The sequence below is a fragment of the Pangasianodon hypophthalmus genome, chromosome 19, assembly GCF_027358585.1.
Source record: "Pangasianodon hypophthalmus isolate fPanHyp1 chromosome 19, fPanHyp1.pri, whole genome shotgun sequence".
NCBI lineage: Eukaryota > Metazoa > Chordata > Actinopteri > Siluriformes > Pangasiidae > Pangasianodon > Pangasianodon hypophthalmus.
The window spans coordinates 15,875,957-15,997,852 of record NC_069728.1 but is presented as its reverse complement, the minus strand read 5'-3'; the positions used below and the strand labels follow the sequence as shown (position 1 = coordinate 15,997,852).

The 121,896-nt window shown below is 38.3% G+C and overlaps 8 protein-coding genes and 1 pseudogene across 11 annotated transcripts; 7 read left to right on the top strand and 2 right to left on the bottom strand.

Annotated features, from left to right (window-relative positions):
• Positions 1-4,837: 4,837 nt before the first annotated feature.
• tbc1d32 (TBC1 domain family, member 32) lies at positions 4,838-55,413 on the bottom strand. Of its 2 annotated transcripts, XM_034313746.2 has the most exons (34): positions 54,986-55,408; positions 51,762-51,990; positions 51,515-51,676; positions 51,255-51,432; positions 50,424-50,495; positions 50,142-50,267; positions 48,390-48,468; positions 48,185-48,288; positions 48,038-48,099; positions 47,812-47,962; positions 46,935-46,994; positions 45,332-45,434; positions 43,076-43,213; positions 42,763-42,852; positions 41,273-41,415; positions 39,750-39,877; positions 39,329-39,530; positions 38,731-38,810; positions 37,580-37,718; positions 36,326-36,413; positions 35,270-35,388; positions 34,178-34,297; positions 32,703-32,791; positions 28,013-28,135; positions 26,565-26,673; positions 26,264-26,357; positions 24,361-24,486; positions 22,924-23,007; positions 20,975-21,044; positions 19,945-20,060; positions 16,206-16,360; positions 14,516-14,656; positions 10,631-10,819; positions 4,838-6,133 (listed from the first exon to the last, which is right to left on the bottom strand). In XM_034313746.2, exons 2-34 carry the CDS (start codon positions 51,917-51,919, stop codon positions 6,014-6,016), a joined length of 3,918 nt encoding a protein of 1,305 aa, XP_034169637.2. In that variant the 5' UTR covers positions 51,920-51,990; positions 54,986-55,408; the 3' UTR covers positions 4,838-6,013. The 2 variants fall into 2 exon arrangements, with proteins under 2 accessions (XP_034169637.2, XP_034169638.2); XM_034313747.2 differs by lacking the exons at positions 4,838-6,133; positions 10,631-10,819 and adding an exon at positions 13,673-14,127 and having other exon boundaries at positions 54,986-55,413.
• Positions 55,414-55,467: 54 nt separating this feature from the next.
• Positions 55,468-57,317, top strand: hsdl1 (hydroxysteroid dehydrogenase like 1). Its single transcript, XM_026923258.3, has 4 exons — positions 55,468-55,804; positions 55,962-56,407; positions 56,558-56,776; positions 56,880-57,317. Exons 1-4 carry the CDS (start codon positions 55,585-55,587, stop codon positions 56,949-56,951), a joined length of 957 nt encoding a protein of 318 aa, XP_026779059.3. The 5' UTR covers positions 55,468-55,584; the 3' UTR covers positions 56,952-57,317.
• A 539-nt stretch (positions 57,318-57,856) lies between these two features.
• On the top strand, positions 57,857-62,866 carry gja11 (gap junction protein, alpha 11). The gene is made up of 2 exons (XM_026923277.3): positions 57,857-58,026; positions 60,583-62,866. The coding sequence occupies exon 2, from the start codon at positions 60,602-60,604 to the stop codon at positions 61,496-61,498; it is 897 nt and encodes a 298-aa protein (XP_026779078.1). The 5' UTR covers positions 57,857-58,026; positions 60,583-60,601; the 3' UTR covers positions 61,499-62,866.
• Positions 62,867-63,029: 163 nt separating this feature from the next.
• Positions 63,030-65,309, top strand: gja13.1 (gap junction protein alpha 13.1). The gene is made up of 2 exons (XM_026922585.3): positions 63,030-63,163; positions 64,106-65,309. Exon 2 carries the CDS (start codon positions 64,128-64,130, stop codon positions 64,983-64,985), a length of 858 nt encoding a protein of 285 aa, XP_026778386.1. The 5' UTR covers positions 63,030-63,163; positions 64,106-64,127; the 3' UTR covers positions 64,986-65,309.
• Positions 65,310-68,603: 3,294 nt separating this feature from the next.
• Positions 68,604-70,597, top strand: gja12.1 (gap junction protein, alpha 12.1). Its single transcript, XM_026923494.3, has 3 exons — positions 68,604-68,760; positions 69,336-69,405; positions 69,493-70,597. The coding sequence occupies exon 3, from the start codon at positions 69,513-69,515 to the stop codon at positions 70,209-70,211; it is 699 nt and encodes a 232-aa protein (XP_026779295.2). The 5' UTR covers positions 68,604-68,760; positions 69,336-69,405; positions 69,493-69,512; the 3' UTR covers positions 70,212-70,597.
• A 4,410-nt stretch (positions 70,598-75,007) lies between these two features.
• LOC113532226 (gap junction Cx32.2 protein-like) lies at positions 75,008-77,365 on the bottom strand. 2 transcript variants are annotated; one of them, XM_026923493.3, is made up of 2 exons: positions 77,236-77,365; positions 75,008-76,834 (listed from the first exon to the last, which is right to left on the bottom strand). In XM_026923493.3, exon 2 carries the CDS (start codon positions 76,790-76,792, stop codon positions 76,085-76,087), a length of 708 nt encoding a protein of 235 aa, XP_026779294.1. In that variant the 5' UTR covers positions 76,793-76,834; positions 77,236-77,365; the 3' UTR covers positions 75,008-76,084. The 2 variants fall into 2 exon arrangements, with proteins under 2 accessions (XP_026779294.1, XP_034169815.1); XM_034313924.2 differs by having other exon boundaries at positions 75,008-76,805; positions 77,236-77,322.
• A 4,178-nt stretch (positions 77,366-81,543) lies between these two features.
• On the top strand, positions 81,544-87,636 carry LOC113531789 (gap junction Cx32.2 protein-like). Its single transcript, XM_026922692.3, has 2 exons — positions 81,544-81,703; positions 85,613-87,636. The coding sequence occupies exon 2, from the start codon at positions 85,636-85,638 to the stop codon at positions 86,467-86,469; it is 834 nt and encodes a 277-aa protein (XP_026778493.3). The 5' UTR covers positions 81,544-81,703; positions 85,613-85,635; the 3' UTR covers positions 86,470-87,636.
• Positions 87,637-98,650: 11,014 nt separating this feature from the next.
• LOC113531925 (gap junction Cx32.2 protein-like) lies at positions 98,651-99,523 on the top strand (annotated as a pseudogene).
• Positions 99,524-101,972: 2,449 nt separating this feature from the next.
• On the top strand, positions 101,973-106,154 carry gja1b (gap junction protein alpha 1b). Of its 2 annotated transcripts, none has more exons than XM_026923260.3 (2): positions 101,973-102,124; positions 103,354-106,154. In XM_026923260.3, the coding sequence occupies exon 2, from the start codon at positions 103,371-103,373 to the stop codon at positions 104,511-104,513; it is 1,143 nt and encodes a 380-aa protein (XP_026779061.1). In that variant the 5' UTR covers positions 101,973-102,124; positions 103,354-103,370; the 3' UTR covers positions 104,514-106,154. The 2 variants fall into 2 exon arrangements, with proteins under 2 accessions (XP_026779061.1, XP_026779062.1); XM_026923261.3 differs by having other exon boundaries at positions 102,023-102,124; positions 103,357-106,154.
• The last annotated feature ends 15,742 nt before the right edge of the window (positions 106,155-121,896 follow it).

Genomic DNA, 121,896 nt, shown 5'->3' with positions numbered 1-121,896 from the left:
TGGCATTCCAGTTCATCCCAAAGGTGTTCAATGGGGTTGAGGTCAGGCAAATCATGTCTTCATGGACCTTGATTTGTGCACAGGTGCACTGTCATGCAGGAAAATAACAGCATACAAAGCTACAGCATACAAAGACATCCTATATAATTGTGTGCTTCTAATTTTGTAGCAACAGTTAGGGGAAGGAACACATATGGGTGTGATGGTCAGATGTCCACAAACTTTTGGCCATATAGTACAGATACGGATCTACAGTATACAGCTACTACTGATTAAAGACAAAAATATGACTTTGGACATGTACACGGATCCTGAAATTTTAAAAGGCTTTTAAAACCTAAATAATACAACTTGACATTGTGCAAATGTACTACAACATTTAACATACCTGATTCTACTCAACAGTTAATCATGAAGATCTTCACAGGCAAAATTTGGCTTGTTAAAGAGGGAAAAGTACAAAATCTCAGTATCCTGTGCTACCAGGTCTATATGTACTCCAAGTATATTACATACACAATCGCTCCCATATGAGTTGTCTCAATAAAATACTTAAAAAAAATCTTCTTGTCACTGAGTAGTCATTTAAACCCTTTTATGACCAGTGTGTAAATAGTTTTATGGTTGATGTGACCATGAGTACCTGCGTCTCCTCCATCTTTCTTCTTGAAGCACTCGCATTTGTCCTTCACTTCATCGATTTGCCGCAGCTGCCATTTGTGTGTACAGTAACAGTGACATAAAGCCCCACATTCTTCATACCAACCAGAGTACAGTTGAAATTAAATCCTCCAAATGGAACATGTTTCTCATTTACATTGGTCACCACTAAATGCTGATCTTCATCGGTAAAGCTTAGCCAGCAATGATTCTTTGGTGGTCTTTCCACTGCAGATCATCCATTTCCTTACTTTTGGTTGTAAACCACAGATGGGCTGTTTGCATATTGGAATATCATTCGTGTCATGTTTGTCAAAACAGCTGGTGTGCCACATGGCACCGTCCCTTTAAGTTCAGACCCGTAGCACAATGTTATGCCGCAGCTATGTTAAGATGTTCTCCGCTTCTTTTGCATTGGGAATGCCGTTAACCAGTTGTGAAAAAAATTTTCTTCTGCCTAATATACACTTTGATTTCCACAACTTTAAGAAAGCATAAATACATATTTCATCAAAACAACGTGGAAATGTTTTTATATACAGTTCCTCCAGAATGTATTCACCCCCCAGTGATTATTTCTCTTTATGCAACAATAAATTGAAGCATATCAGAATGGGATTTTTTTCCTGCTCCTTTTGATGTGACTCTCTACAGAAATAAAATTAAATGTAGTATTTAGATGTCCTCAGAATTATTTGAAAAAAAAACAAAACAAAACAAAACAAAAAAAAAACAATTGAACAACTGCTTAATTGATAAGTATTCACCCCTCCATGTGAATTATACTTTTGCAGCAATTACAGATTTCTGTTGTCTCATATTTGTCTCTGTGGGCTTTCCACATTTTGAGTTCCTCAATGCAAATTTTCTCCAACTCTGCCACATTAGATGGAGAATGATGGTGATTAGCTAATCTCCAGCTCATGCCACAGATTTTCAGTGGCTGTAAGTCTGAGCTTTGACTCAGCCAAGGTCCAAAAAGCAAACCTTTCTTTTTTCCTGTCACCCTAAATGCAGATATCTTGCTGTTACTGGAACAGTTTCTTCTCAACAATTTGCTTATATTTGGCTCCATCCATGAATCCTGTGATGACGACAAGCTTTCCAGTTCCCCTGCTGAAAAGGAATACTAGGGCATGATGCTACCACCAGCGTGCTTTATCGGACAAATGGTTTTACTCAGGTTTTGGGCTGTATTTGGTTTGTGGCAAATATTATGCTTTGGCTTTAGACTAAATGACTCAACTTTAATCTCATCAGACCAAAAAATCTTCTAAAAGTTCTCAGATTTTCTAAGAAGTGGCTTCCTTCTGGCCACTCTCCCATAGAAGCCAGATCTGTGAAGAGCTGATGGTATTGTTGACATTCTCCTATTTCAGCCAGTGAGCTCTGTAACCCCTTCAGTGTTGTAGTTGGCTCTTGGATACTTCTCTGACAATTTCTCGTCTAGCCAGAGCACTCAGTTTGGTCTGATCATGGTAGTGTCTGGGTTGTGCCATTTCCCCCCCCACTTTGTTATAATGGATCTCGCAGTGCTCCTGAGAAGGTTCAAAGCTTTGCCAATGTTTTAATAACCTTATCCTTCTTTTTTTTCCTCCTAACAACTTCATCTCAAAGCTTCACAGGCAGTTCCTTGGTCCTCATGACAGCAGATCAGACTGATCTGATCAAAGATATTAATTGTTCAAGCAAGATTTAAAATTACTCAAAAAATTGCTCAAGAAAATTAAATACGAGTTTTAAATACTAGATTCCTAAAAGAAAGGGGTGTGAATACTTTCTGGAGGAAGTACTCTACTTTTTAATCTTGCCTAGGCTATCTCCTTGCAAGGAACATGTTGGGTAAGGAGTCAGTCTGTCTGAAGATGTCTAAACCTCGCTAGCTAAATGTGATTTCTTCACACAGTGATTGTCATACTTTGATCAAGTTGTTGGATAGCTACACGCCATAGCGAAATGGATATAAACCTTATCAGTTCAGTTTGTAATCACATGGCAGCAGTCAAAAAATGTCTGCGATGTTTCTGTGCCACAGTCAGAACTTTAAATGTGATTTCCTCCATCTTCTTATTCATTTTTAAAACCAGAATATAAAATGTTAGGACTTTACTTGGCTGAGACACGTGAAAAAGAGAAACATATTTCAGTCCAGAAAAGTCTGTAGTTTGCAGAACTAACTCTCTCTCTCTCTCTCTCTCTCTCTCATATATATATATATATATATAAGAAAATGCCAAAATTTCAGCACGTGAAGGATTTTCCTAAGCCACATATACTGTATGTTATGGTTAATGAGTTGGGGAGAAAAGCCGAGTGCTTTTCTTCTGAATAATGTTCTCTGTCATCAAAGTCAGTCCCTCTGCCCATTCCCAGCATCGTCAGTTCCAGGAAGAATGGAGTTTTCTCCCCTCCATCTGAAAAGGTCTTTCATCCTTGATCTGGTTTCAGCATGACCTTTCCTTATGCCCTGATGAAAACTGGGACTCACACATTCCACTGCTTATTGGCTCTTCCTTTTTGCAGGAACTTATTGCCATCATTTCTATTCTGTATCTCTGTATCATCTCAGTGCCCAAGCAAAAACTTTCATAACATTAAACATACCTTAAAAATGTAACTTTACACTATGATGTGTCATTTATAATAGCTAGTAAATTGCTGTGGTATAAGAGGAGTAAAACACTTTGGGGTGGTAACAGTAACTCCGCTTCAGATCAGGCTGCATCGCACCACCTCATCCTTGATTACTGTCCTATAGAGGCGCGCCCTAAAGTTTTTATTCATTTCTTATCACACGGCAAGAGTTTGGAGGTGGATTACTGATGGGAATAAATCACATATGATACTCACAGATGGCTGAGAGAAGCAGATGAAAAAAGAAGCTGTGCCAGTGAAGTTGTTGTGACATCAGTGAGATACTGGGATTCAGCCGGCAACATTATTCTTTTTTTTTGTGATAATCTGTACAAGTAGCCTTGTATGAATTGTTATGCATTTTTTGATACTGAATGTGCACTGATAACAAGACTAATATAATATCAGGGTTTGATGCATAAAAGCAGCGTGTGGCAATACTTTAGCGCTTTTGCAAAAGGAAAACAAGGCTCTTGATCCTCCCAGAGTCTCAACCGGAGATACACGAATGGAGAGATCCCAATTAGTGTGTAATCATCTTGATTATCACTAATTAGCCATCGTAATTATCTTCTGCCATTGAGGTCTATTAGATGGCCCATCAAACGATAAAGGAAAAACTTGTGGAGCCCATTTTCTGAGCAAAAACAAACACAATTCTCCAGGATGCTGTTAGTCGCTGTTAATCAGATGTAAACAGCATTAATGTGAACAAAGTAAAACAATAGACCGGCTTCAACTGGTCCAAAACCAGAATAATGCTGTACTATTAAAATATACCACTTTAACCTCCAAATGTACATACAAATTAGTGGTTCATAGCTCAGAAGTGGCTGTTACTCTGATGTAAACACTGAAGCAGATTCATTAGAAGAGTCTTCATGTATGTGCTCAGTTTTATATTCAAATAGTGATAGAAATGGGGAGCTTATTTCCAGAGGTGTTGAGAAACACTCAGCTGGATTGTCTTTGGAAATGAAGGATAAAAAAATCTGCTGTTGTCCCTCTTCTTGTGTGCTTGGCCGCATGCTGATGTGGGATTAGAATGGACCGGTAGTTTTCATCCATCCATCTATCCATCCATTCTCTGTACCTCCTATCCTACACAGGGTTACAGGAAGCCTGGAGCCTATCCCAATGGCCTCAGGGCACAAGGTAGGGAACACCCTAGACAGGGTTCCAGCCCAATGGAAGGCACAATCACACACTCCACAGACAATTTGGAAATGTCAATCAGCCTACAATACATGTCGTTGGACTGGGGGAGGAAACTGGAGTAGCTGGAGGAAACCCCTGAAGAACAGGGAGCAAACTCCGCTCACACAGGGTGAAGGCAGGATTCAAACCCCAACCCCAGAGGTACAAGGCAACAGCGCTAACCACTAAGCCACCGTGCCTCCTAGCACTTTTCATCATTTCCGTTTTAGAGGACGTGTGTGTTGGATACGCAAAGGGGTTAGAGGCAGTTAAGAAGTCAAAGGACAAGAATACAAGTTATTAGAATACATAAAAAAGAGGAAAAAAACATCACATTTACATCACATTCAGAGAGGGAAATATATACTGATATAATTTGTTTTTAACAATGTCTCTTTTTGTTACTAGAGATAATGAAGAAACATGTCAAACCAAACATCAAATGTCTCGTTGCTATAAATGGCATTTTTTTGTCTCCTTCATTTTGGGTACATCTATTTAGTACTCTGTGTGCGATCAAACTGTAAATCTTTTAGAGAAGTGCAGCATATGATATGATATGATATGATATGATTAATCTATAATAGAGGAAGGTATAGTGATTTCTATTAAATAAAATTAAATTAAGAACTAAAGAATTAATGAAAGTTCCATAGAGCATAGAAGTGAAAATCTCATTTTGTTAATGAACTTATCATACATAATCATCCATGATCATATATAGCAGTAATGCATGTTTATAATATCTACAGATATTAACCAGTGCCGGACAGCACAGAAATGAGTGCTCCATGCTCTGACACACAGGGCTGAGCTGCTTTTGGTGTAAATTTGGCTTTACGCTCAGGAAATTATTATTTGAAATTCAATACATGAGCTCAACTACATGAAAGAAACCCCAAAGTAGCAAACTAGGTTGGATTTAGCACCCAAGAGGAGATGCACAGCTTTGACTATATCACCTGCAGTGCACCATACAAGCCCAGCCCTCTTGTTAGATACGGTGAGTGCAGAGTGCCTGGTTCATAAAAGCGTCGTTAGATGTGCTTTAGGTGACTGTATCCACTAGAGAGTGATGGATATCACTGAGATGAAAAAGAGGAAATATATTTCTTTGCTATTTAAATATTATAATTATAAGAGAGTCCAGTACCTGTACAGACCATGTTACAAAATTCCAAACTGCACACAAAACCACACACATACAGACATATGAAAAGAAAAAAAAAAAACACTTTGCATTGCCATGGTGCATTTAAAAATTTACATCTGTGAAAATGAGCATTTCTTGAAAATAACATAGGCCTGTAAGCATTCAGGAAAGAAAAAAACCCTAAAACAAAGCTTCAAAACTCAAAAACTAAACTACAGTCAACTCTATTGTTATTTACCCTACAGATTGCATCCGGTTGCCTACCCAAAGTCATCACCAATTCTGCTTAGTCCACGAACTGACCGTCTCTGGAGTGTAGTATTAATTCCTCTCATCGGACATTTCAAATTGATCAAGGTTCTTTTAATACTATGTGCTCTTTAGCAAGCTGTTCCTCATGTCTATGAGCACCATGGACCTGTATCTGCGCTCTAGGCTCTCCATGTACTCCAGGTAATCGCCCACTCTGAAGCCCTCGATGGGATCCTCCTGCGCAGGGAACAAAAGTAAACCTGCTGTCAGTATGTGCGGATTATAACACGGGGTGTATTATATATTATTTGTGAGAATAGCATTGTTAGGCTTATACCTATTATAGAGAAAGCTTTAAGTAAGCTTTACTCTGGTAACACAGCTTAAACAATACGAGTTTTTTTTGTCAATTAATCTTGCATAAATGTCACAATTTTCTAATTCCATACACTGGTACAATTCAAGAAACCAGAAAGGCTTTGATTAAACAGATAGCTTTTGGAGATTATGAGGTTTTCTCTGAAATGGTAACAATTTCCCAATCAAAACAAATCAAAACCAAAGCTTAATGCACAGGAGTAATTCATACATATTTTGCTGTGTATAAGATAATTAGCTGAAATGTAGGAACATTAAATCCATATGCTGATGTGAAAGAAATGAAATGAAAGCCTTCAAACTACTCTCCAAATGACCAAACAACACTACAGTGTATACAAATGAAAGAAAGGACATATAACCCCTTATGGCTTTGGCATGTTGAAGAAAATATAGCTACAGGATAAGCAACTTTTTGGCCACAGCTGCAGACTGCAGTTTGTTTGGCAATGACACACAAATTAGACTAATTACAGCACGAGTCTGCAAAATGCGAGCGAGTAATGAGTTACTCGCTAGGAAAAGAAAAAAATGCGAGCTCAAAGCAAGTGATAAAGAATTTGTTAGTGATGCCTAAAATGAAATCACTTACATTATAATAAAATGGTTGATTTCTTTTTAAACACAGCAAGCAAGCAATGATTCAGCAGATACACACAAACTCCATTAAGGCACCATAGAGATTTGATAAAATTTTGATTTTGGCTATGGACAGACCTGATTATATCAATATGTCAATAATGTGAAAGGCCTGATATATAAAACTTGCAGGGAAAAATAAATGACATTTGCACTAAGTAATATGAAATGTATTTTATTTCTGTTATACCTATTTATTAACTTTAATTGTTGCTGAATGTAGTAATGGCGCTACATACAGTAAATATATTTCTACCTTAGCACTTTCGAATGCTTAATTCTGATTGGTCAGAAGACATGAGTTCATTTTCTAAATCAGCAGCTCTGACAGTAGTTCCAGCTGTAATTCAAACCACAGGTTTATATTAATGCACTTGCTCAAATAGTAATAGCTAGGGTTAGGCATAATCCTATAACAATTATAAGAATTTATAAAAATTAATGGATTTTAAAATTATTATATTCTAAAGTATTCCTTAAGGAGACATTTATTTAACATTTATTTAACAATTATGGAAGGAGTCTCCAGTGTCAGCACTCAGTAACAGTAAGTAGTTGACTGTTTACAGCAGCTCTAACATAAGCGATAACAGGACCTAAACTGTTTTGCAATGTTAAATGCAACTATAAATAGATAAAAGTGTCACTCATTAACTAATAAAAAAATTACTGCAGAGCTATAAGAAGCTTGAATCACTTCAGGATGTGCTGTTATCAGACAAAAATGTACTTTAGGTTGGTAACAGTGAATCCGCTTTATGGCAGGTCACATCCCATCACCCTGTCATTGATTATGTTCCTACAACAGCATGCCCCTAAATGTTTTATTCCTTACTTAAAAGAGCCAGTGATACCAAACTGTTCAAAACTGATCGTGTTCTACTTTCCATTCCACCAATAAATAATTCAGAGCTATGACTTGAACACTCAGCAAACTACCATTCAACCAACCTTATGAGAAATCACTATGGATATAACCCATATTCTGAGCTTACATGTAGAACTGCAACGACAAGCCAAGAATGATTTATCTCTCCCAGTGCACATATAAAACTGTCAGCAGTGGCTGTGTCTAAAATCATACACAGTTGCTTTATGGTTAAGTAATGTCAGTTTAGCTTATGATCACATTCTGCATTTTACTGACTTTACGGAAAACAAGCACCTCAATCCCACAGGTGTAACACACACACACACACACACACACAGATCAGCCATAATATTTAAACCACCTGCCTAATATTGGTCCCCCTTGTGCCACCAAAACAGGACCAATGGAGTCCACAAGACCTCTGAAGGTGTGCTGTGGTATCTGGAACCAAGAAGTTAGCAGCAGATCCTTTAAGTCCTGTAAGTTGCGAGGTGGGGCCTCCACCTCTGGAATCGGACTTGTTTGTCCAGCACATCCCACAGATGCTCGATCTGATTGAAATCTGGGGAATTTGGAGTCCAAGTCAAGACCTTGAACTCTTTGTCATGGTCATCAAGCCATTCCTGAACAATTTTTGCAGTGTGGCAGGGCGTATTATCCTGCTGAAAGAGGCCACTGCCATTAGGGAAGGGTTGTACTTGGTCTGCAGCAATGTTTAGGTAGGTGGTACGTGTCAAAGTAACATCCACATGAATGCCAGGACCCGAAGTTTCCCAGCAGAACATTGCCCAGAGTATCACACTGCCTCCACTGTCTTGCCTTCTTCCCATAGTGCATCCTGGTGCCATCTCTTCCCCAGGTGAGCGATGCATACGCACCCGCCATTCCACATTATGTAAAAGAAAACGTGATTCATCAGACCAGGACACCTTCTTCCATTTCTCCATGGTCCAGTTCTGATGATCACATGCCCACTGTAGGGGCTTTAAATGGTGGACAGGGGTCAGGATGGGCACTCTGACCAGTCTGCGGCTACGCAGCTCCATACACAGCAAGCTGCGATACACTGTGTGTTCTGACACCTTTCTATCATAGCCAGCATTAACTTTTTCAGCAATTTGTGCTACAGTAGCTCTTCTGTGGGATCCGACCAGACAGGCTAGCCTTCACTCCCCATGCGCATCAGTGAGCCTTGGATGCCCGTGACCCTGTTCCCGGTTCACTTGTTGTCCTTCCTTGGACCGCTTTTGGTAGGTACTAACCACTGCATACCGGGAACACCCCACAAGACCTGCTGTTTTGCATCGTTGAGGTATAAATACTGATTAAACAACTGAAAGTACTACAGTTACGTAAAATGAAACAAACTGACTAATCTAGACTCTGTTGCTGAGTGTAGTCTTCTGTTTTAACAATTACTGCTTCAAACAGCCATCACAACAAACACAGAAAGCATTAAAAGGAAAGGTTATTAGTGCTGAAAGTAAAATGTACAGATGTTTTTCCTTTTGATTAATAAACTCCCGCTGCTCCAGACAAAATGGCCTAGGGAGTTCACAGAAAGAGCTTGCATTGCATTTAAATTGAAATTAAGCATTTCAGCTCTAATCAGTAAGCGAAGACATTAAAGGTGTTATTAATAATAAAGAAGCAAAAAAAAAAAGTCTCAAAATAGTAGACAAGCAGAGAGCTCTGAACTCCTCACATATACTGTGCCAGGGTTTTCAAAATGCTGAACGTGTCGCACAGGGACAGGGACTTACTTCTGAATTTACAAGAACAAAGGATGGGCTTTATTCGTGTTTCATCTGTTATCCAGAATCATTTTGTGTCCTTCCCCTGTGTTCAGCCTCAGACAGGAGGAATTCAAAAACGTCATTTCTATTCTGGACTTTAACTCAGATTATATATACGTGATTTCGATGATTTCGTGATTAGGGTGTCTGTGGTCAGAGAATGCAGCATTGTTAATGGTAGAACTTTGTATACCTTACTTCTGTGAAGAACTAAGAGTCATAGTCAGAGTCAGTGACTTAAGTTCAAAAGTTAATATTAAGTGAATATTTATGCAGAGAAAGTTTTTCGTATTCAGAGTTGGGTTATGGATGTATGTAAGTGGATTTTCTGGGCTCTGTATTCACCTGTTTGTAGTTCATGCCTCTGAGATTCTTGACTACAAGCATCTAGATGGGATTTTTCAAGTGTCTAGACCACCACTTTTAAATACAAGCACTTGCCTGCCTTTAAGATTGAAAAAAAAAAAAAAAAAAAAAAACAGGGATAGAAAATGTGGACTAAAAAATATTTTTTTCCCCTTTTCTATTAAATGTAATAGAATGTAACATAAAACCAAGAGATGTTATTTTAAAAATTTTGATGATAGGAATGAAAAGATCTGCACTGAAATATACATCTAATAGGAGTCTAGTATATTGCCAGTATATTGCTGCATCAATAGTGCTAGTTGTAATTACATTAATTACAATAATCCCTCAAATTTGGTTTAATTGAACAAAATGGCTTCCACCATCATTATTCGGAAGCTTATAAAATAGCACTTGATCCAGCACATCCTATTATTTGGCATTTTGAATTTATATACCATGCTCCAACAGTTACTCATATGTTCAACATAATGAAGTCACGAGATACTAAATCAAGGTCATGAAACTCTAATATGTACGCAGGATTTAGGCTACTTTATCATACTTTTAATTTGCATCGGCATGCTACCTGAGTGTTTTATTCCTTACTTAAAGTGTGCCTGCCCTCGAAAACAGGATTTTAAATGTTTAATGTTGCTTTGGTGGTTGATTTTGATATTTTCATGGCCGTGTTAGCCTCACCTTGAGGAAGAGCTGCAAGTCCTGGGTCTGGGTATGCTGCAGGATTTCCTGCTGTAAGTGCTTCAGCACGGCGATGCACATATATACTTGGTAATCGACGCCCATGATGATGCACGTGGTCACGTAGTGGCAGATCTCAGGCCAGTCCAAGTAGTTCCAGAAACACTGAGTCAGCCACTGCATACACATCTTCATAAGAGAGAGAGAGAGAGAGAGAGAGAGGGAGTGCGCAATGTCACCGGCATAAATTTTTTAATTTACTCAATACTGAATGACTACCAGATGCTAGTTCAAAGAGAGTTGTGAACTTTAGCATGACGCATGATGGCACTGCTGTAATTAGGAGCAAAACAATTCACAACACTGGGGATATTTAACATTATACCTCATCATTGTTGAATTCTGTGGTTTCTATAGTAACACCTTACACAGGGACGGTACAGTGAATGGTCCACATAAACAGGTTTTAAAAATTTGTTCATAAGCTGAAGTTTTCTGGAAGGACACATCTGTTTAGCAATTTGGAAGGAGTCTCCAGTGTCAGCACTTTGTAACAGTCAAAGTGACATTGGAAAGTTTTCAGGACAGAGCACTTTGCGCATTGTGGTTTCTCAGTAATGTGATAAGTTAGATTATTTTCTCTCTCTCTCTTAAAGTTACAAGCATCTCTTTTTGTTGAGCGAATGATTATCTGATTATAACTGCTATAATCTAAGTAATAATAGGAACTAACTTATTTTGTGGCTGTTCCAAAACGTTAAATATACAGTAACTATAAACTGATAAAAATGATGACGTCATTCTTTAAGATATTAATAATAAATAATAAATTGCAATCGTTTGGCAAATTGCTGTGGTTTAAGAGGAATAAAACACTTTGGGACATGGTATTAGAGGAAAATGATCAACGTCATGGTGGTTACAGTAAATCCACATCACCACATCTCCCCGTCGTAGATTATTTTCCTATAACAGCACATTCTGAAGTGTTTTATACCTTACAAAGTAGATCTCATCATTCTAAATTCACATTCACTTTCAGCCTCTGATTCCGAAGCTGAACCGAAAGCAAGGTCACATCAAAGCAAGTCGATTTTTATTCCCATCCCATTCATATTCACAGTAAATATTGCAACAAGAAATTTAAGTTTAACTACATAGTACACAGAACAGAGTAACCGGACAGCATTAATGTCCTCTGCAATCAAAATCTAATCTGTCTCTTGGAGAGATGTTGTGTATCAGATGTTGTGTGCTGTTTTTTTTTTTTTTTTTGAGCTTCTCCAGCAGACAGAATCTTCTCATCGAGTGTACGTCTCTCTATGGCTGTTTACCAGCTTTGTCTGGAATCTCAAGCAGACACGAGCGAGCACAGCTGCCCTTCTCTGATAGAGGTGATACTCAATTTCAAGTCACTTTCCTTCCCTAGATTCGCTCACTTGTGCAGCTTTTATTCTGATTCAGAGCTCGCTTGCTTGCTGCTAGAAAGCAGTTCACTCAGCCTAGGGCATTCTAATATTTATAGTCAGTCTTCCAAACATTAAAATGCACTTCCTGTGTAACACATGGTAACTTCATCGTATTTAATTCGGTGTGTGATTTGCAGCAGTAGCAGAAGTCCTGTGTGTAAAGCACATGGACGTGTACTGACTGAAGCGCACTCAGACTCAGACAGACTGCAGAGGCAGAAAGCATAAAATTTCCTTTCTGATGGCAGAAATCACGTCAGCCTTTAAAAACACCTGAGATGAATAGGAGAAAAATCAATGCCAAACTTTTGGTTTGGATTTAAAACTTCATGCTGTGGAATGACTAGAGGGATTTTAGAAGTTTTGAGCATAAGACAAGGTTCAAGGTCAATCAATAAACATAAAAAAAGAGAGATGATGCAGTCAGAGCCGGTTCTCCCTTACTGCCAATAACGACATCATGGATTGCATTGTTAATTATTATTTAGCTATTATTTACCTTCTTCTAGGCCTAACACATCATGACAGATACAAGGAACTAAAATTGTTAATATTGATGTTAAAGTTTCTCTAAACTGATTTGTTTAGGTAGAAGAGTTCTTGTTTTTCCTGCATCACTCTCTTTAGGTAGAGATGGAGTGAGGCCTAAATCCCACTGCACCATGATCAGTAGGTATCGTAGGTAATGTAGGAAAATGATAAAAGTCAATTTATAAAAATACACTATCTGGCCAAAAGTTTGTGGACACCTATCCATCATACCATATGTCCTTGTTGAACATCCCATTCCAGGTTTAGTCCCCCTTTGATGTTATAATAATCTCCTCTTCTGGGAATGCTTTTCACTAGATTTTGGAACATTAGCTGTGGGGATTTGTGTTCATTCAGCTACAAGGTCATTAGTGAGGTCAGGCAATGATGTTGGGTGAGGAGGTCTGGGGTGCAGTCGGCATTCCAGTTCATCCCAAAGGTGTTCGGGGGGGATGAGTTCAGTGCTCTGTGCAGGCCACTCGAGTTCTTGGCAAACCATGTCTTCATGGAGCTGGCTTTGTGCACAGGGGCATTGTCATGCTGGAACAGGTTTGAGTGAAGGGAAATTGTAATGCTACAGCAAACAAAGACATTCTATACAATGTGTGCTTCCAACTTTGTGCCAAATGTTTGGGGAAGGACCACATATAGGTGTGATGGTCAGGTGTCCACACACTCTGGGCCATATGCCATGGATGTCAATAAAGCTGTTAAAGGTGGATTTTTCCTTTATGGTGCCAATTTTAATTGAAGTATTACTTTATTTAAAGGTGATATCAGCAAATTTTAAGTGAGAAAAAGTTTTTGTAATATTTGCTGAAGTTTTCCATCACATTCTGCCAGTAAAATATCTGCTCAGATGAGAATCACCAGCAGGAAAAAACAAAAGATAAAAGAAAGATGCATGTGTATTACCAACATCCAACCAATCAGAACATGAAGGTATCTCTACATGACTGTCATTTCAGAAAGCTTCTGCTTCTAGCTTAGGCATGTGTTTTAGGAGCACTAAGTGAAGGGGCTGTATTTGTTCTGAATTACTTCTGCCAAAATCACCTTTAATCTTATTAGATTCCCTTATTTATCATTTCCCAATAATGTCTTGAAACCAGTTCTAGTTTCTTATTATATTTTCACTTGTTAATATGCAGACAGTTTCTCAGTAGGGCCTTCTTGCTTTATAATAAAGAAATGAAATAAATTTGTCTGTCTAATTCTAGCATAAGGATGATGGAATGAAAAAAAAAACACACTGTTGGAGAAACAAATGTATTTCTTAAAGCAGACATGTTAAAGTATGTTATAGGCAGAATTCCTTGGTTAGATTTCGATATTTTAGACAATTTAAAATTGATTTTCTCCCCCATGATGTATGTAATGCTCTCACTGCCTCGAGGAAGGGGTTCTGAGGGCCGTGAACAAAGGAGCCATGGCCCTTTTCCAATCTGAGGCGCAGTGGCTGGAAGTCTCCGCTCCAGGATACCAAACATGACAAAGCTGCAATGTGCAAATTGGCAGTGAGAAATCCTAGACAGCTGAAAACAAGCTCTGTTTCAACTTGTGGCTTCTTATTTAGATTGTTGCTAAGGCACTGGTGAGTCTCTTCAGATTGTGGCGTATTTCTGACATTCCTTCACAAACTTTCATATGGAAATACGTCAACATATGGAATCAGATCTTGGCTCTCAAGACATATCGTGGGCTCAGAAACGTTTTGCTGGCCGTGTATAAACAGAGAGTACTTAGTTATAGGACACAGAATGCATAAAAGAGAGAAGAACTGAAGTGTACTAAGTGTGTTAAGCCTGAGAGCCATTGCATTAATCCTGAGAGCCACAGGATGGCGCTGCAGAGGTCAGAGTGAGAGGTGTGAGCTTTTCTCTACCTGTGAGGGAGTGAAGCCGGACATCCTGAATGCAGAGAAGACCAGAGGCACTTCGGCTTTGAGCAACATCTCCACGTAGTGAGCGGTGCAGGAGTAGAGAGGGGGAACACCCGACTGAGCCATCTCTGCTGGCATGTGCTCCTGAGGAAAATGTATTTATTAATCAGAGGGTTTAAGGGTTACAGCTGTGAGAGTATCAGTCTGGATACAGATGTGCAACACAACATAAACCCAGTCAAAGCACACTACCAAGAGCTGTTGCATTATGCATCTGTCTGTCTGTCTGTCTGCCTGTCAGTCTGTCAGTCTGTCAGTCAATCTCCAAATCCTGAAACTTAACAATATTTTATTTATAAGTTGAGTGATTTGAGCTAAAGAATTGAATGTGAAAATGAGTTACTGATGCTTGTGTAAGAGTTAATAAGCATAGCATTACTCCTGTGGCTGTGCAGGAGGGAGGTATGAGAATAACCATTTCTCACGCAGCGTTCGGAGGGAAGCCTACGCATTTCATTATTATTGCCTCTACGCTCACACTGCTGACAGTGACGCTGAGGTGGGGGGGGGATACACTGTGTGGAGGATTGTGTTCCTATTTAGAGATTCGCTTCATGGTGTGAACTCTGTGCCTTCTCTCCTCATTCCCTCTCTCAGTCCTTTACGCTTTCTGATTTGCATGCACTCTCACACTGGTGGCACAGCAGTCTAGGGTTACAATCAGGTAGATAAACTCCACTTAGTGGGGCATTGCTGTTTAACACACATGCTGAGATGCTATTAGCTGAGTCGAGCACGGACAGAAAAAGAACTTTCAAATTTGTGGGAAAAGTGACTGTATGTGTGAGCGTGTGTGTGGTCTCGCGACGTTCTACGGACAGTCAGAAACATGACGGCATCTACAAGGAGCGAGTGACGTTGCATCTACAGAGATTTAACTGAATTTATACCACAGTGCTGTTGAATTCTCAAATCCGATTGGTCAAAAGGTGTTCTGATAGTAGTGCCGGCTACAACTCTAATCAATGAGGGCTTTCTAATACGTTATCGTTCCTGTGGTAACAACTTACGCAGTCTTATTAACCTCGAGAGAGAGGAAAAAGTGGCTGGTGAGAGAACGACCGTTTATAGCTGCTATAACGTAAGTAATAACAGGAATGAACTTGTTCTAAGGACGTTGCCCAACATTAAATATAATTATAAACGGATAAAAAATATGAAATATCATCAAATCGTATTCACTGGCAAACTGCAGTGGTATACGAGGAATAAAACACTTGTGGTGTTATCGGAAAATACGCACTTCTGCATGGTAACATTAATTCTGCTCTGTGTCAAGCTGCATCATTGATTATTTTTCTATAACAGCACACCCTTAAGTGTTTTATTCCACACAGGTCACACCACAAGAGGGACACAGCAGATCAGAATTAAAAAAAACCACACTCAAGTGTGTACTTTGCACAATTACTCCATTTCTGATTTCCCCAAGTGGATGGAGGAGGAACTTGAGAAGGAACAAAACAGTGAATAACACACAGGGATTGAGAAAGAGTGAAGCTACTCATTAACAGAAGAGGATATGAAACAAGGAAAGGCATGGCTGATGTGGAACTGAAACCAGCCAGCCGGAGGAATGCTCTTGCTCATGTTAGCGATGTTTGCATGGGGGTGCTGGTCAGAGTGGACTCACAGATCTGTAGATTCGAGGCGGCCAGAGGAAGGCTGAAGTCAGCAGCCGTGAGAAACGCAGTAGCAGGTTGAGAGAGCGGCCCACGTCGCCACCCATCAGAAGAAAAATGGTGGAGGAGAGCCAGTCGTGACCAGGGTAACTGCCCTGCAGATAACCTCACGCAGCAAAGGTCAAGGAAGCGTCATCATAATCCTTCTCCAAATGTATAATACATGCGAAAGACTACCAAGGACAACTCCACTGGTCAAAAGTTTATGATGATTTAGAATTTACAATATTTCCTCATATTATTATCAGGATTGAATAGATCTACAGTATAATCATTAAAGGTGCATCAGGTAAGATAAGTTTTTTTTTTTTTTTTTTTTTTTCCCCCCAAGATTTGGTCTCTAACAATTAGGTGGGTTCAATATTTAAATGATTCCTGCCCATGTTCACAAAGCTCCACCCCCAGGATCTATGGTGCTGTGTAGAGTGTCTATAAAATGACATTGTAGGCGCATCCAAACACAAACAAGCATTCCAGACCAGAATCCGTTTTCCAAATGGGTTTTCTCAGAAACGCAATGCTCTTTTGCTAAGGCCATGACTTCATCCATTGTTTGCTTTTTTAAATCATGTTCCATATATCTTCCATGTTATTTGTACATGGAAGTGAGCTAAATTTAAAGTGGTCACCCAGTACAAACGAATGTCAGTCTGAAACAGGAACTCAGTTACTAACTGTCTACAGAAACAACGCTGCTTTGATACGTCTTATGTTCATTTTGTAGCTTTTTTCCCTCTATATTGTAGCCGTTACTCTGCCCTGATCCTCATGTTCATTCTTTTTCTGTAAATATGTTTACAATGTAATACACCGACAAAAAGCATTTAAGGGGTCCAAGCATTCTGCGATGGACTGTGAAAATGTAAAAGTTATGATTTGATCTCTTTTGATCCCAATCCCAATACATTTTTAACGCTCCTCTCACCCGAACCTGCCTATCCTGACACTATACTCCTGCACTTGTGTCTCACTTTCTATGACTTTCGATGTTCCCACATGGATACCCTAAAGACTTCCCAAAAAAAGTTTATGCTCAAGTCCCACCATTGCTTCAGTGTTTAATCTCACCTGGACACAGTAGATTTGTACCTAAGAGCTGCTGCTGTACTCATAAAGACTGTCCTGTGCTCATCCTACAACACTTCACAATCTGCTCATAATGAAATTCCTTGTCTTTACTCTTCTACACCTGAATACTGTAATGATTCATAATCCCACTATCTGGTGTCACCCAGAAGAGGGCATGTTCCCTTTTGAGTCTGTTTCCTCAGGGAGATGTCACCTGTGGTTTTCCCACCACTGTCACCCGCGGTTTGTTCATTAGGGTACCAAATCCACATCTGCATTTCTGTAAATCTGTAAATTCAAGATGGTGGTCATTCCAATAGGGTGGATCTTGAAACAAGGTGTATAATTATTATAGATGGTTCTCTAAATGAATAAATTGCTGGTCCAAGTTTCAGCAGTACACCATCACACACACTGTGTGCTAGAGCTGTAGCTCAAGACCACCGTTGTCAAGTCAAAGACAAGTCCAACACCAGGACTAACCAAGGTCGAGGAAGACGTCAAGATCGGAAAAAAAAATAAAATCAAGAACAAAAACCATCAAATCCTTTTTCCAGCCCAAATTAGCTGGCTTTGCTTGTGCATTGCATCAGCGATCAGGCTGTTTTCTAGAAGAAGGAATTACTTCTTGTCAAACTTTGTGCATGCGAAAAGAAAAGAGAACACGAACACTATTTTTACAAACTCTCTATCGAGATCAAGGTCATATTTAGTGAGACCAATGCCCAAGATCGAGACAAGTCCGAAAACGTCAAAACCGAAAATGTCTTGAGGCTGGACTCGAGTTCTACAGCCCTAACTTCTAAACTATAGACTGTATATAAGGTGGACAGCATGGCACATATGATTCCGAGTGTGCCTTTTCAAAGACAAGAGGTGAACAAACAAAAGGTTGCCATATTGCTTACACTTGCATATTTTCACACCGTAAGCGACAAAACTCTCAGCGCTGCCGGCTTCTCTTCAGTTTCTATATGGAAGGTCAGAAATCACCCACTCAGCATAGCATTTCAGATAGCAGACAAAAAGCATCTCTCATCTGGTAACCATAGTGACAGCTGAGCTCAGCGCAGCTAGTGCTTATCCAACGTGAACTGCACTGTTATTTTAAACCCATAGGCTACATATAGAAAATAACATATTTCACCATACGTTTTCAAGAGGATCAAAATGAATCACTTGCTGGGGAAGAATGAAAGTTTACTGCAGAACAAGAGATGGCTTCACTACGTCAACACAAGTTATCAACGCTGTTAAACTTTTAATATGAAACGATAGAGAAACAAGTTTTACCGTGGGCGGTGGTGTGTCCACCAAGTGTACATGGACAAGAAAAGGCAAGAAAATTCATTTTTAAAAAATTACGAATGGACTTGTACTGCTGTATGTGCCTAATGCTAATAATGAAATCCTTAATGCTAATGATAGAAAATATTGGATGTATAAGCAGAATTAATATTTTGTCACTGGGTTCATGAAAGAATTTTTTGTTCGTGAGCTAAGATTGGCAGTCTTAGAACGAATAATGTGTTGTGCCCACATGCAGCTAATTTAGTGCCATTGTGACCAAAGACAATAACAAAGTTCTGGCAAAATCCAAAAATATTAGATTTTGCGACTCTCGTCTAAAAGCCACCAATAGGAAGACGGCATAGGATGATGCAAAGCTTACAAGACAGCTACAAATATAGAAGCAGCAATGAGAAAACGTAACCAAAACATGCTAAGGACAGAAAAAAAATGTCCTTATTACCTCATGCTCACTCTGACGTATGTTTCTGTTGAGGCAAGCCCATTTCTCTGTACGAGCCCTGATCAGAAAAAGTCTATTACTTGGAAAAAGTGTCTTGTAAGATATTTAACTGTCATTTAGGCAGCTCTCGTACATACATAGCTGACTGAAGTGTAGAATGGGCGTGGCTCTGTAGTTAGTGCACATCTAAAAGCAAACAGATGCACGCACTATAGAAAGAGTATCTGCTGTTGGATGTGGATGTCCAAAACGGCTCACAGAGGATATTCACAGCTCATCTTTTATGGTATTTCTGCTAGAAAATGATTTTGCATCACTTGCTAACCCCACAATCACTGCAACACCCACACAAATATGATGATATGCTTTAAAAAGCTCACCATTCAATATTTCATACACATGAACACTCCACTGTGCAGTTAAACTCCAGCAGCAGCCATTTGGGATTGTTCTTGATTCTAGTGACTTCCTTGGACTATTTGAAGTTGACTTTAGTGCTAGAGACTTTTATGAATTACTGTTAGACTGGGGAAAAAAATCTTAAAAAAAGATAAACATGCCCCATTTATCAAGAGTTTTTCTCAAATCTGCCATTTTGTTATTCAGGCGGCTTCAAACTGAAATCTCCTTTCTTCCAGTGTACCAGATTTTCAGTTACACACACACTGCCAGGGAAATAATATCATAATATGAGGAAATATTAAACGTAAACTCTTTAAAGCAGGGATTATCATTTCAAGCAAGTTTTTACACTAGTATAGTCTGTTGTTGTTTTTTTTTTAAATAATATTCAGCACACACTGCGGTTTGGGAAGGTCATATACCAGATATAAGAGAAAGCCACACTAAAGCCTGAGCAGAAAGGATACAGAGATCAGACTGGATTGTGATGCGCTGCTGAGACAGAAACTCCTGACAGTGTTTGATGAGAAGACAGAGATCCTGCTCTGAATCCTCTCTCACTAACTTCAGCAGTAAGCCATACCTACAGAGACACACACATAAAAGTTAGCAGCTACGCAATGACACGAAAATATGTTTAAAAGACTTGTCATAGCACTCAGAGTACAAAGGTGTCATAGAGTAAGTCATGTTTCTGCAGTGACATTCTGGATGAAATTTTATTTCTTTTACATATTCAGCTATAATGAATCACTGCCGTGAATGCTGTTATAGAAAAATAATCAACAACGGGATGAAACAGAGTTACTGTTCCCACCCTGAAGTTGATGTTTAATTCCTCTTATTCCACAGCAGTGATTGCAGCGATTACAGTTTTTTATTCAGAGCAACATATTGTAGTTTTTATACATTTATAGTTACATTTCATGTTGTGGATTGTCTGTGATCATGCTGTTCTTTATAACAGATATAAACAAAAAAATACAAAAATATAAAAAAAACCCACACATTTTCATGTTCCTGCAGAAAGTTTTTTAGAAAAAAAAAAATGCTAAAAAAAAGAACAGGTGAAACATCCACGATATAAGTAGTTACATAGAAATGATAACGTATTAAAATTAGCACATGAATATAAATTTGTGATTTGCCTTGGAGATAGAAGAACTATAGTCAGAGCTGCTGTTCTAGAAAATTAATCAACACCTTCTGACCAGAATTGAGAATGAACAGTGCTGTGGTATAAATAGAGGGTAATGAGTAGTCACCTTTACTCAGCTGTGCACTCTGCAGATAGGGGTCTAGGCACTTTTTTTTTTTTTTTTAAAGAAAATTACTAAATTATTTCGCTGTAAGTTTAATTACGCTGCCGGATCTCCAAGGAATGGCAGTAGATTATAGCAGAAGCCTGCTGTAATGAATTTGTGATTATCTCATTGCTCATTGTGGAAGCTCTCAGGGAGAAACAGCAGATTTTCCTCCTGGGGCTGAAACACCAACCTGAGAGCCACGCCGATGCCCAGCTGTTCCACGGGTGTCAGATTGCGAGCCTTTATGTCGTGATCCACAACTATAAAAGACAAAGTAAAGACAAATTACTGCACATTTATGGTGCTATCAACTCCAGCCATGCATGCTGCTCACAATAGCAGAGACAGTAACAATGCTCAGCTGACAGGATGATCCTCAACGCTTTGTGCAGCACAGAATTGTACAGTCAGCTGGGCGACGTGCATTCATCACGGCTAAGCGTGCGCTTAATTGGTTAAATGCCCTTGGTGAGAGGGAAATGAGCCCTCTGATGTGATTATAAAGCCACTCCTCTGTCCTCATTAATATTAGAACAATAGCAGGAGTGTAATGATGACATAACGCAGATGAATATGTCTGTCTCCGTGCTGTCAGTCTTAAACAGCCAGTGGACCAGATAACAGGACAGCATGACTTCAAGCGCCGCTAAGTGAATGCTCACAGTTATGGCTGGTTAGTGTGTGTTAGTGATAAGAAATGAAGCAAATACAAATTACCAGCAGAGTTAAAAATGCATGAATGAAAGAAAGACAGCGTGAGTGAGTGAGTGAGTGAGTGAGTGAGTGAGTGACAGAAAGAACGTATTACAGACAGTCTGTAGTGTGAATGTTAATCAAAACTAAATAATAATTCTAAATAATAACTAAATAATCAAAAATCAATAATAATTGATATTAATTATAAATATCAAAACAATAGCTGGTAACACGTTCTATAAAGATGGTATATATAATATCCTGTGAATGCACTCATAGTGTTATAAGGCATTGCATACAATGGTATAATTATGTATGAAAAGGCATTATTGCAATGTTTATAATGTCTTTTGTGAATTCTTAACAGAAAAAGCTGTGATTATAACACATTGAAATTCAGCCCCAGTTTCTCTGCATAGTGCATTGTATTTAGTCGTACCTAATAATCTCACTGATATAATATAATTCACTTGTTAAATAATTAAAAAAAAAAAATCAGGACAGGTCTCTAGTCAAAAAGTTTAAAAATGATTATTAAAAAAATTCTACAATGCCTTATGAACGTGTTATAGCATCATATAAATGTGTTCATATTTTACTGTAAATATGACCTTTGTAGAACGTGTTACCCAACAGCTGCTTAATGGAAAAAGGAAGTCTTCCTAACACTTTCCTATAAATTAGTCATTTAAAAGCTCTGATCAGATGATTATTTAGGTGAAAGTTTATAAAAATTTTCAATCTTTAATTCTTTTTAAAAAAAGCATATTAAAAAAATCTATTGTGCTTGTAATGTGCAATTTTTTGTCTTTTTTTTTATAGCATCAAAGGTGAAAAACAGTCATGAGATTCAAGAGAGTTTTTACCTCCCAACCAATCAGGGCTTGAAAAAAAAAACAAAAAAACAAGCATGGATAACACTGATGATGATGATGATGATGATGATGATGATGATGATGTCCCACTATAACAGTGGCTGCATACAGTCAAGTCACACAAGCAGCTCAATTTCTCTTGCTTTTATGCTTCCAAAGCTACAGCGATGGCAACCTTCTCAACCTCCAACCTTCTCATCTTTATTTAATCATTTTTATCATTTTAAATCCAATATAGGGAACAAGCTAGTTAGTTATTTAACTGACATTAGCTGATACTAGTTAGAACTGGTGGATGTTGTTATGGTTATAGTGTGTATATCATGTGAGCCACTTTTTTCATATCAGCACAAAAAGTGTTTTTTTTTAGAAGGAAAAATAGCGAATGTTAAAATAGATACACTATATAGGTCTGTTTTTATAGCTTTCATAAAGCTACATAAAGCACAAAGGACGTACTTATGAAATGAACTCTTCAGTGGATTTATACACTCCTAAGAAAATTTATGGCAAAGCACTAAAGAAAACGGAGCCTGTAAGTGACTGGTGATTTCATTTGAATACTGACCTTTGTATTCTGCAGGTGGGAAGAAGCAGTGAGGTGGGGAGGAGGAGAGGTGCAGCACTGCCCTCTCCAGAAGATCGGCTAACACTGTGGAAACAGCCATATTCAAAAATCATTATAACGCTGCTTATAAATTTTCAAATTTCTTTCATTTTGTTTGTTTAACACAAGTGTCCCTATTCATTATAACACCATGTGCTGTACTTACAAGGAATCATCACCAATGTAAAAAGAATTATAAGCACAGTAATGAATATGGGCTTCATAGAAGGTGTCTTTATTAAAGGAACAATTTGGCCAAAATAAAAAAAAAAAAAAAAAAAAACACCAGTTTCCCTCTTAAACCCAAATGTAGTCAAGACAATTTAGCAATTTCACAATTTGGGAACTAGAACTAATACAGATCTGAACATCATCAGTGTAACTGTGAAATCTCAGGCTGTGGTGATGAATCATGTGACAAAGGGCAGCATGTAATTTATAAAGAGGACAGGACCGAGGTCACATCCCTGGAGAACACCTTGAGCAACAGGCGCAGTGGAGGATTTGTGGTGTTGCGCTGTCTGTCTGTTTACTTGTCATTACTGTATAAGACGATCCTACTAAAATCTTGGCCGTATTCTATAACAGACTGTGAAATAAGACTGGGTGCTGTCCATGTCAGATTATACGATGAAGATCTTCGAACAATAAAGAAAATTCTGCTTACATCATCGATCAGCGTGATGGGCTTGTGTAGAAAACTGGGTTGCATAAACTGAAACATTCTTCAAATTTAGTTTGACGTAATAAGGACTTTTTTTTTCTGTCCATTAGCATATTTTGCTTACATTTCACAATTGCCACTACAGTGTAATCTTATCCCGTCCTGCCAACCTCTTACACTCTGAGATTTTAATCAGAAATTTCTGACTTGGCTGACACATCCGTGGCTGAGAGTCAAGGTAGGGATGTTATACTCTCTCTGTCTCTCCTGTCAATCACAGAGACACTAGCCAATTGTAGGTGTCTGTGAGCTCACGTATGAGGAATAGGGAGGATAATGCTTTCCTCCAAGTGTATTACACTGCCATGTGAAGCTGAGATCGAAAAGATGTGGTTGGCTGGCTTCATGTGTCTCAGAAGAAGCACGTGTTAGCCTTCACACTCCCCGGCTGGCAGATGGGAAGTGGCGAGAAAATGGGGGAAAATGGGAAATTTCTGAAACTTTGTTGGCGGCTGTCTTTGTTCACAGAGCCACTAAATCGAGCACGTCACATTATACACACAGACCTAAGTGTGTAATTTTCTAAGACCACAGATCTCAACTCATGACCAAAGAATTTCTTTCACAGTGTGTGATTTTTGTCTGTTAATGTCACCAACAAGTATGACTGACACCGTACAACTGCGCCATGCTGCTTAAGTACGTATCCTCAGTGCGTAAATGTCAGTGCTTACCACTTCCTGTTAGAACGCTGGATTTGGAGATAATGGCTTTGCATAAGTGTCTCCTGCAGTTGTCCATCCAGTTTTCATCTCTCTCGCCATCTTTAGAGGAAGTCAGGAAAGCGCTGACCTCAGAGTCTGTAGAGATACACAAACTAGCCCTTTTCACATATTCATGAATTTCTTATTACTTTATGAGTTTTAAAACCTGTCCTGGCTTACGAAGGAGGCTACACTCAATCAACTGAGCATGACCTTCGATAAGACAAGAAATGCCATGGTCTTTGCCTTACAAATGTTTTGCCAGACAAACCTGAATAAATCGGGGTCATTACGCTCAGGAGCTTACTTGCTTCACCAGTCTTTGGTGGTGGTTTGTTGAGACAGCTTTAACTTTGAAATACAGATGAACTGACATGACAGCAGATAAGAGGTGAAGCTCAATATGGCAATTTTTTAGGAGATATTTTACTACTACCTCTGTATAAATTACTGATATCTACCTCAGAGATGCTTCAATGATCTACATTCAGAAATGATTTTAAGATAGAGATGTGCCTGCTTAATGTTTCCCTTTTCAAGGAGAAAAATTTACAATAATATATGAATGTGACTCCATACATCAATATCGAAACACACAGCTGGTGTTATTCCTTTATCAGGATTTAATACTAATTAAACAAAGCCCACTACAGAATTAAAAGAGGCAACTCAGCAATTACGAGGCTGAGCTTGTGATTAGGCCGGAGGCCTATTTGAATCTCAGGACTGAGAATTAAGTCCCCGGCTGCTTGTGAGGTGAATTGTAATCACAATAAATACACTGATGAGCCTCGTCCTTCCTAAGTGACCCCACGTCGTCTGCTGAACTATGCATGCTGCTAACAGTGTGGTGGAGCTGAGCAGCATTGTTCTGACTGAGTGTGGAGCTAATTTCTGAGCCAGAAATTTTAGACATGAAAAGAAGAAACTGACCACAGGTGCATTTCCCGATAACGATTAATCTTGGTGAATAACAAACAACTTAATGAAGGATGCATGTTACGTACGAGCCTGTTCCACGTGCGTTTCCTAGAATCCTTCGTTATCAGGGATTAAACAAATGACTTCTATATACTTCTTTACTGACCTCACCGCAACTGAGTCAAACAATCAATTCACAGTCTGGAGGTAAATTTAACTGATGACTCAGTGATTAAACAGCATAAATATAAGACAATAGACGATACTATTAATAAATAGCGGGCAATAGTTGGAAGTGTAATAAAAAAATTCACAACAGAAATTATGCTTGTTTGGAGGAGATAAAACAAGTTACATTATATCATAAATGGGAAGGCATGCATAAAAAAAAAAAGTGAGCGGGAAACTATGAGGAAAATTAATGTTCATAGAATATTAGCTTCAGATTCCTGATCATGACTGACAGGAGTAGAACCCCATGTGGTCTTCTGCTGTTGTAGCCGATCCACCTTTCATTTATCCACCTTTGCATTCTGAGATGCATTTCTGCTCAGCTCGGTTGTAAAGAGTGCTTATCTGAGTTACCGTAGACTTTCTGTCAGCTGGCTATTCTCCTCTGACCGTAGAACTTCCACTCATTGGATGTTTAGATTGTTGTGTGTGAAAAATCCCAGGAGATCAGCAGTTATACTGAATACCCAAACCGACAACCATGCCATGATCAGAGTCACTGAAATCATATTTCCTCCCATTCTGAGGCTCTTCATCTGCAGCTATAGCTTTTGAACAGGGGTACAAAATACAACAAACAAAACAAATACTAGACTAAACAAATGAATAGTAGACTAAAAAAAATCCAAGTGACTATACAGAAAAATTAAAATAGGTGGAAATTAAATCATGCTGCTTTAAAACCAATGAAGAAACTAGTTTTTTACCAGCAGCTCCTCACCTTGTTTAGTCCAGGAGCTCTTTGGCATTTCGAGGGTGTAACATGTGGGCACAGGGTAGGACGAGAATATCGGCCATGGGTATGGATCACTCCCCTGAAAGGAAGATGCACAATAGCTAATAACGATTATTTGCTCCTATTCACTGTGAATGTACTAGAAGCAAAAGCAGAGGAACTATCATGAATAAAACAGAGTAAATTAATAGGAAACCATTCATAGGAAATAACGCAAAGATTCAAAAGGTGTCAAACGCTGTATGGTTTAATATCCGATTTAGCTCATATGAGGAAAAATGAGCACCTTCTGCAGTGCTCTGGGAGGAAGTCTCCTTTCAGAGGGGCCACCGATCACATTCATCCGAACCAGGAGGTGGTTTCTCTCCACAGACAGGCCATCAATGATAAACTCACTATGACACAGTAAAAAGACATTATAAAAAAGTATACGTCAACGTAACGTTATCTTAACAATGGTTAGTCAGATGCTGGTGTGGAGTGACACCAAACTACATGCAGAGAAAAGAAGTAATTCCAGCTTCAAGATAACTGCTGTGACTGCTTTCAGCTCTGCGATGAACTTTTGTCTGTTTTTATTGGACGCATTGAATCATATAGTGTCTAGAGGCCTATTTCTTAGAAACTCGCACTAACCAATTTCCAGTTAATACTGGTTTCCAGTAAGTGTGATAAATCAGGCATGGGATTTACGTTACGCTATAGCTTCCCTTATTTGTTAGCTACAATGATCTCATAGCTAAAGTAATATTCATTCTTCAAATGTTTTTTTGCATAGTGACCGCATCAGTGAAAAAAGGGAACATTGTGTAAATTTCCTTTTTAAACTGAATTACTTAGTTAAATAGCTGGACTGCTAAATGACATCCAGGATGCAAACAGTATAAAATTACGTTATTCCTAAATCAGACAGAAGGTCAAAAATATATGCACTATGTAAGGAATAAAACACTTGGAGACATGCTGTTATAGGAAAATAATTAACAATAGGGTGGTGTTACTGTTACTACCCCAAAATTGATTATTTCCCAATAACAGCATGTCAGATTGATTCCTTTTCTACCACAAAATTTGGCAACGATTAAAGAACTCATCATACTTTTTATCTGTTTATACTTATGTCTAATGTTGTGAAACGAGTTAGTTCCGGTTATCACTTACAGAACGTTATGTATTCCAGAAAGAGAAGAAGAGTGGTGAGCAAATGATGGTTAAAATCTACAATAACAAGTAATAACAGTAATCAATTTTTTGCACAGACGTTCCAAAGCATTAAATGTAGCTATAAACTGAAAAATGATGTGTTGTTCATTAATAAATAAAACAATTGTAAGAGTTGGCAAAGTCCTGTGGTACAAGAGAAATAAAACCCTTCGATGTAAGGAATAAAACCCTTCGATGTGAGGAATAAAACCCTTCGATGTGAGGAATAAAACCCTTCGATGTGAGGAATAAAACCCTTCGATGTGAGGAATAAAACCTTTCGATGTGAGGAATAAAACCCTTCGATGTGAGGAATAAAACCCTTCGATGTGAGGAATAAAACCTTTCGATGTGAGGTTATAGGAAAATAATCAAGGGTGGTACCAGTAACTCCACTTTGTGCCTGACTGCATCATCCCACCCTGTTGTTTATTATTTTCCTATAACAGCATGCCCCATTTTATTCCTTCCTTAAGACTGGCCATGCTAAAGAGTGAAGAAGATGTAAGTGCGTAAGAATGTTGCACATACTCTTGGCCAGTTGAGGACTCGATGATGTTGTCCTTCTGACTCTGAAGCAGAACGTCTGAGAGTTTATACTGAGACTCCAGGAGCAGAAGGGAGTCCAGGTTACAGCACATTGCACTCAGGAGTCTAAAGGAGGAAGAGAACGTTGGAGGGTTTTATTAAGTCAAAAGAAAAAAGAAAAAATGCATGTGTTTGTCTTTAAGGTCATATCACTGTTAAAACGGTAAAGAATCAAACTGAAAGACAGACGTACAGTGGTATATCAGTGAAATGATAAAAGCCTGGACTTTTGGCTTCGAGGATGTTTTATATGAGTGGAGAGTATTAGAGCAGCTCTGAATAAGTGTGTGTAGGTGGGAGGAGGGTGCGGGGGTGATCGAGCTGGTGTAGTTGTGATGAGACTCTGTCTCTAATGGATTCTAACCATGGCACTGAAACTTGATTTGAGAGGAGTCCCCAGAGTAATCCACCTCTTCACAGAGAGTAAGGCTAAATCAGCATCCCGGCCATTGTACCAGACATTGGGAAGATTCTGCAAGCTAGAACATGACACTTGAACTATAGCACAAAATATATGTTTTTTTTAATTTGGTCTTACCAAGCTTTTTAATTTTAACTTTAGCTTTTTAATTTGGTGTTCTACCAGCTTCTCTTAAATAAATAAATAAATAAATAAATAAATAAATAAATGCTTATGCTCTAGTGCTATGTGGGATTTAATGTAGTCCTCTTTAAACTGTGAAGTTGTAAGCAGATACGCAGTACTGTTAGATACTATTATATTTCCTTGTACTGTTATCTCAGCACAAAGTTTTCAGGCCATGCCTAGCAAACATATTGCAAACATGTTTCATAAAGTAGTTCTGTACTTACAACATAGGTCCTAATTTACTAAAGGTCTGCATGTATAAAACATATCCAAACTTTCACAAAATGTGCAAATTGATTTACTAATAGAGTTCACAGAGGAACTCTTTCATATAACTAAATTAGCATTTTTTTTTGTGCATGTTTGTTTTATGCATATGTGCAATGAATATGCTGTATGAATATGCATTTGTACCTGAAAGCACAAAATAAAGAGTGGAGTCAATGCAAATAGATTGCTTTATTACCCTCAGGTAATGCCACATGAAGAAAAAATTATCAAAAAGTATTTTTTTAAATGACTGAATATTACTGTGGCAAAGTCAACAGCATTTAAACAAATTGTGAGCCTAGCATAACAGAACATACACTAATTTATTTTGCATTGTATTTTGTAGTTTTTTCAACTTATTCTACAGCCTTTACTCAGCATTATAATGGATATATTGTGCGTGTGTGTGTGTGTGTGTGGGGCAAGGTTTCGTTTCAGTTTGACTTTTGTGGTAGTCTCTTAGAAATTTAGACTTACCCTGGCTATTAAGAGCAAAAATTAGCACACTCGAAAACCTTATTTACATAATGTTTTTTAACCCTACTCTGTACGTGACACTATTCTTTGAAAATCATCCGGAACATTTTGCATTCACTATTTATCCCTTTGTACATGCAAATGAGTGCGTGTTATTTGGGATCTTAGTAAATCAGGGTGTTAGAATTGAGTCAGAGTGAATTTGTCTTGAGCTTGAACTAGTCCTGTGATGCCTTTCTTTAACATGTATTGACTAAATTTGTCTTTATCATTTGCTTTGAGCTATCTATCTGTTCTAATCTCAGTATCTAAGTCACTTTCTAGTTGTATATTCTGTATAATTCAGTTGATAGTGTGAAACAAAGGTGAATAAACCTTCTCTTAATTCAACTGAACATTGCCTAAATGTATTTTTAACGCTAAACTGAACACTCTTTGCAGGTGTGCGTATTTTGAAAGCAGTCACATAAGCTGCATAATCCCACAGTTTATTTGACTGGTTTATTTGATAGCCCTTGTCCTCAACATCTTAAACTTCCTCTGGGACTCACTGGAGCTGAAGATAAGAAACTCAGCAGACAACAACCTGTTTTTACATTCACTCCTTTCAGAGGAATGGTATGTTGATGTGTGGGAGGGAAAGTATATCGGTGTGAGATGATGAATATCTGAGAGGCGGATTTAGACCTGACACCTCCAGTGTAAAGACACATTCAGTCGCTGAGTCAGACGTGACAGGTGGGATCCAACCCTGCAAGCCCTTTACCAGCCTACAGCTTCCTTACTGTATGTTACTGTATTCATGTTTCATATTCCAATCATTTGGATTATTTCAAAGATATGTCAGAGCATTCATGCATTATATCAGCTGTATCATTATCTGACAAGACAAAGCAATAATACCCTGCAACTCTGCCTTCAAAAGAATAGGACTTAACAAAAGATGGCTAACTCTTTTTGAGAAGCTAGGGCACATTCTAATTCTTCTGGGGAAGCTAGACCCTCCTTCTAGGTTACCTAGCCCCACTTTAGGGTCCTCAGCATTCCTTCTTGGGAAGCTAGATCCTTCCATCTGGGGTACCTGTTGCACTTAAAGCTACCTCCTCCTTCTGAATTAGTTAAACCTAGATTATCTGAGATACTTTGCACTGCTTCTGGGGTGGCTGTATACCCCTTCTTAGGTGGCTAACATCACTTATTCTCAAGAAGCCAAACACCTTCTGAGAGGCAAACAATCCTTCAGGTACCAAACACTCCTTCTAGAAGGCTGAACACTCGTTCTGTGATGCTAACACACCTTCTCAAATGGGCTTACCCTCATTCTGGGGAAGTTAGACTTTCCTTTAGATGAAGTAAAATCCCTCTTTCTGGGGAGGCTTAACCCCCGTCTGGGTTACCCAACAATCATTCAGGGGAAGCTAAACTCTCCTTCTGGGAAGGCTTAACCCCCCATCTGGGTTACTCAACAATCATTCAGGGGAAGCTAACCCTCCTGGGGAGGCTTAAACTCCCATCTGGGTTACCTGACAGTTATTGAGGGAAAGCCAATCCCTCTTTCTAGGGAAGGCTAACCCCCTCCTCGGGTACCTAACATTCAATCTGGGGAAGCTTACCCCCCTGGTGTAACACTCCTTCATTGAGGATGAGCAGAATTCTTGGGTGGCTAACAGTCCATGGGGTGCTAAACAGTCCTCCTAGGGAGGGATTTCTGGGTCAAACACTCCCTCCAGCACAACACATCTGGGATGACTGAGTCCTCTTTCAAATATTATTTCCCGATGAACATTCCATTTATGCAGAACTCAGTAATCCTACTGGGAGGCTGAACACTTGTTCTAGGATGGTTAAATTCCCCTTTAGGTATGCCCAACCCTCCTTCTAGGGTGGCTAACACTTCTTCTCAGGCAGCAAAAACTCCTTCTTTGAGTCTCAATACTAAGTTTAGGATGGCTAACAGTCCTTTTCAGGTGGCTAAGCACTCTTCTTTGGAGGCTGAACCCTTTTTCTGGGGTGGTTGAACACTCCCACCAGGCTGGCACAACACTTCTTCTGGGATGGCCAAACATCCCTTCTGGGGTGGTTAAACATTCAATCTGTGCTGGCTAACTCCCTTTTCATGTGGCTAAAACTCTTGGGATTTATTTGAGAGACTAACTTAAAAGTACCTACCCATACTTCTCAGCATTCTTGCTGGGGAGGTTTAACATTCCATGTAGGGTGGATGAATTCTCAATCTGGGGAGAACTCCAAGAATACTACTTCAGGGAGGCTAAGCACCCCTTCTGGAGAGATGTACCACCCCTTGCAAGAGTAATAACAGTCCTTATGGGGGAGATAACACCTCATGAGGGTGCTATCCTGTGCCATGATTAGTAGTGCAAAAGCACGCAGTTGGAAATCACACAATCCTTAGATGAATTTAACACGAACGACGGGACTTGAAAGGATTGGCAAATGAAGCAGGCCAAATTGCAAGTAAAGCAGTAACGTTTCAAAAAGCACAAAAGAAAACAATAGCACATCACATCGCACACACGCCCACACCATTCATTAAACATCTCACCCAGCAAAGGAACTTCGATCTCAGAACATAACACCCTTGCTGTCAAATTAACACTCTGCAGAAGTGCCATGTGCCTCCCTGTAGGAGGCAGTTAGAAAAAAGAATGTACATGAAAAAGGGCCATGAGGAGTCTACCTACTGAGATGGAGCTGGTCCAGGACACTGTGCCCAGCCGCTGGGTTTATTAGAGGTATATCACTTTCCGAAATGTCTAGGTGCAGGCAACATGCTGTACCTCTAAATTATTTGAGTTTGTAGACACCCATAGGCATGGTTTATGAAGCAATAAACGTGGAAGACCGTGGTATATCACCCTCGTAGTAAAATATTAATACACCCTTTATTGATATAAATAAGTTCTGCTCCAGCTCTAATTACATCTGCAGTCAAAGATGAACGAGCATTACCTGCAGCAGATCCTCCAAGGAAGTAGGTTTTTCCAACTTTCCTTTAAATGAACATTGGTCAGTTTTATATTCTTTCTAACACTGAGCTTCCTAACATGAAATCTGACAAAATCATAGCATAGGAAACACAGAGAGCCAAATCAGGCGCTTATCGATCTAAAGAGCAAGAGAATAAATGGAGTGAAAAGGGCTAATCAGATAATGTTGCACTAAATGGTGCTGCCTTTCTTTTGTACTCACTCATTCCATTCAGAGGGAGAGAGATAGAGAGAGAGAGAGAGAGATAGAGACATGGAGAAGAAGCTGAGGGAGAATTATCGATCGTACCTAAGGCCAAACGTGTGTGACTGCTCGTAGTTGAACAGGGAGTGGATTTTGGCATCAGAGTTAATAACGACGAGGCGGTCCATCACATCCTGAGGGGAGAAAAGAGAAAAGCAGCTGAGGATGATGATGCTGGAGCTCGGGGGTCCATGACTCATCTCTGGTCAAAGCCTGCCCTCTTATGGCAAGATGTCAAGCTGCAGGAGTGTACAGTATGTTGATTCTTTTACTACCATAAACCACGGAGCTGAGAAGTGATCGAGGAATAGGTAGCTCAGGAGACTAGCAAAATCCACTCAGTGGGGAGCTGCACTGCAATTGCAACTAATACCAGGGTGAATACTCGGTTCTAATTGGCTGGCAGATGTTGAGTATTATTTCTATTGGGACACAAGTCAGTGCCAGCTCTGCTTCATTCTGAGTATGCATGTTGGTATGTAATCATGACAGTGAGCACAAATAACGGTTTACAATCAGCCTGTGTCTATGCTTTGCTAACATGCTAACGCTTCTAAACCTTACAGGAACCGTAACAGACACGGGAAGAAAATACTATCCGTATCGACCACAAAAACAAATCTGAAGAAAAAGAATTAAATAGGGAAAAAAAGGCAATTAATATAATATTAAATAATATTTCAGTGGCAGTCAATAAACAGTTGTTAACTATGATCGAACTCTAACTATCATGGTGAATGCCTCACTCCTGATGTTGTTTCAGCTCTTCCCATTTTACTGTCAGACTTAACCTCAATGGAAATGTTACATTTCCTGCCTGGGCTTTTGCCTGTACACAAGCAACAATAAAAAAAAAAAAAAAAAAAGACATATTTCACTTCTAAACTCAATGTAGATTTTACACACCCGGTGCTTATTTTTTCAATAAAATTTCACCTTTTGGCTTCTGAAATGAATGTTAAAGACATGAAGAAATAATGTTGCAATTGAATTATTAGCCCTGTATACTGTATGGGTATATGTGTGTAAGTGACCACAGCAACTGTAGTGTGAGCAAATAAGCTAAATAAAATGTCTGCTATTATATTATTATATCATTCTGAAAAGGATGTCATTTCATTTTCTATTTTCAGCTCTGACAGTAGTGCTGGTGCAAGGTTAATGCGCTCATTCTAATATATTGTCATTTCTATAGCAACGACTTGCACAGGGACTTGTATGGCGAATGGCCCATAAGCAGATTAAAATGTGTGTAATCGATGATATGGTGAAGTATTCTGTATGTAGACATTTTTTAACATTTATGTCAGCACTTGGTAGAGCTGTTCCTTTAAGTTTCAAAACTCAAATGGCCAAGTGTTTTATTCCTTATATAAACAAGGCACAGTTTTGGGTGATGTCTCTTAATTATTGCCAAATCTAAAGCCCTGATGGAGGCCTGTCCGTCAGAGTGAGAGCAGTCTATCTTGTGCACTAAGTGTGTGTGTGTGTGTGTATGTGTGTGACACTGAGACACTCACAGTAATGGAGGTGGGCATTTCTCTCAGGCTGTACTCTGTCTTGTTGGGCAAGACTTGATGTCCCAACAGCTCCAACACAGCATGTGGGGAGGACAACAGGTTCACGAGTGTTAGGAAGGACTACAAAGCAGATACACACACACACACACACACACACAGAGTTCAAAAACAGGTCACTCCCTGCTTCTGAAAAGAACAGCTGGAATATCAAAGACCCATTTAACTCGTGCTGCTTACATCATGATGCACTGCTGTGATGCAGTATTTATATTTCACACTAATGAATAAGAGCAGTCTTTCAACCATGCATCTTTAAAATATAGTCTCTTTCACACACAAAGGGGCTACTTCTCTACATGTCATTTTGTATATACACAGATAGCCCATACAAGTACAAACAATGAATCAACAGGAAGTTAAACCTTTCACACTTTTGATCCAAATATGCAGTTACGCATGACGCTAATTGTACACTAGAATCGGGTGTTTTACTGCTACGCTTTCCAAAAATACACTATATTGCCAAAAGTATGTGGACACCTGATCATCACACTCATATGTAATTCTTCCCCAAACTGTTGCCACAAAGTTGGAAGCACACAATTGTATAGAATATCTTTATATGCTGTAGCATTAACAATTTCCCGTCACTGGAACTAACAGGACCAAACCTGTTCCAGCATGACGATGCTCCTGTGCACAAAGCGAGCACCATGAACACATGGCTTGCCAACGTTAGAGTGGAAGAACTTGAGTGTCCTGCACAAAGCCCTGACCTCAACCCCACTGAACACCTTTGGGATGAACTGGAACACTGACTGCACCCCAGACCTCCTCACCAACAAGTGTCTTACCTCATTGTGGTTTCTGTGGCTGAATAAACACAAATCTCTACAGCCACTCTCCAAAATGTGGTGGAAAGCCTTCCCAGAAGTGTGGTGATTATTATAACAGCAAATGGGAACTAAATCTGGAATGGGACATTCAAACAGCTCATATGGATGAGATGGTCAGGTGTCCACAAACTTTTGGCCATAAAGTGTATCTAGTTTAACACAGAGAAAGAGAGAGAGAAGTATAAAAAGACATTACTTTGAGGCAGCTCCTATCGATAGGCTCCACTGGGATGGATTTGGGATGGACGACTCTCACGTCCTCTCTGCCACACTCGAGTGCTGACCACAACTCCACCACTATGGCCTGGATAAAACCTGTGAGGAACATTTACAGATAAGCAACTTCAATAGACCCAAGACTGCATGGAAACTAGGGATGCACTGATCCGCTACTAGAAATTGGTATCAGAGTTAATAATGCCCTCAAACCCTCACTTGTCTCTCTTTTTTCTCTTTTATGAAGTTAATAAGACAACAGCTTGTCATGTTTCAGAGAATTTAAAAACTCCTTTGTCCTGAAGACTTGGCAGAAAACATACTGTTTCAAAGTGCTGACACTGGAGGCTCCTGGAGACTCACATTTTAAAATCAGTTATTAGGTTTAGCACTTGTAGAGTGTCCACCATACAAGTCTCTGTGAATGAGCTGTTACTATAGAAACAACACCGTATTTAAACATGTGCATTCACATACATAAACCTGTGATTTGCCTTACTGCCATAGCTAATGTTATAGAAAATTAATCAAAAACCTCTGACTCAGAATCAAGCATTCAAAAGCGCTGTGGTATTTTAGAATTAAATATGAGGATAAGTCAAATAAAATCTGTTTTTTTTTTTTATTTTGCATTGTTTATTGCACATAGGTGTCGCAAAATTGTATAAATTTTCTACGTAATCTCCATTTCTTTAATGCAAGTGTTCTGGCACTTAATGAGTGTCTGGATTTAATCAAAAATTTGATTAAATGCTAATTTCTGTCAGTTTTCTTTTGAGTCACCCTCATATTTCCTAGTAGTTCTAGCACATAGAAAGCAAATTCTCTGATATATTAAAAAAAAAAAAAAACACGATACTGGTTTAACATATGATTCATTTTTCACCCTTAACGCAAATATATTAATAAAATAAAAACAACTGCTGAACAAAATGACATCTCAGTTTTATTACAGAATACACAGAAAGGATAGAGAGAAGGAATGAAAATAAAAATATTTAAAATCTGCTGTCTTCGCAGACTCTGAGTAACTTACCAGAGCTGCGCAGAGCGACAATGCCTGGGGCTGTAGCTGCAACCTGGGTCACCATCACCCCATAGCCAAACTTCTCACACCTGCTCACCTGATGGAGAAAAGGAGAAGAGATATATAAGGACAGAAAGAGAAATGAAAGCTGTTTTGGCTTTAGGCTATTGCGTTGCCTGGTAAGAAGGAGTAATCGCTTTTTCTGCATGAATTTCAGGCAGTGCAGCATGATGCAGTCTGGAAAAAAAAAATAGTTGGAGGACATGTAACTGTGATAAAAGCTGGAACTATGTGTACAATATAATGATTTACAGATATGGCAGTGATAAAGACCTCTGATAAGGGGTGAAAAGGAAATCTTAACATTTATATAGTTATGCTGTTTTGTATCACAATGCTATGCTATAACAATATAAACAGTGAAGTGTAATAAATAAATAAATAAATAAATAAATAAATAGATAGATATTTCCTGATTTGGGAAGTCCATTGAAATATGAAATATACACGACAAGATTTTAAACCAGGTTAGATAAAGTAAAAAAAAAAAAAAAAAAGCATAAAAAGACCACAGCATAAAATGAATACAAATAGAGCATATAAACATCATTCATTCATCTTCAGTAACTTATTAATCCTGGTCAGGGTCACAGTGGATCCGGAGCCAATCCCCAAAACACTGGGCATAAGGTGGAAGAATTCACGCCAGATGGGACGTCATACATAGACACATTCACACATATGAGCAATTTAGCGTAGGCAATCCAGCTATCAGCATGTTTTTGGACAGTGGGAGGAAACCAGAGAACCTGGAGGTAACCCACGCAAACACAGGGAGAAAATGCGAAACTCCAAACAGACAGTGATCCGAGCTCAGGATCAGACCCAGAACCCTGGAGCTGTGAGGAGCAACGCTACTCATTATGCCACTGTGCTGCCCAGCATATAAACAAGTTAGGCAAAAACATATAAAAAATGTAAAAGAATAAAGGATTAATCTCTTAAACTGCAATAGCATACTCATAACATTCATATTTCATAAGATTCAGACAGGATTTTAAAGTATGCTCTTTTGCTCCACTCAAATTGCTTAACTATGTAAACTGAGGTAAAATAAAGTACACAGAAATGATCAGTATAAAAACCTTTTGTTAAAGTTTTTTTTTTCCCTTGGAAGGCTTTATACTGTGGCATACTGATAAGCATGAAGTGTATACCTATGGAGTTATCATAATGTAAGATTTCATACTGCTCCAAGCCTACCTGGAGCTTTTTGGTGAACCTGGTGAACATGTAGGCAACACACTCCTGAGTGGCTCCGGTTTGTTGAAGAAGCATTAGGCCTTTGGGAGTGGCTGCAAAGTTCAGCAGGTTGTCTAAGAGCATCTCCTCCCAAGCCATTCTGCAGATTCACAATTAGCATAAACCTGTTTCAAGCTAATTTATGCAAAATTTAAAAACATTAGAAAACCTGATTGAAAATATGAATACAAGGAAAATGTGGGAAATGTAAGGTCACCCTGACTCTGATTGTTTTTCTATAACAGCACATCCTGTAGTGTTTTATTCCACTTATATTACAGAAATCTACCAATGATTGCATTATGTTATTAAAGATCGACACATGATACTTTTTCTGCATTCATAGTTATATTTGATGTTGTGGAACGTTTGTGAAAAAAGGTAGTTCCTGTGTTTTTTTTTTTAAAGACAAAAAAATGCAGCTTGTAACACTACTGAGAAGCCGCAAAGCCTTCTGTGCTAAAGACTTTCCCGTGTTGCAGAATGTCCAGATACAGTTTTACCTCTGACTGTTAGAAAGCACTGACACTGGAGACTCCTTCCATAAATGCTAAGTAAATATCTCCTTACTGAGAACTTCACTATATCAATAATTGCACATGTTTATGCAGAGCATCCAGAAGAATCTCTTTGACAGTTGTTACTATAGAAACAATAATGTATTAGAAGGCACATTAAAATAAAAACTGTAATTTTTTATAAATTATGAAGCTGTTATAGAAAGTTAATCAACACCTTCTGACCAATCAGAAGCGAGCATTCAGTGGCACTGTGGTATAACAATAAAATAACATTTGGCTCATGTAAATAAATCAATAAATAAATAAAAGAGAGAGATTTTTTTGGTCTGGCTTTCTTAGGCTTATATCCTAAACCCATCTATAGAGACTTATGACAAAATTCTATTTCCACATAATTTTAATAATGCAGTATAATGAAGATTTCAATATAACATCCATGACTGCATGTGTATTCTGAATACCTCTCTAGAACAACACACACTGATTCATATTTTTATCTGCCCACGTTTCAGAGATCTGAGTAAAATTTAAAAAAAAAACTGTTGGATGGAAACATCAGAAAGAGAGAAAGATGAAGAGACAAAATCTCACATGCTTTGAAGGTCCTGGGAGGAGGACGGTGCGAGAGCTCCAGGAACAGGAGTGGGAATTCGTTCTGAAAGCGAACTCACCTGAAAGGAAAATGCTTCAGAATGAGACGGAACCCCCAGAAGACACCTGAACACTTGATCTCACAATGAAAATATGGCTAATTCCTCACTCTATTAAATTTCACACAGGTGTATCTCTCCGTCTCTGCTGCCCTTCACACAAGCATAAGGACAGCGCTATACTTTTCTGCTATTCCGCTATTGTGAATTACACAACTACGCACTGAAGAGAAAAACATTTCCGTGTCATTTTTTTGAGTTATATTTAGGTTTTCTTAAAGTCACTCTGCCAAAGAATGTTATTGGCAGCAAACCAAAATTTTTTTGGTTTCATCCCAGACCACCACACATTCTTCCCATATCACACTCCACTGGTTTTATTTACATTATTAAGTATATGTAAGGCACACTGAATTACCTCTGCTGTATAAAACGTGCTATACAAATAACCCTGCCTTGAAAGAGAGCCAACAAAAAGATAAGCAAAGAAAACACTTCACATGCTAAGCGCCTGGTAGTGGGAGCACTAACGAGGTTACCTTTCTCCATGCCTGGGCTATGCATTCATGCAGGCTGTAGGGTCTGAGCACCTGCAGCCCCTCACACGTGTTGTACATCTGACGGCACACGAAAATGAAGGCCCCCTTCACAGCGGCTGAGTTCTGCAGCTCCTCACACGCACGCAGCTCTTTAGCCAGCAGTGCCTGAGTGAACTGCACAATCACATGCGCTGCTGAAATACTGAAACCAAACACAAAAACTTATTACGTGCCAAATACTCAAAACTACATTTCTACACAGCTTTGTAAGGAATGCCAGGTTGACGCTGATTATTGGTTTAAACAGATTTGGGGATTTAGGAAAATTATAGGAAAAACGTCCATCTTATTACCGCTGTCTCTGAGTGGCTTGAGTGTGGACGTGACAACAGACATCGTGAGTTAAATTAGGTTTCCTTACCCTTCACCCTCAGCAGAGACAATCTTCCTCTCATACAGGAAAAGCGCTAAGCCGCGTTCAGTGGTGGCAATTCTTGCAAGTGTGTCTGCTATGTGGGTCAGGCTGCTTTCTGGAGAGTTTAATTTGGCCTGTGAAGTGAAAAACAAATTTGAAAAGGCTTTTGGTAAATTGTGAAATGCATGCAGAATGACAGTTTGGGGCTAGAAGCAAAATCTTTTGCTGTGATGTCCTGCGTCTCTGCTTTAATATTTATAATAGTTCTACTGTTGAGTCCAGCAGGAGTAACTAAAGATATAAAGCTGAGGCTCAGATCCAGTGGTTTTTCAATGATGGACTATATGCTACTGTAGGTTACTGTAGGACCATAAGTTATTGTGGGACTGTAAGTTACTGTGAGTCTGTAAGTTACTGAAACCCAGATTTGTCTTACAGTAGATATTACACAGTTTTAGTATCAACTGTAAAACAAATATGCTGTACATTGAGTGCTGTAAGTATTTAATTAAGAAGATCCAAACTAGCCTTTTCCAGTTACAGCTAGATTTGTTTCCAATAAAATAAAAAGTCACAAATTTCCAAGCTTTCAACACTAGGGTATTTAACATCAACCCATTTCTTCCAATACAATTAAAAAAAAAAAAAAAAACATTAATAAAGCATGCTCAAAATCTTCTGCCTAGCAGCCTACCATAACATTTATTTGTTGAGACTATTAGGGCTTTTTTTCCCCTTTTTAAGCCTCAAACCTCCAACCCAGTTAAAATCCAGATTCAAAACATTAATATCATCATAGCAGTACTTTTTCAAGATCTATTAACATTGCAGTTAGGTTCAAGTTGACCTTCTGATTCAATTTTTGGGTTTTAAGTGAAACCAATTTAATTGAAGTGACCAGTCAAATATATTTATCACTATACTGTATATAAAAGAACTTTGCAAAACACATGGAGTCGTGCTGTTATAGAAAAATAATCAACGACAGGTTGATATTATCAAGCACAGTTACTGTTACCACCCTGAAGATGATTTTTCTATAAAATCACTTCCTCTAACATTACATTCATTTGCCAATGGTTCTTTTTTATTCATTAATGAACAACATGTCCTGCTTTTTATCCCTTTATAGTTACTGTTATCACAGTTATCACTCACATTATAGCAGCTATAAACAGTTGTTATCTCACTTTATCTTGAAGCTAATAAGCCAAAAAAAAAAAAAACAGCTTGTCATAGTATTTATAAACAGAAAAACGCAAAGGGAGGCTTCATTCTTCCTGAAAACTTGCAGCTTTACCTTTGACTGTTGAATTAGAGCTGCTGTTATAAAAAAGTAACACACTGTAACCAATCAGCTTCAGGAATTTAACAGCGCTGTGGTATAAAACAAACTTTGAGTAGTTATTAGTGATCACCATGTTGTCATTTTTAAATATTTATAAAACCACCAACCCCTTTTTGAGAACCATGGATCTAGATATCACAATGAGACAAGACCATTAGGAGTGGCTGCTCCTCTTGCTCACCTGTTTTCCTTTGAGCAGAGCGAGGATGGGGACCAGCAGGGTCTCGACGACGGGGATCTGGTAGATACACTCCACAGCGCAATCAGTGCGTTCACACAGGGTCCTCAGGACCTCCATCACCAGAGTAGTGGGGGAGAGCGAGTCTACACAACATTACACATCAAATGCGTCAGTGTACAATCATGAGCCCGCATTTTGGCACCATGTCCACTGGGAAGCGAGCAGTAACATAATGAATTCCCATGCTGAATTCGGTTAATCTTTTGCCCTCCAGCTACCATAGGAGCCAAGATATGGATGGAGCTAGAAATGGTGCATTGACTGATCAAACACAGTCGTCACAGAATTGAATCTCTTAGCCACAGAATCTTTGGCTAAAACCTGTTTCTACCTGAGAACTTGGTACAGAAATCATCAGTTTTTTTCTCTTTTCAAATGTCAATCACAAGTTCCCCATATATTTAGCTTGATGTTTCTTTTTTTTTATTTATTTAGCACACTTTCTATCACTGTAATTTACCTCAATTAAAAAAACAACAACAAAATGCTCCCTTCTACGTAGCCCAGACATCACATGGCTTCTTGGTCACTGTGTGTGCTCCCTACGTCGTATATAACATAGCGATTCTGTACACTCTACCTAGCACACTTCTTGCACAATACAACTCAAATTGAGATTCAGCTATAGAATCTAACTAAAGTCTAATCAAGGTCGCACTCGATCTTCTCTCTATTGTATGTTGATGAAGTCTTAAAGTATTGGCACCCATGGCTCGGTTCAGGTCGCTCACAGCCTTTAAAACAAACTTGGCCTGTCTTGTGCTCTACATGATTGAGAAGATATACGGTGGAAAATAAAATTTACTGGAGGCCTTTAGGTAATATTTTCCTACTCAGCCCTGTTACTAGTCACCACCACACAACCTCTGGAGAAGTCCTCTTTGTTTCACAGTTAGTTTTAAGTGATGCGAAACCAATATGCGCACTTGACCAGGACAGGGATGATCCTGGATTTGGGTTAATGACCAACTTGTGCCATGCTGCAGCGTCCAATAGGAAAAGTGCTAAGACAGGATAAGACACCCAGGAAGACTTTAGAAATCAATACAGCGTTCCTCAAGCTAGCAATGGTGTTATTGATTCAGCTCATTAAAGATTAGCATGAGGTAGGGTTAATGAACCAATGCTTAACGACTAGCATTGATTAATTCAGAGGAAGATGGTGAGCAGTACCGATAAAAATGAACAGGCATAAAATGGCCATAAAAACCAAGGCGGAAACCAAGGAAGATGTGCGTCAGACGAGGAAGGAGGCCTAATGAATCATTTTTATTACTTACAATGGACCATAAAAATACCTTCTTCAGTGAAGCTAATAATTCCACAAAGCTTGAACATAAACTCAGACTAATATAATTATCTCCACAAACACACACCCTAGAGTTAATTTCAACTGGGTAGGAGGCGAGACGTGATTCAGTAAGACACACCTGCATGATTCAAATCGGAGTGGTGTGTGTTTGGGTGCAGATACATGATGTTAATCAGTATCACCACCAAGTCACTCAGAGTCACCGGATCTGGAACAGATAAAAGATTATAAATTCTGACTAAAATATACAGCATGCACAGATTTCTATTCTGTAGCCTGAAGATAATTTTAAGATAAAGGTATGAGGAAATTCTGGTGTAGAAGGCCATAATGGTTACGTTCAGATTTAGTCATTCATCCAAAGAGACAGGATACACATGAGATTTGGGATTTGAACTTCTGATCAGTAGGCCAACGTCGTAACCACTGACCTCTTCTCTTCCTCACTTTAATGGGGAAAAGTTTTCTCCCATTGGTGTACATCAGAAGCCTCCCGAGCACACAGAGCGAGTGAACGAAGTGAGCGTACTCCAGTTCCTTAGCGCTGTAACAGCTTCTCTGAGCAGAGCCTGAAGACACAGGACACAGAACAGTACGGCTCATTAAATTTACTTCTGTCTTTCTATTAATTTCCTACAGCAGCACAGCTGTGGCAGTAGTTCCATCTGCAAGATAAATCACAGACATTAATGCACTCGTTCAAGCACGAGGTGATGTGCGAATCAGAGGTACTGTCCCGAAGTTGATTCTTTTCCTGTAACAGTACATCCTGAAGTGGTTTATTCCTCTTGTACCACAGCAATTTGCCAAACCAAACAATGTGCCATTTATTAAGAATGACACATTTTTATTAATTTTTATTAATTTATAGTTACATTTAGGCTACATTCATACAGATGGAATGAACTGGCCCAAATCCAATGTTTTTCTTCAAATGTGACAAGATTTGTTACTTGCATGCCTGTGTGAACAGCAAAAAAAAAAAAAAAAATGAATCTAACGTTTTCAATTCTGATTTCTGATTTGAAATCCGATACATATTTCATACGTAGCAAAGCGACCTCTGTCTGAACAGGCAGATCGGAATTCATGAGACTTTTACATCAATCCAACTCAACACTCGTCATAATTTTGTACTACCCATAAAGAAAGATGGAGATTAACAGTGAAGGAGGATTTCAGTCGCAAAACCATTGACACCTGTTTAGCCTTTAGCGGCACTTTAAATAGGCTTTTAAAATAGACCTTGTGATTATGTGGCTACGAAGCTCTTTCTGGGTCATGCAGTTCCAAACCAAGGCCAAGACCAAAGTTCCATCACACAGCAGCTGCAGAGTCAGTGTAAGCATTGTTTCCACAATCAACACAACTCTCACGGCTTAAAGATGTCAAATTAGTAGACATATCTCTGCTTCTGCCATTTCTGGCTTCAGTGCTTAACAGTTTCACAGAAGAATTTCACAAAACAGATTTTTGAATGCATCCCTCAGATGCATTATGACTTGTGTGTGTTTCTCAGGGAAAGAAATTGGAGTCTTATTTAAATATAAACTCTACAAACCCAGAAAATTCCAAACTACAGTGTGTGGAAAAATACAAACTACAGTGTGTGGAACAGCCATCTGCACTCTCTTGGCCTCTGTGTTATCTACGGGAACATGATAGAGTGGCGCTGAGCCTCGGAGGAACACGCAGGAACTGCACGTACAGGGACACAAAGGCAAAGCTGGCCATTAGCCGGGACTTTAGCTCCAGACTGCTTATTCAGCACAAGGCAGAAGGCAGATAAAAATAGTGATGTATGAGGAGGAGAAGATAAGAAAATGTTCAGTATTCTATAACAGTGTGAAACTAGCCAGTGAGAAACTGGTGCTAATTAGCACTTCAAATCATGGGGCTAATTTGCACCTGGCTTTGGGGGGTGGACAAAAGTCACAAAACTAACTAACTACATCCAGTTGAATATATGTCAGTGACACGTTTCTATTTCTTCACTTTCAATTCCTGCACTCTTTTTATGTGCCACTTTTTTCTCCGAATCTCCCTCAAATGCTTACGTATGAGCAAAAAAGCTTGCTTTGAGCTTGTTTGTGCATAAATAGCACATTCAGGCATGTACATCAGTTTTGTACATATGTTAGACATGTCTTCACATTGTTAGTACAAGAGGCTCAACAGCTATGTTCAAGCTAAATAAACCGTTAGCCTCAATCATTTAGTTAATTTATACTCAGTGTCCTTATTTTCCAGTGATTTAGTTTTCTCTTGAAAGCCAAAAGTATAGTGTTCACCTTCAAATTACACAACGCTCCAAAACTGTACTATGTCCAGTATATTTGTGTTTATAAAGAAAATTCATGAATGTGCTGCTATTTAGAACAACCAGCAATCATATAAGGAAATGGTAATAAGGTGATTTATTCTGTTAACACAGTAATTTTGTAAGGTTCAGTTATGTTCTCTTGCATGGCTCTCTTTAGGGTTTAGACTCTATGACTGGAACATTAGCTGATCCCATTGAGAGCCTCCAGACACTCTATATTTATGAGCCATCAGCCAGTGTTACTGGTTATCGGAATTTTTAGTTCCTGACAATGAATAAATTACTAAAATGTATTACAGAAGTACGCCACAGTTACTCAGTAATTTTTTTAAAAATATATATTTCCTAAAATCCATACACATACCAATCTGTTGATGCTCCATAGCATGAGTGATCTCCAAAGTTCCCTCTCTGACGGCATCACAGGACTCCAAGTAACAAATGCACTGCTGAAGAGCTGTAACAATCTGAAAGGAAAATAAAGCATTCATAAACTGGTTCTCTATTTACCGGTTCTCCAGTAAATACATTTCGAATCCCTTTCCCAGCAAAATACTCAAAATGCTTCTAACCCCTTGATAAGTCCATGATAATACAGAAACAATTCATTATACTATTCATTGTATTCATTCAATTAAGTATTTATAGAATAACGTGCATCCTGTTGTGTTTATGCTGTTCATGGCTCTGTTCAAACCAGATATCGTCGACAACAACAGTCAAATGAACTCTTTGGTATTTTACATGTCTTGGAGCTGGTATCATGTGACATTAAGTGGCCTATCAGAGGAAGGCAGAGGCCTGCATTGTCAAATCGTAATGATTTAGCTACATATTGGTGTAAATCAAACAGATAAATTACCAATAATACACAACATGACCAAAAGTATGCGGACACCTGACCATAACACTCATATGTGCTTTTTGAACATCTCATTCCAGATTTAGTCCCCCTTTGCTGGATCTGTGATCATTCAGCTACAAGAGTATTAGTGAGGTCAGGCGCTGATGTTGGTGAGGAGGTCTGAGGTGCAGTCGGTGTTCCAGTTCATCCCAAAGGTGTTCAGTGGGGTTGAGGTCAGGGCTCTGTGCAGGACACTCGAGTTCTTCCACTCCAACCTTCACACACCATGTCTTCATGGAGCTTGCTTTGTGCACAGGGGCATTGTCATGCTGGAACAGGGTTGGGCCTGTTAGTTCCAGTGAAGGGAAATTGTAATGCTACAGCAAACAAAGACATTCTACACAATTGTGTGCTTTCAACTTTGTGGCAACAGTTTGGGAAAGAACCACATATGAGTGTGATGGGCATAAAGTGTATCTCTTTAAATGTATTCTGGGATCTGCATTCATGAGTTGAACTAATTTGAACAACCACTAAAACATACTGTAGTGCACTAGGGAGTAATAATAATTGGCAGAGCTGTGACCAACACAGGAAACTCTTCAGGATAGAGAAGTTTGCATTTTCTGGTTTCTCAGTAACATCACAAGCTGGTGAGCGAACGACAGTCTATAGCTGCTATAACGTAAGCGATAACAGGAAATGATCATTAAATGTAAGTATTAATGGATAAAATGTAATAAATGTGGTATAAGAGGAATAAATACTTTGAGACATGCTGTTATAGGAGAATATTCAACTTCAGGATGGCTTTGTTTTGAAGCACATCATTGAATCTTTGTTCATTATTGTCCTACATAAGCACATTGTTTCATTCCATACGTAAAACATTAAGACACATAAAACAAGTACAAGAATAAATGAAAATGGCAGAAATCACACAAAAATAGTTTGTCAAATAAAATTTGTGAAATTAAATAAAAACAAGAAATCATTTAAAAAATAGTGTATACAAAAATATGTCTAATAAAAATGGTAGCTAAATGAATAAATGTTAATATAAGACTATGTTAATTAAGTGTTAATTAAGACTTTAATAGCACTGACACTCTCTCCAACTCACCACTGGCTTGTATTTCCGCTCAAGAAGCTTCAAGACCACCGTCCTGCTGTAGTAGCCATGCTGGAGGTAAACAGTAAACACGAAAGGTAATTAGTTACAGCAGCAGGTCAGTTCTCAGAAAGAAGATCTGTTTCTGAATAAATAATTAACCTTTATGCTCTGTTTTTTATTCAGTAATGGACATTTATTTGACCCTGGCAATCTTTTCAGATTTAGATTTTATAGCAATAATGTTGCAAAAATAAATAACTGGCATGGTAACACAACAGATAGCACTGCCTGCTCAGAGGTTCCTGATTCGATCCTGAGTTCAGGGTACTGCTTGTATGGGTTTCTAGATTCTCCGGTTCCCTGCGGCATCCCAGAAAACATTCATGTAGGTGGAGTGGTGTGTGTGTGGTGTGTGTGTATGGTGCCCTGTGATGGACCACCATTCCATCCAGGGTATATTCCCAGATTGCACCCAGTGTTCACTGATAAGTGACCAGGAGAAAGTGAAGATCAATGAATGAATGAACGAATGGATAAATATATAAATAAATAAAGTCTAATATATCTATATTTCACCTCAATAATTAGAAGGAGAAATACTATTTATGAAAATAGTTTGGAAATCCTCCTGATGAAAGATGTGTGTGAATAAGAGATGTTGAAAATGTGGCAGAGACAAAAATCACTTTTAAAATCACTTATCACTTTTAAATAACTCTGTAATGCAAATGTGTATTTTTAACTCTGATTTCCATGTCCATGGAAACGACAATATAATGTTTCATGTGAATTATTAATTTTTAAGGTTGCACTTCTAGGTAAAGTGAAAAAAGGGTCATTTTAACTTAAACACAAGGGTTACGGTTGACTGATGCATGTGGCTCACCATCCACCTCTTGAACCAACTGGCTTTGATATCCAACAGAGACAGGAAGTGGACTGGCTCTAGAACTTTCTCTGAGCCGTGAGCAGACGCGCCGTGTTCGGGATGTAGAGATAGAAGAGCAAGTGTGCTCTCTATAATCTCCTCCATGTACCTACAGGACAGAAAAAAACCTCATAAATGGAGAAATCACAGCAGACATGTTTGTGTGTGAAGAACTACAGCTCACTTCTCAGGATGCCGGATCCAAAATGTGGTCACTTCTTTCTGAAAGTCATTCATTAAGCGCATCTGGGTAAACAAGAGGTCAAAAATGGGAATTAAATGCTGCAGTCCAGTTAATCTATACCCAGATAAGATAGAAGAAGCCACACACTTGCTTGAGGAGCCGAGTGATATCCGGCCTGTTAACATCCACGAGTGCTGACTCAGAGGGGAAGCTCAGCTTGTGATACAGGAAGTCGCTCTCCAGACTTTTCACTACGAAACAAAATGGATATGAGAACAGGAACCGCATATGTACAGATGTTCATTAAAATAATGAATTTTAAAAAATCTACACAAATTCACACATTTATTACCCAAGCTGGTGTAGATTTCCCTTGTCACATTCAGAGGAGAGGTAGAAAACGTTTTCGCGAAGAAGCGCAACACTTTATCCTGCACAAAACCAGCAAAATATATCAGTTAATAAATGAAGAAAAAGGATGATCCTGTGGGGGTCAGAACTGTAAAAAGTGAGAATTATATTTTTTATGAGGCGATAAAACAAAAGACTAACTCATTTTTCACATCTTAGAGACAGCAGAAGGCTCAAGTGATTTTACCGAATATAAGTACGAGAGGAACCGCACAGGCAAACTTGATGAGGCTGCAAAATGCACTGATGTTAACGTTCAATTTACGAAGGCTATAGCTCATCATGGAAACCACCTCTGAGGTTGCAAAATGGATTTTTTTTTTAAAAAAAAAGTCCTTGGCATGAGTGCATATTGCAGTTTAAAAGCTGTTATGAAATGGTGGAAATGGTAAATCATAGAGCTGTGAAAAAGCTCGGAACTGAAGACAAAATGCTAATTTTCGTAACAGAGATACATGCTACCAGAAAAGTTTGGACTGAATATATATTTCAAATCATCCTAAAGACATTTTATAAAGGCTTATGGGTGACATTTGTTTTTGTAATGCCTATGTACACCAATCAGCCACAACATTAAAACCACCGACAATTTGGCCTTCAAATTCCCCAGATCTCAATCTGATTGAGCATCTGTGGGATGTGCTGGACAAGCAAGTCCAATCCATGGAGGCCCCACCTCACAACTTGCAGGACTCAAAGGATCTGCTGCTAACGTCTTGGTGCCAGATACCAAACACACCTTCAGAGGTCTTGTGGAGTCCATGCCTCCAGGGTCAGAGCTGTTTTGGCGGCACAGTGACAATAAAGTTGAACCTAACTTAACCTAACAAGGGGTTACAATGTAGTTTAATAAGTAGGTTTTGTTTGCATTTATTTATTTATTTATATATATTTTTTTAATTTAAGTAGTTGTAACTTAAAATTTATAATTTAGGAGAAGCAGGAGCTTGGCATGTTTGAGAAATTTTAGAAATGTTCAGCGTTATAAAGTCATTTTGATTTAACAATGGTCTATATGTGTTATTTCATAAAGTTTATGTCTTTATTATTCTTCTAAAATAGTAAAAATGAAGACCTTCTTTGAGCAGATGTGTCCACACTTTTAATTGGTGGAGTAGGTGTTAATAAATGTAGACTAATGTAATGTAACTAATATAATGTAACTAATAAAGTTATTATTTAATATAGACTCTCATGTCTAAATAAGTAAACCATGTAGAGCGCATTAACAGAGCTGATTTAATGCCATTAAATACCCAGTTGCTTTCGTCCTAATGAAAATGTTGAAAGTAACTGTGTACAGAATAAGATATTTAAAATGTGTAAATAAACTGTACTTAATTTTTTTATTTTTATTGACTGTGGTTCCTGTAACATTTAGAAAATTGGCACCAGTTTAGTCTGTAAACACCTAAAATGGTGTCAGCTACACCGGTAGCTCACAAATAGGCCGATTCTGTGGGAAAAAACACATATGTAGACTGGCTACTCTACCCTGACCAGCATGCACAGCACTACTGTGTATACAGAACCTAAGAAAGTCCTGAACAACAGCTGGTCAAAGTGGGACAAAGGATAATTGTCTAAGGTCGTTGCTGTGGTTACGGGTGTTATTTAATGTTATCCTGGAAGGTGTGTGAATAAAAAAAAAAAAAAAAAAAAAAAAAAATCAAAACAGGCTGATAGTTCTCACACTGAGGTCGGGATCTGGGTCAGCGAGGGCAGCTGAGAGGTTTCGGCGGAGACCTGTCCAGCTCTCACAGCTCAGCACATCAGAAGGAGGAGCACAGCAGAGCAGCTGCAAGGCTTCCCAGCGGACCTACACACACACACACACACACACACACACACACACACACAAATACTCACTGATCCAAGTTCTGCCTGTCAATGTCAATGATATTAATAAAGAAAAAAAGCACAGAAAGATTAATAATCACGTGTAGAAATGTGTATATAGAGTATATATATATACCTCTCTTGGCCTGCTTGGGTCGAGCTTCTCAGAAATGACCTGGAGCTGCTCCTGTTTGATGAAGCCATAGCTCTGCTCAACACATAAAACACATCCATTAAAGATTACCTCGTGAAAAGACTGAGAGCAAGTTGATTATTTTCCCATAATATTTCATTCCTCTTATGCAACAGCAATTTGCCAATGATTACAATTATTTTTACTCATTAAAAAAAGATGTGTACTTTTTAACCATTTATAGTTACAGTTAATGTTATGGAACGGTGTGGAAACATGTTAGTTCCTGTTATCACTTCCATGATGTATTGTATTGTATTAATTGTATTAATTGTATTGTATTGTATTGATGTAAATCTGTTAAGTGTCCTTGAGCTTGTGGAAAGGCGCTATACAAATAAAACGTCTTCTTCTTCTTCTTCATTTATTATTAGTCTAATAATAAGCAAATTATTATTCATTTATTATTAGTCTAATAATAAGCAAATTATTATTCATGTATTATTAGTCTTAGATCATGTGGAGCACCAAAGAAGTCCCTGTAAATTAGTTACTGCTATAGAAATTATAATGTATAAGAACAAGCACGTTAAATTTGTTAAATTTAATGAACCTGTGATCTGGCTTGCGGCTGGAACTAGTGTCAGAGTTGATGTTATTGAACATTCATCACCTATTCACATATTAACCAATCAGATTAGATAATTCAACAGGGCTGTGGTATGAAGTTTAGTTTTTTATCATGATGATTAACAGGCAATATTGGGCAGTCCTAGTTTAAGTGGAAGTATTTTTCTCCCACACATAGATGAAAAACAGTGCACTATTTATTACCTGATTAAAAGAGGAGTCGCTGTCGGAGCAGTTGTCCGTGTAGTGGCTGCTTGACTGTTCGCGCTGGTTTGTGCCGCACGTCTCCTCCTTCTTGAGCTGATCCTCCTCAAATTTGTTCAGCAGCGACTCCACAATTACCGTCATGGTCTGCTTTAAGGTCTGCATCATCTGCTTATATCTATCACACAGCATGATCACATCATCCATCCAAAATGATTGACAGAAAGCAGCTCAATGTAGAGACAGGGAGAGCTACATACTGTGCAGATTCTCTGGTTCGTCTAGTCACAGCGTGGACGAGTGTGTCCTGCCCGGACCCGACGCCATGTCCGTCTCCCCTGGAACAGCTCTCGGTTTCCTCCTCGATAACGGCCCCCAGGCTGCTCTCCACATACTGACGCAGATACTTAACGAACTCATAACTAAAAACATAAACAAACAAGATGGAAACATAATTCAGCTTTCTGATTACACTTTCAAGGGGTCACAAAAAAAAGGTCACTTTACTTGTGGAAGTTCTTGTCAGTCTCCTCCAGGTGAAGCAGGATCTCCTCGGCGCATTCCACCGATGGCGCGTTGGTGATTCGTTCGCGCACGCGCTTTAGAAGCTGTCTGAGCAGGGACTGGAGCTCGGCCTCGTCCTCCGAGGAAAAAAACTGTGACATCGCTCTACAGGAGGTGTGATGCGCTCCTCTTCAAGAGGTTCCCGTGCAAATATAGACATGTGATCTTTCCACTGTGCAGAAATGGTGAAATCAGTGTCATTTTTATATTTTATGCCTTGTGTACCAATATCAAGGCTCTTTACAGTCTTTATAGTCTCTTTATAAGTTAGAATTTCAAGATCACAGGTGAATTTCTTGTGTCTTCTCAGTTAAGCTTGTTTTTTTTTTTTTTTTTTTTTTTAATAAACACAGCTACGAATATAAAAATGACACAAATGAGCAAAAGGAACGCACTGTTACTGTGGAATATTACTTAATAGTTACCACATTAAACCATACGCTCAAGCGTAAACCAACCACAGTTACCACTGTATACCAAACAAGCAGTGTCATAGTTACTTATGCCATAAATATAGACCTCCTTTACAACTGGTCCTTTCATGAACCTTGAATCTGTATTGTATAACCTACTGATAATATTTTGTGCATGTGTGGTTACTCGGATTGAAATCTGATCACCGTGGTAGTATTCAAAGCAGCCAATCAGCAATATGCAAAGCAGCTCTTATCTATGGAAAAAATTCCATTCCAGATCACACCACATCTGGAGAAAATGTGGAACTGTAATCAAAGAAGGGCCTGAAAGCATCAATATAAAAGCATCAGGCATCTGTATAAAGCATTTGAGCCATTGATGTACATTATATGACCAAAAGTATGTGGACACCTGACCATGGAAGCACACAAATGTCTAGAACGTCTTTGTATGCTGTAGCATTACAACTTTCCTTCACTGGAACTAAGAAGCCCAAACCTGTTCCAGCATGACAATGCTCCTGTGCACAAAGCGAGCTCCGTGAAGACATGGTGTGTGAAGGTTGGAGTGGAAGAACTCGAGTGTCCTGCACAGAGCCCTGACCTCAACCCCACTGAACACCTTTGGGATGAACTGGAACACCGATTGAACCCCAGACCTCCTCACTTGACATTAATGCGTAACCTCACTGGGCAAATCCCCACAGCCAGGCTCCAAAAACTAGTGGAAAGCCTTCGCAGAAAAGTGGAGGTTTTTATAACAGCAAAGTGGAGACTAAGACTCCATGTTAATGCGCATGGTTTTGGAATGGGCACCTATGGGTGTGATGGTCAGGTGTCCACATACTTTTGGCCGTATATAGTGTGTTTAATGTCAAGGATGCGTGAGGTGTTTGTTGAGTGGCAGGTCATACAGTAGATGCATTAAATACGGTATCGGTAAATTATCAGGTATGGGCCAATATTCACAGCTTTGATATTAAAAATGGAAAAATTAAATCAATGGACATCAAAACATGCTTAGCTCTTCCTCTTAGAGTCCATGTGAAATTGACCTCATTATTTTCCATAACCCACTTCCAGTATAGTGCCCTATATAGCGAGTAGGGAGCCATTTTGGATTCTGCCTTGATATGCATGTGTATGTTTTGTGCATCTGTTTATTCAGTATTTTCTTCTGCCAGGTGGATTTTAACTTAATCATAATTTGTGGCTCCTCTGTAACTGTTATTAGTGTGAATTATTAGCTATCATGACTGTATCACTTGTTCAACTGCTTGCGTCGCAGGAAATAAGTCAGGAATAAAAGACAATGGGGTGTGCTGTTATAGGAAAATAATCAGTGATGGAGTTAGTTATGAGTGGAGATACTGTTAGCAGCCAGAAGTTGATTATTTTCCTATAACAGCGCATCCTGAAGTGTTTTATTCCTCTTACACCTCAGCAATTTGCCAACATTTACAATGTTTAATTTAATAAGTTACATTTAATATTATGAAATGTCCACGAGACAAGTTGTTTCCTGTTAGAACTTGCATCATCCCCTTAACATCTTTTGTTTTGCAGTGTTGGAAAAATGTTGGAAAAATGATTGAAGCGCTGACACTGGAGACTCCTTCCATAAACATTAAATAAACGTCTCCTCACAGAAAACTATTATGTTATAGCTGCGATAAACAGTCATTCCCTCACCAGTATCTCTCTCTCTCTCTCTCTCTCTCAAAAAAAGGAGCCTGTATTGAAGCGCTCACAACCGAAACTCCTTCCACAAACGTTAAAGAAATGTCTCCTAACAAAAAACATTAGCACATCAACAATTATACATTTTACTCTGCTTGACAACAGCACATTTTTAAAATATTTATTATTAGTCTTAAATTATACGGAGTGTCTGTTGTACAAGTCCCAGTGTATGAGCCGTTACTATAGAAACAATAACGTATTAGAACGTGTGCATTATTATTAACAATACAGAAAATGGATGTTATTTAGAGATACCAATCAGCCTACAATGCATGTCTTTGGATTTGGAAAGGAAACTGGAATACACAGAGAAAGCCCTCGGAAAATGGGGAGAACATGAGATAAAGAGATAAAGTAGTGGTATAAGATTACAATGAATGAATTATAATAAACAGTTATTTATTAGAGAGAGAGAGAGAGAGAGAGAGAGAGAGAGAGATGTGTGAATGACCTGCATTTCTGCTAATAATAAAGTTATGAGTTTAACTACTGTATGCAACTGGAACTGTACGTTACTATGGTTACAGCTGTTTATAGGCAGCGCATTAATTTAGAACGGTGATTAAACTGACCGGAACTACCTGCGCACTCATTGGTTTGAACGCACACCTTCTAGCCAATCAGAATCGAGTATTCAGACTGACCATGGTATAATATAGCGGTAACGCGCATTGATACAATCCTGTGATTTGCCTTGTAGCCGGAACTATTTTCAGACCTGCAGCTCTAGATAATTAATCAACACCTTTTGACCAATTAGAACTGATTATTCAACAGCGTTGTGCTATATACGAACTAGCACTTAGAATTTGAATTGTATACTAAATTGTCCACATAAATACATTTAAGTATAATTAAAGAATGTATAATTTTAGCAGCATTTCTAGCTAACTCAGCTAGCTAGCTAAACCAAGATCAACTACAATAACACTAAGACAACCCATTATATCTGCTTGCTAACATTGCTAGCTAGCTAACACAGAGTTTCAAGCAAAAGCACAGCGTTACCTGTTTCAAAAAAACTCATCCCTTTTTCGAGAATGTTCCTTTAGTGGCCATTGGAGAGCAAAAATATTCCCGACTCAAACCGTGAACAAGACAGGGACGCGTTACTAGAATTCACGGCCAAATCCCAAATGGCAACCTAAAGTACATGTCGCGCACTTCATAGTGCGTGTAAATCACTGTGGTTCACCTTAATGTAGGGCGCTTATATAGAAACTAGTGAGGGATTTGGAACACAACCCGAAAGCCTGCCACTAGACATCTGGTGTTACTATGGAGACAGCAAGCTAGAAGCGCGAGCTAATGAATGAATGCAGGAAGCAGATTTCACTGAGGAAATAAAAGTGTATAAAGTGATTTTTTAAATATAAAAAAGACAAAAAATATAAAGCTAGGAGGTTGTGTTTGGAATAAATTATAAGAACAAACCGAGGATAGCGTTTCACGAATGAGCGAACTGGCCCTTTAAGGCAGTCACGTGGTTTTGTGAGCGATTCTTCTTCCGGGTTTTATGTTGTGGTTCACTCTAAGGGCATCAGAGTGATAGAAACAAGTCGTTGGTAGATTTTGGGCTGTACTAGGTTAACGAGGGTGATTTACTCATGGCTGCAGTTGACAGTTTTCCACTGTTATATAGAGAAATTGCCAGATCTTGCAGTTGTTATGTAGAAACGCTTGCATTAGTGGGTGCACTCTATACTGCAAGTAAAGCTGTCACACTCATGAGGGACTGCTATAGTCTGATAAGGCTTCACTTCATCCCCCGTCTTGTTTACCCTAGAGATCTTGTGCACAGATATGGAAAATGGGCCATCATTAGTGGTGAGTTGGTATCAGTGAGATGTCCAGTATAGTTCTAGTGCTCTAACACACAGGTTCCCAAACCCTGATCCTGGAGGTGGTGCAGGACAGGGGGTACTCCAGGACCAGGGTTAGAAACCTAAATCCTGACAAACTCCTTTACATCTCTTTCATACAGGTGCATCAGAGGCGATAGCTAAAGCATACGCTGAGGAACTGGCCAGGCATGGTGTATGCGTCATCCTCATTACCACTGACATCGCCAGTCTAAACGATGCCGCCAAGACCATCTCTGACACGCATGGAGTCGAGGCTGTCCTGGTGGAGGCAGATTTCAGCCAAGGTGCCTTGACCTGCAACCCCGTTAAAGATGTAATCAAGGACAAAGACATCGGATTTGTCATAAACTGCCTGAATTCGTCGCTGGATATCCCCCGTGACTTCCACGACATATCTGAGAGCGAGCTGTGGCAGATGATAAACAACAGCGTATCTGCAGCCTCACTGATCACCCGCCTGGCTCTACCCGGCATGGCTGAGAGACGAAGAGGCGTAGTTGTCAATATTTCATCAGGAAGGTGTTCCAGGCCCTGTGCACAGAAGGCTGCGCTCTCTGCGTCCACGGTCAGAGACCAGATCATCGTGTCACAATGTCCTGTTACACTGATTAACCCTCGTGACACATTTTAAATGTTTATTATAAGTGGAACAGTAGTTAAATTATTCTCATGCAGCTCATTTTCTCTAACCCTAGAGTCTCATATATTTCCTCAGGCTTTCTTTGACCACTTCAGCCGTGCTCTGCATTATGAATACGGCCATCGTGGAGTGTTTGTGCAGAGTTTGCTTCCTGGCAAAGTGGCCTCTGAGGGAGATGATGGTAGTATCATCGCTGGCTGGTTGGTTCCACAGCCACACGTTTACGCCAGACACGCTCTGTCCACTCTGGGCATCTCACACAGAACTACAGGATACTGGCCTCACACACTACAGGTACGATACAGATACCTGATCTGAACTTTCTCATATATTCACAGTGATCCTAAATGATGAATTGTGTTGCTGTGTTTGTCTGGATTTGTCGTGTTCCTTCCAGCTTGGACTTGTGCGGTGTGTGCCAGAGTGGATATGGGTGCTGGGAGCACGAGTGACATGTAGGACGACCTAAAAGCTCAGACGTTCACTGGGATAATAAATGTCCAATGTTGCAGTGTTTAACAGTGTACAAATACAGGAAGGGGCTAGCTTACATCGTCTATATGTGCAGTACACTTCTGCATTTCTTATGTTGTGCAATGTATTGTGAAGAAATATTCCATGATCACTTTCAGCTAGCTGAGTGTTAATATAGTTGTGTTATAAACAACTTAAAGAGTGACCAATATTCTATATACATCAGTGTCTCTGGTGTTTTGTGTGTACTGGTTATATAAAATGGTGATTTATTTATTTTTGTGAGATCTTACATTTTACATGCTTGTTTTGACAGTGCAGGTTTGACTCCCAATTCCCAATAAAGTACTACTAAACTATCTATTCTGTCTTACGAATCTTTTTTGTAAGTTATATTACATATACAGTGTATACTTCATAAAGAATAAATTTGCCATGCTGTTACAGGAAAATACTGTCACCACCCCGAAGTGGAGTGTTTTCCTATGACAGCATGTACCAAAGTGTTTTATTCCTCACAGCAATTTGTCAACACGAACAGCTTTTTTTTTTACTTCTTATCCATTTATAGTTACCTTTTAATGTTGTAGAATGTACACAAAACAAGTTAGTTCCTGTTATCACTTATCCTGAAGTTTTATTCCTCTTATACAACAACCATTTGCCAACTAACATTTTTTATTTATTAATCAAAGAATATGTCTTGCTATTTATCCATTTTGTAGTTACGTTTAATGTTGTGGAATGTCCACAAAACAAGTTACTTCCTGTCCTGTGGCCAAAGGTAATTATTTTTTTCCTAAAAGACTTTCTGAAAAAGATGATAAACTCCATGCATTCTTGATAAAGTCTGTGTGTAATTTATAAAACGTTTTGTAAGTGCATTAATGTGTAGGAACCTTCACGCTTTCCATCAGGATGATACCTCTGAGATAACCGGAGTGTCGCATAGGGATGTTTTGGTTCAGATAGAGCCGCCTCGGTAAGAAAGAAGGTCTGACAGCACTTGCTTGGGTTTTTGCATCTGTCCAGCCTTCAAGACACCCGCGCCTTCTCTCCCTTCTCTCTCGGTAGGTAAGTGGGAAAAAAACGTCAGATTTAGCATAACATGGAGTAATTTATTAGGACAGAATTAGCTAATTAGTCATTTATTAGGACTTTCTGGTGCCAGTGATATTTACAGCATTTAACAAGCATCTATAGTCTCAAAGCATATCCTTATGCTAGTACAAATAAGAATACTAGTAAGCTAAAAAAAAACCCTGTTAGAGAGTTATATAGGAAGTACGTAGGAGGTTTCACAATTATTTTGTGTTCTAATAATAATGCATGTAAGATTTCCATTAACTCACTGTCTTTTTATTGCTTCGATATTACTAATTCTGTGTATTTACCTGCTTTTAATATAAGAGCTGTCATTGTAAATCCTATTTTTAAATTTCTGATTTATGAATATTTAAAATAAATCTCAAAATCGAAATCCAAGCAAAGTTTCAGGGAAATTCTGCTTTTTTTGCTGGATAAAAGCTGTTTTTATCTACTTTCTTGTGGAAGCTTGGTCATTTCATGGATTTCAGTGATTATTAGCTTAATTAACTACATTTTAGAAGTAGTGTCCCTCTTCCTTTTGAGATCCGGATTAGTTCTGGGTATTTAAACAAGGTCAAAGCCTTGGTTCCCACCAGACTCAAGAAGCTATCATCAAAGACCTTGTTCGCTCCTTATCAATAAGCACAACATCTCATTTGTTCTGATAGTGGCATGTTAGATGGTCCATTCGTTTGTAGTATAACCCTAGATTTAAGCTTTTAGTAGTAGGGGAATAGTAGTATGGATTATTTTATTCTTCTGTTATATGGTAACGGTGTATATTAAAATGAAAGAAATGTATGCTTAGCAAATACAAATAACATGTTAAGTAAGGAATAAAACACAACATGGCTGGTTCTTATAGGAAAATAATCAACGATGGGGTGGTGTGATGTTGCGTGACATGGAGCGGAGTTACTCTTACCAAACCAAAGTTGATTATTTTTCAGTTACAGCATGTCATGAAGTGTTATATTTGTCTTATACCACAGCAACTTGCAAACACACCAATTTTAAAATTATTCATTTATTTATTTATTTATTAATGAACTACACAACATATTTTTATCCCTTTATAGTTACATTTAATGTCGTGGAGCATTGTGCTTCTCTAAAACACAACAAGCTGTATGAAAAACTGCTACAAAGTGTTGGCACTGGAGACTCCTTCCATAAAAGTCTCCTTATAGAAACCTTTGCTATGTCAATGATTATATGTAATTAAATAACAAATTATAATTGTTATTATTATCAGTCTTAGATGATTGTGGAACATTACCATAGAAATGATTATATATTAGAATGAGCACAATAATAAAAACTGGTGTTTGGTCTTACAGATGAGACTAGAGTCAGAGCTGCTGTTATAGAAAATGATTCAACACTTTCTGACCAATCAGAATCAACAATTCACCAGTGCTGTGGTGTATTAATATATACCTGATGTAGTATAGTGACATGCTTTAATACACCAACAGTCCAGTTTAAAACAGTGCACAAATCAAGTACAGTGTCCTTCTATGTCATTATAGGTCAGGAGCCTACACTCTAATAAAAATAGCTCTTTAGATGGTTAAGGGTTCTTCAGTCACATCCAGAAAGAGTGGTGTCAGTGTCAGTAGGCTGTGCACCTGGATGAATATAACTCTGAGGTTGTCTTTTGTGATTCACTTCCAAGCAGAACACATCACTGACACTCCCACGTTCCAGCATGACTAACTGCCGGTTGCATAAGGTCAAAACCGAGACACTTTGACTGGCCTTCAAAATCACAAGATATCAATCCCATAGAAACCTGTGGGAATATTTGAAACAGCAGGTGTAAGACACAGGTGGAACCCTATATATACACACACACACACACACACACACTGAACAGGGCAGCCTTTTTTGCTGCGGCGCCCGGTGAGCAGTTGGGGGTTCGGTGCCTTGCTCAAGGGTCTCACCTCAGTTGTGGTATTGATGGTGGAAGAGAGCTCTGGTCATTCACTCCCCCCACCTACAATCCCTGCTGGACCTGAGACTCAAAGCCACAACCTTCAGGTTCACCTTCAGGTTGCAAGTCCGACTCTCTATCCATTAGGCCACGACTGCCCCCTATGTAGTGACAGCTCCCGGTCACTATCATAATGGTTTTAATACTAATTGGTTCATATTTTGAGAAATAAAGCTAAGGTCATTAGAAAATATCAGGGGCAGGAGCAAACGAAAAAAAGAACTATGGGAGTGTAGAACAAACATCATGTCTACGGGAGGCATGACTAATTATTAGGAAAGAAATGACAAATGTGAATTTTTTTTCCTCTGGTGAACCAATTCTTCCATCGGCTGGTTGTGTCATCTATCTATCTATCTATCTATCTATCTATCTATCTATCTATCTATCTATCGAAGCTAGCTAGTTAGTTATCTAGCAAGCTAGCTAGCTATCTAACTATTTGTCTGTAGTACATAATCACTGAGCTACCGCTGTTATACCACACTGTTATACCCAGTCATTCATTCCCATGTTGATGTTTTTGATACTTCTTCTTCAGGTGACCCACATAACTGAAGATGGGTGACTGGGACCTCCTCGGCCGGCTGCTGGACAAGGTGCAAAAACACTCGACTGTAGTTGGGAAGATCTGGCTGACTGTGCTGTTTGTCTTCAGGATACTCGTACTTGGAGCCGGTGCTGAGAAAGTGTGGGGCGATGAGCAGTCCGATTTCATCTGCAACACACAGCAACCTGGCTGCGAAAACGTCTGCTACGACCATGCATTCCCAATCTCCCACATTCGCTTCTGGGTGCTGCAGATCATCTCGGTATCCGCTCCCACACTGGTCTACCTGGGCCATGTCCTGCACGTCATAAACGAGGAGAAGGGCATTAGAGAAGCTATGAAGAAGGCCCAGAATGATCAGGCTAACCTTTTCCACAAGAAAGGCCTCAAACTTCCCAAATACAGCAATGACAAAGGGAAAGTCAGCATCCATGGTCGTCTGCTGAGAAGCTACATTTTGAATTTGCTCTGCAAGATCTTGCTGGAGGTCGGATTTATTTTAGGACAGTATTACCTTTACGGTTTTACACTTCAGGCTCAATATGTATGTAGTCGCTTCCCGTGTCCTCACAAAGTCGACTGTTTCCTGTCAAGACCAACAGAGAAAAACATATTCATTTGGTTTATGCTAGTAGTGTCCTGCGTGTCATTGCTGCTCAACCTCATCGAGGTCTTCTACCTGTGTGTCAAGAAGGTCAGCGAGTGCTTGAACCGTAAGCGTGACTACAACGTAACCTCTGTGACCCCGGTTTTGACCAAGAAGACTTTTGAAAACAAAGACCACATGATACAGAACTGGATGAAACGTGAGCTACACCTTCAGAAAAGGGAAGTTGCCAATGAAGGGGGCAAGCACTCGATTTTGGAAGACCACAACACCAATGACGTGGAAGAGGTTCATATCTGAGCTTTGTAAACAGAACCTTTCTCAAGGCCAGTTGACACAAATATCAGTGAGACTGAGCAGCCATTTCTTCCATGTTAGATAATACACTGTAAGGCCAAAAGTATGTGGACATCTGTCCATCACAGCCCTATGTGCTTGTTGAAAATCCCATTCCAAAACCATGGGCATTAATATGGAGTTGGTTCCCCCTTTGCTGCTATAACAGCCTCCACTCTACTGGGAAGGTTTTCCGCTAGATATTGGAGTATGGCTATGAGGATTTGTGAGGTCAGGCTCTGACGTTGGGTGAGGTGACCTGGAGCACAGTCACTGTTTCAATTCCTCTCAAAAGTATTCAGTGGGGTTGAGTCAGGGCTCTGTACATCCCACTTGAGTTCTTCCACTCCAACCTTGGCAAACCATGTCTTCATGGAGCTCGCTTTGTACAGAGGGGCATTGTCATCCTGGAAGAGGTTTGGGCCTCTTAGTTCCAGTGAAGGGAACCTGTAATGCTACAGCATAGAGAGACATTCTTTGTTGTGGCAACAGTTTGAAGACCAACATATGGGTGCGATGGTCAGGTGTCCACATACTTTTGGTCATACAGTATATTTACGTATTATTCCACAGCACTGTTACATTCTCAAATCTGATTGATCAGAAGGTGTTGATTTTTTTTAGTATGTAATAACAGCAGATCTGACAGTACTGCAGCTCTGTAGTTCTAATATATTATTGTTTCTATAGTAACAACACATTCACTGGAACGTGGATGGAGGAAGCGCCACATAATCTAAGTCTAATAATAAATGGATCTTTAAAAAAAACCACAATGTGTTCTTATTAAACAAAAACGTATAATCTTTGCGGAAGCTTTCCATTAGGAAATGTTTATTTGACATTTATAGAAGTTTCTATTGTCAGCAGCTCCAGTGTTTTTACTTTATTAACTCTAATAGAGTGAGAGAAAACGAGAGGCTGAGGAGAAAACAGCTGTTTATAGCAGCTAAAACATAAGTGATAACAGGAACTTGTCTCATGGACGTTTCACAGCTTTAACTGTAACTATAAATGCGTGAAAAGTATGATATTGTTCTTTAATAAATAAAAAGTGGTAGTTTTTGACAAATTGCTCTGGTAGAAGTGGATAAAACACTTCAGAATGTTCTGTTACTAGAAAATAGACAACTTCAGGGTGGTAAGAGCAACTCAGTTTCACGTCAAGCCGCCTCACGCCATCCGATCATTGATTATTTTCCCATGCTCCCAAGTGGCTTCCTCCTTACTGACATTACAAAAAGTTAATTTCTCTAAAGGTTTTATGAAGATGGCGATCAGCTTTGATTTATACTTGATTTAATTCTGAAATGTTTTATACCTGGGAATAAATTTCGAATTGTATAAAAGGATAAAAGGAAGTTTCTTTTTCTTTTTTTTTTCTTCAAATGTATGACGTTGAAAAGGAGTGGAGAACAGATCAGTATAAAGAGCATGGTCCATGTTCTTGTCCCCATCTGTCAATCATTAATACACTATTCTAACCAGGAGTGGGGCATTCGCTGATCTCTAGACTACGTGACAGACAGATTTTAAAAAATATTACACAACCATTACCAACCAGTAGAAGACAAAAACTCAAGGTCCATCCACAGTGAGCCATTATATGGGCTAGTATCGTCTGTGAAGGTGAGTGAGAAACATAATATTATACACATATTACTGAAAATGTTGCTCTTATATCTAAGGGACAGGAATATGAATCTATAATTAGAGATTCTAAACGATTTTTGTGTTATGTATAATGATACATCTTCTCCGTGATGTTTATTTCATTTGTTGTGTGATGTATACTCCATATACTGCATTTAAAATAAAATTAAAATAAAAGAAATAATATAGGAGTAATATGTTCCTACATATTTCACACCACAGGCTAAAGTCAGTTTATTCTGTTTGAGTTTGCATATTCATAATACATTATTAATGTAAATTATTGATAGTTTTGTTTAAATAACCTTTTGCAGTGTCAGCTGATTAATAAGAATAATATCAGATAATTATCTCCAGTACATTTTGTCAAATAATAGAACAAATAAAGAAAACAATAATATTTCTGATATTTATATCCATAAATTATTCTAAATTTCTGGATTTAAATATCAGCCTGATGAACCTTCTGTTAACACTTTCTATGAAGATCGTATCTGTGATAAATTATTAATACATTCATATCACGTTATGTTATCAATAGTGTATACTCAGACCTGAAAATGTTTATAATTTCACTTTTTTTGTTCTTTCTTTGGTATTGGCTATATATTATTTTATAAACACTGCTTATAATGCATCCTGTGAACAATTTATACATGCATTATAAATGTTGCTGTAAACTGTAAAGCCTTTTTCATCTATATGGCCATCCTAGAATTAGTGTTCTTCTTATTTTTAAATATTTTTTTTGAGTATCTTTCCGAAAGTAGAAATCATTTTACGGAGAAACTGGTTATTTTTAGTTAATACTAAAATACCAAGTTGATACAGGTTAATTATTGTTAGCAGGTGTGTAAAGATTGATTTCTAAACTAAAGATGAAAGAGATTCTTATTCTTTCCATTTCCTGCTATGTAGGAAAGTGTGATTACTGAAGAAAATGGGAGACTGGGGCTTTCTATCCACGTTACTGGACAAGGTGCAGTCCCATTCCACAGTCATTGGTAAGATCTGGATGAGCGTCCTGTTTATATTCAGGATCCTGGTTCTGGGTGCAGGAGCTGAGAGCGTATGGGGAGATGAGCAGTCCAGTCTTGTGTGCAATACATTACAACCTGGTTGTGAGAATGTCTGCTACGACTGGAAGTTTCCCATCTCTCACATCCGCTTCTGGGCCATGCAGATCATCTTCGTGTCCACGCCGACATTACTGTACCTGGGCCATGCCATCCATGTCATCCACCAGGAGAACAAACTGAGAGAGAAAATAAAACTACAGCATGAAAGCCAAATGCGAAAAAAACCCAAATACACAGATGAGCAGGGTCATGTGAAGATCAAGGGCAACCTGTTGGGCAGCTACCTTACCCAGCTCTTCTTCAAGATCATCTTAGAGCTTGCGTTCATCGTCGGACAGTACTACCTGTACGGCTTCATCATGGTCCCCGAGTTTGCTTGCTCTAAAAGTCCATGTCCCCACACCGTCGAGTGCTTCATGTCACGTCCCACGGAAAAGACCATCTTCATCATCTTCATGCTGGTGGTAGCGTGTGTGTCCCTGCTGCTCAATGTGATCGAGGTCTTTTACCTGCTGTGCAGCAGAGGGAGATGTCGCTCTGGGAAGAGACGCACGAGGAATACCACTTCTGCTGAAAATCCTGCCAGCTTGTCCTCATCCTGGCAGCCTAAACTGGGAGCTGAAGATCCTCTAAAGCAAAACAAGCTGAACATGGAGTTTGAGAGTCACACCAGCAGCGTGAGTGCCAAAGAGGACAGACAGCTGTTAGAGGATCCTTAAACTTAGCACATCAATGCAAAAACTTTCTTCTCTCAATTTCTTCTCTGAACCTTTTTTTTTTGCCTTTTGAGCAATACACTATTCTGCATCAATCAGACTGTACATACATATTTTACAAAATACTTTCAAGAATTTTCATTGAAAAGGCACAGATGATGTTTCCTGTATGAAATATTATTACTGGTTTGGTCCTTGTAAAACAAAATATATCCTGGTGTTCCAGTATTTAAGTATTATTCTATATGAATGTTGTTGCTAAATAATAATGTATGATCTTTTTTGTATTTTATCTACAATAAAACATTTTAATTTAACATTTTAAAACATCTCATTAAATATCTTTATGAATTTATGGCAACAATAGCATATAATAACATAACATAAATAATATAATTTATAATATGCTGAACAATGGTCTCTGATATTGTATACAATTCACAGATTTTTAGATTGTTAAATATATTTGATTAGATCAAATTAAATAAAGCACACAATATTTTAAGCTATAAATATTTAAGATATAAATCTAGTGTCACATATTACTCAGGAATACGTTTCTCAAACAGAGATTTTTAATGTTATTTTTCCGTAAAGTTGAGGTTCTTAAAGGAAAACTCCAACCTGAATGACTTGCATATTAATCTTAATAATTAACCCGATCTTTAGTGGTGTTCAAGATTCATCATGTGACTCTATCATCACTTTGGTTAAGAGTTTCAATTACTTGCTAACAGTAGTGCAGTGGTATTTAGCACTTGCTTCTTTTATACCTAAAGAGAGTGATGCAGCGGTGCTTTAGTCCTGTAGACGGTCCAGCTCTCCTCATCTGTACAATCTGCTTAACCAGATCCAAAGCTTTAACTTTCATGATAATAATACCATCAACACCATTGCGCTCATCATCTCATCCTAGATCTCTAACTTGCCAAGTCGAGTCTCTGCCATAACCTGTAATTTGTATAACTGCAATGCATTCTGGAACTTTGAGTCCAATGTTTGCAGCAACGTCTCCACTACTTCATTACTATACTGGATTTCACATTAATATGACGTTGGAAAATGGTCAGAAAAGAAGCTCTTGCTCTTTTTTATTTAGAATCTAACAGCGAAACCTGAACATTATCCTTTATGTTTGTTGAAAATTCTTCTTCTATTAAATAGCACTGAAACTGATGTCCCCTGCAATATCAGAGCGGCACACAACTTCTGTCTACTCACTGGGATAATAGAAAAACAGCCAACAAATCAGCACCAGAATTGCAGAACACATCACAAATATTGCAAAATATTCTCTGTGTGTGTATGTGTGTGTGTGTGTGTGTGTGTGTGTGTGAATGTGTTTTAGGGTGGAGGTTTTATTTAAGTTTTTTTAATTTATAATATGTTTATTGTATATAATATTTACACTTGTAAGTTTTCCCCCCATTCCTACAGCTGTCAGTCTGCTCACATGGTTATCTCTGTCCTTCTCCCTGGAGTACCTCGTGTTCTGTAAAAGACGGAAAAACTATTTAAATGATTCACCAACATCCAACCAGTCAGGAGAAGGAGGCGTATCTACATGCTTGTCAGTTCAAAAAACTCTTGCACTAGCTTTCACGTGTTTTGACCTTGACAGCATGTTTGCGTGGTTTTAAAGGAAGAGGTTGTATTTGTTTGAAATTTGAATTTTGAAAACAGCTAGCTTCAGCTAACCTAAAATGACTGGCAATAAATTTAAAGGCACAGGACAGCATCGAAAGTAGTTTTCCACAGAAAACGTTTGATTATAATATAATGGGGTGTTTTGTTGTTTGTTTTTTGTTGTTGTTAATTGGATGGATACACTGTGAGCTGTAGTATCATGTGACTTTACTGTAACATCTACAACATTTACTGAAAAATCCAACATATCTCAACTAATTTATAAAGTCAGTTACTCAGTGATTAGCCCAGTTACTAATTGATTACCGCCAATTACTAAACTAAACTTTACCCAAACCTAGCAAGCTAATTATTATTAGAGAAATATTAGACAGTACCTTTAAAGGCTAACATTGGTTACTTGGTTGGATTTTAACCAAGAAATGACTTGTAATAACACTTGGAACTGGAAAATACAGCACACCTCTACGTTTTTTTGTTATATATTTGTATTAAAAAACATATTAGTGTCCATTATCTCATTCATTTCACAGTTTTGAGAGGTCTACATAGTCAGCTACATAGGCCTCTAATCTGTATGTTCATAGTTTATTCAGGTTCGCTTTGAATAATATTACTAATATTACTAATAATATTACTTACTAATATAAAATATGACATTTTCTTAATGACATGCTTACGACATGATGAGTCTTATGATGCTGGGTTCAGATAAAGCACTATTTCTTCACCTTATTGAAATACCAGGTGTATTGAAAACAGCACACAAAGCAACTGCATTAACTAAATAACATGGTAATGCTTAACATTAAGGTTCCAATAGCTGATATTATTTCTCACACTAGTTAACATGGACAACCCATGAACTTCAGCGTTTATACACTAAGTAACATTAAGAAAGTAACTAACACTCGTATTAATTCTGTTATTTTTCTTTTAACTACAATCAATTTGTTCATACAATCAATGAGTAAAATGAAACCCTCCATGACCGATATGACCAACACCTTAATGAACATGTTTGTGGTTGTTTCAGAAAGTTATCGACATTTAGTAATATTCTGTAATCTAGTTTTTGCTAATTTAGTATAAATAGAATAAATAATCGAATAGTAGATGAATAAACAGTCGAAGCAGGTGTATTTCATTAGGACTTCAACAATTGTTAATTAATCCATGTTAACTTACATTCACTGCATAAAATTTACATCTCAGCAAGAGAAAATATCTCGAGTATAGTCATTTTTCCTATTATAGGAGGACAATAAACCAAATATATGAGTATTAAATTTATTTCTGGAAAATATTTACTCATTTTAAGCTTGAAATAGTTTTGTTCTACCGGCAGATAATGTGTCTAATTTTCTAGAAGAGATTAATTTGCCCATATTCATGATATTTTAACTTTTTTTTGGCAGTGTTCACTTTGTTAACATTAATAATGGTTTATTAATGCAGAAGATTATCACTTGTTCATGTTAATGAATGCAGTGAATGATGCTAATTAATGAAATTCAAATAAAACCCATAGCAGCAGATCCATTTTTTTTCTCTCCACATTGAATCTAAAGTCAGGAATTTCAGAGCAATACAGTGTCTGCTCAACCTTCACACATAAAAATAAAATTAAAACGAAGAGAAAAAAAAAAGCAGACATAAAAATACGTTCTTCCTATGTTTATTTGTATATTGCTTGGATCAAAGGTTGGACACTACCTTCTGAAATACACTATAAATGTAGCATTATGAATGATGGAAAAATCAGTTACTCGTTAGACTAAATAAAATAAAAATCCCTTAGTAGATTATGTGGCATTCAAATAATTCCATGTCTATATTGTATTTGTATTTAAATGTGAAAAGTTTGGAATTCCAGCAATAGTTCTGATTTATGGACGTCCCACTGAAGAACACGTCCTTCCCAAGTTTAATGATTGATTCTTCACCACTCCAAATGACTCTTCCAATCTCCAGCGTGTGGGTAAATTATCATCTGTAGAGCTGAAGAGCGACGTGACGGGAGTGCGATACTATTACGAAACCAGGCACGAATTAAAGGTCAGGTGTAGACGCCCGTTTTGTTTTTTTATTTTTCCATTCCTTTATCACTCCGGTTGTGGCATACTCCAAGGTAAGTAAAAAGCAATATCTTTTTCTTAAAACTTTGAGTTTTTACTTGTATGTAAGTCATATGGATATTATGTTAATTAAAAACATTATAGCTGTACTTGTATAACACTACCAGCAAATTTGGAGATATTATTGTAATGAAAAAGCCAATATTTGAAAGATTTGTGGTATTACTTTACCATTTTACTTCATAAAAATGGTACAATGGTACTTTGTCCTGGATAAGATTATATTGAATCTGTAGCATCTATCATAATTTTTGAAAAAATAATCACATTATTTTATTATAATCACCATTACGTTTTTAATTATTTTTTATTTAGTCACAAAATGATCTTTTTAGATATATTTTTTAGATTTTTTTAAAATATATTTGTGTATTCTTTTTTTTAATAAAAAAATTATTTTTATTTCTTTATGTCATAAATATCTTAGCACATATAATGTTTTCAGCAGACATATTCATAAATGTATAGCTTACATTTTTTAAAGGATTACGTACTATTTAAAGTACATTTTACTCTGTTGTGTGTTTTTTTAAAGCTTATTTCAGCAACAATGTTTGTCTTTTGCCAGGTTGAAACTGAACTTTGGACTCTTCTCTTTTTGAGTTCAGCGCTCAGATCTAATCCACGAATCCTCTTAGGTACCTTTCTTTAACAATATTTAAATAACATCTCATAACCTGTTCACAAACACAGTGTTACAGTGAAATTTCATTTTCTTTCACCAGATAAGTGTATTAGAGGCAAAATGGGTGAATGGGGATTTTTGTCCAAGCTGCTGGATAAGGTGCAGTCGCACTCCACTGTCATCGGGAAGGTATGGATGACCGTGCTCTTCGTCTTCAGGATCATGGTCATCGGAGCTGGAGCAGAGAAAGTGTGGGGGGACGAGCAGAGTAAAATGGTGTGCAATACCAAACAACCAGGTTGTACCAATGTGTGCTACGATCAAGCGTTCCCCATTTCCCACATCCGCTTCTGGACCATGCAGATCATCTTTGTGTCCACTCCGACACTCATGTACCTTGGTCACGTCATGCACATCATCCATAAGGAAAAGAAGCTCAGGAAGTATCTCCAGAACCAAGCTAATGGTCAGGGCGTCAAACAGCCCAAATACACCAACGAGAAGGGGAAAGTGGAAATTAAAGGTGACTTATTGGCTAGTTACTTGACCAGTGTGATCTTTAAGATCTTGCTTGAAGCAGCATTTATAGTAGGCCAGTACTATCTGTATGGTTTCGTGATGATCCCTAAAATCGTATGCACTCGATACCCGTGTCCCTACACTGTAGAGTGCTTCATGTCTCGTCCCACTGAGAAAACTGTCTTCATCATCTTCATGCTGATCGTGTCCTGTGTGTCTTTGCTGCTGAACGTTATTGAGATGTTCTACCTGATTTGCCGCAGGTCCAGAAGACATAATAAACTGACATTAAACTCTTAAGGAAAGTATCTTCCTGTAAATGGACATAATTGCAAATCTTGAGACAAGAAGAAGCAAAAAAGTTTCATTATTCTCAACACTGGCTTGTACAAGTCAACTCTGTGTATTTAAAAATGAATTTAACCTAGCTGTGATTTTATTTTATTGATTTTATGTTCTCTTATATTTCCAGAAAACGAGTCTGGTTTTGGTTTAAGACTTTGTTTACTTCACTGTGCATCATTACTTTTTTCAGTTTCAGACTTTTTCATAATTTCATGGACAAATACAGAACACAAAGACATTTTCTTGTAGATATGATTTAGTAATGTTTTGTTTTGTCTGTAAGTAAAGTGTCCTTGTATTTGAAGCACATATTTTTTTAAATAAAATGCATTAACTCTAAATATATTCTATATTTCATTCAGCATCTTAAGCACTAGTTGACTTCAGAAATGTTGTATAAGAGCCTCTTTAGAATAGTGATACACAAAAACATGGTTTCTTAAGGGGGTCTTTGGATAATTAATAGTTCCATATCTTCCATATAATCTTATTATAACTGGGTATATCATTCACATACAGTATGTACTTCTGTAACAAAACCTTTGACAGACTGTTTTTAGTGTACAAGGAATTTTGTAACAGTCAGAGATAAAGCTGTATAAGTCTTCAAGATGGAGATGCAATTTCTCACTAATATGACATGATGTATTTTTTAAATCTCATTAACTTCAAGAGAGCGAGAAAAACAATGGTGATGAAGGAATGATTGCTCTAACATAAGTGATAACAAGAGCTAACTTTTTTTTTAATATTAAATGTAAAAATAAATGGATAAGACGTGACACGTTTTGCACCCGGCTAGCTCGGTTGGTAGAGCATGAGACTCTTTATCTCAGGGTCATGGGTTTGCGATTCAGGTCGGACGCCAGAGCCAGCCAATAGGGTTGCATGAACTAGTAACACTCTCAGTGCCAGTCCCAAGCCTGAATAATATGTGAGGGTTGCGGCAACAAGGGTGTAAAACCTGTGCTAAATAAAATATGCAGGCAATAAACCTTGATTTCCATGATGGAGATGGAGGATCCACTGTGGTGACCCCTAACAGTTGAAAAAAGAACAACATATGACGTCTCTTTCTATAATCAATTTTAAAAAAATGATTAGTGTTGCTGTGGTATAAGAGGAATAAAAACACCTCGGGATATGGTCTTATTGGAAAAGTAAAGTAACTTATACTTACTTATGTCATGGTGTAATGCCACGTTGAGTCATTTAGATGAAGAAATAGGGAATGAGGAGTGAGCCAGGCCTGGGTGTAAGGGTTGTGCCATGATGTCTCCTGACTTCTTCCTCATTCTAGATAAGTGCAGGTCTGTGAGGAGTGGAGTTAATGCTGTAATTTCTACACAATGCGATAGAATTTTCTGCTCAGAGTGTGATGATGTAAAACTGAATCAAGGTGATACGATGAAGGATTTTGTTATGGCTGTGTAGGTTTTAAGCTTGTGGCACCCTAAAGATATTATAATAGGACGTCAGGGGAACTGGTAAACTTTAATTATTTCTTAATAATGTCTGTTCACGTGAATGTCTAGTGATGCAATGGTGTGGTAATAGTGGTTATGACAGGAGTTTAACTCCTTTAAATGTTTTAAAACTGACAGAGACTCTAGTAGTTCTCATACTGTATGAACTCACTAAATTGTCAGAACAGTTGCTGTAAATAAGACTATAAAAGCTTAATATATCACAAAATTGCCACAAGTATAGAAAAGGGCTGATTCCTTAGAACAAACTACAAGTTTATATTTGTCTCATAGTGAGGGAACTTACACAAGCTCAAACCAGAAAAGGAGGAAATTAAGAGAAAGGAAAACCTGCAGAAAAGAATGTGGAACTAAACATCTAAAATAACACTCTACTGACGGATATCTGAAACCTCAAATGAGTAAAGTTAAAACATCAGACCACTGGTTAGTGAGTGCATACTGGAGAAAGACAGATAGATAGACAAACAGACAGATAGACAGATGAGCTGTGTGCATTAATAAGGAATAAACCAGAATCTTGAGTAACAACTGCTACAAAACTAGATGTGGATCATCCTCCACTGGAGTTATAATCATTTTAGTAGGCAGAAAATCAGCTACATCTTACATCCAGTGTTTATCATATGTAAGCAATAAAACACATGCGTCATGCTGTTTTAGGAAAACCTTTAATTACGGAATGGTGTGATTATTTGTGATTATGTTTTTTAACAGTACATCTGGAAGTGTTTTATTTTGCTCATACAATACCACAGCAATTTGCCAATGCTAATATGTTTTTATTTATGAGACACAATGAACTATCTATCCATTTATACTTACCTTTATTGTTGTGGAGTATCTGTGACTTCTATTGAAGTCAATAAGATAAAAAAAAACCCGGTAATTATCAAGGTATCGAGAAACTGCTAAGTCCTCCATCCTGAAGGGTTTCCCATGTCAGAAAACGTAAAGCTTTACCTCTAACTGTTACAAAGTTCTGACAATGCTGACTACAAGCGCTGACTCCTTCCAAAAATATCTAAATAAATGCTTCTTCACTGAAAATCTTTCCATATCACCAGTTACACACATTTTTAAATGATGTTCTTCTCAAGTTCTTCCACACCAACCTTGGCAAACCATGTCTTTATAGACCTCCTTTTGTGAACAGGGTCATTGTCGTGCTGGAACAGGTTTAGTCCCTTAGTTCCAGTACAGGGGAAATATTACAGCTCACAAAGATTGTATATCTTATACAATTGAGTGCTTCAAATTATGTGGCAATAATTTGGGGAAGAACCACATACAATCATGGGAAAAAGAAAGTACACCCTCCTTCCATATGTATAACTGTTTTTATTTATCGGGGTGTGGTCTGCACCAACCTCTATAAACAAACAAATAACCTCAGGTGACAACAAAAAACACAACAGATTTCAACATGTCATGATTTTTCCCAAAAAATTAAACCAACATTCATAAACCAAGTGGGAAAAAGTACACCTTTCCTACTTCCACAGTCATTAAGAGAGAAATTAGCAGCTAGATGTTACTAAAGACATAGACGAGATTAGTTAATAATCAAGAAGAGTGACTACCTCTATAAAAGCAGAACTTTTGGCAGTTTGATGTTCTCGCACACTCAGGTGTGTGTCTACATCATGTCAAGAAGAAAGGACATCATCCATGACCTCAGAGAAGCAATCCTTGCTGCTCATCAATCTGGAGAGGGTTATAAGGCCATCTCCAAATAATTTGAAATTCACTATTCTACAGTGAGAAGGATTGTTTACAAGTGTCAGCTGACAGACCTACAGGCCTCTGTAAGCATATTAAATGTTTATGTTCATGACAGCACAATCAGAAAAAGACTGAACAAATATGGCTTTCGGGGAAGGTTGGCTAGAAAAAAGTCAGTCCAAAAAGAATATGGAGCAAGACTCAGGTTTGCAAAATTGCATCTGAACAAACCGCCAAAGTTCTGGAACAATATACTTTGGACTGATGACACCAAGGTGGAGATGTTTGGTCATCATGCACAGTTTTGTTATAGCGTATCACCACAAACACCTCATACCATTTGTCATGCATAGTGGGGGAGGGGTGATTATTTGGGCTTGTTTTGTAACCACAGGACCTAGGAAATGTGCAGTCATTGAGACAACGATGAACTCTTCTTACTATTCTTGAGACAAAAGTGAGGCCATCTATCCAGCAGCTTAAGCTGGGCTGAAATTGGGTCATGCAACAGGACAAAGATCCCAAGCACACCAGGAAATCAATATGTGAATGACTAAAAAAAGACAAAAAATTAAGGCGTTGGAATGATCAAGTCAAAGTCTAGAGCTCAACCCTATTGAGATTGGGTTGAAGTCAGAAAGACAGAAAGCTGTGCATAAACAAATGTCCTCAAACATCAATAAATTGAAGCAATGTTGTAAAGAAAAGTGGGCCACAATTTCTCCAAAACGATGTGAGAGACTATAAACTTCTACAGAAAATGTTTACTTCAAGTTATTGTTGCCAAAGGTGGTTCTACATGTTATTGAATTATGGAGCGTACTTATTTTTTCCCATCTGGTTTCTGAATATTGGTTTACTTTTTTGGAAAAAATGACTACATATAGAAATCTGTAGTGTTTGTTGTTGTTGTTGTTGTTGTTGTCACCTGAGGTTATTTGTTATCGGTTGTTATAGGTTATAGAAGTTGGTGAGGGCCACGTAATTGGTATTTAGTCTCTGATAATTAAAAACATAGCATTGAGGAAGGGTGTACTTTCTTTTTCCCATGAATGTATTGGTGTGATGGTCAGGTGTCCACAAACCTTTGGCCATATACTGGAGTACCCTAGATCATGAAATGGTTGCTTATGTTCTCTGGAGCCAACCCAAGCTTCAGCACTTTTTCTGCATTTCAGTAGAGTAGGTCTGCATAAATTCCTCATATATATCACAATTAAAGGTGCTTTCTCATGCTTAAAGTGATTTACAGGACTTCAGGAGTCCTCACTATATTTATATATATTATATTGTTGCATCTGCCAGCTGTGCCCTAGTACCAGAGCTGTACTTTGATCAATTTTAACTGTCTGGCACCTCCTAGTGTTAGAAAACATAACTGATGAAAAAGAACATGTAGCTAATAACAGACTCTGTTATTGTATAGTTATATAATTACTATTCGTCATTGTTTATATGCTATCATGTTGATATTAATCTGAGCCTACATAACACACACACACACACACACACACACAGAAATAAAACAACTTGTATTCATGTAATTTTTTAAATTTCATTGATAAATCGATTGAAGTACATTACAATGAATTTTAAATAAAAGGAAAAACAAATAAAGTATGATTTTTACAGAAGGTATGAAATCACAGCACAGTGCATTTTATTATTATACAAGACTCATATATGTATGTATAATGCATTACTTTACCCAGATCTGCAGTAAATTTGTCATAAAAGAAACAACACTATAAAATTTTTAAAATTTAGTCATATTCAAAATCAAGTAATATTAAGAAAGGATTTTTAAAAGATATATGTATTCAAAAATATCATTAGTAGTTGATGGGATAGAACGTACAAATGAATGCTATAACAAAATTAGGATTTCTTTCTACATTAGTGATGTGTCCTTCGCACATGAGTCAGCTCTTTGATTCGACTCTTTTAAGTGAATTTTGAGAGCCGCTTATATGTCATTTTTAAAATTTTTTATTTTTTATTTTTGTAGGTGCAGGTAATGATGATACTCACACAGTGTAATTTAATCAAAATACTTCCATGGAAACTTCTTTTCAAAATGTGAGCTGGTTCATTAGTGTGTAACAAGCCATGTGTTCGACTCTCAGCTGTGTGTATTACTCTCAGTGTTGCATGGTGTATGTAGTCCAGTGTATTAGTGGAGGCTATCGGTTATTACTATTTAAATACGTTTTGTAAAATGCAATTCAACTTTGTCCAGTTTAGAAAATGAGCTGTTTGGGAGTCGAAAGAGTCGATTCTTATTGGTGAGCTGAGACAAATGAGAATCAGAATCAGAATTTCCATCACTAAGAATAAGGAAAAGAATCTTAGACATAAAAAATGATTGATCTTTTCAGATGTTGCACCATATTTTGTTGTGTTGTTGTCCTTAGAGGTGTGACAGTATGACTTATTTAGAGTACTATAACTATGTAGTGCAGAAGCATGTTTTTTGATAGATCAAGGCATTTTGGAATTTCAAAAAGATCTTATTATTATTGTCTTGGTGTATTGTCACAACCCCTAGTTCTCCAAGTAGTGCATTATAACTCATTTTCTTCAGTAAAATAAACCCAGAATGCATTTAATTTGATTTCAGCAATGTGTCTCTTTAGTAATATATATATGTTGATGGTCTTTACCCTTGTTAGCCCGACAGATCAGATAAAAAATCTCTGCTATATTCAGTAACAATGAGACACACGCCACTACCAGCATGAAGATGATGAAGATGGTCTTCTCGGTTGGACGTGACATGAAGCACTCGATGGGATGAGGACATGGTTTCTCTTCACACATAAGCCTAGATTCCATCACAAAGCCGTACAAGTAGTACTGACCCACGATGAAGCCTGCTTCAAACAGAATGGTCATTAATATACAAGCAACGTAGATGCGCAGGAGGTTTCCTTTGTACCGAAGCTTTCCGTTGTCATCTGTGTATTTGGGGAGTTTGGTTCCTCGCTTCTCAGCATACTTCTGCCTCAGTTTGTCCTCTTTGTGGATCACATGCAGGACGTAGCCGAGGTAGACAAGTGTCGGTAGGGTCACAAAGATGATCTGGAGAACCCAGAAGCGAGTGTGAGAGATAGGAAACTTGTGATCGTAGCACACGTTCTTGCAGCCAGGTGTGATAATGTTGCACACCATGTTGGACTGCTCGTCTCCCCAGACTTTATCGACTCCTGCACCAAGCACCATGATCCGGAAGATTAAAAGCACCGTCAGCCACACCTTACCGATGTTCGTGGAGTGCGACTGCACTTTGTCAAGTAACTTGGAGAGAAAACCCCAGTCTCCCATGGTTTATGTTCAACTGAAGGCAGAGGAAGAAAGAGTTGAGCACTAAAAAGGGAAATGAAAAAGAATATATCAGCAATCTTTAGTGAAATTCAAATTAATTTTATTTGTAGAGCACTTTTAGCAATAGATGTTCTTTCAAAGTAGCTTTACAGAAATATAAATGTAGATTTGGTTTCATAATGAGCAAGCCATATGTATATGTACATTAAACTTCAACGTAGGTACATTTCATCTATTTATATTTCCAAACTCATGTTAAACAATGTAAACTAATGTCTAATCGGTAGTGTGATCTGTAGAATCAAAATTAACATTATTGTATATTGTACTTAATACAATGTTTTTTTTGTTGTTTGTTTTAGATCAGTATATTTAAGTGTGGACCTAATTTATCTGTCACTGTTCCAGAAATTCCAAAATATTTTTATTCTGTTTGCTCTTACCTGAAGTCGCCAAACTTTTCACAGCACACACCAAATCTCAAGTATGAAGATACTCTGAAATTAAATTTCCTTTTCATCAGAGTGTCACCACAATGAGTGTCCTCCCACAAGCATCACGCCTAAGAGAATCATTATTTCACAATGCACGCACACACACACACACACACACACACACACACACACACACTCACACTTCTCCCACTATCCTTATGAAGTCTTTCCACTTATATTGTTATTAATACAAACAATTAATGCTTTGCTATACCTAAATCTATCCCTAACCTTAACCTCAGCAACCAGAAGAAAAATAGATTGTCTCTTTTAGGTGTTTATTTATTTATTTATTTTATTTTATTTTTTTGGAGGGGGGAATATTTCTCATGGGGGCCAGCCAAATGTCAGATATTCCCATCCTTGTAGAAACATTTGGTCCCCACCTAGATAAAAAATAATGGCCACACACACACACACACACACACACACACACACACACACACACATGCTTTTAATCATTTTTCACTTGCAAATAAATGTAGGGCCCACACCCCTTGTCATTCAAAGATAACAGGACATCAATGTAAAGTTTCATTTGTGGCATCCAAATCAACGTATTTGCTGTTAACAAATGTCTTAAAGTGGATGATTTTTGGAATGACCACAATGGTCATAAGAAAAATAGTCTGCTTCTCTTACACATCCATAACAGCAGTGATTGAGAAGGTGTGTGTGAAACACAGTTGGGGGGTTAATGAACATGAACAAGGTGCATTATTTACTATCATTATATCATTATATCATTATCACTATCATTATATCATTATTGTTTCCCAAAAAGCCTTTGGAGGAGAAAGTAAATGTAGACAGACTAAACATACATTGTCCAGTCAAAGTACAAATGACACAAAAGGCAACAAAAATGTAACTTTACTTTTTCTGGACAATTTGAATCACTTTTTGTGTGCATCTGACCATCACACCCATATGTGGTTCTTCCCCAAACTGTTGCCACAAAATTGGAAGCACGGAATTGTTTAGAATTTCGTTGTATGCTGTAGCATTGCAATTTCCCTTCACTGGAACTACGAAGCCCAACCCTGTTCCAGCATGACAATGCCCCTGTGCACAAAGCCAGCTCCATGAAACATGGTGTGTGAAGGTTGGAGTGGAAGAACTCGAGTGTCCTGCACAGAGCCCTGACCTCAACCCCACTGAACACTTTCGGGATGAACTGGAGCACAGATTGCACCTCAGACCTCCTCACCAACATCAGCGCCTGACCTCACTAAAGCTCTTGTAGCTGAATGAACACAAATCCCCACAGCCACGCTCCAAAATCTAGTGGAAAGCCTTCGCAGAAGAGTGGAGCTTATTATAACAGCAAAAGGGAACAAATCTGGAATGCGATGAGCAACGAGCACATATGGGTGTCATGCTCAGGTGTCCACATACTTTTGGGAATATAATGTAACGTCAGTCTTTAAGTATATGTGTGTAATCATTCTTATTATGCCATTGATGAGACCGCGTGATATGAAGCATTGCGCAACACTAATAGTTTCATTGTCAAGCTGTTGACAGATTCAATCTTAGCCTTCCCATCTAATCTACTGACCAGCCATCACTTTCATAATTCCCTTCATCAGTGCCAAAATGACAGTCGATAGGCTTTTAATGCTAAACTGGCTTTGACAGGGTGCGTTTAGCATATTCATGCTAAAAGTATTAAGTTAAAAGGTTATCATTGCAATCATTTCATGTAAAACTGGTTGCAAAACTCTGGAGTTTTTTTGAGCGTCCCTTCTTCTATAGGCTTTTGTACTGTACATATTTGGTCAGATTGGTCCTGATTGCTATACTTTTTTTTTACAAGCTTTTACAATTTTTTTTTTTTTCAAACAGTCTGACTTGAATGTTTAGTTTGAAGATATTTATGTTTTTAAAACAGTGCATGGGTTTCCTCTGGGTTCTCTGGTTTCCTTCCACCTCCTAAAAACACACCAATAGGTGGACTAGCTAAAATAAATTGGTCTTAGGTGTGAATGAGTATGTGCATGGACGAGTGTCCCATCCAGGGTGTATGATATAACAGCAATAACAGCCACTGCCTCACCAGCTTCTCTTATTTCTCTCTATTGATGTTAACAAGGCAGAAAAAATACAGCTTGTCAAGTTGCAAAGAAAATGGAAAGCCCTCTGTCATGAAGACTTGTACTGACTTTTACAAAGTGCTGAAACTGGAGACTCCTTCCTTCACCTTACAGAAAACTTCATCATATCAACAGTTACACCTTTTTCTCTGTTTTTTATCCATTCATTTTATTTTCAGATTAAGATTTAGTCTTTGAGTGTGTGGCGTTGTCATTAATTCCCCTCTCAGAACTCATGTCGTGGCTCCCAGCACAAGCGAGCATGTTTGGTTTTGTTTATAAAGCCACGTGCGTTTTGTTTTGATTCATGTCTTGTCTCCACCCCCATCTTGCCACTGGTTTATCTTCCTATTGTGTCATGATTGTTATCACCTGTTTTCAGTTCCTCTGTTGATTAGGTTTCCTATTTAAACCCTGAGGTTTCATTGTTTCAGTGCGAAGTCTTATCTTGCATTTTGTTTCATTAGGTTCAAGTGTTGTTTTCTGGTTATGACCCTCGCTGGTGTTTCCTGTTTATCAGTATGGATTATTCTTGTCTGTTTCTACTTGCTTGTTCTTTGATCCATGCTACAGACTTTGACAATGATTCATAGATTACCCTCAATAATTATAGCGCTGATCTTACTTACTTGCATCCTGCAGACGTTACCGATGCCAGTTCAAGGGTCGGCATAATCATATCCGTCCAGCTGTGAGTATCTGAGCATCCGAGGCTGTTCTCCAGGAACACATGAACTTGTTTATTGTTACTGTCCGGTGTGTATTTATTTGGTATTGCAGGTGTAAAGGTAAGCCTTGGGGACGATCAGCACCACAACACAAAATCACTGGGGCAAAAGTGATGATCTCATGAGAATATGGTATGCCGTACACTTAATATAAGTGTCACCAGATAGCATACACATACACACACACACACCAGACCTCAGGTAGAAAATTTGTTTTAGCGCAGCAGAAGAAGATCAGGTAGATGAGAGTCTGTAAAAGGTTTTAGATAAACCCCCAGTCCTTTTTGATTTTAGAGATCAAGACTTTAAAGAGTGCATTAATGCTGACAATCCCAAACCTCCCACAGAATTTTCAGGCTACACAACAGCTATCACGTACACCACCTCCAAATGACGAACCAGTCAAAGCACGAAATGGAATGTTGTGAAATGTCGATGAAAGTGCTTCCCTATTTCTTTAGAAATGTGTTAAATGTTAGAATTAATACGTGCTGTACGATCATAGCTAGGGTTAGTGTCAGTAAGTTGAGCAGCCATGTCTGGCGATTATCAGAAAGTAAGCAAGCAGTGTAGGAGTGAGGTGTGAACCATAGCTTGACCTTAAAGACCTCTTTTAATCCCACAGATAAACTCCAGTTCAGCCACATGCAAAAAAGCAAATATATTTCAAACTAAGTGATACTTCTGTGAATTTCTAATGTTTCGACAATAATAATTTGTTTTGTTTTGTTTTGTTTTTGTAGTTGTGATCTGATTTCATGTGTATCCAAGGGAATTGCTTTACAGAATACTTGGTCTAAACATATGCACAAAGTGAAATGAAAACATGAAAAACACACTAACTGATAAATTAATAAAGCAGACAGTCTCACAGCTCCATGCCATTAGTGGACTGGTTACTCTAAATTGTTATATTTCTCTAGTTTTATATTTGCTGCATTATTTGACAATCAATTAATACAAATATTTAAGATTATAAGTTAATTCATTCCCATTTAAATATTAATAATAAATACTATTTAAATACACATTTGCATTTTTAAAATATAATTTTAATGCTTTTTATTTTTTCAAGCTACATTTCCATGCTTTTCCCCCAAATCATTATTATTATTTTATGTTAATTACTTATTCATTTTATGGTTATTTTATTATTATTATTTTAACAATTACTTAGATTTTATTTTCACTATTTAATGCTTCTATCACACACACACACACACACACACACACACACACATATATATATATATATGGGTGTGGATCTTTTTGTTATTATGTTGGATCATTTGTTATTATGTTGTAAGAAATGATTAAAAGCTGGCTGAGAAATGAGTCAAAACATGTGAATATGTCTGTCTGTCCACAGTCGCTTACGAGAAGTGTTGGGTGATTAGACATTACCAAATGAAGACGTAAGAGGAACGAAAGTGGGATAGCTAAATCAGGAACACACACTTGAAGGACACACACTTGAAGAATCTATAATCTAGAGGCCGTAGTGTTTAAGACATAGTGATCTGTCATCCTATTCATTCAACGCGGATACAGAATTTGACTTTTTACAATTTACGACCTGACCCACTGCTCCTGGTGAGTTTTATTTTACTCACGTTACAGCATAGTTTAATAATGATATGTTACATAATTATATAATAATTACAAGGATTTATAACATCAACATGATCATTAATAGATCTTTCCTTAATATTCCACTATTTATTTATTAATATGGTCAATCTTTTGAGTGAATTAAGAATTTCTGATGAGAATAAATGGTGTAAGTAGACTTAGATATATTTATTTAAAACTCATATTCAGGATTGATTGTATTTGGTTTGTTTGTTTGTTTTGCATTGTAAGATGAACTTGAGTGTCTTGAAAGGTGCCAATGAATAATTATAATTATTATTATTATTATTATTATTATTATTATTATTATGGTTGTTGTTGTTATCTTTTTTATTCATTAATTATTAGCATTATACATAATTTGCCAAACCTCCTAAAGTAAATGAAGTCCTCTATGATTTGGAACCCAGTGCCAAATGCCATTATACTACACATTGTGCTGAAATCTCATTGTCTAAGCTAATTATGGCTGTGTCAAATTCAATCAGGTCACATAAATTGTATGGAAAGAAATCTGCTTTTCAATGTAAAGAACGTAAAACAGTCTTTATGAGGTTAAACAAATGGAGGCGGCATGACGTGCATTTTCCACTAAGGAGGAATAGAAACTGCATAAATGTGCAATCTTCTTTGAGCTTTTAAATTCCTGCAGCTTTCTTCAGACTGATTTGTAACTGCATACATTTCATATAATGTGAAAGGAGCAATGTACAAAACAATAATATATTGCACTGTATTACAAATACGTGTGTGTTAAGGTTCAACAAGGTGGTGAGCAGCCTGACTGCCTGGGGATGAAGCTCTAGATGCTGGCCCTCCAGCAGGCAGTAAAGCCAGGGTTCTATACCCTGCTCCTGGAGTAATTGCCTTAACACACCTTATGCAACTGACCTGACACCTTTCACTTTAACACCTTTCACCATAATTGGTTTGCTCAAGCATTTGGTATAGCATCTTTTTTTGAGCAATCTCAACTGTTAGAGTCTCATTATTAAGAAAAAAAGTGTGGTAAACTTAAATAACATTTGGTCTCATTTATCAAGCTTGATACGAACAAATGTATTCGTAAATTATTTGTAGGAGTATTCCCACAAAAATCCAGTTTGTTTGGAAAAACATTCGTGTAAACTTACGTATACCAATCGGCCAAAACATTAAATCCACTGACAAGTGACATAAATAATGTTGATTATGTTTTTTACAATGGCACCTGTCAAAGGCTGGGATATATTAGGAAGCAAGTGAACAGTCAATTCTCGAAGTTGATGTGTTGGAAGCAGGAAAAATGGGCAAGCATAAGGATCTGAGCGACTCTGACAAGGGCCAAATTGTGATGGTTAGATGACTGGGTCAGAGCATCTCCAAAACTGCAGGTCTTGTGGGGTGTTCCCGGTATGCAGTGGTTAATACCTACCAAAAGTTGTCCAAGGAAGGACAACCTTGTGAGCCAGTGTCACCAGTGAACCGGCAACAGGGTCATGTTTGCCCAAGGCTCACTGATGCGCGTGGGGAGTGAAGGCTAGCCTGTCTGGTCCGATCCCACAGAAGAGCTACTGTAGCACAAATTGCTGAAAAAGTTAATGTTGGCTATGATAGAAAGATGTCAGAACACACAGTGTATCGCAGCTTGCTGTGTATGGAGCTGCGTAGCTGCAGACCAGTCAGAGTGCCCATCCTGACCCCTGTCCACCATTTAAAGCTCTTACAATGGGCATGTGATCATCAGAACTGGACCATGGAGAAATGGAAGAAGGTGTCCTGGTCTGATGAATCACGTTTTCTTTTACATAATGTGGATGGCCGGGTCTGTGAGTCGCTCACCTGGGGAAGAGATGGCACCAAGATGCACTATGGGAAGAAGACAAGCCATCAGAGGCAGTGTGATGCTCTGGGCAATGTTCTGCTGGGAAACCTTGTGTCCTGGCATTCATGTGGATGTTACTTTGACATGTACCACCTACCTAAACATTGCTGCAGACCAAGTACAACCCTTCATGGCAACGATATTCCCTAATGGCAGTGGTCTCTTTCAGCAGGATAATGCTCCCTGCTACACTGCAAAAATTGTTCAGGAATGGTTTGAGAAAAATGACAAAGAGTTCAAGGAATTGAGTTGGCCTCCAGATTCCCCAGATCTCAATCCGATCGAGCATCTTCTTGCTCCACTCTTGTGGAGTCCATGCCTCGATGGGTCAGAGCTGTTTGGTGGCACAAGGGGGACCTACACGATATTAGGCAGGTGGTTTTTAATGTCATGTCTGATAGGTGTATATAATGAGACACACTAATGTACAGCTTGACTGAGCGGCTTCAAATAGTATAATTGGCCTGTGTATGCAATTTTAAATACAGTTTACGCTGTCAAGTTTAAATCACATATTATTTGAATTGCATACATGGATTTAAATAAAAAAATGAGTGAATGGTTGAATAATATGAATATGGCAATAATTAAAGAAATATTACATACAAAAAATATTAGTCATTAAAGAATACAAGCCAACACAAATTATCATTCAATAAAGACAAAAGAAATGCACATAAAAAGAGGACAAGCTGGTCTGTGCAATGGCACAGCTGGCAGTAGAGAAATTCCACTTCTTTCACTGTTTTGTCCTCATTTTGCACTTTCTTGACAAGAAAGTTCCAGGAAAACAATACTTCTATGACAGTAATATTTATTACTGCATCATACATCACTGGGTTCACAAAACCCCAGTTATAAACATTACTAGCATTATTATTAGAAATAAGAAATCTTATTTCCACTGTTTGATTCCCTTTGGTGATTACATTAAAGGGTTAAAGTTAGCATCATGACACTGAAGGATCCCTAACCTGCCCCAGTCAACATCAGTCACTGCAGATAAAGACTACAATGCAGCCATTCCTGGCCATGGGGAAATATAAATACACTGAAGGAGCGAGGGATATGTGGGAGGATAAAAGGTCTATCACTAATGAGACATGGCTGACCTCTGGAGGCCAGCATGAAAAATCGCTACCTATAGTACTACCTAAAATCTGACACATTTGTGGAACTTGAGAGGTCAAGAATTAAGCCTACATGAAATATTTATTAACTGAAATATGAATTGTGTTGTGTTGTGTTTAGATTTTCCTACCTAGATGATCAAATTCTTCATTTTGGACATACTATATCTAAATCTGCACAGACAGAACAAATGCAGTCCAATCTGACAAATTTGCAAAATGTCTTTCATGCAATGTAAGACACCACCGAATCTGCTACAGTGCAATATGATTTAGTAACTTCTGATCAACAGGTGACCAGTGTTGTTCAGAACCTGGGGTAGGCCTACTGTTAATTTGCGAATTATGTTAACGTAGAGAAGGACTATTTTAAGTGTTTCAAAAAGAGTTTCAGAAATCACTTTGCTAGCCTATTTACACGTCAGTCTAAAAATATAATTTAAAAAAAGAAACAATTGATTTATGATTCATTTCAATCATTGCATTTTAAATCGATGCACTGATTCAAATGATCTGATTATTACAGCCCTAATTAAAACCCTGAAAAATAATTCATTTTCAAAACAATTCAGTAAACTTGGATTAAATTTAGGGCCCAGTTGTAAAGATTATATTAGCTGATACAGAGAATGTTCAATGCGATGCTCTCTCTACTGTGATTGTGATGCTTTTGGAAAACAGTTCAGTTTGATTTCACTCACTTCAATTCAATGCTTAGTTTTTCTACTGGAAAATTTAGTAGTAGTAGTAGTAGTAGTAAGTAGTAAGCACACTCACCATAAAATATAAATTAATACTTATTACATTTATAAACAGTGATACCAGACCAGTATTCTACCAGATAATTTAATGAATCTTTCCCCTTTAATCTTCTAGAGTAAACCTGATCATCAAACACAATGGGAGACTGGGGTTTTCTCTCCACGTTACTGGACAAGGTGCAGTCCCACTCTACCGTCATTGGAAAGATCTGGATGAGCGTCCTCTTCATCTTCAGGATCCTCGTTCTGGGCGCAGGAGTTGAGAATGTGTGGGGAGATGAGCAATCTGATTTAATTTGCAACACCCTCACACCGGGTTGTGAGAATATCTGCTATGACTGGAAGTTCCCCATCTCACACGTCCGCTTTTGGGTCATGCAGATCATCTTCGTGTCCACTCCAACCCTGCTGTACCTAGGCCACGCCATCCACATCATCCACCAGGAGAACAAGCTTAGAGAGATGCGCAAGAGCAACCAGTCAGTCAAGGCACCAAAATACACAGATGAAAATGGCAAAGTCCGAATCAAGGGCAGGTTGCTGTGTAGCTACTTGACACAGCTGTTTTTCAAAATCATCCTGGAAGTTGCTTTCATCGTTGGCCAGTATTACCTGTACGGCTTTGTAATGATACCTGAATTCCAATGTAACAAGTCCCCTTGCCCAGTGGTCACACAGTGCTTCATGTCCAGACCCACAGAGAAGACCATCTTTATTATCTTTATGCTTGCGGTTGCATGCGTTTCCCTGGCCTTGAATGTGCTAGAAGTGTGCTATTTGCTTTGTTGTAGAGTAAGAAGACGGCCAGAACATGAAGGCCTGATGCTCTACAATATAAATGCCAATAGTCCACCATTAGGTGCAATAAGCCTGGAAGCTGCAGCGTGTGTTAAGCAGAACGGCATGAATGGAGTCATGGAGAAGCATTGGGCATACAGGGGCCATAACGCTGCTGAAGAAATACAACTGTAAATCTACATGCATAACTACACTCTAAAAATTGCTGGGTTAAAAAATCCCAACTTGGGTAAATTTGGAAACTCGGCGCTGGTCCAGTATGAACTAAGCCAGCATAGGTTGTTTTAATTTAGTGAGAAAGGGTTAGGATGTTGACCACAGCATGCTGGGTTGGTTTGTCTAACCCAACTTGTGGGCAAAAATGATTACATTGCTGGACTACAGTCGCTGAGTTCTTATGGTTACAGTGTGTGTGATTTTTATTTTTTTTAATCAGCATAAAAGAAGCTTCAAGCAGCACTTTTTCTGTACAAAAACACATACTATGAAAGCAGTCTGACTCAACTATAATGTGATAACTCAGTGTCCAAATGACTGTGACTGAAATCACGAGTTCTGAATATCAAACGCAGGATTAGAATTAATCTAACTTCAGTGCGAGCCAAAAATGTTACTTAATTTAATGTTATTTAACTAGCTACATGTAACATAGAAGCCCAAAATTAGGCAACTTAATGTTAACTGTAAATATAATTACATAAGAATTTAAACTAATCTTTAATCTTTTCTACCAAAATACTAATTTGTTTTATTCATTCAAAGCCAAATTCTGACAAGTTGCTTCTCTGTCTCAGCAGTGGAAATTTCCAGATGATGAATCTTGGCACAATTGCCTGTTCCTTTTCAGGTTCACATCCCCAACCCCAGACAAGCTAAACCCAGCAACTGGTTTGTAAAAAATAACCCATCGTTTTTTAGAGTGTAACAAAAATGTATGAATATACTGTATTATTTAGTAGGCTAATATATTGTCATAGTAAACTAATGATATTGCACACCAGAAGACACACTGTACTTTTTGAGTTGACTCTAATTTACTCTTCCAGTCAGCTTTAGGCAATAGATTAATTTTCCTGTCATTTATATCCTGATACTCTATAATCACATACAGATTTCACCTTATTGTGTTACTTCAACACTTTTAAATTTTTAAGCATTTTTTATGTGCAGAATAATACTTTAAACATACTGCATGACTTATGAAATATCTGACAAAGCTTGTAAGATACTGCCTAGAATATGTGACATTAAACTATGGTCATTGTGTTTAAACTGTATTTGCACATTAATATTGTGATTCAGTTTTACTGTGAATAAACTGGATGCCCTACATGTGGAGCTTGTTTAATAAATCAGACAGTATTGGGAGTTTACTTGAGTTAGTTTGGCAGGATAAGTAGAGAAAAAGGTAAGAAGAGCCAAAAATTATGATTATGATACATTATGATGTAGGAATCATGCGATTTTCCATATTGTGTTACAGGTTTCTCTAAAAGTGGCCACACAGATGGGGGTGCCAAATTAGGATGACTATTCAAACACACGAAGATTTTTAAAAAACTTTTTTAAACTCTCGAAAATTCACTCCAATATAATAATTATCAATGTCAAACTGCTAAAAGAAACCTTTGCACAAGTCAGTGATCTCCATAGGGGCAGGTGGTAACTCATACTTTATATCAGCTATTCAACAAATATTAACCTTCATAAAGTCTTCATTCACAACTCCATACAATTTAAATTCAACTGAAATACTAATGACCACTTTTGAGTCATCACCAATCAACCAGTGCGTCCACGGCCCCACTTAGCATGCATAAGTTATTATTGCACCTAGTAGTCAAAACTAGGAAAAGCAACAAGTGCTAATAGACATCCATATGGGCAGGATTTTTCCTGCCCCATGCTTTCTCTATGCTTTCTCTATGCTTTCTCTATGCTTGCTCAGAGAAAGTCCTCCAGGGCTCTGCTCTCCTCCTTTCATCTCACTCCTCGCTTTTATTCACTTTTATTTACGTTAAACTATTTTAGATAGTATGAATGGTGAGCATTCTACTTCTCTACAAGCTGAAAACATGCTTTGATCCCAAACTGCTGGAGTTTTGTCTGTGTTTTGTGTCTAGACGAGAGAGTACCAGCTGCTAACAATTTACCAAGAACATCACAAAACATCTGTTCTTCTAGGAAAAAAATACAAAAGTCCTATCTTCTTTTTGGGAAGCATTATCAAGCAGCAGAGTTACAGAGTTGCTGATGAACTCCAGAGTAGCACAGTCATATATCGTTTTGTCTGGTCTGGGTAGGATGAAGTCATTTCTTCGATCATTTCTTCAATGTTAGTTTACAGTCCCTAGAATGCACCTTATTTCTGAAGGAAAGCTATTCTGGAGGGATTAAAAAAATCAGTAAATATATACAGGCATGCTGTACCATATATCCATATGCAAATTTTTATAGAGGGTGTTTCACCCCTGGTGAGAAAGATGCAATTTATAATTACTTGTTTTTATTGGTCCAAGTATCCTACAAGTTTGCTTAGCAAGATTTGGAAACCTGGATAAGACTGGATAAGATTTTTCAGGATGTCTTTATATCATCTGCAAGTTCCCTGGTGGCATCTAGGTTATTATAAAACATGTCCAATTCTCAACCCCAGACCACCGAAACTGGACAGTTGAAGACTATAAACACACCAGGTGATTTTTTTCTAATCTTCAACTGTCCAGTTTGGGTGAGTCTGTGCCCAGGATAGGCTTGATATGGTGTGCTTTCTGAGATGCTTTTCTGCTCATCACGGTTGTAAAGAGTGATTATTTGAGTTACTATAGACTTCCTGTCAGCTCAGACCAGTCTGGTCATTTTCTTCTGATCTCTCTCACCAACAAAGTGTTTCCACAGAACTGTCTCTTACTCAGTGTTTTTTTGTGTTTCGCCCCATTCTGTGTAAACTCTAGAGACTGTTGTGTGTGAATTTCCCAGGAGATCAGTAGTTTCTGAAATACAGCCCATCCATACCACGGTTAAAGTCACAGAGATCACACTTTTTCTTCATTCTGATGTTTGATGTGAACATTCACTGAAGCTCTTCACCTGTACCTGCATGATTTTTTGCTTTGCACTGCTGCCACATGATTGGCTGATTAGATAACTGCAAGAACGTGCAGGTGTACAGGTGTTCCTAATAAAGTGGACAGTAAGTGTATTTATGTCCATAATTCATTTATTTCACAGTATGGACAGATTAACATAGTTAGCTACATAAGCCTCGAATTTGTATTTTTTATATTTTACTTGGGTTCTCTTTGGCTAATATTACATTTTGTCTAATTAGCAATAAAAATATGACTGTGACACTCGTTCGGACAGAAATGAAGAAATGGAAGGCAGGCTTGAGGTTGCGCCTACTTTATTATCCATTCTAGCTCAGCTAGCTCAGTTGGCACTTGATCTCAGCATTGTGGGTTTGAGCCAACACCAGTCACTGGGGGTGCACAAGCTAGTGCGCTCTCAGTGCCGGTCCCAAGCCTGGATAAATGGGGAGGGTTGCATCAGGAGGACATCCACCAAATCAATTTGTGGACAATGGAGGGTGTAGCGACAGTTGCTGTGGCGACCCCTAACAGGAGCAGCTGCAATAACAGCTTACCAAATAAATGACAATGCTTAACTAATGTAACAAATAATATCCTTAATGTTAACATGAACGAACAAACATTAACTTCAGCATTTATACACCAAGAAACATTAAGAAGATAACTAACACTTGTATTAATTAAGATTTTTCTTTTAAATAATAAACCAAATAAGCCAAACACCTGCATTAACCAATGTTTATACTATCAATGTGTAAAATTACACGCACAGTGACTGATATGAACAACATCTTAATGAACATGCTTGTGGTTGTTTACTGAATAAATTCATTATCGAGTCTCAGGAAATTACCAATATTTACATCCGAAGACCAAAGTTCAGGAAGTTATCAACATTTATTAACATTCTGTAAATGAATTTTTGCAAATTTATGGGAACATAGCTTTAGTCATGGATTGAATAAATAGTCAAGTGTATTTCATTCTGATTTAAACAAATGTCAATTAAAACTTCTCTTATTGTCAGGTGACAGAATGGGTGCAGGTGCAGGTAAGAATCTTCATTTTAACAACAGGCAAACAGATCGAAATCACAAGCAAAGTGGTAATCAGTATAAACAGGCAGTGGAACGGAGATTAGCAAGCGGACTTAACAAGACAAGACTAGATTCAGAAACAAGGAGACAAACAAAGATCATAACCAGATAAACAATCATAAACAAGGCTTGGTATGTCGGGAGTCAAGGCGACACTGAGCAATACTTTGTTTTAACTGAATGTTTGAGTATGCTATTTATAGTGTGTGTCTTTGTGTGTGTGATTGAGTCCAGGTGTACTTCAACATTAATCAGGTGAGCTTGAAAGTGAGTGTCAGGAGTTGGAGTCCTTGGTCGCCATGTTTGTAGGCCGCAATATCTATTGGAAGTTGTAAATGGACACCAATTTCAACACTGATGTGACGGAACCTAGGGTTCTTTCCAGGCCTCCTCCAATGCTATATTTTTGTGGAACCTCTTAAAATAAAGCTGAAAGTCTACACTTCGATCTTGATTGTTTTATTTCAAATATAAAGGCAAAATCACAAAAAGTCTGTCATTGTCCAAATACTTCCGGACCTGACTGTATATATATATATATATTCTAAAGACTTTCCCATGTCAAAAAACTTAAAGTTACAGCTTTACCTCTGACTGTTACTGTGACTTAAAGTCACAACTACCCACATTTCTCAATGTTTATGTGGAATGTCTGCCATACAAGACTCTGTCTAAGTTACTATAGAAATGATAAGACATTATAAGGAGCACATAAACCTGTGATTTGCAAACAGAACCACTGTCAGAGCTGCTGAAATGAATAAACATCTTCTGAACAGAAGATCAGAATCAGAATTGAAAATTCAACAGTGCTGTGGTATAAATACATATGTGGTAGATGCTAGATCATTAAATGGTGTCCTGTGGGTTTTCTCTAGCCTTGACCCATCCTCCAACACATTTTTTTTTCTTTTACATTAAACTTTTTAACATGATTAAAGGTGTGAAACACAAAATGTCTTGCAGAGATCTCATAGTCTTGCTTACAGTTCTGTGTAGCAATTCAGAAGTCCTCAGTATATATCTTCTTTTATCATCATCGTCATTACATCTACCAACCGTGTCCATTACACGAGAGCTGTACTTTGGTCAATTTTAATTGTCTGGCACCTCCTAGTGTTAGAAATGATCATTAATGCCAATGATACATTAAAACAAAGTCCAAAACAAGACCATATAGCTAACAAAAGACACAGTTCTTGTCTTGTTTATATTTAATATGCTTGATTGTGGGTATGCTATTATGTAGATACAGTACTATTCTGAGCCACACACACACACACACACACACACACAATACACAAAAAACCATGTATTCATGTAATTGGGTGATCTCACTGTTAAATGGATTGAAGTACATTCTAATGAATTTTGAATAAGAGGAAAAACAAAGTAGAGTGTAGTGCATTTTATTATTCTTAGACTCATTATTGCATGTATAATGCATTATTTTGCCACACTATCTTGAAAAGTTACAATATACCAGTATTTTTATTCCTCTTGATCCCAGATCTGCTTCAGTAAATGCCTCATAAAAGCAGAAACCTTATCACCTCTGTGATTATGAGGTCCTTCCTCTCCGTCCTGTTGGTTTTGGACCATAGGCTGGATTTTGGACTATAGGTTGGATCTGTTCCAAACACCCTGGGAAACCTGATCCTCTGGACGTTTGGCAGCTGGTGTCAGTATAGCTGTTAACCATTAGGTAGGTAGTTAGCCTCCTTGCCATTATGGAGAAAAAGATTTTCCCCTCAACATTCACTAGTGCTATGCTCCTCAATTAGCTGGTGTTCTTAGCATTCTCTTCTTTTGAAACATAGACTGCCATAGCTCTTCGCCACTCCGATGGAATGCTCTGCATGGTCCAAGCAACCTGCATGAGGGTCCCTAGCAGCTTTAGCACCTTTGGGCAGTACTTATATAGCTTGTATATTATGCCATTTAGCTCTGGGGCTGATCTTGCCCCTTAGGACGACTTGCCTGAACTCACTCAGTTTTGGAGGTAAAACGTCAAAAATGGTTGATGGTTCTGCAGGTTTTGGAATGTAACCAGGGATGGATTATGAGACAATGGCCCCTACAGAAAACTAAAGTTATAAACACTCACTTTGTAAGTGTAATGATTGGTAGGTGTAATGGTTTATACGTAGGTGTAATGGTTTATTTCTTGTGACGTCTTCAATGTTAATGTTTAGGCTATTTCTTCAGTTTTTCAAGGAGACTTTTGACCCTTTGTTTTTGGGTTGTTAATAAAAGCTACTTTATGTGTAGGCTCTGGTTTTGGAGCCCACTGACTCCTTGAGCCCCTGGTGCTGTGCCCAGTTGGCCCGTTCCATCCTTGCATGTAACCAGAGATACGATCCTTGTGGCATCACTGTATTGGGTGTGAATGTGTGCCTCCAGCTCTCCCTCGAGGGTTCAGTGCTGCACTGGTTTTCTCTTCCAGCAACTCACATGTGTGTCTGAAGTCATTTCTGAAGAAGTTTGCTCTCTACTTCTGTCAGATGCGAAACACTTTCAACTTGGCTGCAGAAATTTTCAACTTGGCTGAAGAGTTTTTTGGAGCAGCCCAACCAGATGCTCATCCAGCCTTTTCCACTCCTCAGCCTTGCTCAATTTGGGTCGTTTCATCTTGCTTTTCCTGCGTTCTTGAGGTGTGTTGTTCTTTGACTTAGCCTCACCCCTGGGTCACTCTGCGGTGCTGCTTCAGTGTACTCACCTTGGGGGTCATCACCTTCCTTTCCTTCCTCCTCCTTACTCTCCTCCGGCCTAGCCTTCACTATCTTCTACCCAGTATCACTGTGGTTTTCGTCCCAGCTTAGGATCCCATTTGTCTGACCTGCCTGAGCAGTGCAATGTTGCTTGCAGCCTTGACCACCACACTTTGTCTTTTCCTGATGGATGTGAAGCCTACTGATTGTTCGCTTCCAGTTTGTCCATCCTGATTAGCCCTTCTTCCATCCCATCTCTCGAAGGCCCTTTGGGCTGTTTCTTCTGTCTGCTTTTCGCAGTGTTTTTTTGCAGGTTTATTTAATCAAAATGCTTCCATGGAAACCATTTTTCAAAATCTAACCCGATTTGTTAGTGTGTAACGAGCCATGTGCTCGATTCTCAGCTGTGTGTGTGACTTTCAATGCTGCTTGTTGTAAGAGGTGGTGTACTGTATGTAGTTGTGTGTATTAGGAAAGGCTATTGGTTATTACTATTTAAAGATAATTTTTCTAAAATGCAATGGAAAATTGTTCAGTTTAGAAAATGAGCTTTTTGGGAGCCAAAAGATCACACTCTTATTGGTGAGCTGCATCAGGCAGTAGATACAGATGCAGATGCAGGTACACAACAGCTTTATTCAGAAAGCTTCCAACAAGATCCAAAATGTCAGGGAGTGTCAAATTCGTAAAACAGGCAATGGTCAGGCGATGTGCAAACAACATAGACAGGGCAAGGCAAAAGTCAGAATTGAGAAAAACAGAACTATGATCAAAAACAAGAGAGGCCATGAGAAGAATGCAAGGATTGGTAACGACTGGTAGAGAAACAAAGAATGCAAACCTCACAGCTAGGTGAGTGCACCGAGAGTCCTTATACGCTGTGTGTGATTGAGTTCAGGTGTGCTGATCAGTAATCAGGTGAAAGGGATTGTGCGTGATGGGAATTGGAGTCCTTGGTGGCCGTGTTTGTTGGCCGTGTGGTGTTATGAGTTGTGTAGTTGTAGCATGCACATGACAAGCTGAAATAAATGATTCATCTCACTGAAAAGAGTCAGAATTCATCACTATGAATTAGGAGATTGAGTCTTAACCATGACAATTATTCATCTTTTTATGGGGTTGTACAATATTTGGTAGTGTTGTTGTCCTTAGCGGTGTGACAGTATGGCTTATTTAGAGTACTATAACTATGCAGTGCAGTAGTATGGTTTTTGATAGATCAAGGCATTTTGGAATTTCAAAAAGATCTTATTATTATTATCTTGTTGTATTGTCACACTCCTAGTTCTCTAGTAGTGCATTATAACTCATTTCATTCAGGACAATAAACCCAGAATGCTTTTAATTTGATTTCAGCAATGCGTCATTTTACTTACTTACACAGTACTTCTGTTGACACTTTTTCCCATGGAAGCCTGACAGATCAAATAAAAAAAATCTTTGCTACATTAGGAAATGAGACACACACCACTACCTGCATGAACATGATAAAGATGGTCTTCTCTTCACACACACACACACACACAACTAGACTGCATCATGAAGCTGAAAAACCAGCACTGACTGATGATGAAGATTGCTTCAAAGAAAATGGTGATTGATATACAAGTTATGTAGATGCACGGCAGGATCCTTTTGTAGTGAAGGTTTCTGTTGTTTTCTGTGTAACTGCAGAGTTTGGTTCTTCGCTTTTCAGTATACATTTGCTTCAATTCGTCCTCTTTGTGGATCATGGGCAGGATGTAGCCGAGGTAGACCAATGTTGCTAGGGTCACAAAGATGATCTGGAGAACCCAGAAGATACTGTGAGAGATTGGAAATGTGTGATCATAGCACACATTCTTGCAGCTGGGCATGTTAATGTTGCACACCAAGCTGGATGGTTCACTGTATTTAGTTAAAGAAACCATAATGCAGCATGTTACTGATGCCAGTTTAGAAGGGTTGGCATATTCATATCCTTTTAGCTGTGAATATTTGGGAATATATGGGAACACATGAACTTGTTTATGGTTATCGTCCGGTGTACATGACATGACCTTGTCCATGGTGCTGATGTTTATTTGGCATTCCAGGTGTAAAGATAAGGCTTGGGGCTGTTCAGTCCCCAACATAAAGTTACTGGGAAAACAGTGATGATCTCATGAGAATACTGTATGCCGTACACTTAATACAAGCATAACCAGATGGCATACACACACATCAGACCTCAGGTATTGGCATGTTACCATAACCCCCACCCCCACCCCAGCCAAATCCTGACAATCCCACACACAACCTTTCACATGCTACAGGTTACACAACAGCTTTCCCACATACACCACCTCCAGATGAACCATAGCAAGAAATGCTGGAATGTTGTGAAATGTGGACAAAAGTAGTTCCCTATTTCTTTATAAAGCGTAAAATGTCAGAAGAATTAATACGTGCTGTACGATCATAGCTAGGGTTAGTGTCAGTAAATTAGCAGCCATGTCTGGCGGTTATCAGGAAATGAACAAGGAGTGTAGGAGTGAGGTGTGAACCATAGCTTGACCTTAAAGGCAGGCTCTATTCTTAAAGGCCTCGTTTAATCCCACAGATAAACTCCAGTTCAGCCACTTCAGTTTATGCAAAGGGTCATATGAATTTCAAAGTAAGTGATACTTCTGTGAATTTCTACTCTTTGGACAAAAATCATTTGTTTAACTGGCCATTCATTGTAAAAATCCCTGGACAACAAATAAGATTGTTTGCAGCTCAACAAATCCTAAATGTAATTAAATGTAAGTTTTGTAATTTTAACCAAGGGAATTGCTTTACGGAATTCTGGGTCTAAACATATGGACAAACTGAAATGAAAAACACACACTAACAGATAAATTAATATGAAAGACGGCCTCACATCTCCATGCCATTAAGTGGGCCGGTCACTTTTCCTAGCTTTTCCCTAGTTTTATATGGTTTGTATAATTTTACAATTAATTAAACAAAACAATTAAAAATAAATTCTTTTTATGAATTAATTCAAATTTATGCTAAATATTTGCAATATATTTTTACATTTGTTTTTTTACATTTTGTTTTTTTTTAACCCAACTCATTATTTTTATCTCAAATTCTTATTTTTTTTTACAAACATTTATCCTTAGAATTTCCATTGCATTTTTCTATGTTAACTACTTCTTCCAATATGCTGGTTTTTCTTTGTAAAGCACATTGAACTGTAATAATAATATCACTTATTATTAAATTGTCTATAAGTGAGAATGTTTGTCACCCTGAGGTGGCTTGCTGTACTACCCAAGCTGCATATCTGCTTTGCAACCGGCGTTCCTGAAACTCTGGCTCCACTGCAACCCTGATGAGTGAATGAAAGATAAGATAAAATCTATATGAAAGATAAACCTGTACGCCACAGAAACAATACACAGACTGAATTTTGTAAGGCAGGAAAGTTCTTTGTGGAAGTGTAATTTGATGACTGCTATATGCTTCTCATTTTCCCTGCAGTCTAATCCATCCTGCCATCTAGTGTAATAATCATATGTTATGATACCAGGAAGTGTTATGATTTGGGTGCAGATCTTTATTAGTCTATAGGAAATGAGTTAAAACATGTGAACATATCCAGCTGACCACAGTCACTGATGTTTAGGAGAAGTGCTGGGTTATTAGACATTAATAAATGAAGACATAAGTGTACTGTAAGTGGAACTGACTGTTTAGCTAACCTTTTAGCAGCAAATTCTAATAATTTATATAATTCTGTTATATAGAATATATAGACTTGGCCATTGACTCACACCAAAGCATCACAACGTGGCAGATACAGACTCCATTTCCCATCACACACAGTCACTCAGAACTTACAGTCAAGGTCAACTGATTACTGATTGCACAAACCTGGACTCAAGCAAGCACACACACACACACACACACACACGCACACACAAATAATATAGACTCATACACAAGGCGAAATTTCTTGCTGAATTTACTCACAAGGATATGAAACCAAGCTTTATATTTTGTGCACGTGCTGTTCTGGTTTTGGTCTTGTTCTGGTTTTCTGGTTTTTGATTCTGTTTTTTTTTTTTTTTTCGTGCAATCTGTTTGCTGATCACCTGACCCAAACCTGTCTTTTTCTCAATTTGGATTTATTACCTGTTAAAGCTTACCTGCACTTGCAACCATCTCTGCTGCCTGTCATATGGATTAGGTTTAAATTGCTCAAGTTATTTTAAAACATGTGCAATCTATGTAAGTTATGTTAATGGAATTAATGAAATACATATTAAATAGGTAGTAGTTGATTATTACTGCCCCGGTGGTTATCCAGGTTTCACAAAACCACAGTTACAAACATAACTAGAGTTATTAATGCTCTAAGGAACCAAGAAATATTATTTTCATTGTCCCGCTGTAACCCCCCACCCCATGCCCTTGGTGAGTCCATTTTTTTCTAATTAATTGTCCAAGATAAGTACTTTCTTATACATTTTTGTATATTCTTACAGAATATAAATTTCGAAGTAAGATAAAAATATGGAGGCTGTCTGAGACAAAAATGAATTGAGATGGCCAGAAGAAATGTGGCAGGTATTCCAACATTATTGAAACAACAGACAGTAAAAAAAAAAACAAAAAAAAAACTGATGCTCTTTTGAAGACAAAAGGTTGTCTCAACAAATATGGATTTGCATTGTTTTCACTGTTAAACTAACACTGAATGATCACAAACACTGAAGGATCCCTAACTTGCCCCCCCACATCCAACTCAACCCTGCAGATAAAGACTACATAGTGGTCATTCCTGGGGTGGGTGAGTATTAATACACTTAATGAGAGAGGGATATGTGGAATGGTGAAAAGTCCATCACTAATGAGACAAGTCTGACCTCTGGAGGCCAGCATGGAAAAAAGCAGGCTAGTAGTATTACCTAAAATTGGATACTTTTGTGGAACTTAAGAGATCATAAGGAATCAACACTACATGAATTATTTATTAACATGAATTGGATTGTGTTGTGTTTAGGTTTTCTTATTTTGATGAACAAATTCTTCATTTTGGACATATTATATCTAAATCTTCACAGACTGAACAAATGCAGACCAGTATTAGAAATATGTGGAATGTCTAAACGCAATTTAAAATCCTACAAAATAATTAATTTTCAAAACAGTTCAACAAATTTTGAATAAATTTAGGGCCCAGTTGTAAGGTTAAGATCATATGAACTGATAGAGAGTGTGTTCAATATGTTGCCCATACTAGCATGATTTTGGTGCTTCTGGAAAACACTTCAGTTTGATTTCATTCACTTCAGTTCTGGAAAATGAGGAAAGTAAGTACACACACCACACAAAATGCTGTGGAATCAAATAACACATGGATCATTCATAAACAGTGATACCAGACCAGGCTTCTACCAGATAATTTAATGACTCTTTCCCCTTTAATCTTCTAGAGTAAACCTGATCATCAAACACAATGGGAGACTGGGGTTTTCTCTCCACGTTACTGGACAAGGTGCAGTCCCACTCTACCGTCATTGGAAAGATCTGGATGATCTGGATGATCTGGAAGATCTCATCTTCAGGATCCTCGTTCTGGGCGCAGGAGTTGAGAATGTGTGGGGAGATGAGCAATCTGATTTAATTTGCAACACCCTCACACCGGGTTGTGAGAATATCTGCTATGACTGGAAGTTCCCCATCTCACACGTCCGCTTTTGGGTCATGCAGATCATCTTCGTGTCCACTCCAACCCTGCTGTACCTAGGCCACGCCATCCACATCATCCACCAGGAGAACAAGCTTAGAGAGATGCGCAAGAGCAACCAGTCAGTCAAGGCACCAAAATACACAGATGAAAATGGCAAAGTCCGAATCAAGGGCAGGTTGCTGTGTAGCTACTTGACACAGCTGTTTTTCAAAATCATCCTGGAAGTTGCTTTCATCGTTGGCCAGTATTACCTGTACGGCTTTGTAATGATACCTGAATTCCAATGTAACAAGTCCCCTTGCCCAGTGGTCACACAGTGCTTCATGTCCAGACCCACAGAGAAGACCATCTTTATTATCTTTATGCTTGCGGTTGCATGCGTTTCCCTGGCCTTGAATGTGCTAGAAGTGTGCTATTTGCTTTGTTGTAGAGTAAGAAGACGGCCAGAACATGAAAGAGTGGTGCTCAACAACATATTAGATCCCATTACACCCATTACAATGATTAGGTGCAATAAGCCTGGAAGCTGCAGAAAGCATTAAACTGAAAGGCGTGAATGGAGTCATGGAGAAGTATTGTGCATACAGGAGCCATAACGCTGCTGAAGAAATACAACTGTAAATCTACATGCATAACTACACTCTAACAATTGCTGGGTTAAAAATAACCCATTTGGGGTAAATTTGGAAACTCGGCATGCTGGGTTGGTTTGTTTAACGCGACTTGTCAGGAAAATTAACTGTGTTGCGAGGTTTTAGTCACTTCGCTCAAAAACACATGCTATGAAAGCAGTCTGACTCGACTAAAACATGATAACTTAGTGTCCATTTTGAAATCATGAGCTATGAATATCAAACACAGTATTAGAAGACTGACTCCAGTGCTAGCCAGCAATCTGAGATAAAGTTACAGAAAGACATGAGGCAATATTTTTAACTACCTAGACATAACATAGGAGCACAAAATTTGGTAACAAATTTAATAATATAAATATAATTATGTAAGAAACTTTTCTCACAAAAAATTTCTCACAAAAAAAATAATAATTTGTCTTATTTATTACCAAAAAGCCAATTCAGATATGTCTTCCCCTCAAATAACATTAGCTAGAGTACTTTTTTGTCAGCAGGCTAACATGCCATGTTATCAAGCCAAACTACATGAAATATAATTTTTGAAAAGTGCAATTAAATGATAACTTAAAGATGAACTTACATTTCTTGCAGTTGCAGTTGATCTATTTTAATTCTGACTTTTTTCTGGTTTCCACTCTGTCTCAGCAGATGCAGTGGAAAATTCCAGCAAATTGCCTGCCTGTTCCCTTTCAGGTCTGCATCCCCAACCACCAACACGCTAAACCCAGCAACTGATTTGTAAAAAATGTTAGGCTAATAAATAGGCTAATATACGCTCACCGTCCACTTTATTAGGAACAGCTATACACCTGCACATTCATGCAGTTATCTAACCAGCTAATCATGTGGCAGCAGGACAATACATAAAATCATGCAGATACAAGTCAAGCACTTAGGGTCATATTCACATCAAACTTCAGAATGAAGAAAAAGTGTGATCTGTGTGAAAAAAAAAAAAAAAACACTGAGTGAGCCTGAGTTCTGTGCGTGGAAATGCCTTGTTGATAAGAGAGGTCAGATTGGTTCGAGCTGCCAGGAAGGATATAGTAACTATCTAAATAATCACTCTTTACAACCGTGGTGAGCAGAAAAGCATCTTACAATGCACAACACATCAAACTGGACAGTTAAAGATTAGAAAAAAAACTTTTTCCAGTCTTCAGCTATCCAGTTTCAGTGAGTCTGTACTCATGATAGCCTCGGATTCTTGCTCTTGGCTGACAGGAATGGAGCCTGATACAGTTTCTGCTGTTGTAGCTCATCCACCTCAAGGTTTGATGTGTTCTGAGATGCTTTTCTGCTCACCACGGTTGTAAAGTGCGATTATTTGAGTTACTATAGACTTCCTTTCAGCTCAGACCAGTCTGATCATTCTCCTCCATGATCCCTCTCATCAACAAGGAGTTTCAGCCTAGTTTTTCACACCATTCTGTATAAACTCTAGAGACTGTTGTGTGTCAAAATCCCAGGTGATCAGCAGTTTCTGAAATACTCAAACCAGCCCATCAACAACCATGCCACGGTTAAAGGCACAGAAATCACACTTTTCCCCATTCTGGTGTTTGATGTGAACTTTAACTGAAGCTCTTGACCTGTATCTGCATGATTGTGCTCCTGCCACATGATTGGCTGATTGGATACCTGTATAAATATGCAGATGTTCTTATTAAAGTGACTGGTGAGTGTAGATCATCACAGTGAAATAATGATCTTACTTGTACACCAGATGGCGCAGTGTACCTGTTGAGTTGACTCTAGTTTGACTCTTCCAATCAGTTTTAGGCAATTTATTACATTCATAGACTAGTTTTCCTGTCATTTATATCCTGATCCTCTTTATTTATATGCAAATATCTCCTTATTTTGTTACTATAAAACCATTTTTTTTATGTGCAGTAACATACTATAAGCACAGATCAATCTGACAAAGGGACTGTCTTTCAGATCAGATGTGACTAAAACTATTGTTATTGTGTGTAAAATGTCTTTGTACATTAATACTGTAATTCAGCTTTGCTCTGAATAAACCCTATGCCCTGTGTCAGGAGCTCATAATAATTCAGACAGTGTTGGGAGTTTGAGTTAGTTTGGCAGGATAAGTAGAAAAAAGTACCCCTAAATTTGTAAGAATGCACGAAGAGTCAAAAAATGTAAGAAGGTAAGAAGAGCCAAAAAAATTATGACGCAGGAATCATGTGATTTCGCGTGCCGTCTTACAAGTTTCTCCCTAATCAGCCGCACATCTCGGGGTTGCCAGATTGGGGCAACTTTTAAAACACCAAAAAGTTTTCAAACTCCACAAATTCGATCCAAATATGTTTAAGCTGTAATACAAGAAATGTAATAAGCTTATGAATTTTATAAACATAAAGGATGTCCAAATGCTAAATGACACCTTTTCCCCAAGTGGAAAAAAACTAAGCGTTAAAGTTCCCAATCTGGCAACCAACAATCTCTTATAAGCGAGGAAAGTTTGACAAGTGAGCCTCAGTTTCTCAGTCCAACCGAGTCGGAGTTTAGGAAGTTGCCGGAGAAAGTCCTCCAGGGCTCGGCTCTCCTCTCCTCTTCCTCCTCGCTGTCCATTCAGGTACGTGACCAGGAGTCACCTACACTTTTATCCACTTCTAGCTACTTTATACTTATTATTATTATTATTATTATTATTATTATGAGAGTGCAGTTCTTGGGATTAAGACTTGTGCTTAGACTTCTGTAGATCCCTGAAGGAATCTTTACAATGTCTGTGAGATGAAGGATAAAGTCATGATTTACTTTCTTACAGGTTACAAGGCGCATATGAACATTCCCACTGGGACATAGTGATTGTAAAGAGTAAATGTATTATATTGTTTTGGGAACTCAATAATAAAAAATAAAAAAAATCCATAATCACAAACATGATTCATAAGAAATGTTTAGACATAGTTACTGTAAATTTCCTTTTCCTCCAGTCAAACCAGACTGTATCCATGTGTCTAGTGTACAATTATCGTTTTAGTCTCATGTTATCACATAGCTGACATTAAATGTCCCATCAATAGACCATCTAAAGCATATAGGCGTTATTTGTTCTTATGCATTCCTCACGTTTCTTGGTTTAGATGGTGAGCGTTCTGCTACTCCATGGGCTGAAGCGGTGCTTTGATCCCAAACTGCTGAGGCTCAGAGTTTTGTTAAATGGTTTCTCTGCTGGAGTTTTGTCTGTGTTTTGTGTCTAGATGTGTGTGTGAGAGTGAGAGAGAGCGAGAGCGAGAGAGAGAGAGAGAGAGAGAGAGAGAGAGCGCCATTTGGGCCTTATAGGCACCGGCTGCTGACAATTTACTAAGAACATCACAAAACATCTGTTCTTCTAGGAAAAAGAGAAAAAAATAGAAAATTTCACATGTTGTTGAAAGATCTATTTGGTGCTTGGGAGTTATGGCACTAATCGATTACATTTTTTTAGTATAACTTATGAGAAGCATTATCAAGCACTTGCTGATGCAATTCACAGTAGCATAGTCATATATCGCTGTGTGTGTGATCGTCTGTCTTTTTTTTTTAATCAGTTGGTTTGTTGGTAAAGTTCTTAGAGTGCACCTTATTCCTGAAAGAAGGCCTTCCATGACAACTATCCTGAAGAGATGATACAAAAATCAGTAAATATATATGCTGTACCGTGTATCCCTAGACACATAAATAGGACCTGAGTAAGACATGACTGTGTGCTACACATTTACAGGATTTTAAGGAAGAGACAGCTTTATATCATCTTCAGATGCTTTGGTGGCATCTAGCACAGAAATGTTATAACAATCTTAACATTTTTTTTTGTAGCAGAAACACGCCCCAAGATGGGTGACTGGAGTGCTTTGGGCCGGCTCCTGGACAAGGTACAGGCATACTCGACAGCCGGAGGCAAGGTCTGGCTCTCCGTACTCTTCATCTTCCGCATTTTGGTGTTGGGCACAGCCGTGGAGTCGGCGTGGGGCGACGAGCAGTCTGCATTCAAGTGTAACACTCAGCAACCAGGTTGCGAGAATGTGTGCTACGACAAGTCTTTCCCCATCTCTCATGTCCGCTTCTGGGTGCTGCAGATCATCTTTGTGTCAACGCCAACTCTCCTCTACCTGGCACACGTCTTCTACCTGATGCGCAAAGAGCAGAAGCTGAACCGGCAGGAGGAAGAGCTGCGCGCCGTCCAGAATGATGGCGCTGATGTGGACGGGCCACTGAAACGCATTGAGCTGAAGAAGTTCAAGCATGGTCTGGAGGAGCATGGCAAGGTGAAGATGAAGGGTGCCCTGTTGCGCACCTACGTAGTCAGCATCCTCTTCAAGTCTCTTTTCGAAATTGGTTTCTTGCTCATCCAGTGGTACATCTATGGCTTCAGTTTGTCTGCTGTGTACACCTGTGAGCGTTCTCCATGCCCCCATCGTGTCGATTGCTTCCTGTCGCGTCCCACCGAGAAGACGGTGTTCATCATCTTCATGCTGGTGGTGTCGCTTGTCTCCCTGGTGCTCAATGGTGCTGAGCTCTTCTATGTATTTTTCAAGCGTATCAAGGACCGTGTCAAGGGAAAACAGGGTCAGTTTCAGTCCAACACCTTAACCCACCCTCCCAAGGACGTGCCAGGCACCAAGTATGCCTACTACAACGGATGCTCATCACCCACAGCACCACTGTCTCCCATGTCGCCGCCAGGCTACAAGCTAGCCACAGGCGAGAGGACCAACTCTTGCCGCAACTACAACAAGCAGGCGAGTGAACAGAACTGGGCTAACTACAGCACCGAGCGTCAGCGCTTGGGCCACAACGGCAGTACCATCTCCAACTCGCATGCGCATGCCTTCGACTACCCTGATGATGGTCACGAGCACAAGAGGGCGCCGGTGGGCGGTGAGATGCAGCCTTTGGCGCTCACTGAGCCGAGACCGGCCAGTCGCGCAAGCAGCCGTGTGAGCAGCCGAGCCAGGCCTGACGACCTGGATGTCTAAAAGCTAACCCATGCCATGCTTGCGTTGTGCCAGTCTGTTAAAGAAATGGACAGAAGGTGCAGAGACGGAGAGAAAAATACTGTCTCCTGCACCCGGGGAAAGGACACTGTCCTGTGTCCTGTCCTCGCACTAGACTCTAGATGCAGAGACGTAAAATTACTCACACTGCTGGAGGTACTATGTGTTAATTAACGTCAATGTTGAAGACTAGCGGCGCTAACATGCCTTTAACAGCTGTCCGGTGACGGGGTGAGAGGCCAATGAGCATATTCAGTTCACTTCCTGTAAGTCCCCCATTTCCCCCGGATGAAATTCATCCTTGGTCATGTGATCGATTGTTTCGTTGTTTTATCCTGCAGGCAAGTTTCATTTAAACATTTCCGAAATTTAAAAAAAAAAATACGATACTCCATTATTTTACACCCTTCCCATCATGTTCCTCATCTCTATGACCTCGACACTGTCTAGTCAAATGGGGTTGTGTGTAGGTTCCTAGTGCTGAAGTTCATGAATTAATATTTATTTATTCATAAAGAGTAGAGGACATCCACCACTCAGTGACTGACTACTACTCAAGGTCATATCCATCTGAATAATACTTCACACAAAAGTAAGAGCAATAACAAATCACTAGAGCCAACTGCATATTTATTGACAATAATCCAAATTTTGGCAATACATTTATTAACAAAAGGTTGCTTTTATTAATCGTAGTGGACTGTTGTTTTCCTGATAAACTTTGAATATATGTGGTGTTAGTTTTGATTATTTTGTGTTTGTTATATTGGTGTGGGGCAGAAGATCTGTTTTTTTTTTTCATTTTTATTTTACTTTTTTTTTTAAATTGTGTTTGAAAAAAAAACAACAACTTTGAGAGAAAGGCTTTATATGATTTCCCTCTTTTTAAAATTAAGCCACTTTTCCTTATTTGTCTCGTTGAACGGAAGAGGAAAGTTAGTTATATGTGTTCTACCCATGTAGTGAGTGGTTTTTGTTTTAAATCAGTGTAATCGTGCTGCTTGAGAGATAGAGTTTTAGTACTGTAAATCAAGCTAACTGTGTCACAAATGTGAGTTTTTAGAAGACTGCTAGTTAGAGCTGGACTAATATTTAGTCATTTAAATAAATAAAAAAGAGATATATGCCAATGTAGCTCCACAATTACCAAACACTAGTAGATTACATTTAATTTTGGACCTTTTTAAGGTTTTGATTTGCAATCTTTACATCACAGCATATCGGTACTCAAAGCATGGAGGTTCTTGGATATATTTTTTCAGCTACAATGGTGTTTGCACTGAGACTTTGGCAAGGATGTTGTATGATACAGAAGTGGCAACATGTTCTCTCTGTTATGCATGTTACTAATTTATTTGACCACACACCAGGCCAACAATCTCTATATTAAAACAGATTTCATGTAACCCTTAGTATGTGTTTGGACCTTGAAGGCCCATACCAAGATATTTCATATCCACTGAATACGGCAAATACAGTTTTATGATTATTTGATGAAGAGTGTTGAGAAAATGTCCCACTGTTGTACAGTGTGCAAATGCATGATAGCGAAAAAAGTCATTAATCAAATCTGTGAAAAAAAAAAATGGCTATTTTAACCAATAAAGATTTTTCTTTGTTATATTCCATGTGGTTATGTTTTCATAAATGATATGTTTTCATGAGAGTTTCATATATGTAATGAGTCACATCTCATTACATATCCCCATTAATAATGACAAGAAATGATGAAATGTTTTTTTTTTTTTTAATTCAAGCTCTACTCCTGTTTTTGGTTTTTTTTAACATTTAAATTTCAGCTCTTACTTTGTTGGGGAGCTGTGAGTATTTTTTATTTACAAGCTGTTAAACACATATAATCTGAAAATGACACAATGCACAACAATTTGTCTGGAGCCAGTATCAAATAAGGCCTGGTACAGGCATTTTGCTCAAAAGAATTAGCTTTACACAAAACCACGCACATAAACTGAGGCAATAAGGCTAAGCCGGCATCATGGCCAAAATCTGATGCCAAGACTTACTTACAAACTGAAAAAGACTGATACGCTTTTACATGTATGTCTTAAAGTGCCTCTGAAACTTTTAAATTTTCATCATATAAAAAGATCCAGTGCTTTTTTTTTCCTTATCCAAGTTTCGTATTTAACCTTTCCACAAAGCTAAATAAAACCACATGTCTGGGCCGAGCCTGTGGACCACATGTGGCTAGAGCAGAGAGTGCAGGGGGAAAAAACACGAGGCTTTGATCTAGTGCTAATTAATCCAGATCTTTTATTCACCAATGGCTTTTTTTTTTTTTTTTTTTTAATATCAGCTTTATCACCCAGTGTTATTTTATGAATGGGAGACTCCTTGAAAATGACTTCCCTGAAAATGGTTGTGCAGGTTACTGTCAAAAGAGATTAATTAGTGCACAGATTATATGAAAGGAAAGAAAGAAGAAATAGGCAAACATTCTGAGAAAACATCTTTCCGTTTTATAAATCGGCATTATCTTTTCTAGGCTAATCGTTTTGTTAATGGCACATGATGCAATGCTACTGCGGTAATGCGAAGTGAAAACGTAAGCCAGATCTGTGTGCCCTCTCCGAGGTGCATGTGCATGTCTGAGACTGTAAGCCATGGCTCACATATGTTTCTCTTGTCTATTTTTGGACAATGAGGATTCAGCTGAGGACCGGTTTAAATGCACATAAAGCTTGCTTCTCTCCACAGCCTCCTGGAAACCTCAGCTTCAGAGTTACATTTCCTCTGCCTGAGCAGCCACCCAGACCACAACTCCAGGGTGGTTCTGGGAATCCGTGTTAAAGCTGCTAACTTTGCCTAAAAATGGCAAATCAACTCATTGTTATGACGTTGCCCCCATGTCTAATAAAAACATATGCCACGCTGCTCTCGTAATATTTTCTATTGGACAGCAGTCTGGCTCGGCAGCAAATCCGACCTTCTTATTTGTGTCTAAAAGCCCTCTTACTGATTCCCAGCTGTGTTGCGTTCGCAACATGAAACAACCCTTTTCCATCTTTATGAAAAACACAAACACAAACACATGAAGGGTTTCAGGGCATTTATTCAGCCAGCAACGCTATGATTCCCAAAGGTTAAGTAAGGTAACGTTTTGGACCGTGAGGTCGATCCTAACACCGTCAGCTACATACATCTTTCGAAATGAGCCAGTGTTTTATTCCTGATGTTTTTTTTCCTCTAGAGCTATCACACATACATAAAGCAGAACATTTATCATTGGTTTAAGCAGACTGGCACTCTGTAAGAGCGCTGGAACGCTACCCATCACATGCAGGGTGTGAAAATATCAGATGTTCTCAGTCTTCTCAGCGAATGGGCCTGTGTTCTCAGCTTGGCCGTTCTGCACAAGCATATCATGCACAGTTATGTTTCCTGCACACTCTTTGCTGTTTACTTAAGCATAAGTGAATCAAAACAGTAGGATGCTTCCAATTCTTCAACTGAGAGAGCGGTCGATATCGAATGGTGTCTTGGCTTTGGTTGTGGTTAAGAATTGGATTCACTGCCTGTCCCATTTCACTCTTAAAATATCCACCACTGGCCCTTGTGCAGTTGCTGGAGCTCAGCATAAAGGCTGTGGTTTTATTAAACATGGATGAGCTACTACCAAACATGAACTGGAGAATATGAGTCAGACCACCTTTATGTCTCTTCTTCTTCTTCTTCTTCTGCTGCTGCTGCTTCGTCATCTAATTCAGTTCTTTTTATTATTCTCTGCAGCTCTCTTTCTCTTTTCTCTACTTCTTTGTCAGCTTCGTTTATTGTTTACTCCTCTTCCTTGCTGCTCTAATTCATTTGCTTGTATTTTTACCCCCATTTTCTCTTAATTTGGTCATTGGCCAATTCCCACTACTAGCTAGCTCGCCTCTATCACATGACAGCTACAGACCAGGGAGGGTGATGGCTCACAGACGTGGACTTTTGGCTAACATCATTCTGATTGACAGGGGATATATTAATGGCATCCTTCCCACCCAGACAGCATGGCTGGATTTGCTCTCTTGGACTCACGGCCACAAATAGCTGTGGCGTCATTGGGTTTCAAACTCATGATCTCCCAGTGATACAGTCAACACTTTTCTGTTGCACCACTCAGGAACCCCATTTGCTCATTCTGTATTCATAAAGACTAGCATTCTATCCAAGGTGTATTCCCACCTCGTGCCCAGCGTTCCCAGGATAGGCTCCAGGATTACCAAATGAAGGAATGCATGGATAAAGAAGTGATAGTGACCTGGCATCATCCCAAATTCGTCCTACTGATGCCAATATCCTGCTGGTTGAGTGTTGAAGCAGAATGGCCTCAGACATTTTGAACCCAATATTCTGCCATTTCCATCCATGGAAAACAATACGAAACACTCAAATATGCCATTTCATTCATTCCACTCAAAATACAGCTTATGCCTTGGTTTGCTATGCAAATGATATCTGAGGCAATTTAGAAACCACAATTTTACTAGCATTTTGATGCTTTTAATGCATGCAAATTAACCTTCTCAGAATAGATTTACAGGAAACGAATTTTCTTATCTGCTTGGGCGTTCCCTTTCCCTTAGCTTTCTAACTCACATAAGCCTGCACACTTAATTTCATATTTGTATGCGCTTTCACTTCAGGGCGCATGAACCACTGATTGTTAAAAGCTGTCTCAGAGATATTTGAAGGTTTGGAAAAGCAGAGTGAGACAAGGCACGGCTCGTGGGCTGTGTGGAGTCAATCGGTCCTTTCCAGCTTTCCATGTGTTTCATAAAAGCATGCAGAGCATCAGCACATGCTCAACAGACAAAGCAAAACAAAATGAGCAGGCAAGGAAAACTGAAATGTGACACAGAATATAAGAAAAGTAGTGTCTCTAGTGGTATTTAGTGGAAGTGGTGGAGCGTCTGACACCAGGTTCAAGTTGAAGGAGAGGGCAGATAAAAAAGCGCCGGCGGCACTAAAGGGACAAGAACCACATCGATAAAAACAACAGAACAGAGAGTAGTGGAAGAGCACATGTGGAACATAATTCGGCATGTAAAACCCTGTTCATGAGGGCCATGAATCAGTCCCGCTCTGGCTGTTTCCACTCCCTTTCTCCTCTCTCTGTCTGTCTCTCTGTCAGACCTCTGTGTGCGTGCGCTCTCTGGCCAAGCAGGATGTCAGACATGTGGGACAGATTAGCGTTTCATCCTGCCACTGTCCTCTCAACTTGTATGCTCGAGCGCTGCATCTTTTCTGACAGCAGTCACACTCCAATTCCACTGGTGAAGTGTCAAAGCTGTTAGGACTTTAACGAGCAGGATGCGAGAACCCTAAAAAAAGAAGAAACTTTAAACAATGATGCTTTCGTGTACAGCTGTAACTATGAGATTCATCACCAGTTAACTGAGAGGTCAAGAGACAGAAAGCATGCAGCACACGGCCAAAGACAATAGTGGGTTGAGCTGGCATAAACAAAATATTTCCATAGTCACCCCTTTCGTGCAGTTCTGCGGCTTTTCCTGACACTTCCACACCGGCATTCACTTACTGTGAACATACAAAACATAGACCATGGTCATTATTCTAAATTTAGCCAGATGGGCCCCAGTTTTCCACTGCAAGATCCAAATCGTGAAAATAAAGCCAAGAATATTCGAAGTATGGAGGGAAAAAAGTAGTATTTCACTCACATAACCAATATCTATGCAAAGAATGCCTCAGATTTAATCAGTTTCAGTGGGGCTGTTTTGGCAATATGTATTTGCCACAGCTGTAATTTTAGTGCAAGAGGTCTGTAACTGGTTGCAGAGAAGGAACACAAGATAATGTCCTAGAGCAATGTCTGAGAAACTGGAGAAGGTGCTTTATGGAGTGAAGGCCATAGACTGCTCTGTACTCAAGGCATAATAAGCTTGAACCACTTCGAGTTGGGTTTGAAGCATTGTGCATCTTTTACATTTGAACTTCCTTCATAGATTAAAAAAACAGATAAGGCGATTTAGACTGTTGATCACATTACTGTCTTGCAGCTTTACCAAATGTTTATGATTACAGCTCTGGATGTTTGTAGTAGAAGTCCTTTAATAACCATTTTAGAATTTATATGAACATGATATGATTTGTGTCCAAACTGACCTTCACTGTGAAGTGCTCAAACAGAAGAGTTAACTGTTAAAAATAATACAAACACAACTTCTTCCTCTTACAGAAAAAAGTCAATGAATACCTTTGTCGTTATTTTAGTCAACATGGTAAAGTCAAGTCAAGTCAAGTGGAGTCCTATGAAAAGCTACGTAGGTGAGAGTTAGGGTTAGGGTTTAGGGTTTTGTTCATACATTTTCTTACAACTTCGTTGCTATGAAATTGCTAAGAAAGTTTAACAACATGACACTGGGTCATTCACAATTGTACAAATTTCTCATGCAATGAGCTTTACAAAAGCATTGTGATACAAATACAACTGTTTAATGGTAGATCAAGCATCACGTTATCTGAACTTTCCAATGCTTTTAGGAAACAGTGCCCAGGATGGCCATCAAACAAGCTTCCAATTGGTGAGCTCCAAAACTATTTCGACTTTAGCCTTTTTCACCTAAAACTGTTGGATTTTATTGTCGATACTATAACTAGGGGTGGCTCATACAAATGTGCTAGCAGGACTAAATGTCTGTTTCTAAAAGCACATCAGTATAAGGTTTAACTTTGGCATCCTAGCTACTGATAAGTATTCGAATTTAACCTCCCCCCATCTCAATCAATGTATTTTCACCAATGTTAGAAATTTAAGACTGTGTTGTACATACTCATCCCTGACACAAAAACAGCAGAGTAGCTAAACGTTATGTTCCATTATGTTTAATTATTCAGTGCTGTCTTTTGCACCCACCTGTATCCTGTAAAGCACAGACATCATTATTACAAATATTAGATACTGGTTGTGCTTTCCAAGGTGATCCGTGTAGTTAAAAATAAATGAACTGTGACTGACGCCTTCCTTTGCCTTGTCACATTTAACTGAATGAAATGGCAGGATGGCCAAGAAACCCCACTCAGTCTGCTCTAAAACGGAAATCTCCCTTAACACCACAGCATGTTCCTGTCATTTCTGTTAACCTTCAGTTCTAGCTGGGATAAAAGTTTTAGCTCTACTATCACACCGTTAGAGCTCCAAAGATCAGGGCACTTTTCCTTTCTCAGCACATACACTCCTACCACTGCTGCTTGTCTGTGTGTATTTAGGTTTAATGTAGAACAGAGCTTTTGGACAACTTTGCTCTGTAGCAGCTTCTCCTTTGCCTTCACAAGTGCGCGTCTCCACATTTATCCTACAGACAAAATTCATAAGCATTTGTACAATCTTATCAGGAATGCAAAAAGCAGCTAATAAGCTTGTTAAAGCCATTCTCTTGTTATTTTCTCTCACTCAGTGGACGTTGCACTTGTCAAAGCAGCAGTGGCGCTCAGATGTTGAGGAACACTGAGATCAGCAGATCTGTGTTTCTCAAAGCTGTGCAGCTCAGTGACTGTGACATAGCACATCTTTAACCATGGCAGACACATTCAACAAACAAATCCTAGCGTACATGCACAGATTTCTCAGGCTGAGCTTGTTTTCATTCTTTTTCAAAAGCAGCTGATCTGTGCTCGCTGGCAACTCTGAAAAAAAAAACATTCAGAAGTGATCGCATGTTATTTACAGAACAGTGCCTCCTGCTGTTGGATGAAAACACACTGATCGATGGCTGTTTGAGAACATGGGATAATTAACTCCATTCATTTGACAGAGGGTTTTGTTATTTACAGAATACAGCTTCATGTCAGAACCCTTTTCCCATTTGTCTTTGGCAGCAGCTGTTTTATCCACTCATTCATCTTCAGTAAGCGCTTTATCCTGGTCAGGGTTGTAGTGAAGCCTATCTTGGGAACACTCAGCGTGATGCAGGAATACAGTCCATCACAGGGCACCATGCACACACTCATTCACACCTAGGGGCAATTTAGCGCTGTCAATTCACCTATTAGCATGCTTCTTTGGGAGGAACCCGGAGGAACCCACACGTGAAACTCCACTAAGACAGTAGTCTGAGGTCAGAATTGAACCAGGGACCCTGGAGGAGTGAGGTGATAATGCCACCCGCTGCACCACCTTGCACAGCCTTTATGCTTCAGATTTAAAATCATTTAAATCATTATTTTGTAACGTGGACTGGAGTAAAAGGTCACATTTTGTTTGATTTGTTAACCATCTTAGCTAGCGATAGCTAGAACGATGGAGACACTAACACTGAAGAGATGCTGATATTCATTATAACAGCACTCTTGCTCATGCAATATTGCTTAAGTGGCACAACAGAGCGTTTTTATCCCTGAACTTTCCACTGACAGAACAGCAAGTTTATATTAATTATGGGTCTGCATGCTTGTGAGTTATTGAGGTTTGGATTAAACCCATTCAATTCAAGTGATCAGTCAAACAGCCTTGTGATTTCCACCACTGAATTAAAAAATTAAAAATCACAGACCCTGGGGGTCTCTGGACCCCACTTTGAGAACTGCTGTCTTAAAAGAGAGCTGCCTTTTGCTACTTTCCAGTTGGGACTGGCTTTATCTCAAGAATGTGTACAAATTCAATGCTGTGTTCCTCTGAACGAGAGGACAAAATGTTTTTCTTGCACCATATGTTTACTTGATTTTACCATTTTCAGCAGTCCCAACTAATTGAAGGACTTGGCAAAGTCATCAGTTAACGGTTCTTTCAGCTTCCTGTGAAAATGTGATGTACCCCAGCAGCTCTATACATGATATATATCCAAGAAATGACCCAAAGCACCAAAGGGATTTCTTAGAACCCAGTGTTTAAGGACAGGCTTGGAGTAATAAGCAAAGCCAAAAGGTGGAATTCCAAAACAAGTGAGGTGAGAACATGCTGCTGAAAAACATCTCTTGAAGTGAATGTGTTCATGAAAATGAATCAACCAGACCTTGCCTTGGTTGTTTTCTGTATTCGGTTGTTTTCTGTTTTAGGTTCTTGGCTGTCAGATTGGAGTAAAGCATGAGGAAAGAGACAGAGAGAGAAAGAGAGAGAGAGAGAGAGAGACAGACTCAGGAAATGTAAAAAGGAAAAGGAAGTGTGAGAGCAGGCGTGCAGTCCAGCAGCATGGACTGAAATAATATTGTCTTGTGATTGCAAATCCATAAAGTTTAAACAGTCACAATCAGATAAATGGGAAAAAAAAGGGGTATGTTAGCAGCATATTAAATTCTTACTTATGAGATTTTCCATGAATTTTGCATGCCATTGGGTGAGACAGGCTCATGAAAACAACCTGAAAATAATTTCACAGTTGCAAAAAAAATCTAATTGTTGTTCCTATGCCTGGCTGAGACACATGCTAATGGTAATTGCAGGTATTAATAACATGATAATCATCTGTTCATAATGATCTCCTGTTATCTACTTTGTTTCAGTGCCAATCATAACATCAGTACCGTTTACAACTTGAAGCTTTTATCTGGAGCTACTAGGCATTTTATCACAAATTTATCAAACCAAACAGCTACTGCTGGTGGAGGAATTTGGGTTTCTTTGCGAGACAATCATCAGTTATAGCAGCCAAGCATCCTGTTACAGCACATGACCAGCATCTTATGAAAGACTTAGCATAGCCAAAGCAACAAAGGTATCCAGGCCAAGCACAAACAACAACCAAACAATGCCAACAAGGCACTGATTAGCAATCAGCTCACAGTGGAACAGAAAACTCGAGGAGGAGCTTGGACATGCAACAACAGCTTACTATGCACAGTGGACTTTGTAACCCTTAGCTTTTACCATTCTGTCCAATATAGTAGACATTCTAGATGATAGAAATACAGGAACTGGTACAGTAATCACAGTGGATCTGTTTTTCAAATGTTTGGAAACAAGTAGTCTTTTGTGTATCCATATTTTGAATTGTAATTGATAATGTGGTATATTAGAGTGCCTTAAGATCTTAAAAAAATCCACCCTGAATGCCTTGCAAATCAGTCTTTATAATTAACATGTGATCTTCAGTAACATTCAAGATTTTCTTTCATCCAAGAACTCTGTTTTTACTTGAATTTCCTACATTATTCACAATGATATCTGACTAGCGGTGATAGTGGTGACGACAAGATTTAGCCCTCCCTTCATCTCTACCTAACCAGACCTTTAGTCTATCTAGCACTCTCAATTCCTCGTCTGTACACTCTGTTCAAACAGATCACCTTCGAAACTTTCATGCTAACTCCACCACACTCATTATCTCATACATTGCTAACTCTCTGCCATCATGTGTATCAGCACAAGTATGTCGTATAGCTGCATTGCATTCTCGAACTTTGAGTCCAGCGTTTGCACCAGTGTCTCTACTACTTCTATGTTGGATTTCTCATCAATATCATGGAGAACATCACTGGAAAATGGCGAGTGAGAAAAAAAGCTCTTGCTCTTCTGTTTTTAGGAGCTAACAGTGAAACCCGACCATTATCCCTTAGATCAGAGATCATTGAAAATGTTTTCTCCTATTAAACTCCTTCACAACTGCACTAGCAATGTCTCACTTTGACGTCAACACAGAGCATAACTGCTAACTTCTCATGGGAGTAACGAAAACACAGTGCCAACCAGCCCCAGAATTGCTAAACACATCACAAATATTTCAGTATAAACATGTTTAATATACAGAATATCAGCATTGAGTTTTCCTTTAAACCGTACATTATTATGCATTTTGTGTTATTTTGATGGATTTATACTTTACCTGATTATTTGAATTTTAATGTTTGTCCTAGCATTTCAGTTTAACATCCAGTCAGGTTCATCAATGTGGAAAACTATCAAGAATTGCATCAATTTGTCAACCGTTGTGATTCTCGCATGCTACACAATACAACTAGCACTCTAGCTATCAGTGTGTGTTTGAATATGGATAAGCCACAGGACTGCAGGGCTGAGCTTGAGGATGAACACCGCTAGCCCTACCTCAGTAAAATGTTTGAATAGGCTGGCATTAGCATACTCAAACATTTGATTAAGTCTGTTTTCTTTGCATTTATTCATTGATTAGTAACTAATATAATTGGATGGGCAGCAAGCAAATTCTAACAGTTCAAATAAGTAATTTCTAATAACCAATTTCAGGCATAGTTGCTTACAAGAGTTTTAGATAAGTAGTAAAAGTAAGTTTTCAAATGAAAAATAGCAACGCAAAATTTACTTTTTTACTTTTTAAAACTGGAGTATACATTTAAAAGTAGCAACTTTTTGACTTTCACTTGAGTACTTCATGGCTGCATGCATCCACTTTTAGCTGAGAAAGATTTTGACACACTATCTGTACTTTCACATAAGCAGAATTTCTCAGTACTTTTTTCCACCCCTGATACCTGCTCTTAATAAACGTTGGCAATGGAGCACCCTTGTTGATCTCCATGTGTTAGTAAAAGAGCAAAACAAAACTCAAACCATTGCTCTTAACTTTGATAGAAAGGAAATTGCTTGTATATGTGTAGCTGTGTACAAGTATTGGCCTTAAAAGACCATGTGGTTCATAATGGCAACTAGAAAACAAATGGTGCAATGGTGAAAAAGATAATGAACTTTTACTTCTACCTCTTGATGAAAGCATACATTTTAAAATTTTCATCATATGGCTCCTAAGCAACCCCATGTCTTCTTCATATGTATGTGAACTAGCTGTTGGACTATGTAATATTGGCAACAAAGCATTTGACACATACTTAAATGGAAAGCCAAGCTCTAGGTACTTTTATGAAGACTTTAAAAGAAACACCTTTAAATCCAAAAGTATGTATTTCATCAGTGTTGCCTATTTGCATCACACTGATTTCAGCTAAAGAGGCAATTAGCTGTGTATCCTAGAAGCAATGAGCTCCATTCACTTTCAAAGAAGCTGACATCATTCAAGTGCAAATGCCTAGGTTTGAGTCATTGTGCTAAACCATGACTTCAGCTGAGAGCTAACTGTGTTCATAATGATAATGACTAAAGTACCCCCATTAAAGATCATGTAGCCAGAAAGCATTGGATTCATTTTCAATTGCAGGTTTTACAACGTCTATGAAAGCATCTGACATATTGTAAAGTGTAATGTAGAGTTGAGCTGGCCATCCCCCCACTGGGTTTCTGCTCCACTTTGGCTCATCAAAAGCATTCTTTTTGTGTATCTGGCCTACAGGCCACTGAGACGTGTGAAAGAAAGTAACCATAGCAAGCCCAATAGCATCAGACAAGTGTTTAATTTGTCTTGCCACTTTCACTTCCAATGTTATGTGCTTCCTTCCTGTCCGTAAAACTCTTTAAAGCTCTGTGCAGAAGTCTAGCAATGGCACATCATACACTAATCTCTGCACCAAGACTGTCTTCTATCACTTTTTAGTTAATGTCTGGATGCAGTTGATCTAACCATGAGAGAGAAAAAGGTTTAGTGGTGTGGTGCTTGAGTCTAATTTTAATCAGGAAAATGAAAGGCAAGAAAACAACCCGCTAAATAATCTGGTCTCAATCACAGAGGCTGTTTGGTTTCTCCCACTGCTCAAGTAACTATCAGAATATAGTAACACCATATGAGATCTCATTCCAAATATGCTTGGAGTGTGTAGATGAAAAAACCCACCATGCCATATATTTGCTTTTAATAGAAGGCAGTATGCCGTTGGACTATATACAAGTATTGTATATGGCTCTGTCATTAAATAGACCACTGCAACCCAGACATTAATAAATCAGTCCTTATTCACAAATACAGTATATGATGTGCTGCTTGGAGGCTGCTGAATAGTGGTTTGTGTTTAAAAAAACATGCTACAATGTAGTGTAGAGATTACTTTCCTCTAGAATTTATTTATCCTAATGGGTATTAAAACTTATCCCGTTCCTACAGATTAAAAATGAGATCACTGAGTTTATTTTTTGGTTTCTTCCACAGATAGCAGCTCAGACTTTGAGGCTTAAAGCCTATTGTTATTTACAGCCAGACATTGTCAATTTGTACACAAATTATACCTTTCCTTTTTTGCTGGGCTCAGCGATAAGTAATGAAATTAAAGCATTTATAAGACGTAATTGTTTGGCCAGGGCCTTTCAGACTCAGACAAAGCCTAATAAGCCTCTCTGTGCATTTTACTGCCCATAAAATAGCTTAATAAAGCGTTGCTAGCCACGGGCCTGCTTGGAGATTTGGTCTTTAGCCCAGGGAAAGCGGAGTCTGTCCATCCAAAAGTCCACAGCAGGTCCTCGGTGTGTCTTTATCATGCCAGCCCATACCATGCCTTAGCTCACAACACAGATATGAGACTAATGTAGCTGACTGAATCATCAGTAATTACAATTCTAACTTTTATTGAAACACAGTGTACATTAATGGAGGTTACGTAGTTGCAACACATGCGAATATGAGAGAAAAGTTATGAAAATTATTCAAAATGAATCATTTTAAATACATCTAATAAACTAAAAGCTTGATAAGACTCCATTGTTCAAGATCAGAATACCTGATAAAAAATAAATCATTTTCTTAATTTAAAAAAAAGTTTAAGCATCTGATTATAGTAGCACTTCTTACTTTACTTTATTAGTCTCCATAACTGTTCAGCTTGTTCAGTAAGATCTATTCACTAACTTTTTACTGATACATTCTGCTAGTGAATAGATCTTACTGAATAAGCTGAACAGTCATGGAGACTAATAAAGTAAAATTAGCCCAACTAATAATAACTAATAATAACAAAACTACCTCAGAACTATCTCATTGGCATAGATAAGAAATATACAACTTCATATATGCAAATATATGCAAGTTCACCAACAGTTTGTTAAAATGATAGTAACAAAATCATTTTTTTCCTGTAAAAGTTCACAAAAATAAGAATGTGTTAATAATATACTGTATATTGTAATAAACACACAACATAATTGCGCAATTAAACTAGAAAAAGGCTGAAATGGCCAACAGAATTAACAGAACGAACTGAACTGAAAAGACTATCGGTCAAATGTGTTGACTGGCTACTTGTAAAAAACTTTTGTAATCATTTGTAATGAGATTCTCTGTTATCAAAGTCTACTAACAAAATTTTAGTTTTAGCTAAGCAAGAATGGTCGCTAACTAGCTAAATTAGCGTGCTAGTACCTGGCTGGTTATAAGTCTAGGTTAGTCTTTGTTACCCTTGAACTGAAAAGACAAGAATTAGCTGACTGATCTCATTACCAACTAAATTATATTAGCTATGTTAAAAAATATATATTAAATAAATAAATAAACATATCATTTACCAGCATTTAAGCACGAGGAGTGTCTTGGTGTTGTCTTTGAAGTTTGTTGAAAACTACGTGTTGATTTCTTAGCTATCTGGCTTGATTAAGCTAAACTAATGAAGAGCTAACCTTAACTAAAACATGAGTCTTGAATAACAACCACGTTATTTACATGTTAGTACATGTTTGCTAGTTAATGTATTAATTAACTCTTAGGGGTAAACTAAATCAAACATGTTCTGTAAGAAAGAATATGAATTAACCATGCATACTTTCAAATTGTTTATATAATTGGCCATATGCAGCTGCATACCCAAACATCATTGGATGGCGCTGGATTACTTTCATAATTTACATCGATCCTCATTATTGAATGTAGAAAGACACGCTACTAATAAACACCACTAATTTCATCTCAATCTATTTGCATCATTCTCCATCTATTTCTCTTCGAATCCCACTGTAGTACTAGTACACGCTCTGGGCTAGGGCTAGGGCCCGGGGCACTGCTCCTTTGCCCACAATGGTGAAATAAATACAGTAACATTTATTCACTTGGCAGTGTTAATTAATACATTCACTACCAAACACGTACTATACACATGAATTCATAAGACTCACATCATAGTTAAGGTTATCTCTTCATTAGTTCATGATTAGTCATGCCTTAAGTCATCATTAGTTCATATTTAAGTAAGTATTAATTTGGGTATTAGTGCATGATTATTCATGTACAGTTATTGCAGTTCACTGACAAGATTACTCAACCTAAATTTGCTAGATGGTCAATGCTGACAGATTCTCTAGGCTACAGTTGTGTCTCCTTTCATGCAAACCATGAGGCAAAAAACATGCACACAACATGCTATCCTCTCAACAGACTACTCTTTGTTCAGAGTATTCAAGATGTCATGTTTAGTTGACACCAGTTCCAGCCAATACAAAGACATGAAAACATGTCATACCAGAAATTTGGCAAAATATATACATTTTTTTTTAATTTGGCAAGCTATGGCTTAGCTGTAGCAAACAAAATGTCATCCAATATAAATGCAATGATGAATACTTACCCTATCAGCAGTATCAGCAGTCTTAAGACATAAGTCATTGGCAGATAAATTACAGTTGTTTGATGGTGGTAACAAAAAATACCCATAGTCAATAATTAATTGTAATGTTTCTTCATTTTCCTCATCGCAACACCACAAATTTATCATTTTTATTCAACATTAAAAACTAATTCAACCTTTCAATTTCAATTCAATTTGTACAGCACCAAACAGAGTCTGTGGAATGCACAGAAGAGTATGAAAGTGCCAGTAACAGTCTGTTGCAGAAACAAAATATATAATAATTATAAATCGGACTACGACTGAACTCTGTGGAATATGTTTAATACCTAGCCAAAATTTAGATTGCACATCTACTTCATAAATAATGATAATGATTTAATCATTTAATGCTTTAATATACCACATCTCCATTCTCAAATCTGATTGTTCAGAAGGTGTTTATTTTAAAGCAGCACCTCTGACAGTAGTGTTCAAATCACAGATTCAAATCACAGGTTTTTAATTTTCATGTCAAAATGTGAAATTCATTACTATCAAGCGAGTAGGTGGAATTTGAAGGCTTAGAAAATAAACTCTTTAATGATTTGTATGCTGGAATGTGGTTAAAGTAATGGCTTGTGCATGGTACCTCTTAGAAGTCATGCTAAAAATGGTTTTAAATATTTAGCCAACAAGAATAATGTTTACATCAGAGTAAACATCTGAATATAACAATGAGATTGCATCTGCAATTTGGGGCCCCTAAAAGATACTTAGAGGATGAACAAACAGACAGACATACAGACAGACAGACATACAGACAGACAGACAGACAGAGGCTCATCATTCCTGAGTTACAACAACACCAGTAATATCAGACCTGTGTTTATGAGAACCGCCTTCGTAAGAAAAAAGTGGCTTTTGTGTTGGCATAATTTCAGTTTATATTCAGCGTAGGTATTTAAAAAGCTAGAATTATCCAATTTGGCCTTTGTGTCATTATTAAGCAGTTACATACATGAGGTAGTGGTAATGCTGCAGACTTACGCACCAGACAGGTAATTAAAACCACTGGGAATGTCTGGGGCCCAGAGTGGCTTCATCGCCAACCTGCCATTACAGATCACTCCAGTCTGCTACCTTAGAGCTGTAATACACACTGCAGCAGTAAAGTAAATAAATACATGAATAAATAAGACTGCAGAACTGGTTTTTGTTCAGTCATTTAGGGGGGAAAACACTATACAATGTTTTCAATTCAATTCAGCAACAAAAAAAATAGACAATAGAAAATCTACAGGGTGTCCCAAAAGTCTCCATACATAGGGGACTATGTACGCTAGCACCACATCAGTCGTGCCTTCGTCAGTGGATGTTCGTGGACGTCTACTTCTCGGTTGGTCCGCAAAACACTTCCAGTCTTTTTGAATTAGTTAATAAATTTGGCAACAGTGTCATGTGTGATGTGCCTGCCATGTTTCCTGTTAAAGTCCATCGCAAAGTGTTTTATTCCTCTTTTACCACAGAAATTTGCAGATGATTGCGATTTAGTGTTTATTAATTGTTTACTTTATTAATAAACAATATGTCATGCTTTTTAACTGAGATAAGTTAGTTCCTGTTATTGCTTATGTTATAACAGTCACTACTATATGCTGACACTGGAGACTCCTTCGATAAATGTGAAGTAAAACATTCACCAAAAAAAATCATCATATCCACAATTATAATTTTCTTTATATTAAAAAAATTATTTATTATTAGCCTTAGATTATGTACATTGCCTGCCACACAAGTCCCAGTGAATGAGCTGTTATATAGAAAGGATAACATATTAGAACAAGCGCATTAATATAAACCTGTGATTTGTCTTGTAGCTGGAAGTACTGCCAGAGCTGCTGTTATAGAAAGTCAATCAACACAGACTGATTTGAGAGTCAAATTTGAGAATGTGATCAGATTTGAGAATTCCATTGTTCCATTGGTAACATGGGAACAGACACATACTCCAGGA

Bases quoted from the DNA above. Each gene is read 5' to 3' on its own strand.
- LOC113532226 (XM_026923493.3), bottom strand. From the start codon at position 76,792: ATGGGAGACTGGGGTTTTCTCTCCAAGTTACTTGACAAAGTGCAGTCG.
- gja12.1 (XM_026923494.3), top strand. From the start codon at position 69,513: ATGGGTGAATGGGGATTTTTGTCCAAGCTGCTGGATAAGGTGCAGTCG.
- gja11 (XM_026923277.3), top strand. From the start codon at position 60,602: ATGGGTGACTGGGACCTCCTCGGCCGGCTGCTGGACAAGGTGCAAAAA.
- tbc1d32 (XM_034313746.2), bottom strand. From the start codon at position 51,919: ATGTCACAGTTTTTTTCCTCGGAGGACGAGGCCGAGCTCCAGTCCCTG. The intron at 35,389-36,325 runs GTAAGTTACTCA...TGTTCCTCACAG, and splicing joins TGTCGCTCTGCGCAGCTCTG to GTTTTATCCAGGCCATAGTG. The intron at 28,136-32,702 runs GTACGATCGATA...TTCCTCCTTTAG, and splicing joins TCACACACGTTTGGCCTTAG to ACTCCTGAGTGCAATGTGCT.
- gja1b (XM_026923260.3), top strand. From the start codon at position 103,371: ATGGGTGACTGGAGTGCTTTGGGCCGGCTCCTGGACAAGGTACAGGCA.
- hsdl1 (XM_026923258.3), top strand. From the start codon at position 55,585: ATGGCTGCAGTTGACAGTTTTCCACTGTTATATAGAGAAATTGCCAGA. The intron at 55,805-55,961 runs GTGAGTTGGTAT...TCTTTCATACAG, and splicing joins AAAATGGGCCATCATTAGTG to GTGCATCAGAGGCGATAGCT. The intron at 56,777-56,879 runs GTACGATACAGA...TGTTCCTTCCAG, and splicing joins ACTGGCCTCACACACTACAG to CTTGGACTTGTGCGGTGTGT.
- LOC113531789 (XM_026922692.3), top strand. From the start codon at position 85,636: ATGGGAGACTGGGGTTTTCTCTCCACGTTACTGGACAAGGTGCAGTCC.
- gja13.1 (XM_026922585.3), top strand. From the start codon at position 64,128: ATGGGAGACTGGGGCTTTCTATCCACGTTACTGGACAAGGTGCAGTCC.